This window comes from Mizuhopecten yessoensis, unplaced genomic scaffold (assembly GCF_002113885.1).
Source record: "Mizuhopecten yessoensis strain PY_sf001 unplaced genomic scaffold, ASM211388v2 scaffold3281, whole genome shotgun sequence".
NCBI lineage: Eukaryota > Metazoa > Mollusca > Bivalvia > Pectinida > Pectinidae > Mizuhopecten > Mizuhopecten yessoensis.
In genome coordinates this window covers 84,407-228,585 of record NW_018404966.1, presented here as the reverse complement: position 1 = coordinate 228,585, position 144,179 = coordinate 84,407, and the positions used below count along the sequence as shown (strand labels likewise).

Below are 144,179 nucleotides of genomic sequence, written 5' to 3'. Positions count from 1 at the left end.
CTCTTAGACCAGGGACTTTCATGTGTTTTTATCATTTAAAGTTAAATCGCGTGGGCGATAGAACATGTACGTTGTTTGGAATTAGTTTAACACCCTTAAACAATAATTAGATAGACGTTTTTGCTATATGATTTCTCCCGAAAAGGTGAATAAAGCAAGTCTTATATAGGTATCTCCTGTGAAATCAATTAGAGCAGACACAGTGGCTATCGTTTCATAGAATTCTATACCGATCAAATATTCTACACGAAGTATACTCTGACATTTGCCGACACATTTACGATAATTTCAATACACAATGTCAGGAAATTGACATTAAATGCGTAAATGTAATTGAATTAGGATTATATAGATGACGATGAGATATTGCATTTTGACACCAATATGGAAACGAACATTGACATGTCATGTCAGTTTTGGCATTAAAGCCACCACGACTATTTGATATGTATTTAAGGTTTTACACCCTCCTTCTAAACTTAAAGCCAGTAAAAGACTGGTGCTTAATGCGGTATAGCAGCAGCACATACCACACGAGCGAATACTGCTATCCTGTTATTGCGAAAAAATCCCCATCCTTTGGAACATGACATCGTCTAGACTGGATTACCTACATTGAGATTCTTTTATCCTTCCATTTTCTCTCAGAATTCTTCCCTACGCTCCGATTTCATTCTCTAGACTGCCCGCGGACAATATGATACAAGTGATATCTTTCACAGCGTGAAAACAATATTAATACCATATTGACCAATTAATTAGAAGAGAGGTTTCTTTAGCTTCATTCAAATAGAAGTTCTTGTTTTGGCATACATGTGGTGCATACACTGTAGTTTTGACATAGGTAAGCAATTGAAACACTTTCTGTATGCAATTGTTTTATGACAAAATAGCAGAAAACTTGAGAAATAAGTCGAATAGCCCTTCCAAATGGTGTCCAGCCTCGTTCTCGAGCGAAGGTCCTCAGACAAATCGAAATTCTCTTTTTCTTTGCTATAAAAAAAATGCTCGGAGAGAAATGTTACAACGTAAAACAGTTAATCCTGTCAACTTTTTATCATCAGCAAGTCACATGGTAAGGTTTGAAATAAGTCGACATCTGCGATTATACGACTTTTTTTTGTCAGGTCAAAATGCATATTAAATGTCCAAGTACAATATTGCCACGGCGTCATTAATGCATAATTCGTTTACCTCTCGGGCATCCAGTTACCATTCACATCGACACGTGGGTTCCACTTAGTATATTGCCAAAAATGAATATACAACAACAGACAATAGAGAATTCCCCGTGCGGCGTTATCTGACATCGTGATAACATTATTGGATTCAATTTATAAAAAGGGACGGACTACAAAGCAAATAGTTACCAATTCTTGCAGATGTAATTTGAGAGTCAAGGTATCTGCTGCATTTTGTGTAACACCAAAGACGTTCATTCATCAGACATGGCGATATGGAAAAAAATTGTTGTACCAAACATTAAACAGACCGTCCATCATCAGTGCTTATTATTGTCTCAACAGTCACATTGTATGTAGTCACCGTTTGATGTTCTATTGAACACTGAACATCAGAACAGGTTTTCTGTTAGTGTTCAACCTAAACATACCATTGCTTTTACTGAACAGTCAGAACGCACGACTTCCGGTGTAACAGAACATATTATGACATTGCTTCCTACCCACGATTTTATAGACAGGCTTATTCTACAAGTTGTTTGTGACGATTTTCTTGTACCGAGGTATGAAACCTTGTGCCACTATGACACTTTTAATAAATCATAAATGTTCTATGGGGTGAACCATTACCTAGTTAAATGGTTCCATTATATACTACTGTATACCTGTCTGTATTTTGCAAGGATCACCATTCTTTCTTTGATAAAGCTTTGTTAATTATGTACTTTTTCTAATATCAATTTGTAACCTAATATGTATCAGAATATTTATTTGCAAATTTTCATATATCTGCATCTCTAAAAATCGAACAGCATTCTCATTTGCAGCTGAGTAGACTGGAACTGGCGAAGTAAAAGTATCATGCTCAAAGATATAACACAGTGCCGTGCCGTGACTCGAACCCGCAACCCTTCGGTCACGAGCCCGGCATTACCGTGCCCGACTGTATCGGGTTTTAATAAATACGGTCTGTTTTTACTAATTGTTCAAAACAATTCTTTTTGCGAAAGTGGACTTCTATTATGAAATCTTATCAGCTCATTTTAACATTATTCAGTTTGATCTCTTTATACACGTGTCCGGTAAACAACTATATCTTAATTTCGGGAGGATTTAATACAAACACGAATAGCTTATTAATTCATCAATTGCATGTTCGACACGGTTTTATAATCTCTCTTCACTTTAAAAAGTCATAGCCTGTAATTAAAAAAATATCATCTGTGTTTAAATAAATGCTTAGTCAACATTGCACGCGATATCTTTGACAGAAAATCATTATTATGTCGTTAAGATATAGCTAACTGGCTTTGTTAAAAGATGTATACATCATTTTTACGATTACATAAGTTAAATGTGCTGAATATTTACAATTATTTTTATTAATCAATGGTTTTATTTTTATGTATATTTTTTATAAATGAAACCGTGGGGTTGTCAATTGCAGGTGATTCATTTTTAAGTCAATTAAACGCGCGAGAAACACCAATGTGACCTTGAACGATTGGGTATAGAAAAAGACACAGCAGCGTGATCGATTATATTATTTGTTATTTTGCTGATTCAGCATGCCGTGTAGATTAGACTTCTAACAGAGTTACACCTTGTAACTCACAACGTTGCATGTTTAATTATTCCGCTTTCTCAGATCTTCGATCTGGCCCGTGCACACGTAGAGCTTCTCTTTGAGAAAGGAAACAGACGAAGAATAGGATTATTTTTAAAATATAATTTGGGTACAAAAACTGTAAAGTATTAAGATGAGATAACGTTTAGATGAACTCGTGTTTATGATAAACACAACATGGGTGTCCTATCAAGTATGGGGTATGAGTACGTCTTAAGTCAGGTAACCACCGCCAGCAGTGGACATCGTCGTCCTATAAACATTAACCGTTATGTGTCATGACAGTAAAACAAAAACACAAGCAAATGTCACTTTAAGTCTATTGATTGCATACACACAGGGAATGAAGAAATATTAACAAACGGTAAGTAAATTGTTCTTACAACTAATGTAATACATAAATTAAACAATTTTCCAAAATAAACATAATAATTCTTTGCTGAAGGCACACCACTACATGTACATGAGAGATTGCCCTGTGCCTCTCGTTATGTTACCATCCGTACGCAATATGAATGCAAACTGGTGCACTGCAGACAAGTCTATAGGAGCGAGCATATATTGAACAATGTGGTTGTAAAAAAGATGTGAGAGTTTGCATTAGTTACGAAACGTATTTTGAAGACATTTGTACGCGATTATTTTGGGCGATGTCGTTTGGAAACATAACTGCACACATCTGCAATACATTTGTATTTTCAATAAGATTAATCGATTTCGAAATATGTAATATCAAAGACTTAATTCATACAAGATATACGTAGTAAACGTGTCGCAACGTGTCAAGACCAATCAAAGAGGACGCGGTTAAAACAAGGAAAACTCAAAATAGGAACAGGAACGAGGGGGACACCAGCTGAGTGATCTGTATGGCCCACAACTGACCTAACGGGAGAAGGGGCTAGGGATACACGCTACCAGTAACCTATTCGACACAGCGTACATAAACACTCCTTATCCATTGGCGAAACATCCCGGAGTCAAATGACATATGAATTATATACAATTTCGTCATATCGTTGTAGAGGTCGCGTATTCAGTCATAGCTTGACAAAGCGTGAGTCGGTCTTGAAACGTTGCGACACGTTTAATATGTACGCTGTTTGTTTCTCAAGTAAAACTTTGAAAGTGTCTAGCTTTAACTTATTCATTCTTAGGTTTTAATGGGAAATTTGAAAGATTGCTGTAGGTCAATTCTTTTCGAAGCAGGTAATGCTGCCACCACTTAAGAGATGCCACAATGGCGATACAGATAGACGTCGAAACCCTGAAGAACTCAGTCGGTCGTGGAAGTACTAGTATACCTAATTAAGTTGTAAAGATATCTGTTGTAGTACAAAATCCACATGATCAGTTTGTTCCTCAAACAGGCATTCATGACACTGAAATCGTACATTTATAAAACAAAAACAAAAATTAAAGCACTTTGACTACATAACTACCACAAGCCAATTGATTACACGTGTAAAACACTAGCGTTAAGAGTCTGACGCTGACCCGGTTCCATGACTGATATTTCAGAAGGTTCCTCACACAAATCTCAGTGAACGGGACCTGCGTGGCCCCTATTTCATAAGTTCAAACCAAGATGAAATATTCCATCGGGTATCGTTAAAGCAATTATTTCAATTTATGGCCGTTGAATGAGAGTATCGAGATCTGCCTTGTCTTAACGAGCATAATGGCAGTGATTATATATTACAGTCTGATTTGTTAGCTCAATAAACGCCATTCATGCATGTATAATGCTCGGCCAATCAGGTCATTCTAACATAATTCCCACTACATAAATATTTCTAAACGAGAGTTGGTTGGTTATCGATGTCTTTAAAAATTCCCCAATGTAATTTATATAAAATCCATAACAATCACCCCGACTCAAGAGATGTTGTCACCCATAATGTTCCTAATGTTACGTCGGAGCAGCCTATTTACAGACGATTCAAGTATCAAACACGACCACTTTCCAGGAATAATTACACAGCAACATTACAAGCTATATATCGTATGACGTCGTAGAGAATGTTACGTTGTACTTTAAGCGTTAAAAGTCATAGAACTAATGTAACCTATGTAATTCACATCCGTCGGTAACGATTATGTATATCCACTTTCTTGTTTATTTGTCAGGTGCCTCTGGTACCTATTGGATACACTTATCATTGTCTTAATGTTCCAAAGTTTTCAGCTACAAGTAAACACCACAGCAGCTGCTTGATTTAGATGACCTTAGCGTGTTCTTGCTCCACGTCCCCATACTGCTATGGTCCGGCTGGACATGTAGTCAATGGCTACCTTAATATTATCCATATCACAAAGCTTCGAGAGCTCACCTAGAAGGTTTCTAAGTATCAATACTCGTACTATCAATTGGAATGTTAATTTCAAGATACTTGTTGGTTCTTTGGCAGACTACGCGAGACAATGGGGAAAAAGAGAGCATGTTGAACGGAATTCACTTTTAGTGCGGATCAAGTCCATCATTCAAAAAATTGAATTATAATGTTTAAAATCTAAAATAAAAACAAAACACAAGTCTACATTTCTTGACTCCGATGCCCAAACTACACTCAACGATCGACACGATAGGTGTGTAGTTGTGCTTGCAGACAAAGCAACCGCTATCTTAATCATTGTCAGCAAACACTATTACATTATCTGCTGAAAGAAAGAACAAGGTTTGCTAGCACGCTTCTGTATTCCAATCTTTCCGAATACCCTCTAAGGATAAGGATACGGACCTGCCTCCTTTGTATTGGATCCCAAAACTTCAGAAATATCTTTATAAGCAACATTTTATCGCTGGATCTTCTTGTTGCATAGTCAAATTATTATCCAACCACCCACTACACTTCTCAGTACCATTAAATCGATGTTGCAGTCATATCGTGATACACTTTTAACTCAAGAAGTGGAATAAACGGTTTGTGAATTTTGAAAAAATCAAAAGATCTTTTGATCGAAATTGAAAATCATCTTCTCAAAAATGTTTGACTTTTTCAACCTTTACAGCACTATCCCTCATACCAAACAGAAAAAAATGTCGACGTTCTCTTGTTATGCTAACCTTTTTTTTACAAATAAAGGCGTACGGCGATATAAATGAATTATTGTAAATTCTTTTGGAGCATATTTTAAAAAGCAGACTAAGCATTCCCATGGTTACAAGCCGTGCCCCTCTCCTGGCGGTTTTGTTTCTGTTTTCATACGAAGCTGGAGTTATTGATGAGCTGTCTTTCTGTTACTTTGTCAAGGGTCCCCATGTTAATCTTTCCAGGGTTCATTTTTACCCTAGTTTTATCGATTAGGAGTTCGAATTGTGGTTTTGTTGACACTTCGGTATTCTCTTTTTCTGCTAAATGATGATTACACTATTTTGCTGCATTGTTTAATTTCGTTTTGTAAACAATGAACGCTTATTCTACGAGTTAGGATAATGCGTGGTATTTGTATACCGAGGGTATTGTAAAAACAGCATAGAAAACAACCGCGTCATAGAGTCATATCACAAGGAAAAGATAAGAACTCAGTCAAGATGATATGACAGCAACCTAACCCACAACCCCATCCCCACCCCCACCCAACAACAAGGGGAAGACAGCTATGGTGTCTCCTCATAAATGGGATGTCGTTTATTGAGACCACTTTAATCATGGAAGACAGAGAAATGTCATAGTTTGAAGATCAGTAAATAACCAATTACTCCTTTAACAAGTCGGAGTAGGAACCAGGGAGATTTTAAAACAAGCCTACGTGTAATGTATTACCTATTGATGGTCGATACTTCAAGTGTTACGTTTTCCCTATAACTAAAGACACACACATTGACGTGATGGCACGACATCATGTGACGCCGTCCACTTGTCCCGGACAAACTAAACGAGACAGAAAAAAAATAAACGCTTGATTTTTAGTGAAATGTCGGAGGTACAAAAAAATCAATGGAAGTTTGTGCCTTAGAAAGCTAAGCGTTCCCTTCATTAGTTGAACCATAGATGATACATATTGTCAAATTCGGGTATCTAACACTGATGTGAGACACAGTCAATAGGTAAGTAATAATAATAGACTATAAATAATAATAAATAATGATAATATACAGCATTTGATATAGCGCCCTATCTAGCAAACATAAGCCACTCTGAAGCGTTTTACAGTATATATATATACGACTTATACAATTAGCATATACACTAATCAATACAATTTGGAGGAATGCACAGGGGCTGCCTTATCAGGCGCTAACTACTAGTCCTATGCAACCTGGCTAATATCTCCCTATATGTGTATGCCTGTGTGGGGGCTGGAGATGTAATGTGTTCTGTTTGTAGTGGGACCGTGCTTCCAACGGCATCATTTATGGTGCCACCCACTTGATTGCTACAGCACAGATACCGCAACATCCACCCCAGACCAATTAATACTCCACCTGGGTTGTTGTAGTTGTGTGGGCAGGAGAAAAACACTTTCTCTAAATATCCATGCGTACGACGACTTCGGGAATCGAACACCGGCCGCCTGTGTGGAAGGCCAGAGTATTAACCACTTCACTAATCAGGAGGCCATGTCGACAACGCGATATTTTCTTCAAAATAGACATGAAGCCTTCTTACATGTATAAAATACTGTATACGTCAAATATTGGTTAACACGACAAGTCCATCTGTCACCTGTGTGTGTGTTACGTTAATTTTTGATGCATGCTTAGCAGGATTGTATTTCTGACAAAGTAAGTATTATTACTACCCTAAGTACATACATACTGTACCATTTCTGAAACCTTTCTTTGTTACATGTACCATGGTGTATTTTTTGGTAAACAATTTAGAGGTAACAAGAGTCTATTTAAACATTTCCTTGCAATAACATGAAGACTGTCTAACCAGACATACAATTTATCTGTAGCTCTTAACACACCCGATCCACTAAAACTATTGTCTATTTATTAGTGTTATTTTTAAAGAAAATATAAAGAAATTTAAGCAAAGCGTATTTATGTGCAATCGTTAAGTTGCCTCTGAACAGTCATCCAGTCAATGTTCGCCTCCCGGAAGCAAAACCGACGAGCAAATAAGAAGAACACGTTATCATGACAATGGGGAAATCACCTGATACAGGCTGACACCCGACCAGAAGAAAACTACATACTACAACTACACTTCTCTGTCAATATGTTCTCAAGAGTTTCATAGAAAATACATCCTTTGCGAGTTTGGCATTTGGTAAACACAGTTTTCGTTACGTGTCGGAAACACTGTATTTGATGTACGATAGTGGACGTTGACATTCCTAACGTAACATGCAAGTATGGTAGGCACTACAGCTGCTCTACAGAAAACGTTATAAATCTCTTGCCGCTGACCAAAAATCTCGTAAATAGCTGAGATGTATGAGTTCGAGAACTTAAAGCCAGTTTATGGGTGAGATGCATCCTTGTTAGGTTGTTTAAATGACTAGTAATTCAAGACAAGATTTTTAAATGTGTACCAGCGACATTCTTTTAAACAAACTCAGTTGGAATATAAAGAAAAACAGTTCCTATTGAAAAGGTATCATTATTTCATGAAAGGCCTTTTTGTCTTCACCTTTTACAGGTTATTATTGTTTTGTAACAAAGACTGTTAATCATGATAGAAGGATGGTTGCCGTTTGTTTCACGAACAAACCTAGAATGATGGAGTGGGCTTAAGGGGATGAGCACCACTCCAATATAAGGTATGTTCTCCAGTGCTGAATAGTCATGATCAAAAGCCCGTGAGGAAGAAACTGAATAATGTCTACACTTACATACACGCTATGGCAAGTTAACGTGCACTAACAACAAGGAGAGACCTCAGTTACGTCTATGTAATAGTAGTGTATTGGGTTTTTAATGCAGAAATACCGCAAACTAAAGGTATGACTAATACGGTAATAAATAGATACATACCACGACCAATACGGGTTCAACACGAAATGTGTGAAATTTGCCAATAATGATACAACCTCTTATTCATTATTTATAATTTACATAAAAAGAAAGCCGCCGGTCATTCTTGTTTGGCGTGATTCAGAAATGTCAGCAACCGTATTGGTTGTAGCCATGCCTTTCGGTAACCGTAACTAGTATCACTTTGGATAAGTAATAGGTTAACGAACGACTGTTTGTTAATGCACGCCTTCATGCACAGCAACTAATTATAATCTTAAGCGTCCTAGTAAACAACAGCAGTTGACCACAATGGACAGGGATGTCAATATCTTATTGGTCAAGAACCTCTAAACCATAGTTCTCAACCACGTAAATGATACTCACCAAAATCAGCTTTGATTGATTATTTCTAATAACTTGCTGGATTCTTTATTTGTGAATGTTATTCGTCTACTGAATTTCATTTTCAATAAGTTCCTTAAATATAACTCACCAGATCCCGTGGGTTTTATAACCACACAAAATGCCTTAGAACTAATTTATATGGTGAAAAATAACTAAAAGGGATGGTCAATTGTTAGGAGAATCATAGCAAAAATTAATATAAAACTACACCATATGTTTTTTTGTTGTTTTCTTTTTTTTGCACTATTTTACTTGTGATTATATTATATTATGGCATTTGAAATTGATAAACATATTTACATTATTAATTTATTCAGGGGCGATCACTCTTCATATCACATGTGTTGTTAAAGATACGCTAGGTAGGTTACTTAAAATGCCTGCTGTTTCCTTGTTCTGGATGTGACCATTCAGCTCCAGGAAATTCCTTACATATATTTTTGTTATTAAAAAAAGGTTTATATATATAACGGTCGGAGATCCCTGCATGGCCTACGGTCTTGACACCTGTCTCACCTCTTTGTTATAACAATACGTACAAAAATCTACTTAAGTACATAGTTGTATACATTATATCATTTTAGCTACCAAAATTGTCTCTAAGACAATACGTCCCTCAATCATGGAATTATGACAATTTTCTGTTATTTGAGAACTTTTCTACACGCACGCCTTACCGTGATCCTGGTGACGGAAACATATGTCAATTTCAATGACAGCTGGAGGTTTCCTGTTTGAATAAACCAAAAAACGAAACAGGCAATTTAACGGTTAGCACGCAATATCCTGTCTGATGATTCAACCACGTGAAAAAGTAACTAGCAAACGGTCTGCCGTCTATAGGTCATAATTGCAAAGCATGTGTCCGAACAGTCTGGCCGAGTAATGGAAGGGGAAATACATAAGTGAACGTGGTTTCCAACGCCCCTCCCTCCAAGTTTCACCTGACAATTGTGATTAAGATGAATGTCTCCCACTTACAATCTGAAAGAACTGCTCAATATCTGTAATAATCGACACGAAATGCAATGGTCAGCAGAAACATGTTAGCAGTACTTTTTTTTAATATTTGAGTAGTAAGTAATAGAAGATTACAAAAAAAAAAAAAAAAAAAAAANACTGTTAACTTTTATTTAGTTGTTAAATCACAACGTAAATAGAATGCTATTTTTCTTTTGAAGGATTCTTGTCATGAAGGTTTTCCTTGAGCCTGGAGTTTAACATCGCATTCGGAGTTCATGAGGTAACGGTACATCAAAGGAAATTAAATTTCTTTTAAAAGTTTGTTATCGTTCAGTAAAATGCAAAAATAACCTCGCTCGTAATCGAGGCTATATCCATATAATTTCCTACATTGCACAGCCCCATAATATCCATTCTTCCTGATCTACACCCCCCGGAATTTCCACACCTTTTTTGCAATGCTCTGATGTTCACCCCGGTGTATACTCCTGCTTGTATAGGGCACGTTTAGTCAATATCAAATTGGTCCGATGAAATCATTAGATGCCAAAAATAATATAAAAAGTCCAAATTCAAAACTTTCTAAAACGATCAAAGCTGTCTGGAACTGATATCATAACTATTTGAATTAACAAATATGTCTTTTCGTTATTTGTGTATTTTGTTTAATTAACGGACGTGTATCACGCGACAACGTCACCTTCACGTTTTCTGGACCGGAAGTCAGGGCTGGCAACAACAAACAATTTCCGTTGTATTTGGAATTAAGCTAAAATGCAGGAAGTCAGCACATTTTTTACCAGCGCAAAATGGGAAATGGGAAACCGGAATATTTTCTGAAACCGTAATATGTTCATCGGAATTGTATTCAAATTAAGATTTATCGGAAAAAAACTGAAACATTAAATGTATTACGAAAAATACGGTTTTTAATCATTTGTGCTAGTGAAGTTCTTTCTGTGGTTCAGATGAATCACAAAAGTACCCTTTTGATGCTAGGGTTCTCACTGACTTGTGAGCTCCGCATATGTTCATTTCGTTAATTGTTTCGTGATGTTGTGTTGCAGGTTAATACAAAGTACAGGCTGATTTGTATCGGAAGCGTGCACCAAACATGTCGTTTTATCTGCTAAGGTAGAACCTAGACATCCGCTGTCAAAATGTTGTATTATCGTATATTTAAAATTCAGTTATGAGATCCAGACCTCAAAAACGTGACGGGTTCTGTCCACCTCGTAGACAAAATATGCGTATCAAAGAGCTGGCATCCTGACGCAACCCGCCAGTAGCTGCGGCATTAGGCGTACGATAAAACCACAGCACTCCGACAGTCGCAAGACAAATTTTGGAAATCAAAACATCAACTTTTTTCCCGGATAAGTGCTTCCCGATGTAGTCGGATTCATAGGGATGAACAAAACAGAATTTCAAATCATCAGTTGTTATATATCTTTCTAGAAGATTCCATATTTTAACCGCACCAACTCTTTTATGTAAACATATATATATAATATGTATATGATTGATAGACTAGCCCCCAATACGTTAACAGGCATATGCACTGTATACTTTATCTTGGGAACGTAGTTTGCGAAATCATAATAAACGGGTCAATTCAAATCGAATATATTGCTTTATCATCGCTAACAATATCAATATCCAAGTTATTTACGATATATGATAGTTTGTAAATGACTAGAAAAGTATTTCATTTTACATATGTGAAGCCACAATCGTGTGATATCTAACTTGAAATGGAAAATATAGGAAACATGCAACATTGTCAACCGATAAGATACACATGGAAGGCGACGTATGTTGGGCCTCTGAAGTAATGGGGACTTAGTTTTAATCATCTGTTAGGGGCCTGCGAGTGAACCAGAATTGTTTGCCTGCCCTCATGACGATAATTGGGATGTCGGGCGTTTCTTTTTTATAAACCTACTCTTTCCTTTCGGCGTTGTCTGCGTCGGCTACAGTAATAAAGACATAACAACACATAACACACATAACAACACAAAAAACCCGAGGAATTCAACCCAAATATGGAAATAATCGATGAGACAACACCACAAACGTAAGAAAATACATCATGATAAACGTATTAGACACAAAAACGAAAGGATATGTCTTGATTGACCGATGAGACACAAATACAAAAGAGAAGATTTCATCATAAACCGATGAGACACCAAACCAAAAGAAACGATTTCATGATGAACAGAGCAGATAAGATATAATGAGGAAACGATGTTTCACCGACCCAAAAGGGAAGACTTCATCATAAACCGATGAGACACCAAAGCAAAAAGAAATTGTTGAAAGGATGAGATGCCAAATAAATAGAAAGACATTGCCCCAATTACACGCCCAAAATACGGAAGCGATATCTGCACTACAATGTACGGTAGCATGCGAATGTAGGTGGTGCTCGTTATGTGTTATCCAGTTTAGTTGAAATAAATGTGTAACGTCATTTCCTGTAACGTCAGCCAGAGGATCGTTATGTCGAACTGTTAAAGCGACACAGCCGCCAAGTGTTTAAGAAGACACAGGGAAACAAAACGAAGTAAAGCGAGCAGGGTTTCATGATAACTAGATTATATCTAATAGATTTAACAGTGAAACAATTTTACGCATTAATATTAAAATGTGATCAATACAATAGAATCGAAATCTCAGAATTCAGGATTACATATACTCACACAAACTTGATATATTGACTCGAAAATCGAAAAGGAAAGTTTTCCGAAAGAATTCTAAATACATTATTCAGAAGCTGGCAAAAGCATCGTGTGCATGATTTCCCCGTAGTGTGATATCCCAAGATGTAAATGATTAAACCGGCTTTTTTCATTTACGGTTTTAACGTAACTTGGTCGATATGGATGTAAACTATTGGAGAGACCGACCCTGGAACTCCGCCGTATATGATGTCCTTTGGGAACAGAACGGTTCAATGTGCTTGACCTCTTTCTGTATCGTATCGGCTATTTTATTCATTCACCGTTAATTATGGCTTAAACTATTAACAATATTACTTTACCTATTTCACCATATATTACATATGTAGTTGAGATAACCGCCCGAGCATCATTTTTACAACTTTCATAATATTTCACCACCAGTCAGAGTGAAAGAATTAATCGTGATAGGTACTTACTGAATTAACGACTAACCATATTGATCAGTATCCTCTGCCATTGCTTGTCATTACAGGTTTAAAGTTAAATCGGCTTTGTTTGCTTCTAACGACTGTATATATCTTTATTTATGATACTCTGATATGAACTCTTTATTTACAAACTTCGTTTTGTTTGACCACATTTAATTCCCCTCATTGAAGAATGAACTAATTTCCCAAACAGTCAACGACCTGTCACCTGATATGCTGTGTACATTATTTTAAACAATATATGAAAAGCAGAATACTACACCAGTCTTGTATAATGGTGACACATTATTACAGACATATGTGTAGTAAGGATTACAGTGCTCCTGTGTGACCTCACACTTGTGTAACCCCTATTTATATCAATAAATAATCCGTACACTATTTATGTTATTTCCTAAATACTTTATAACAAATATACATGTTATCTACACTCATAACATTTTTAGTCAATGAAGCAAAGATCTCAACTTCCTTACATTTTTTCATAACGATAGTAATACTACAACGCAACACTGTACACATATGTGACACATACCAGGTAGTATGTACAATATACCGGAAATAACTCCATTGATAAAAAGAGTTTTTGCATGACGGCGCGATTTAATAACGCTTAATTCTTTGTCATTTACGAATTCCTCATGAATTATGAAAGATGTATACACAATAAGATATTTATAAGTTGTGTACCGCACTTGAACACCCCAAAACACTTCGTAGTATAAACAGTCTTCCCTATCATGAAAGTACAAACATTGGCCAATGAGACATTATATTTTAGTTTTACCTCTCTCTGTTTTGAAAACCCATAAATATATTTAAAATCAATAACTAATTAATAAGTAAAGAATGTTTCATTATGGTTGTAAGGTTCCGAAAATTCTTATTATTCAATTTTACTTTTAGACATATCAACGATGAACTCTCTGTACATCACAATAATTTATTGTACAACTTTCATACACTTGAGCGAAATGACACCACACATTCATCTACATCAACCTCTTTCCTCGATCTCCACTTACAACATGACCAACTTGGACGACCATTTGGTATTATCTTACCCTGGACAGGTGTATCCAAACTTTAACCGGTATGAACTATCCTTCTCATTTCCGTGTGTGTAAGCGAGAGCTGTAAAGGGTAAAAAAGGGATGGAGGAAATTTCTTACAACCCATTGTGACGTGACAATAGCCCAACATTGATGTGACGTCACGAATTTAGAAAAAAAATCCGATGCCGCAATACAGAAAGAGGCGACGTGATGAAATTAAAACCTTTTACGAAATATTTACCTTACACGTTAGAAAGATGAAATATTTTTTTTCTGCGCAAACTCTGTTGTCGTCTTAAAAGCTAACGGGAAAAGTTTTTTTTTTCAAAATGTAGCCAGTCCAATAGCACTTTACGGTTTATGAGCTTATTCTGGTAGTAGGAATGAGAGAAAAAATACTCCCTCATGTCCAAAGGTGTAGGATTCTGACCAGCCAAACTCTTACACTCGGGTTAAGATATACCTGTCCACGGAACAGACCCATGTAAGATTCTATTATTATAAAGCTTGTCCGAATAACAAGCTTTCCATGATAAATTGTGACTACTGACGGACAGACTTTCAACTCAGGGTTTCTAGAGAAGCTATATCTAGAGAAGTTGGTCAAGAATTTTGGCAAATCGACATCATGGTCTCATAGGGGAAATATGCTATTTCGTTTTGTGTAATGTGAAGGTCATTGATTTTCATTTTGTTCGTTAATGTTCGTTGTTGTTTTGTTGACCCTTCCCATGTTCTATTTTTAATGACATGACATTGCATAGATTTGGCCTAGAGTACCGTGCCAGGTGTCGTCGGTAACGCAGCAAAAGGTTATCCTTTCGGCACACATAGTCGTTTTTTCTTGTACTGTTTCAATGGTATTAACTGTCATCTCTCCCGTGGTTATATTTTGCTCTCGATTTATCAATTCTGAGTTCGGATAAAAGTTCGGTATTCACTTGTTTGTTTTTGTTTTGCTTAGTTTTGTTTCTGTTTTCACGTAGCGTACCGTATAACACAACATGACACAGAACAACACAACAGGGTCATAACACACATAACAACACAACAGGGTCATAACACACATAACAGCACAACAGGGTCATAACACACATAACAACACAACAGGGTAATTACACACATAACAACACAACAGGGTCATTACACACATAACAACACAACAAGGTCATAACACACATAACAACACAACAGGGTCATAACACACATAACAACACAACAGGGTCATTACACACATAACAACACAACAGGGTCATAACACACATAACAACACATAACACATAACAACACAACAACACATAACACACATAACAACACAACAGGGTCATAACACACGTAACAACACAACAGGGCCATAACACACATAACAACACAACAGGGTCATTACACACATAACAACACAANATAACAACACATAACAACACATAACAACACATAACAACACATAACACACATAACAACACAACAGAGTCATAATACACATAACAAAACAACAGGGTCATAACACAAATAACAACACATAACAACACATAACAACACATAACAACACATAACAACACATAACACACATAACAACACAACAGAGTCATAATACACATAACAAAACAACAGGGTCATAACACACATAACAACACATAACAACACATAACAAGACATAACAACACATAACACACATAACAACACAACAGGGTCATAACACACATAACAACATATAACAACACATAACAACACATAACAACACATAACAACACAACAGGGTCATTACACACATAACAACACAGCAGGGTCATTACACACATAACAACATAACAGGGTCATAACACACATAACAACACAATAGGGTCACTTCACACATAACAACACATAACAACACATAACAACACAACAGGGTCATAACACACATAAAAACACATAACAACACATAACAACACAACAGGGTCATTACACACATAACAACACATAACAACACAAAAGGGTCATTACACACATAACAACACAACAGGGTCATTACACACATAACAACACAACAGGGTCATAACACACATAACAACACAACAGGGTCATAACACACATAACAACAAAACAGGGTCATAACACACATAACAACACAACAGGGTCATAACACACATAACAACACAACAGGGTCATGACACACATAACAACACATAACAACACATAACAACACAACAGGGTCACAACATACATAACAACACAACAGGGTCATTACACACATAACAACACAACAGGGTCATTACACACATAACAACACATAACAACACAACAGGGTCATAACACACATAACAACACATAACAACACATAACAACACATAACACACATAACAACACAACAGGGTTATAACACACATAACAACACAACATGGTCATTTCACACATAACAACCCATAACAACACATAACAACACAACATGGTCATAACACACATAACAACACAACAGGGTCATAACACACATAACAACACATAACAACACAACAGGGTCATTACACACATAACAAAACATAACAACACATAACAACACAACAGGGTCATTACACACATAACAACACATCAGAACACAACAGGGTCATTACACACATAACACATAACAACACATAACACACATAGCAACACAACTGGGTCATAACACACATAACAACACAACAGGGTCATAACACACATAACAACACAACAGGGTCATAACACACAGAACAACACAACAGGGTCATTACACACATAACAACACATAACAACAAACTATTCATGGAACATGACACGATTTTATTATACAGTATTTACATTTACTCGTTACTGTGTAACAGGACACGTTCAGTATATTACATAACGTGCAGCACGCCTGATAAATAGTCCTGCAAAAAGATGTATATTTACATTTGTCCTGCAGCTTCTCATTGCAATGCATTGGGAATGTAATGTTTGTTTAAAGTACGATACACCAATCGGTCAGGTGATCATTTTAGTGACGTCACCAAGCTATTTGTGACAACACTGACTTCACTGTTCCATGAAATCAACCACGGCAACAAATCAGGAGCGTGAAATAACTTCAGAAAGTATAACTGTCTATTAAAATCTAAATTTACCAAAGAAAATGGACACTCTGTAGGATAATGTTAGCTTGTCAGCAACAGCAATACGTGTTATGACACAACAGCAATACGTGTTATGACACAACAGCAATAGTGTTATGACACAACAGCAATACGTGTTATGACACAACAGCAATACGTGTTATGACACAACAGCAATACGTGTTATGCGATGCGACCACCATTTGTTTAGACATTGACTGTCCAAATAGCTTCATTTACTATGTACTAGTGCGAAAGTTGTAATCAGCAGTAAACAACAATAAAATGACAAAAACGAGGAAGTTTTGTACTATACTAAATTACAGTAACTAGTTTTATGTTCTTTTTACAATGATTCTGCGTTTAAATCCACAAACATGTTATGCACACTAACGGATCACACACGAGCAAGAAACCACTTGAAAATTGACGTGTGTTAAAACTAAATTATTTATTTATTCAATTGCGGACGCAGGCATTTAAATGCTCGTTCAATCATTAACAGATTATTGATGAGAATCACAAACATTTTAATAAAAACCGTGGCTTTACCTCGAACGACATGTCGCTGTCTAGACAAAGACTTGGTTTTGATATAAAAAAGTATTTCGTTCAATATTTGCAAAGTATTAAGCAGTCTGACCTGGACATTTAATGTTATCTCGCCAGGTGAAAAACTGTGACATAATTTCAATGTTTTATTAGAATTTATTGCATCATGCAGACTGTTGCTATGTCATGATGGCTGGTTTCAGCTTTTTTTTTGCTTTGAAATATGTCTAATTTGATTTATAGTGTCTTGTGATGTTTTTTAACAAGTCCTTTTTGTATTTGTAAAACGCAGTTAGAAGCCACCTCTCATATATAACACACACAAAAACATCAACATTAATGGATGTCTGAAAATATCACCAGGTCGTCTTCATTACCTGATTCCAAAGAAAGAAATATCTGTGTCTACAAATAATTGAAGGTGCATTTAATAGGTGCTTTATTATGTTGTATAGACATGCTAACCTTTCGGCATTCATTGTGTTCGGGTGAATACATGTCTTTTTGGGACACATTTTTCTCTTTAGATGTATGATATCTTTCGTTTTATTTTTGTGTCAATTTTTGATTGCTGGTTTCGACCTTACCAAATATATTACGGAAATGTCTCAAAGTAGCTGTCATGTCATCAAATTGCATGCTTGTTCATTATAATGAACTGTATGGCAGGTAACACAACCAGTCATCTTGATAAAAAAAAAAAAAACATCATACATATATGAACCTCTTTTATCAAGTTTCATCAACAATATTTACCATTTAGTTACCCTTCCTATTGATCAAATATATTTTGTCACAAAAATAGAGGAATAGTTTTAAAAGTTAAACAATTTATGAATGACACAATGGAGATATAGAGAACAAAGGAAATAGAATTCTTTTACCTATTTCATAACACGTCAATCTGAACCAGGAATGGTATTCAGACGAAAGCGACATAGCATGAATTCATGACGTGCTAAGTGCATTATCACCTATAAAGTTCAAAGCAAGTGATTTCAGCACTGTGTATCCATTACTCTAATGGTAATATGAAAATGAAAGTTAATTACAAAAAAATCAAAAGAGGAATACTTATTCAATACTACAAAAAATAATTTCCTCGTTAAAAAAATGTGTGACGACTTTTGAATGAGATGCACCTTAAAACCCTTCAAAGATGTGCAGCGTAAGTCTAGAGGTTGTAACTATTGCTGTAAGTATGATTAATCCTGAGTGATGGAGGTCTGCGAATATCAAAACGACACACTACCAGGCCAGTGCCGGCAGATATTGATCAATTTGACGGGTCTGAAGTGTGTTACGACAGGATTGACATTTTCTCTGTCTCAACAAAGTAGCCACAGGAAATAGGTTGCACTGAGATGACCACTCTGTATCAAACTCTAAAGCCAATGTATTCATGTGCCATCACAAAATGACCGGTCCTCTGGAACCCTTTACAGGGAATGTTCTTAGACGTTAACACATGTTTTGACTACATTTATTGCAATAACATGTTTGTAGTTTTGTCATACGCGGATATCTATTAGTGTTTGCTACATTGATAGTAGTTTTCACCTATTGTTTAGTTAGTACTTAGGTCATTGTAGTAAGTTGTTTATCAGATATAGTTCAGACTTGTATATCATATTGTTTTTTGTTTTTGTTTTTTATTGACTGCTTATAAAACCCATATATTAGCGATGATGTACCAGGATGCTATTTGACAAAATAACAGCTGCATTATTTCTATAATAATTAAAATAAATACTATATTTTGTCCTGTTTTTACTACACCTGTTCATTTTTCTTTTCAGTGACTGATTGATCCCACAAGAAACACTTTTTTACAAATGACCTAACCCAAGACTATCCGTTATTGCCCACTGAAACATCAATGTGGGCATCCATTGTTTGAATATTCAGCAAATTGTTAACAGTCCTAAGTATTAGTTGCATTATACTACATATTACTGCCGACCCTATTCAGTTCTTCAGTACTTTGATTGCTTTGTAGCTGCTCCGAAGTACAAGGGAGATAGCAATCTGAAGGTATTGTTATAAAAATCAAACCAACTGTGATTTTACATAAGGTTAACTTTAATGACGTAACCAAATCATGTCTCGCAAAGTGTCCATGCGTTTTTGTATTCACTTTATCCTTTAAGTGCCAAATTAATTTTCTATAAAACTGTTTTGTATATTTTCATTGTTTCACAATATCATGGTCCTCATTCCTTGCTATGTTTTCCGTTTGTCATTGCTTTGTTTGATTTTATTAGCTTTTCTTTATCATGGTTTTATACGTTTCATATCATTATTTTTCACTTGATCAGTGCTTTGATTCATCACTCTTGATGTCATTGTTGAACAAGGCAATGTGACGAAAAATTTCGACTTTGTGATGTTAGTTACCTAATTTGGTATACATCTTAACTCTAAAAGAATAACAACAGGCAAAAACACACCACACGCTACCGCGCCGTACCAGTAACGCCTCTTTTCTCTCTATAAGACCACTATCAAAGGTGTAGAATGTAAACCTAAGTTGTAAGAGATTTTCGAACGTAACAGCAGGATCAGTTCAGTTTCCAGTATTGCGAAAAACATTTCATTGTTGTGGATCTAAAATTCTCTCTTCTGATATAGCTTTATCGATTTCAGTTGGTCGATGTTTTGCATTGTTTTGTGATTCCATAATGATAATGTTCAATCTGATAATATAAATCTATACTAAGTGATTCAAAGTTGTACCTAGCGTAATCATCATTGTCGGTGTAAGTAGTAAATGGGTTATGTAGTATGATTTAGAAAGTAATGTAGTCGATTCTGTTGTAATATATTACACTTTATAATACAGCGTTTCTGGTGCAAGGGCGGACAACAAGGGGTCGACGTGAAATCAAGTAATGTGAAAATGGTGGCTATATATGTCCCCTTGTCCTTCACTTCCTGACGCCGGAAACATTCTTTTAATAAAACTCCACACCTCATACATTATTTCATGGCAACGCACTCAGAAAGTTTTGGCGTTGTATCATCTTGGGAATGTTCCCGGAATTATCTGTAAAACCGAATGACAGCCACAGAAGTCTGATACACTCATCCATTGATTTTATGTTCCCCTGCTAACAACTCTTGTCTGGTTATAAAACTATTCTCTCCACTGCGCTGAATATATTGTTCGTAATAGCAATATCATAGAAAGTAATATCACACAACTGCTGCACACAATGATAAAAAAACTTTATAAAATAGAAGAGGTAGTAATGCATATATTATTCTTCCTTTCGTGGAGGCGTGCGTTCGTCTTTGTGGAATTCAATACTTCTGGAATTCAAGCCTGGACCACTACCGTTTATAGTCTTTAACCGATTGGTCAACCTTGTTTTCGATTGTATTATCGTATTATATACCATTTTGTGTTTGAATATGGATGTGATTAACATTTTCATTTCTATTTCTGAAATTTTACACTGATATGTATCAAAATGCTCTAAAGCGGAAAAAAAATCTAGGAAATTTCTGAATAGTTATAGAATGAAAATCAAAGAAAATAAAGATAGATAGGGGCTACAATTTACAGATTGATTTTGTGACGAATCACTAAAAATATCAATAATGGCCACATATATATAATCTTTAAGAACTTTGTCCAGTATTCAGCACTTATCGCTCATCCCCGTTATTGCACCGAAATAAAATGAGGGCGCTATGATGTTGATTAAACAAAGGCAATCGGTCCATTAAGGAAATATGTAAATGTGATTTTATTCAATGTTTCGATTTTTTATTATTTTTTTTTATTTCTAAACATCACAGTTATAATATATCGCCTTCTCTACTTTTGGAATTCACATGACGCCACTGATTCGCTAATCGAGAGACTGTTCTGAGCGTCAGGATCGTTTCATGGGTCATGCCTTCGAGACCAATACAGAATGAATCCAGGTTTCACTATTTCACAATACGTTACCGATGTGTTACGGCCATCATTATTTTATTTCTACCAGTGAAATGTCAGTTTCTACCTTGTTATAGGTTTTTAAACATTATTAATAGTAAGAAATGTCAATTGATTTTTGAAATGTGGACACACTTGGATAGTATAGATACGTATTGCTCTGTTATTTGAACATTTATACGCGTTCTTTTGATGTTTGATAGTGAATTGTTCTAAGAATAGTAGAACCATGAAGCAAAAATGGTTCCAAACCATATATATCACAGCGTCAACACATATGTACAAAATCGGATCTTGGGTCTGTTACAAATAAACTGAAAGCTAGCATGACCGTTCCAAAATACCTGATGCGAAACCAAGCAGATGCTTTGGAATGAAAAGCGTTTTATGCGACAACATGATGTCGAGTGTATAATGATTTCAATTATTGTTTCTGATATTCCAATCATCTAACCGATCCCGGGTAAATTTTAATTAAATCAAATTAAGCATTAAAACATCATTTTTCTTTTTTTTTAGAAATAAGTAGTAACACGCTTTGATGTGACAAATAACCTGTCGTCTTATGTCAAGGTCGTGACATTAGAACAGACCAGATAGATATCCCAAGTGTAACAATATGGTCAGCAAATCAATTTTGGTTCCGCCAACGTTCCTTAAGCAGAGGCAAAGAACCACCCTTGATTCTACAGAGGGAACCATGTCGGTCCTAAACGATCAAAGGCACTTCAAAAATGTGTCCATCGCGACGCATTTAATAACAATTTTTAAAAGGGGTGTTATAGTTGTGAACAATTAAGGTATTTTGTTTTAATTCCAACATGATTTATGGTTCAGTAAAGAGTTGTATATTGTTAGTTAATGCTGTGCATTATATCGTTTTGTTGTGTTCGTCAGCGTGTTTAATGACAATACTTTCTGCTGTAATATATATTTATTGATAGGAAAGCAGTGAGGAATTGATTTAATGTTGGCAATTATAGCGAGATACTTTATTAAGTTAATTTACTAGCTCGAGACATGTCTTGTCATTCAACAACGGTTGCACAGCATTATTGATATCTGACTACAAACTTATAGTCTATTGCTCCACAGTCGGAATATAAGAGGCAACGTCGTATCTGTAGAATTAATGGTCTGAGTAATCTGCAAACACTGTCGGCGAATTCCCGGTTTTTGGTATGGCAGTTATATAATCCTTGATCATATCTGCAATACAACGTGCACTTCAGAGCACATTACAAATGGAATTCCTCTTATTCATTGCGATCTCTGTAAACATCAATATACGCTTAAATGGAAGAGTGTAACTTGAAATGTATTAATCATCAACTGGATGATGGTGAAGAGTTCGTGGTATGCATTTTCTTCTTGTTAAGCGATACTTTTAACACTGATACTGCCATTTAGTGTTCAGTCATTATGTGAAAGAATAGCGTATTTAGTATAAGAATTATTCCATGGAAGTGCAATGTATTGTTTGTGTGTGATGTCAAAAGCAGACTTTCTGTTATGTGCAGCAAGTATTAGAAACGTTTCAATGAGCAAATATGAAGATATAAAACCGGATGCAAATATTTATAAAAAATATTCAAAAGAACAAAAACTCTTTTGCTATTTTACATCTCTCCTTTTTTCACATTTTTAGCATTAGTGTTCGCTAGCGAAGATAACCTCATGCAGAAATCAATTGCATCTTTAATAGAGTACAAATAAATCAGTATATCAAAGTTGGAGTCATTGACTCTTCTAATACGGTTTTAATATGAACTAATCCCGTTTTTAACAATAGCTTGTAAATTGTAAACGTTTTGCCCAAACAAATGGTTTAATGAAAACCCTTATGCACGTATTTTGTACTGTAATCGATTATAGGCAATCCAACTTTGAGTACATCAAACACTTGACCGGTTACACCGAACAGAAGACAACTAAAATATGTATCACCTATCAACATAAACATGTGACGAAGAACTTTAACGCGTGAGAACCAAGTACGTCCAAACACGTAAACACAGATATTTGCATTTGTGAAATCTCCATATTTCAAATAGTGCACATAGAAAGTCTAGCACTCCAAATAAGGTCATGGCTGACTCACACAAACTGTTTACAACAGGTTAAACACTTAAGTGTGAATATGCGATTATTGTCGACAGAAATGACCAACACAAAAGTAACTAGAATATACACCGTTTGTCCCTCCCATTGAGTCCGCGGGCCAGGGAGTTGGTCACTACGGTGAAAGTATGTGTATGATTAAACCCTCTGATCAATGGCATGAATGGTCGCTTGTGACATTCCAAATGCAGACAACCGCAACATAAGCGACAGTGTAGTAATGTTGTTGTGTGCATACTACCGTGTCGTCTGCTCACAAGTGGTGAGTAGTACACCTTACTGACAGACAGACGACAGTGAGTGTATATCTACGAGGGTGGGAGTTTGCCAGGGATTCAGGAGGCCCCGGAGAGTTATGTGCTGACCTGTTCGGTAATTAATTACAGTACTATAATCCTACAGCTGAATAAGCTCTGGCTTCACCGTTTGATGTGATGTTTTGCGGGTTTGGAGTGTGAATCACGTGATATTTACAACCAATCCTGATACATTTGATAAATTACTCTCTGTATCCAGCATAATATATATTGGGGAGGATTCAGGTGGTACGGTCATTCTATTTCGATCCTCGAACTGAAAGCTTGGCAGCGTAAGTTCATATTTGGCGTCTTGCTAAATTTGGGAATGAGGAGCTTCTGAATATATATATATACAGGCAGTGTTTGTGTGCTAGGACGCCGTGGACTATCACAGCTGGTTTTGTCGGTGTATAGTAGCGTGCAGTGCTAAACTTACGCTGCCGATTTCCATCGTCTGCAAATACTAGTGTTGTAGTACCTGTGATAAAATTGTCACGTTTCATATTTCCTTTGGAAAATATATTTACAGGTGATTTAAGATCTACATTAGAAGCTGTTCGCTGTGTGATTGGTGATCTTTTACTTAATTGTGTACTTATCTGCTCTGACATAATAGTAATTGTTGCTTGTTTAATCATCTGACAAGTATTTTGTATTTAAATGTAAATCATGTACGGTTCACTTTCATTCATAAACAGAAATACTGGTGTAAATGGTCTTTTGATTTAAAACATTATAGATGTAGGTTTGACGGTTTATTATGCGCTATAACTTTGCAGAGTCAGTACTCATTCATATTATTGAATAGGATTGACAGCACGCCTCTACACTTTTCCTTTAGTTTAAAACGTTTACACATCTTAGTGTATATTTTATCGCCCACGCCTGGTGCATTCCATGGTTTATTGCTTTATGAAAGGACATGATGAATTCAAATTGTTTAGTGAAATGTATGTTAGACAACAGTTGTCTCTTTTACAGGTGTGACATTATTTGTACTTCGTTTGATAAGAGATGAATATCTGTTCTGTTTCTTTCAAATAACTTTTATGTTCATACATGCAATGTTTTGTTAATTTACATTGCTCTAAAATATTATGAGCAGTTATATTTTAATAGTTTTTTTGGTAAAATATATAATTATATAAATTTTCTCTGCAGGCTTTCTGACAAGGCAAGATGTCAAAGTCACGCGAAACTGTTACCGAGAAGAGGACGGTGATAACGTCTTCCTCCTCCGCCAACTATGATGATGCTGCGGACAAAAATATCAGCACTTTCAAGTCCACCATCTCCCCACGGAACACAGTTTTGGGTCGAACCCCTGGGCTCCCCGGACTGAGGACGTCGGGTATGGGCGGGGATTCCGGCACCGTCATCACCCGTACGGTGGAATACGGGTACGGCAACAAACACATGGGTGGATTGCCGTCCGGTGGATATGAACAACGCACAAACACAGGTGTCACCGAAATGAAGGTTAATCGTGAGAGGGAGAAGAAAGACATGCAAGATTTGAACGAAAGGTTCGCTAGCTATATAGAAAAAGTGAGGTTCCTTGAAGCCCAAAACCGTAAACTAGGATCAGAATTAGAACATTTAAAATCGAAATGGGGAAAGGAAACGAGTCAGGTGAAACAAATGTACGAGACCGAGTTAGCTGAAGCAAGGAAGTTAATAGATGACCTAACACGAGAAAAAGCCAATCTAGAAATCAAGAACAGCAGTCTACAGGAGCAGATGTCTGATATGCAGAGACAGTAAGTAGTGCATGTCATTATTTTAAGCATTTGATATTCACAAATATTCCAGTGCATCCTATAACGATATGTGTGAAGTCGGTGTATCAGTTCAGCCTATCTACTTTCGCTTTGATTTCTGATTTTGATTACAAAATATAGTTGTCGGTAGTAAAGAACTAATGTAAAGATGAAGGATCTATGACGTTACGATTATATGATATTATTTAAGAAAAACTAAACAGGAGACTGATTTTTTTTTTAAATTCACTTTACATTCATTTATGTATATGCACAACGATATTATAATTTGATTACGACTGCGGAAATGTATCCATACACTTGATTCTGAAAACGATTACAATTCAATAGTCAGAACAAATCAGTATTCAATCAGACATGTTTTTTAACAGTAAATAGACCTACCTGTCATCTAATGACCCCATTAACTGTGATTAATTCAATATAGGGCTGATTATATGCTGTGACATACACGGACCACTGGTAACGGTTAACCTTTGGTGTCAACTCAGTAATCAATAACGGCGCGTCGAAACACATGTTAAACGTTGATTTCTTTGAATATATCTAGCACGATTAGAGATTTGACGATAGAATGCATTTAAGTAACTTTGAAACAAATGCTTTATATTTTGTGTACTATTGTTCATATTTGAGCGGGAAGAAATTTTACTTTCAATTAAACATGTATTCTATGTATAGCCACATTCAGTTATACCGTAGCCAGTATATACACACGAGGGAATAGACTCCTGGCCGTTCTATTGTTTGACTAGTAAAATAATTTAATGATATAATTGGCACAGAGCTATCGAAAGAGTAGGTTTTTGAATAAGATTTTAACATTGATCAGTCTTTAACTTTACGTGATATATATAAGTGTGTCGGCTTGTGTAACGTAATGGCTTAATATATTGATACCTTAGTTTAGCGCTGTGGGAGCTGCTAATCGCCTGGGATTGATTTAACATTGCACTCTCAGTTAAACACCCATGACCTGTGCCTTAATAAAGGATAACGGCCCTGACTCTGACTAAATACACGGTGAATAGTTTAGGAATCTAAATACAGTGTTACATCAGTTTAGTTAAAATATTAATCATATACTCATGGTTTATAAAGGAATTGATACATAAAACCCTTATAAGACTTTACTTTTTTTTTTACTTTTTAGTCCATCTTTCAAAAGTCACAGTCGAATATGTCAATAGCTACATAATTCATACTTGTATTTCTGTGTATTAGGAAGATCAATATGTGTTCTTAATATACATCATGTATCATTTAACACCTGAAATTCAATACAACGATTGGGCAAATTATTTATTGTCAATTATTATTATATAATAAATGACAAAATCACATGTTGGCACACATATATTAAGTATATGTTTTATAAATTAAAAAATGTCTATACATATATAATATAACGTATTGCACTTACTGTAATGTCAATGTTTACCATGTATGTCAACCTAATGATAGCGTAGTGGTAATAATTTAATGGCGGGCGCTCACGCATACCAAAAGGTACTGGAACATCTTAATATATGAAAGCTTGGGATACCCTGGCGAAATCAATGTTGCACTAGAAAGTATAAACACCGTACAAATTGTACTAAACTAGACTTCAATTCAATGATAATTAATAACAAATTAACACAATCTTTTCTTTCGAAAGTCTTATCTAAATGTGGGCGATGTTTCATCCTTTCTCAGTGTGATTGGGTTTAAAAGTGTAGGAGTCCCTTTGTCGATACAGTTCTTATGAGCTATTACTCTAATCTTCTCAGTCATCACACCTGTAATTCTTTGACATACACACAACTTGTGGGTTGTATTGGGGTGGGCTTAGTAAAGCAATACCTGTGTCGCCGAGTACAGTGTTTACCTACCGTGCACAAAGATCCGGTGTGAGTTGTGTAACTATTTCTAGCATATGTGTTTCACCTCTCCCTACACGTGTAATAAACAATATTGGGGGAACTAGATATATTGATAGCGTAAGGTATTCAGGCTAGCCACGTTTGTCTTTGGTCAGAAAATGTCATAATGCTTTGAAACGTCATGCATCGATAGAAGTTGTGCTGTGACGTCATGATTACACATTTCTTCCCAGTCGGAATCATAAGTTTCGTCTATACATTCTGGAAGAAATATATCGCCTTATTCGTGATGGGAGCTTATCATTGTAATAGCATGCGATGTGGTATATATACAATTCGGTAAACCTCGTGTGTTTTTATACAATTTGAAAATTAACGAGTTAGATCAAGGTGATAACAAGCCATACCCGTTTGGAGCCTCTATATCAGGTTGAGAAATAATGAATTGTTCGTTCATTTCGTTTTAAAAAGTCATACGTTATCCTTTGCATACAACCTAACTATTCATACAGTTCACTTCACTAGCACAAAAAGACAGAGACGTCTAAAGTACAAAGTATTATTTGAAGATGTCGAGAATTTCTAGAAAACAATGAGTTACTTGTCCCTTCTGAACATTACAATGGCACTGTCACACGTTTTAAATAATCGTTAAAGACTTATTTTATAACTGGTGGTGTGTCTGTCTTCCATCAGTAACGGGAATATAATTGCGTTCCTGCTGTTAAGGTTTATATAGGATGTGTTGTAATATGGGATTCGGTACAAACACTTCTGTTTCATCACCACTGGTGTTCGAGGTGCCAATACCTTACTTCAGTCTCGCAAATTATTGTCTGCGAAGCTAGTTCTGCACTCGTTAACTTGAGAAAATAAAATGTCTGCGCCATATTGTTTCTCTTTTCGGAAGATGATAGCAGATTGAGATGTCATCCGTTCTGTTTATGTATCTGCATTAGGTATCGTTTCCCGGAACCTACTTGTTTCATATGTGAAAGCAACTGTGTACAATTATGATATCAATCTAATATGATGTAACAACCAAAAGGCTTCCGAAATGAAAGCTCACACGACCTGAAGCTTTCAAGGTTTAGTAGTCCGGCACAGGAATCTGCATTGCAGCATTATATGTATCCCGATACGACCCAGACATCAGCGCTTTTTATCGCCTGTAATTGCAGCAGCCGGATCGATACACGATCTGTCCTGTTAGGTGTAACGGCCGTGGTAGCTTCACAATTAAACTATCACATAAATGTCATGATTTGTTAATAATCGTTTTTCGTGAATCATTAAAACAACTACAGGATGCCATTGATAAGTATAACATTTCAAAACCAAGAATTATTCTTATATAAATGTACATAAAAGGAAACAGTTGCGAAACGAGATGACCAGCATACCTATACCATTGAGTTTACGGGGGCAATATCATGCTATCTGTCTGGCCAATAAACCGCAGTGTATCGATAAAACAACACGATTCGTGGTCTTAAGGCCAGTCTAACGTTTAATTTCTGTTCATGTTTACCATCTCGTTATTTATTGATTATACATATAAGTCTTAGGCGGACGTAACGAGGCTCCTCTGGGGAAATACAACTTCATCGCTTAACAAGGGGATACTTTCAGAGATAACGGAGTGGCAGATATAAATACAAAGCAGATATAGCATGTTAACAGTATGTGCAATATTATTTTTAGAAAAAATGCTAGCTTATTTCAACCAATCAGATATATTTTTTCAGACAGAAGTTGACTATGTATTATAAAATGCTGTTTTATGTTGATATAGCAAAACCGGAGTGTGACCGTAGATTAACAGTGTGTGTTACGTTTATTGTGCTAGTCCACCCATATTTGTTACATTTTTTAATTATTTTGGTTCAATTCATATTCATATGATTACTTGTAAGCATGCACCGCTCACTCCTATGAACACATTACAGTATTAATGGGTTATTGATTATGAAATGAAACCAGTAAGCGTAAATTAACCCACCAACATTGTATGTTTTTATGAACCAGGATATATCTTATTCATTTCTATACACACTAGCTGTAAGAAATATAGCAGGATTATATTATCAAACTTTAATTCAATCGAATGTCATACAAATACCTAATTGTGGTAAATACAAACTGACACGAACACACGTTCACGTCAAATCATACAAATACCTAGTTGTGGTAAATATAAACTGACACGAAAACACGTTCACGTCAAATCTTCCCAGAGGAGGCATTCGTCTCATTGTGTTAAATGTTAAAATTAAACCATCTGATGTTATTTAATATTAATACTAGTAGAAGTTTCTATAAAAATAATAATGTGTATGTATAAAGTTTGGCGCGTTCGCGTAGATATATCAGTATCGTACAGGTAAATGGAACACCTTGTTAAACAGGTTTGACTAGGTATGTAACCAGGTATATGTTGAGGTCACTGTCATCACATGTGACACATGTTAGTGGTATATCCACATACTACAGCTGAGACAAACTTTAACACACCACTTTTGATATAAACGATAGTTTTAAAACAATAGCTATCGTGTATTGTACACTTTATTACGTCATCATGTCAAGTTCACTTTAAATTGATCAAAAATTTCAAAGCTTCAACGAATATCAAAGCATCAATGAAATGCATGCCTCAGCGAACATGCTATATTAATGTTGTAGGGACATTATGTATCGCTCGCAAGCATTTGAAAGTGTTACTCTACAATTTACATACGGCTACGATATCATGTAAATTTATGGATGTATGTTCAAATTATATAGATAAGCAGTGGATAGGACATTTAACTCCGAGTAGCTTATCACCTGTAAACATATTAGTAGCCGTCCACTCTCACTTCTTCATACATAAAGGTTTCGTCCTTTTGTCAAGTTTTAGTGATGTGCTGATGTTTTCATTTTTTAGTTACATAGCAGACTGATATGACCCGTTAAAGAGGCATTGGTATAAGCTTGTCTCGGGAGTTTCTCTCCCGCTTCATAACCTCACAGTAACAATAACATGATAAAATGGAGCATGACAGGTCTCGGGGGCTTTAGTTGTTTGCGGGACGTAACAATTCTTACGATAATCTTACTACATCTTTGTTCATTCTTAAATGTTTGTTATTCGATATAAATTAGGCTGTGATTTTTTATCTCCTTTTAAATCTGATGTTCAACATGTTATCGTATGCAGCCCATATTTTCTCTCCATATAATGCCTGTATTATTTAGTCAGTCATTAAGGTAGTTAAAGGACCTGGGATCTCTGTTCATGTTTAAAGATAAGTGGAGATGCCAAAATTCCTTCATACAGGGTCCTGACCTCAGCATAGTATTTTTATGGGGTGTCTCCCTGAAAACAGCCATTCAATATGTATATTTTCCTGCGCATTAAACGCATCGTCGGACGCTTCTTTTGAATAGCAGTATCGGTTGTTATCTGATAGAGCTGAAAAATAACTTGTATGTTGACAAAACAGACTGTAGGTGTGGAATTTCACAGAGGCGTTCGAGTCGTCTTACTTTTCGTGTAAACAAAACGTTAGGATAAAATATGCCTACTAACGGCAGAGAGCATATCATTACTATATTGAGTGATTTTAACGCTATCGATACTCACAAGCCTCCTACACAGTGTAACACGAAAAAATCAATAGGATACAAGCAGCGTCGGCTAAAGTGCTATAGATCGGGAATAGTGTAAAAACCGCACAGTCAGCAATTTCATTGAGACTAGCATAATTATGCATGTAGTCTAACTTATGTAATCTTTTTTATGTAATTTGCTGGCAATATTGACTTAAATGAAATTTGACAGAGTGAAACATGTTTTATATGTCAAATTCCCGTATAAGGGACAACAGCTTTAAAGCAAATATGGAATAACAAGTAGGTTTAGGGTTAATACTGGATCCTTTCACATACAATCTTATTCTATACAGTCGTTGTTCCTATTGTGATTACTAGATTCGCCAGGTGGGAGACTTTGATTAATGATAGTAAATTGGTCAACAGGGATGAGCAAGGACATAAGCGATAAAAAGGAATGAATAATGATATCAGAGTTTCGGGTCTGCACCTTGTCACGTGCTGATGAAGCTATCCTTGAGCCGGTCAGGTCAAAGTTCAGAAGTGTTGTGCGCACCTTCTAGAGGTGTCTGTTTCTGTCTTACGTTGACATCAAAGAGGAGCTTCCGGCAATACGAGTCGAATTATAAATGGCTATATGATTTGGTGGTCATCATTTATACTGAACAAGTACGTACGCCCAACTGTAGGACTGTCCAATGCTTTGAGTTAATTAATGGGTCAATTTGTCCAACCGTTTAGAAAGTATGGTCAAGGCATGTGTGCCGAAAACCACTTCTGGGAGAAAACCTGTGATGCAAAGTAACATTTTAATAGTACTAATATTAGGTAAATAAAAGTTCCCCACATATGCAATGAAACGAAATTTTTCATAGGTCCTAGGTCATTGGCCATTTGTCATGTTTTCATAGGTTTCGCCGCCGGATATTTGTACATTATCTTAGAAAATACAAACAAGCTTCGAATATGTTTCATACCCATTGGCCTAACACATCCTTTTCAAACATGTTCTCTCCCTCGTTACAATTTGCACCATAATAAAAACGTATATCTTTATTATTTTAAACGCTAAATATAGAGATACTAATTAATGAAACATGGAATAACATAGGCATAACGCACTGAAAGCGCACAGTGCTGTGTATTGTAGAGCCGGGAATAGAATTACAGCTCAGAAAATAGATATTGTGCCAATAGCAAATTAGAACGTCAAGCTGGCGAAACTTTAAGCTATAAAATCCTATAACGAAATATTTGTTTAATTCAGATTTCATTGGCAAGCTGTTTAGACATAAACCACTTTTACTTTAGTATGCTAACTTAGTTAAGTGGCTCGTATAAACAGTTAAAGTAATTGAAATATTTGTACCGTGATCTTCAAATATTGATATGGAACAGTCATGATATTTGTACATTAAACGTACCATCTACCATCTGGTATAACTTTCGAGCGTTCAATTAATCTTAGTATTATTTGAATGCATAAAATAATTTGCATTACAATCAAAAATCATACTTTTTTTTTCTTTCAATTATCGTATATAGGTCATTTCTGGCCTTCGCTGCTAGTGTGTATATACAGTAGTACACTATAACATAATTATAACATACTTTACTGCAGGCTTTGGCCTTGAGGTTATAGTTTTTATTTCTTCCTGGTTTCGGCATGAAGTTATAATGTTCTACCTGATTTAGCCCTGTGGTCATGAAACATTGGAGCAAAATCTCAAAACAATGGAACACATCTACGATTTGCTTCCGCTGCTTTCTTTTGAAAACCAAACATTATTGAAAACGCATTGAATGATTCATATTTAATAATATAGGTTACTAAATCCACGTGCTGTCAATGTCACAATTCACTGATTAGATCTTCATTACGTTGAACGATACGGTTTCCAGTTTCATATCAAAATATCATAAAGAAATACACAGGGGGGTGTTTATAGTGAGATGGGGGTAAAAATCAATTAAGACGCCGACACTATTAATCACCTAGCAGATAAATTCGAATGAACTTACGAATGAATTAAATTGTACAACCAAATATGAACAATGGGAACAGAAACCTCTGATAACTGTTAGATATAGGGCGTTGTAATCCTTTCCAGAGAGAACGCCGTCGGGACTTGATCTGTGTGCCCCTTACATCGTCTATGAATGTGAACCTTGCTCCTGTTGTATGTCCCTTACGTACTGTATGTCTAACTTTGGCTACGAGCGAGAACCGTACCGTATGCCTCCTTCTTTGTTGTATTCTATCTACGTCGTTTACTAAGGGAGAAACTTAATATGACAATGTTAGATGATCGATATACATTTTGCATTTCAGTCGTTTATTTAAAATTAAAATAATAATAACTTCATTTTAATAATATGGATATGGTAACATCCATATTGATTCAACATTTTAACATTTAACTAGTGGAGCGGCAAAGATCTTATATGGTTTTACTTTATGATAACAATATATATTTTAGGTTTATGGAGTTAAATAGATCATTAGGAGTCCGGACGCTAGTTGAGAGCAGTGGAAGACGGTTCTGTTATGGTATCTGTACATGTTTAAAATGTTAATTTACATAATGGGAGGTAGTATTTTCAGCACACCAAACAAAGCGTGTATAGCATCAATAACGCAAACTAAGAGATATTTTAGTATATATACTGTGTTTTCTGTATTACGGTATGTTAGCTGTTTATCAACTAGGTTATCGGGTAACCCGGGGCAAGTACGTTTGACATCCTGGCAAGTCAAGTGTAAAATCTCATATGTTTTCCAACAGTTTGAGGTACACTGTATTGGTCGCTTATGAATGTTACAAGGTATAACCCCTTACGGTCAATTCCCATCTGTTAAATTGTCATTCATGTTTTGCAATATCTGATTATATGTTAATGTTCGGTTACACAATCATAGTTCACATTGTAAAGGTTTACAATCAAAGTTTTACATTTGGAAGTAAAAGACGTTGGACAGTACTGTATAAGAAGTGTGCACTTAGGAGTCCCAGGAAAATAGTATAAATCTATGTATGGTATTTAATCCAACAAAATTGTTGGTGGTTCCAATAGAATACTTCCTTTGTAATATCTGTACGTAAAATGTCTCGTCATGGATTGTTTTCCTCAGATGTCAAGGTTCAGAAGTAATAAACCTCCCGAATCGAGAGCTTTTATATTATACTACTTGATGGGAATTATGTAATATTCTATCCACAGTATCTGGTACCTGGTGATAATAGCATTACTCCTCATTCTGTACGAGACTAAATTGTCTGGTTCAAGTGCGATTAAGTCCAGCGTTAGGAAATGTCCCACACACAGGTTAATATTTACATATCAGGTTCACTGGGGCGTGTCTCATACAGCCCTGGGGTCACAACGCAGCGGGCAGAGCATCTTAAATACCTACTACGGTTAAGTACTTTATACTAGATGCTATTTGAGATTTCGGCAATAAAGGGAAATATTTCTGTCCAGATTGTCTCTCTGAAAAAAATAACAGGTATGGCAGGGTGCAAGTGATAATAAATAGGTTGACATGTGCTTACCAAAGTAAACTAGGTAAAACAAAAGGCAGGTATTACAGGTAACACGTACAAAACACATGTAACACCTGGAATATATAGCACATTCATGTTATTAATGTTTCAACATATATATTTATATCTTTGAAAAGGTTTTGTTTCCCTCAATATGTGTTTTGGTATGAAAAAGACATTCTCCATACTAGAACCTATTCTCATCAGATAATATGAACAGGTGTTATAGAATGTAAATGAATGTTCGGTACACTACATTACAGTATACAATAACAGGTGGGTAGGAAGATGTAAACTGTGTGTATTCTGTAGTACAGTATACAATAACAGGTGGGTCGGAAGGTGTAAACTGTGTGTATTCTGTAGTACAGTATACAATAACGGGTGGGTAGGAAGGTGCAAACTGTGTGTATTCTGTAGAACAGTATACAATAACGGGTGGGTAGGAAGGTGTAAACTGTGTGTATTCTGTAGTACAGTATACGATACATTGATAGGTTAATAGGGATGTGTAGAAGTACTTGGTAACCTGATCGCCTTGTACAATTTAAAAATAAACAAAAACATAGCATTGTAGTAGCAGGAGCTCTAAAAGAAAATACATCTATGACCTTTAAAAAACCTCAATGAATTGGTTGTACGCGTCCGGAAGTCATTATATCGACATTTTAAGTCTATGAAGCATTGCTATTGTAAACACTGTTGACAAACAAGAAATAGACAATGGTTAGGTGTAACACAATACTTATCTATGACAGGAATATTAGGACAGAGAAAATAAAACAAAGATACGGTGCATGAATCAGATGCTACTTTGTGTTAGCCTTGTGTGTATGTCCTGGTGGGATGGTATCTGGTATCAGGACATACACACAAGATATATGCTAAATATTAACCTTAAATTTACGTTGTTTTCAAAAAGGGTGTCTTCCTTTTTAGTGCGTCCCTTTCGTCAGAATGAATAAATGACCTATATTGTACACACATATACATGGCTATTATTGGGAGTGCTTCGAATGCATAATTAACAGGGAATGCTAGTCTAGACGACACATCAATGTCCCATGAATTAAATATGTCAACACACGTGTTGTTTGTGCGTTTAAGTAGACAGCTACCAAAGACTTAACTAATCAGTTGTTACAATCAGGTCTACGTGTTTATTAGTGATACAGTTTGAAGGTCGATATCATATACACACACGTCCCATGTTAGATGAGTTCACATTACATAAGTGTCAAATACAAAAGCACTGGAGCGATAGAGCGTGAAGCATGTTCACTTATAGTAACAAGGCTTTAACATCTGGCTATACCAGTAAGCGATCAACACTAGCGTTTACGCATTAATATCTTTAATTGACAAGGCTTCAGCAGTCGCTAATAGTGCCGAAAATAAGATTGAATAGAATACTGCAATTTAAGAAAATAAATTCGAAGACAATTACCATTATGAGAGACACAAATTACCTACCACTATTATAGTCATGGTCAAGTACACATTATTATAGTAAGTTTAGTATAGGGACAACACCATGACCGAGGCCACCTGGCCAGTGACCGCCCCATTGTATAGAGTAGACAATACACTTAGGTCGGAAAGAACTGGTTTTATAAACGTTTAGCCATAAAGAATGGCGTACATCAGGGAGCTTTTCTGACCTACCTGTCAACAAACTATTTACGTTTCATTGCTCTCACTTAGTATATAACAGGTCATGCTATTCTACTTGTCAATCAAACGTGGATGTTTGCGCATGATGTAATATAGACTCTGTATTACTCCTCAGACAGGAATACTCTACAGGTTTAAAGTACGATAAATATATATTCACATTTTATAATTTATATTAGAATAAAACAACAACGAAAATCCCCACCCGAACCCCTAAATGGGCGTTGTGACTTGTTTCTGTTTAAATACAGTTGTTTACTATCGATAAATCACTCGCCCCAGGCTCTGTGATTTAACTACTAGTCGGTCATCTCGACTGGAACTTTAATGTCAGATAAAGATACCTTTCTTTAATCCTTTATTACACTTACAGAACCTTCAGTACAAACATAATTATAAACGGTTTGTATGTGGCTGATCCATTCACCGTTTACATTTGTATACGTCAATGGCAGTGTACACCAACCATCACGGTCGGAAACATTAAACAACCGGTCAGTGTGACTGGTCACTATAACTATTATTTCATTTAAGACAAAGACTAAAAGGGTTAATGGCGACAATTTGCGATACACAGAACTGTATTAATAATGAGCTTTAGTCCTCCTTTAAAGAAAAGGTAGCTAACAATAGCTAAATATGAAAACAACAAATAAGTTATATGTCATTACTTGTTTGATTAATGTAATTTCTGGCATGTACTTCTATAAATAATAGAATTGACTTTAGATGGAACAATAATCGTCAACTTATCATTGGCTTATTATGTTGGTCCTATTATCATTTCGACCAATCAGAAAATATCAAAACGGTACGCTATGTTGATGGGTGGGTGTGTTCTGTGATGACATGATGTTCACGAAACGTAATTTTCTTAATCTATTGACTTCAGTGAACGATGAAAGCTAACGAAATAACAGAAGCAAGTAGGCAGACTTGAAACAATAAAAATGAGAGTTTGAAGAAAACAACTTTCAACTAGTGTCTTAAAGAGGCAACAATTAAATTGTGTTTCGTAAAAGGATTTATTTTCGTAATTTCTATTAAAAGGCTTCTGTATAATGTGAGGATGTTTAAGATATTCCAATAAAACACATTACACTGAAGACTTTCAGGATCCAGGAGTTCTTACGAAATGCAATCGTAATAAAACAAAGTATTTTATAAAGCAACTAAAAACTAAATTTGGTTAGTTTCTAAAATCGATTGCTATCATTTTCATTCTTATTGAGGCAAATAGAGGCAAAATAATTATTCCTGCAACAATATATTGAATTTGAATCAACCCAGCAATGGATTTAAATCTTTACAGTTTAAAGTTTAAAATTAAATGGCGATAGTCTCAGTTTTCTGGCGTTTGTGTCATTTATTTCATGTACATGTATAAACAGTGAAAAAGGGTATTTGATTTTAAAAGAAATTTCCAATAACTAAGTGATTTATTTTTTATACGCCCGTCAAAAGCATCAGTGCAAGCATTTTTATCCCATAGACATGACACTGGCTACCAGGTGCTTTAAATATCAAACAAACAGAAAGTGGATAGGGTCAGATGGGCGTATTATGAATTCGTTTGCGGTGCCCTTGTCCTTGATTGTTTTGAAATGGTTGTCTTTATGTTATCAAAGTGCTGGACGATAAATCCCGAAAACCATTATCCCGAAATGAGTTATGCCGTAAGACATATGAAAAACTACATTGTATAAGTTTAATTTAAAAATATATTAAAGTAACTATTTCTTAAATACAGTAGAAGTAAACACACATTCTCATTTCATCTCATTTGATAGAATCGTTAATTTTGTTATTTTCTAGACTTGACGAGGCTAGGAAATACCGTAGTATTGACCGTGAACAGATACAGAAACTCAACCAACAGTTATCGGACTACGAGGGCGAGATCAACATGCTAAGACGTACCATAGAATCTCTGGAGACAGACAGGCAGAGAGACAGGGACCGTTTCAGCAAGATACAGACAGATATGGACAGAATGAGGATGGTAAGTACCTATTTAATGAATTCTACGTCAATGCCAAATTATGACAATATACTGATGACACGAAAAACTTTGTTACATAATCTGAGGTTTAATGCGTTGCTCTTAAAATATCGGTATCACAATGGCTTCAATTTAGAAATGCGTAAATTCTCATTCTCACACATTTCATTGTTATGCATGGATTATATTAGCAATAAACCTTTTGTGTGAAGTTGATTAAATGTTGAGAAATACTTAAACAATATTGACAATCGAATTTTTAGAGACAGTTTCTTTTAATGCGATACCTATCCTAAAAAACTGCTTAATGTTTTGTAAAAGTAGAAACACCTCAGATTTAATAGCATCGCTAAACGTTTGAATAAAACATTTTTGAAGTTTTGAATTCTTAAAACGTACTAGGATCACGCCAATATTTTCAAAACCTTTGCACTTTAAATATTGTATGCGTAATTTTTATGAACGAGCTAGTTTATTCTAAATATAACGGATTATTTGAAATAAAAATGAAAAAGATACAAACGTATTCGGAAAAACGCTCCGTTCTAATTACGATGCAATATTCGTGTCGCATTATGAAGAGTGACCTTCTGTTTAGTGCGCGAAGACGCATAACAATCCGCAGCGCAGTACATCTCAAATTTGGGGTTGCATTGACAGGCATGAAAATTACATGCTCTTCACCAACGTAAAGGTTTAATGAATGTTTGTACCTGTACACATCTGAAGCGCTTCCTTTCGGAAAATTAATTGCAACAAGGTTACTGCGCGCTTGTTTATGTTAAACGAAATTTAATCGTTCAACCCATACACACTTTATGCAAGTATTGTGATATGCAAAAACTGCAAACCAAACTGTACCATCCCTTGCCAGACATCTCATTTGTGGTAAATAAAACAAAATAAAATCATCCCATAAACAGCAAGTTCTTCTCTGATAGCTGTATATGCTAGTTGTTTTAAACAATATACATTTTGTTCTAGTATTCTACTTTGTTTGCGTATGCAGATCGTGAGCCTAATACACACCACGATCAAAAACACGTATGCCCCTTTAAAGTACACGGATGTTGATAAAATGTTGCTAGTCATGCAATCCGTAGCATTTCAATGTAGTCGTGCATGCTCGGCGTAGGTTGCTATGCAGTCGAGCTTGTTAGTTGTGCGTTCTGTCCTGTCGTTGTACTTCGTGTTGTTGCGTTCGATTACATACACCAACCACACGGTATTGTACTAGGAAAGTTGCCAGAACGCACCCAACAATTGATGCATTGCGACAAAGGCCCAAAACCTGCTTTACCAATTTCAATACATGTGAAGTCTGCAGTCTACTTTCACTTTTTAGGTATGATAATTGGATCTGGCGGTTTTCGTGATGCGCGAATTATATTGTGATAGGAATCGTGTGATAAATGTGAACATCGACCCGTTCTTACATCATGATTTTTTGAAAGAACAATATCAACATATGTTATCGCCGAAGGTTAGAACATCCACTTGTGTTTGTATGTCTTACTGGCTGCCAAAATGTACCAGTCTTGAGCATTTTAAATTGGCTCTGACTTTTATATGCCTGTCTACACCAAAAATTGATCTTAGATTTTAGGAACTTTTTCTATTGTCTGCAATCCATCAGTTAGCATAAGACTGCTATGGGGGTCTACATGATTCCATCTGAAAACCAAAAAGAATCAACTTTCCTCGTCGTCCAGAAAAGAGATCATTTCGTTTTACGTGACTGTTTAATGTTCTCTGAATTACCGTATCTTCAATGTTCATGTATATGTTAACACCAGCAATCGTCTAACATTCCAATAGATAGAAGTAAACAAGACGCCGTGACAATGTGCAGTCTATGTACCATTGATGAGTATTGCATTCATGAAATTTCGACCCTTAACATTATATGGTTTTATTGCATCAGAGTTCACGCCTACCTGTCACATATATTTTATCGATCGTTGATTAATTTGATTTTTCCAATCAAACAACTCTCTTTTAAACCCCATCTTGACCCTTTAAACTTGGATCCCATTCAAAAACATCCTCGTAGATAGCATTGAGATTGATGTCTCTCTGTTGCAACTTCACCACACTGCGTTTTCTGTAGCAGTCATTGATTTTCCGTACACCTGTACAACCCTTTACTTTATATCGTTGCTAAATAATTTAACGCAATGGTATAACGAATAGCTTCAGAAGCTACATAAGTAGCAATGCAATAATCAGAAACAGACAAAATGGTTTTTATTGCCAGCTATTCATTAAAATGATTAGATTGGTGTCTATGATATTAACATGTTCACCGTAACAGTATGTACTGGTAGTGGTTCTATTCCTGTAGAACTTGGTCAGTCATTACGATAATGTTAGTACTAATTTTCGTCCTCCGTGACCAAAGTCAAAAGGGCTTTAAACACTACAATACCAAGAAACCCCACATTAACAATAGCAATACGCAAGTGAACTGGTAACAAGCACCTTTTCATTCAATACAGACAGGTACTAGTAATTAGAACAGTTCTCATTAAATCAAATCATGTCATCACTTCACTAAATGTGGATTCTAAGAAGACGTTTACCATAGAATTTTACAAACCAAACGCATTTCGATTAATGGTAAGTCGGTTTGATATCAATCATAAATCTAGTAAACTGTAAGTAAGACTTTAACGCTAACTTCGTTGCATTCCAGTCGTTATTGCACAGTCGGCATCAAACTAAATACATATATCAACATTTGCTGTGGCTTTGTCGATCGATTAAGCATTTTTGGGGTTAATGATGTTAGCTGGAAATCCTTAGTCCTAGCAGTGGGTGTCGATACAAGTTTATTATCAGTCGCCGAAAGGAAAGCTGAAACGTCCCCTGGCCATGTTTTATACACACTCGGTTCTCGCCTTTGTGGCATGTCCGTCCGCACGTAACGTACTACTCTATCACTCGTCGTTATCACCTCAGATCAACGAAGAGTAATGTGTTCATATATCACTCGGTCCCTTCTAGTCGATCACAACAACCGGCAAAACACAAGCCGAACCTATTATCTGCGGAAATCCTTCATGATTTATTATTGGGTTACGTCTGCAGTTCTCGATTACTTGTTGTCAGAGTCACGTTAGCTTGTTGACATCGCCCGAAACTGTTCTTTTCCTTATATATATATTTCATGTTACTCCGTCAGATATTGACGATATATTTATTTAAATATTTTGAAAATGTAAATAATAAAAAGTTTGCATTACTAGGATCCTCAATAAAAGACATGTAATGAAATGCCATATTTCCTCAAAATACTCTTATTATTAAACGTTTATAAGATACTTTTCAATTCTTTTATGTAATTGGGAGAAACAATCTAATCTTGTCGTGTTAATTTCCCTGGCTTCTGTGCTCGGTACTAATCGCAAGTTAACAATACCAAAACAAGTCCGACAGAACTGATAAACTGCTGGCAGGTCCGGGTAACGTTCCTGATTAACGGAAGTATTCAGACTAACAAATGATCTAGAAGGAAAGCCATGCGTTGAGCTGTTATAGCAATAGGATTTGGTTTCGTAATATACTACAATGCTAATGTTTTGCACAACTCATTTATTATTACGGTAATTGGTTTCTATTTTTCATTATGTAGTCAACTCATTGCGATTAGGTTTCTGGTAGATTTATTGACAATGCTGCCAACAAGGAAAAGTAGTATAAATCAAACATAACAAAGAAATACACTGTGTTCACGTAGTCACCACTTCAAAGAATGATAATGATATTGTAAACTTCTGTAATCAATCAAAACTTCAAGCCATGCATTACTGGTGAAAATATTGCTGTGAAAGTTCCCTATTCCGTTTCTACGATAACCTACATTCTGTTACTACAACATCACCCTCTACGGTTGATCCGAGAAATATGCCTAAGGTTTCTGTAGGATTTCTTGCAAAGTCCTCTATACAAGCATTCTGCATTTTGTCGTTTAACCGTATTGCGATCTCTCTCACACATTTAGTTTCAACATGTCCGGATAATTGTGTATTTTCACGTGTTCTTCTTAAATGAAATAGTATTCGTTAATTGCTGCTGAAATTCCGATTTTCAGAGTTGTATTTTTTATTCTTAAATCCTTAAAACGTACAACCATATACCTTTACTGTCTATTTTCTGCACGTCATAAGATCGTTTCGATAACTTTCACACAAGCACACAGGAAGTGAGTTTGAAAATAATTCTGTATAGGATGTGCCGTTTTCTGGCAAATCGTCTCCACATATTGGCTCTTTCGTTATTATCATTATTATTATTATTCTCTTTATTTCCTCCTTTAAGAAGATTTTACAAACAGAATAATGTAGTTACAATAATAAATTAGATGATAAATGCAAAATCAAATAGATGTTAAGGTAAAATTAGTGCACAACATAATAAGTTAACACAATAGGAATAGGTCAATTTGAGTACAGTTTTCAAAAGAATACATAATTAATAATGTTAAGAATGATATAAACTAAGGTATTGAATATTCATTCGAAGTATGCATTAAGCATTTTTGAAATATGATTATGATTCAACGCTAAAGCAAATGTGTAATGTTTTCTAGAATACGTGTCCCTTGCCATCTTAGGAAAGCTCAGTTACATCGCTTAATATACAATGATACATACCTTACTTCGTATGAAATATCGCTTGCGAAAGCATCGACAAGTCATTTAAAGAACATTAAGAAAAAATAATTTCTGATTAGTTAACATTAATACGATTAAAATATACCTCATATGTGTATCATGCAATCTTTCTGTCAAACGGAAAAACCGCATTTATGAAACAGGAATAAAATATTTTTAAATATGTGTTTCACCTTTAACTACTAAATGAGCCTATAGTTGCCGAAATATATTTTTCTCTCCAAACTACAACTACGACGCTATATCGACTTTGTGGTCAATAATGCTTGGACGCATTTGGTTCGCTGCTCAGACAATTTCTTCACATCACGTCTGTTAGTCAGAAGCAGTTGATCGATACTCGTGCCGGCACAAATTGTGCTGACGCAGCTGGTTTTTTCCCTGCAGCTTCCGTAGCCAAGCCGTATATATCCTAAAGTCACCTTCACTTACTAAACTATACACGTGCAATAGATACCTATTATGTTAATAACATTTTTGTAAAAAAAACATTCCAAACATGCTTTTCGATACAGACCTCTTCATACGGTTAAACGAGAGTATTTCTTTCTCGTCCCATGCGTTTCAAGCGTAATCGACAAGATTGAATTAAATTTCCTGCCGAGTTTAAATTATAAACATGTTTTACTTTGCCAGCTGACACAGTTCAGTTCCATTGTTATATTCTATGATAATTGTATCATGCTTAATAGTTTTACCTTAAATCGGTTTCATTTTATATAGATACTAGTCCAGGCTGTTTTCATTATTTTAAAATGTTAGAGATAAAGGAGAGTAAAAAAAGCGGTATTCGTGTATCTACACTGTATCTTATATTTATTTACCAATGTATTGTTGCCCCCCGCCACAGACAACACAAGCAAATACTTTTGCAAGACAAAAAAACAAAAATAAAATAAGACAGGTTATCAACTGTACGAAGATATAGCAAATATGATAATGTTTTCCCACTTAATAAATTATGCATGCTAGGAATAACAAGTATGTGCTTTGACAACATATTTAACTCGTATATCTGTTGGTGTTTTTCAACAGTAGCCGCAGGTTAAGGAATACTTCATCTTTACATCTATCTATAAACGTTAGTTCCTATAAAAGAGATGCCATAAAATTGGGAAAATAGCCGTGATGATACACGTGTCTACTATAAGTTACCTGATTACAATATTATTTATATTATGTATCATAAAGGTATATTGCATGAATAGGGTGTCATAATTACGCTGTAAACGCAATGGTGCATACACATTATTTATTCATCAGAATATATTTAAAGTGTATCGCAAAAGTCTTGTGAAATTTAAACGTCCTATTGCTTTAACATTTTAGTGTCTCCTTCCATAGTGTATTTCATACTGTTCGCCAGAAAACAAAACAACTCATAGAAACTGTATTCTAGGCTTAAAAATTACACTGAGTTGTTCATACAGTTTCTGCATCAGACCTTCACCTAAATGTACATCTTATGTATCCTTCATTACATATATGTATATTAATTTTTAAGCATAACATAATCTTTATATATCTAAAGAGTGACACAAAATTTAAGCAATACATATATTTCTTTCTAACAGGATTTGAACAATGAAACGCTGAATCATCTAGATGCCGAGAACCGTCGCCAGACCCTGGAAGAAGAAATGGTATTCCTTAAGAACCTCCACGAACAGGTACGTAATTTTGATCACTATTGAGTAATTACTACATATAATGATGTGTTGATGTTACACATACATATTATGTATTCTGAATGTTGTTATTGATGCTAACATAATATGTATAAATTATATTGAAGAGTCCTGAATACCTTCTTGGAATATATATTAGAATACTCTGCTATAACTTCCAAGGAGGGTAGTTGAATAGTTTGATTTGAATGTTCAAACTTTATAACAGTTATAGTTGTTTTCTAAATCAACGTTTTGCTGGACTTAAACACTAACATAAAAACGTTCAACAAGATGAGTTGCAGTCCAAGTGAAAATCGAGTTTTTTGTCTAGGCTAAATAGGTCATTGATCATCCATATATAGGTGTCAATAAACTTGGCATTTACATAGCTAAAATGGTTATATTCCCAAGACAGCACACCACACTGTCGCCATCATTCCTTTGTTTAAAATTGCAATTTTACTTAAGCACGTACTCTTTGAATTGTCAAGTATGTGCCCTCAGAATAAATGATACAGCATGCAGAATTCTCATCAATACTAGACCAAATGCGAAGCGAGTCATTAGTGATGTTTTTAAGAATAGGAGTTGTTCCACTCACTTCCGCAAATATTGTCCATTTATAAATGCCCTTTCCTTTGTATGATCGCCCCTACGCAAAGAAAACCGTGATGGTTTCGTGTGACATTGAAAGAATAAAAACACAACTACGAATTAAAGCCAACACGTAATATAAAACGTATCTAACCGTATTTAGGTTATTATGATACAAACGTGGTTGGACAAATATTTCTAAGCATTGCAAATGGAATGGATAATACTATTCAATTAGTAACATTGCCCGTCCATTAACGTTGATCAGTAAGGTAATACAATGATAGAAGGATAAATACCCAACATAATTGATTTGTTGTGACATATATCTCACTTGATCAATTCTGCTTATAAAACAACTTGTCTATCAAAGACATTGTTTTAGAGCAAAGGTGGAGAACAATTCAATAGAGAATATGGAAATGTGTACTTGTCGCATCTTAAAAACCAAATCAAAATTGTTAAATGAAACTATTTCGATAATACAAAAGTTCTTAAAATGTTTTAGCAAATATAAACTGAAGGGAAATAACGAGTTTCTTTCAGTTCCCTTAAAAGACTTATTAATAAGATATTGATACTTTCAACTTTCCAAATATCGTTTACAAAGTATTTTGATCAGGTATGATCTTGAATAAATCTGTTCATATTGCCCATCCGCGTTCGATTTAAACATTTTCATTGACTGTAAAATAACAAATGTAATAGATAAACGAGTGCAATTTGTTCGATAGTTCTACTGGTGAAGCAATAAAAAATTGCAAATATCTAGCGGGGCTTGTAGTAGTAATCGGATTATCTATTGATGGCGTTGTCCTGACGACCAGACCATGCCTCTTAAGATCTGGTTGTAACTAGACTGGGGCCAAGTTCGCGCGGATGGGTCATGATTAGGGTATCCCTTGGGGACATATGCACGTAACACCAGTTCTATGACGACCCTACATTGTATCTTTTTATGGTGGAAATAAAATAGTTTACGTGAACCAATGAGATACGGTGCCAACAAAGGAGAGTTGCAGCAACCCATTTTATTATTCGGAGTCACAATTGTTGTATCCACTAATGTGTTTTTCTGGTTGTTGCAAGCATAATATTTAACTTGTAGATAGCCGGAACACATGATACGGCAGGAATGTATCAATAATAAAACGTAGGTGTGTGATCATTAGCAACGCACTTTGTAGTGGAATAATTTGACTTCTTATAAATATGCAATGAATAGTGCCAGTTAAGCTACTGTGTCTAATGCACGTTGTTCAGCCGCTGTTTATCACGAACATACATGAAAAGTTTTCAGGCCGCATCCTCTACCTACGCTTTATAAGAGATGTTTCAATAAAACATCAAAAGTATATATGAAACTTCAGCATATATGTATATATATATATAAGGCTATAATACGTATTAATTCATTTTAATTCATGGTAAATGTCCTTACCTTGCGCTTTCAATGAAAAGTAACCTGGGTCCATGAAATTATCTGACATTTTTTATTGCGTTCGCGATCAATCCTATCCTTATAAAATGTATGTAAATATCGCGAATAGGCGGGAAATAAACATATAGCTCATTGAGTCATCAAAACAGTAACGCTCACACTCATGTTTCTTAATACAGATATTATATTCATTAACTCTAACTTTAATCTTTTATCCTATTACACTTGCAAATTCAAACCTTTTTTAAAATCATTCCCTGCCAACCTTTTCAGCATCGCCATATAGTGTACTCCGCGCAATGATACTTTAGCTTGTCAGTGTACCATTTAATTTTTCTTAGAGATAAGTATCCGTAGTGTAGACATGAAATTCGTAATTCAACATTTGAAGAAAAAAAACCTAAAGAAGTCATATGAACTTGTTTATAAAATTGTTGGAAGTCTCATCTACTATAGTGTGCAGCACGTCTCTGCCTCATTTGGTTCATATGACCGTTTAAACAATATGACGTTTAGCAGTGTATTGGAGTTTTCAATTCAAGTATAGAAATTAGAAAAGTGGGTACTACCGTATTATGAGCGACTTGTGTACCACCTAGAATCAATAAGAACAAGTGTTTCTGCTTCCATTTCACAGGAACTTAAGGAACTTACCGCTCTTGCCTACCGTGACACAACCGAAGAGAACCGCGAGTTCTGGAAGAACGAGTTGTCCTCGGCCATCCGGGATATCCAGAGAGAATATGACTCGAAATCGGACCAGATCCGTGGTGACATGGAAGCCTACTACAACCTTAAGGTAAACATGCACGTTACAGCTGAAGAGGTCCCATTTATGTACATGTATATTTGTTATAAAGCATGGACTCATGTTTGAGCAAAGTAAAACCACTTATTGTTGATTTTCTGATTCATTAGCTATCAACCAACACAGTTCCCTGCTGAAGAAGTTATCACATCTTTTACATCTTGTCAGAGTACAGGTTGACATCATAATAATTAACTAATAAAATAACGAAAATTTGTGTATTGTATATCATCGGTGCATAGCAATCCATAACATTTATTTTGTGGAGAACAGAACATATAATTTGTTTTTCTATGAGTTACGACATCTGTTCCTTTCAGGTCCAGGAATTCCGTACAGGGGCCACCAAACAGAATATGGAAGTCACACATGTTCGCGAAGAAAACAAGAAGCTTACGAAACAAATGACAGATCTTAGAGGAAGACTCGCTGATCTTGAGGCCAGGGTATGTATACATATTTGTTATCCTGTTCCTGAAAATTTAGTCCAAACAAACGTTTCGTAATGTTCAAAAGAAGACTGTCGTTTCATCTTTTTAATAATATAACTTTCATACATTAATTAAGTTAATTGAGTCGTTGATATTCAACTTATAAGAATTTTGGTTTCTTTCCATCTGCTTGGCGAACAAATAATGTATATATTTTCCATTTCAATCCCAAAGAACGCACAACTTGAGAAACAATACCAAGAAATGCTCCGAGAGTACGAGCAGATGGAGACTGATCACACCCTAGAGACCGCCACTCTGAGGGAGGAGATTACCAAGATGAGGTCCGAAATGGAAAGCATTCTCCAGGAGCTCCAGACCCTCATGGACGCTAAACTATCTCTTGAACTTGAGATCCTTGCCTACAGGAAACTTTTGGAAGGAGAAGAAACAAGGTAATTCATTTGAAGCACTGCACTTATAATAACAAGTTCACATTTTCTCTATCGTAAAAAATATTAATGAACACATAATCGTAACGAAAATGGCTTTGATTAGATCACCATGTAATAAATTGCACATGTAATAGTATTGATCGAGAAAATGTGAACAAGGACATAAAATATTCACCATTTTTGCAATTATATGAGCAAATTGAATGAATTTTCAAATTCTCTCTCTAGTGGCAACCGGAATAAAAAAAAACACAAATATCTGTTTTTAATCAAAGCATTATGGAACTGTTCAAAATTAAAGAAACAGTTGTGCAAAAATTAAAGTTCAATGAAACGTTTTAAATTTTGGTGGATTTTGATTGCCAAAAAGACCAAACAACTAAAATCGAGCAGACGATGCCGAATACTTAACTGATTTCACATGTGAAAAGTTCATCGTGTGTTCTTTCGGAAAAGAAAGTCTATACAATGTAATAAGATTTAGATACATTTTTTAACTGATGATCCTAAAACATTATAACATTTCATTTAAGTATAATAACTGTGTATTATCCTTGTCACGTATTGGAAAAAATCAATACGATTGCTATTTACCAAAACATTAAATCTTATGGTTTTCCTTTAAGAAATTACCTATAAAGATGGTAATGACCCTTGTGGGCGACAAAATAAATCAAAATGACCTTGGTCTTCGTTACTTTCGTCTTTTCCATGAGATTCTTATATGTATATATGAATAGACATATTATATCCATATACTGATGTGATACTTACTATAAATGAAAATTGCATTACCCTATTTGTAATGACTAACAAGTAAATGCATTAATATTCTCAATTACATTGAACTGTATGATCCATAACTCAGATATGTACTCTTTATTTTCTTCTTTCGCAATCTAAACGCTGGAAATAATTCCGTTCAATGATGTTGCTTCCTCAACTTTGTAAATTACACAACACAGGGCGGACAGATTTCGTAACCTTGTAGGGATGACTCAGTCTCGAGTTTCAAGTCCATGGAGAAGATGTGACACAACCAGCAGTTATAGCAAATCTGATGTAGATGCTGAAGACAGAACATCTATTGACGATGAAAAGACAGAAAGGGACATAACCCCGGAAGATGAATTAAAATCTATTATAGACGTTAAAGGAGGCACAATGCCAACAGTGGATTCGGCCAGTGACAAAGAAGATGGTGATGATGATATCATTGATGATGACAAAGCTGATTCAGCGGTTAAGGATGAAATAGTTGAAGAAGTTGTAGTTGAAGAAAAGCAAACCGTAGAAGAGGTCATCTCAACCGAAACAGCGGCTGCTCCGGTGAGTGAACCAACAGAAGACAACATCAATGATGATGATGATGATGGAAAAAACGAAGGAATTGGATCAGATGCAAAAGAAGATGATGCTGCAAAAGACGTTTATAAGATCGAGAATGAAGAAAAGCTAGGGGATAATGACGAAGATGGGACTGTTGAAGACGTAGATGATGACAAAAGGGATAATGATGATGATAGAGCCACGAAAGACGAAGCGGGTACCGACGACGTAGATGCGACTGATGATACACAAGAGGTGGCATATGATGGTAAGACAGAGGAAAAAGAAGAAAAAACACATCCAATGGAAACAAAAACAACAGAAGTAGGGGAAACTACAGCTGCAACAATTGACGAAAAGGATGCTGAGGAGACAGCAGAGGATTCAGAAATAAAAACTGAATCTAAAGACGACGACACAAAAATAACAAGTAAAGCTGCTAAAGATGTGATCGACGACAAGGATAATGAAAAATCAACAGCAATGGAAACAAATGATGACACAGAAAAAGCCGACGCTGAGGACGACGTGGACGACTCGTTGCATGAAGTAGATGAGCAGTCTGCAGAAGTGAAGGAAGATATAAAGGATACAGAAAAATCAAGCGAGAAGACCGCTGATACAAATGATGATACTGAAGAAGGGGCAGAAGATGACACGAAGACGGAGGGAACAGATAATACAACCGAAGACGAAAAAGACATCACTAAAGAAAACGAAACAACCGATGCCCAAGAAGAGGAAACATGTGATGTTCCGGAGGAAAGTAAAAGTGCCCAAACAGAGGAAACGGATGATACCACGATAGAAGACAAAACAGAACATTCCAAGGTAGACGAAAAGACAGATGACCAAGCTGATGATGGTGATGACAAATCAACAGACGGAAAATCAATTAAAGAAGCGGAGGATACAGAGAAAGCCAAAGAAGCGACAGCAGAAACAGATGATACGGTCGAATCAGTGAAAGCTGATATAATAGATGAGACGAAATCCGCGAAAACACCAGAGGATAAGGATAAAGAGGAAAGCGTAACAGAAGAACATGTAATCTCGAAAACAGAGGAGACAACAGTAACAGAAGCAGCTGTTTCAAAACAAGATGGGACTAAAGACGAAGGATCCGCTGATGCTACCAAAGACACGCCAGAGGAAAGCGAAACAGCTAAGACACCAGAAGAACCAGATACAAAAGAGGAAACGAAAGATGACTCAGTACAAGATCATGACACAAAGGATGAAGGCAAAAAAGACGACGAAGCCAAAACGTCCGTTGCTTCCACGGAAAATGAAACAGATGCAGGAGAATCAAAGACAGAAGACTACAAGGTTGATGAAAAAGCGAACGAAATTGATACTAAATCTGACGAAGATAGCGCGGAAAAAACTGAAGTTGCCGAAACAGTTACAGCAGAGAAGGAGGATAAATTAGATAAACAAGAAGATTCTGAGGAAGCTGTGGCTGACGTCAAACAAAAACGTGATGAAAGTGATGAGTTACCGAAAGTAAACGGCGTGCCTGATGCAACTCAACCAAAGATAATTGCCGATTCTAAAACTGGTGATGATGACACTACTGATAAGGTAGAAACGATTGAAGAAGAGGCAAAATCTGAATCTGAGGAAAAATCAAAAGATGATCCGTCCAAGACAACAAATGATGCAGTAAAGACACACGGTGTAAATGGTGATGTGGCTGCTGATACCGACGACAAGGAGACGACAAATGACGACGATGCAGGTGATTTGTCTTGTCTGATCATCGTTACCGTTTGAGCAGCACCCCTAATATGATTTTCCTTTATCTTTTACTCCGCATGTAGTTGCATTGGCATCTGTTTGTGGTCTTGCTAGTTCACCGTTTTATTCATTCAGAGAGGCATCATGCTAACGTTGCTTTTCTTTTTATATGTTGTTTTTGGCCGACAGATCAGCCATCGCGTTAAGGTATCGCCACATCCCGGATCCGCATTTGGATCCCTGGGTTCATTTAAGGGCGGAACCAGACTACCCTCCCGCGGAGGCAGGTACGTCATCCAGACTATCGCATGCCACGTGACAGCGAAGACATGCTATGATTGGTTCTTAATTTCCCCTTCCATGTTTGTTTTAATTTCAGTTTGTTTTCTTTTTATTTTTAACCCAACAGAGTAGGACTGCGAAATGTTGTAGAAGAGGCAGTAAGCTCCCAAAGCCGAGGGGCATCCCAAATATCGGAAATGGTATCAGGCTACGAGTCGAAGGGTGGTGCGTAGAATAACACTACTGTATATATGCAGGACTAACTTGTTATAGTATAGATTTCTAACACTTATGTATGTATACAAGACGAATTGGGCATCACATAACTATAAAACACACTAACCGGATATTCTAAACTAACAAATGACAAATATATTTACTTGTAGATACTTTCTAACCAACTTACATCACTAAACTTACTATTTACATAATTATATTATTCATGTATACAACAATGCACGAAGGGTTCAGTATATTGTACTGCTATTGCTCTTTTCAGGTCATTTTTAACACAAACAAATGTGTCAGAGCATATCGAGGAATTATGCAAAATATCAATGAAAAAGTCAGCTTTATTTCAATATCTCTTAAAATCCTAAAGCGTTATTAAACTAGATGCTTTGCTTCGTTAAATCAGAAAATATCGCATGGCAGAGCTGAATTAAAAACCTTGAAATGACCTTAATGCTGGACCAAAGCTTACTTAATAACCGTGACCAAGATACTACTGTATAATGATCGAGTCAGGCTAGGCTGCAACGGTTCGCGACCGGATCTCACTGATTCATCTCGCGAACATGTAATGAAGATTCAGTGTGCATTAATTTCTGCTTTTGAAAAAGTATTTTTTCTTACTTTCTGACTACAGCACATGCGGCTTCAGGTACCATGTTTGTTACGTTCTGTATGCATGCCACATCACTTGTAATGCACGTGTATAATTTCTCATCAACATCAACTATCATTTTCATCCTTTAGCTGCCATATGTTATTCTTGTTCTTATTCTTCAAGATTCGAGGCTAATATCAGGTCTTTAAGATACATTTATGACTATCAAAAATGTATAATTCGTGTGGCTTACATAAGCAACTTTGTTTCTTCTTTATGTCCTTTTCATTTGTTTACGTCTCATGTGTATGTACTTACAACTTGAAATGTAAATAATTCTACATAAGTTTCTAACCATTGCGTAAATATCAGATGTGAACATTTATCAGCTTGACTTCATTTTCCATTATATGTGTTTACAAATCATTTCATCATGTCACGCTGATCTTAATTGATTTGTTCTGAAAACAAATACATAAAAGTAAATCGTTTAATACAGTTACAATAACAAAACCATATATAGCATTATTGTGTAACGTTTGTAATGTTAAATGTTTAAAGTAGTATTAAGAGAGTATTAGCAGAAGCAATATTTGCTGTTGAAATTGACAGTTTACAGTACATTAACGTTTTATTGATCTGTTATGGTTGGAATTGTGTTACAGACTCCTCCGTAAGTATGAGGATGATGCGCGGAGAGGTGTCTGCTAAGACAACCTACCAGAAAACATCTACTGGCCCTGTCTCCGTGTCAGAGGTCAGCCCTGAAGGCAAGTTCATAGTCTTGGAGAACACATCTTCCGGCAGTAACAAGAGGGTGAGTATACCAGTTTAGGACATATCTTGTATTGAGGTTTTATCAAATAAGAAAACAACCAAGCAATATTTTGTTTCTATTTGAATAGAACTATCAGGCATGGAAAGAGCTATTAAGGAGTTATTTACCAAGGTTTCCAAGAGGACGTATATGTTAACAAACCTGATTGTTTCTAGAAATGTTTGAAAAACTTAATTCGAGTTATTGTTTATCGAATTTCAATAACAAGAAAGAACGGTGCGTAAATTGCACTAATGGAAATAAATCTAAATATCCGAAAGTATAAACACAGCCTTTGTTTTGTTTTAGGAGGTTGACATGAACAAATGGAGACTGAAGAGGACCGTTGACGGTCAGCGTGACTATATTTACGAATTTAGAAACTTCAACCTCAAGCCAGGAAAGAGCGTGAAGGTAAGCTGATTTCAAATAATTCTATTAAACACTTTCGTACAAAATTGGATATTAATAAACCAAATATTGTATTACATTCAAGTGTATTTCGTTTTCTTAATTTGTTTTCTGGCGTATGTTCCACACATGTGTAAAGATAAAAGAATGTTCTCGTACTGAATAATACGGATGTATGCTTATACGCTCTTCATGTGTTGCGCATGTTTCCACAGATCTTTGCTCGAGGGTCTGCCGGAGATGCTGGTCTAAATGATCTTGTGTTCCGTGACGAAGACACCTGGGGCTATGGAGCCCAAGTGACAACCTGTCTTTTGAACGAGAAGAATGAGGTAAGCGTCAAACAAATATTATATTGCATAATTTAGTTATCCTTTTTGTCTAATTAAGTTGTTTACCATAATATTCTATTGTAACGGATACATTGTTTACACACTACTGTATCATTTTATCGACTTTCGTATGAGTGTGCAAACAGATCTAGGTTTTCAACATACGGAGATATAATTTCTTTTCGCTTTATTGAATATTTGTCATTAACAAAGTTCAGATACCAAAATATTTTAAAAATGCAATCAATCAAGTAGGAATGTGGGGAAGTTTATCCAGGTGTATGGTTGGTGCTCTGAAGAATGTTACATGGAAATACCATGGAGGTAGTACTTTTATATACACCACACTAACAAAATAATGTTTCCTTATCCTTTTAGGAAAAGGCTGCCCACACTCAGAAGACCAAGTACCAGTAAAATGTCATCTTGCCATGCCATGACGCCAACAACTACTGCAAATTATGTAACTACTGTAGTGTGCTTCCCATGATAGACTGCTGACTTCTGTTCAAACGTTCTGTTGCGCTGATGGATTGACTAACCAATCGATGTTCGGAGTTCCGGCTTTCTTTTAATGATTGACTACCCACTCGTTCGATGTTTCGAAATTCCTCAAACCGTGCGACGCCATAATGATAGAAACAAACATTTATGAACAGTTTAATTAAACGATTGTCTTTCTAATTGTAGCAAAACACATAAACGATAACTCTAGATCCTAGAGTGTGACAGCTTGTAATTTCCTGATACTAATCATTTAAAGAGGAATGCCTTATTGTGGCAACAGGTAAAACGTTTACACGACACAAAGGCTTGAATAACACATGCGTCAATTAAAATCAAAACTACAGCGATTATGTTCATTTTTACTAACCTAATATAATGGATATTTGCTAATTGAAATCTTGAGTGATTTGAAACAAATCTTCGTTGTTTAAGAAGTAGGTCGTTGACACATACCTTTGCTTAGCTGTATATCTTCTTAAGGTAAAATTGAACGAACGCTGATCTTGCACGAGAGATACGAAAATATGGCTGTAAACTGTGATGCAAATTTGCTGCTTTTTGAGCATGCCATTCACTAACATTAGATGTGAAGTAATATATGTGATTTTGGATAACATTATTATTAATGTACATGATGTCAGTGGTGTACCAATCGAGTATTTATTACAAATTTTATCATTAATGAATATCTGTAATTTTCAATTATGTTTTAAGAATTACTTTTAAGTAATAATTTTATAATGTATTCCTCCTCCCCTCCCTGTACTCGTCTTCCCGATTAAATTAATTGAATACCTTTTTTTTTTTTTTTTTTTAACTTTTTCACATTTTTAAAAAATCATTATCATTATTCATTTTTCCAAAATTATTTCTTGTACCTTTTTATTCAGTGATGTAGCGGAAGTTAACCTAGCATTCTGTTAGTTCGGGCGTGAAAGTTCAACGTGAAGATGAGTATTATAAGGGAGATTATCAACAAAAGCATTCGAATGGTTCCACTACCAAGCTAATTTAAATATGCTCGACTTTATTATTTATGCAATTTTCTTTCAATAAATGCTGTATTTTGTATTATTTTGGTTTGTTCTTTTGTTTGCATTATTTATGTTTGGATTTCGTCAGATTTCTTGCTCGATTATTTTCCGTTCTTGAAATGGACTTTCGCCTACGTCACCAATCAAATTTAGATACAGTGAACTAGTAAAGAAGAATAAGATCTTATTTAGAAATGTACGGCTTGCAATGCCAAATATTAAGATTTTATACGAATCATATATTCAATAGAAACATAGTGGTGAGGGTGTAAGTGTAGCAATGACATTGACTCATTTAAGCCAGTTGCATCATCTACTGATAAAATGGCACCGTGTTCCAACACTGAAATGGACGTAAATCAATACCAACCTAGGTCAATGATGGCAGCTGCTTGGGAAACTAGACCAACCCCTGTCACGCATTGACTTTTCCTGTTGTTTTAATCACTGAAACGGGAATTAAAACGTTACATCCGTCCATCTAATGCTTCTACATGTTATTGTAGCGACTAAAATCAGCATTGCTAAATCTTGGAATAACCCGGGCAAACATGCTGTAAGTTTAGGATTGCGGAAAACTGGAATGTGTTATTATAATAACTCTGATAAGTTCTAGAAAATTGGGCTGAAACGACTTCGACTGATTTAGGGACTTAATGATTTTGAACGATGGAAATATGCTTTTCAAAATAATGAAATGCAAGGTATACTAACGATATGGTATGAGTGGTAATGGACACTGACATCAGTCTAACATACATATCGATAAATTACTACGTGTTCGATTAAGTGCGGCAATACAAATTGCGAAGCCGGTCGTTTACCGAAAGTAGCATTTCTACTGCGAGAAAATATTCTCCAAAGCAATATGACAATTCCTTGCGTTTTGAGTGGATGATCACGAAAGTTTGGTACAGTTGACACAGACGAGGTATTCGCAATAGATTATACACAGACATTTAAAGACTATATGAAATAAAAATAGACAGCAATCTGTCTCTGCGGTAAAGGGTGACGATATGTTTGATTGACGATTATGCTTTATTCTACTTCTGTGTATTTGTTTCCGTTTTTTCCTGTTTGTCATTTTCGACTTTATAAATCCCCCTTCTTTACCTTTATCCGCCATACCTCTATTGTCTGTAGACCAAACTGGTATTATATTCTGCGAGACCTTACTAGTGTACATCGATACATCCACATCAACAACATCATGTAATTAAACGACGTCCTCCTCATGTTTAACTTGGAGCAAGTGTTTTATATATGTTAGCATGGCAAATCAGTTCGTTCATAGTTCTATGAATGATATATATGTGGTAGGGTGCTAAGATCAACAGATCAGTGCTAGCTGGGAATATTAATATCAGTATATCTAGTAGTAGTATGTATGTACAGCAATAGCAAATACTTATAAACAATGTTATTAATACTTTTGATACGTTAACATTTACTTACGTGATTGTAATGAAATGGCGCGGCATATAGAATATATCGTTATAACACCCCTTATAGGGCATTTTTATTGATTTTTACATTATCGTTATAAAATGTTGATAATTCTGTATATACATTATAATATAGTGCATAGAACTTATACATATGTATGGAACACCGGTGACCTCCATTTTATTGCCCGATCACCTGCCATCTCTAATAAGCGTATTATCTTTAAAAAGAAATCCTGGCAATAATAGCATTATATCAGATGACATGGCTTTGTCACGAAATAATTGTAACAATGATATTGAAAACAGGACATTAGCAACATGTAATTCTGTTTAACAAATGTCTATCTTTGTTTTCGCAATTATATAATAACTTATTGATGACGCTTGCAAAGCATATTAAAAGAACTACATATTCTAACATGATAAGGTATGCAAATGAGCCTGAATCGTAGATATATGTATTACACTACACATATCCTTTGTTACCATGACCCCCAATGTCATAACATAATATCGTATGATGCTATCAAGCTTGGGAGTGTGATATTGATCGACATTTGTTTAAGCTTAATTCGTCATTTTCCTATTTTTATTCTAATGGCAAACAGTTCAGAGAAAAACAAGGACAAGTCATGAGTTTCCATAAAACTTTCGTAAATCAGGTTTAATTGGAGTTATCGAAGTATGTTATGGGTGTAGATACAGTCTGTGTGTGTATATAAAAGGCATTCCGTCCGGGACTAAGACCAGTATTAACCCTGACAAGTTGTACCTAAAGTACGTCAGAGTATTCGTCAGCGGGAAAGGCAAAACAAACCATGGAGAGGTTCACATTGAGATGAAAATGAAACGTGTTTCTGAGTTTAGAACAGGTTAATACCTGCCATTCCCTGCAATGTGAAACCACCAATTCATCAACAGAATCTCCGACTATTGGTGAGTGTGGGATTGGTTTGTTGTGATGCAGAGATCATTGGTAGTTTATAGATCTGATATAGGAATGAGGCACCAAAATGATGTAAATGTGTGCGTGTAAATGTGAAAGAATACTTGAAATGTCTGGTTGTGTTACACTATTTATACACATAATATATGTATACAATTGTTTTCTTTGTATCAAGACCAACGAATATCATCTCCATATGCCTTAGTTATGCCTGCCTTTGGTCAGAGCTATGTCCCCTCATAGATAGAAATTTGATGTTTAAAACACTTATATATAAAGCAGTTAATACATCCCCCGTACACACTTGAAAAGCGTGAATATTCTATTACAATATTTTATTCATAGTACAAATACTTAAAAGAACGAGGATATCGTCAAAATATATCTGCATTTTCCAAAGATATAACGTTTTACCTGTGCATATAAAATGAAGTTCAAGATATAATGTCATAATAATGCGTATGACGTCAAATAGTATTAACTGTGTTTAGAGGTGGTCGGTATCGCCAGGTAGATATGGTGGTCACTGTTTTTTTTGTTTTTTTCACTGTTTGAAAACGAAGGGATCACTGGCTATGCATTACACGAGTTTAGCTCTACAGGCGTGATGTCCAGTCTTTGCACCGGGCAATGGTTTATGTCCAGTCTCTGTACCGGGCAATGGTTGATGTCCAGTCGCTGTACCGGGCAATGGTTTATGTCCAGTCGCTGTACCGGGCAATGGTTGATGTCCAGTCGCTGTACCGGGCAATGGTTTATGTCCAGTCTCTGTACCGGACAATGGTTTATGTCCAGTCTCTGTACCGGACAATGGTTGATGTCCAGTCTCTGTACCGGACAATGGTTGATGTCCAGTCTCTGTACTTGGCAATAATTCTTTACTCTTTTATCTTAATATCTTACGCTCGTCCAATTAATGTCTTACATTCTACTATATGTTTTTCTGTGATATCTTATTAAAACCTACCACTTAAGCTTTCAAACCCGTGTCGTTTTCTTTGTACGTTTTGTGTGTTGTCTCTTTATATATCTAACCAAAGAAACAAGTCGTTGTAAATCCTCGCTAAACCAACAATCACTTAGCCGTTGTTTCCACTATTCAGTCAGTATAACCAGCAACATGCTTCCTCTTCTTTTATATCGTAGAGTACCAGCAATCCAACTTTCCTCATAATCAAACTATTTCCCAATCAAGTAGTTGAAACAACTCAAATCTGGATTAAAGATATCTAGAGAAAGGACAATACTCTCAGTTTTATGCAAGATGCTCAATAGACTATTACGATCCCCTTCCATATCAGTGATAGATAATTTTGTTTTCTATTTATGTACTTGAAACAAATAAAACCCCGCAATAGCACAACAACAAATATGAGTATGAAATCTCATTTGGAAAAATCGACATTTTTTGATTTTAAGGTATATAAACCAACGCTTAATGTTAAAACAGAATCTTGTACATGATTTAGGTAATAGTACAGACGTTTTTACATCTGATAGCGATTTAAAACTATCCGCTTGTCCAAAAATAGCTTGATTGTAAAAAGACGGATTTCATGGTTTCTTTATATTTGTCCTGCAAGGTAAACCATCCCATGGCTTATCTATTGCTGATGGTGAATTCCCACACATTCCACATAATCCTAATGTCAGACATCGTCTTGTAAACGCCAATAATCAGAACACAAGTAGCCTTATGAAGTCAACAGCAGACATAACACACCCGAAACAATTGCAAAAATAGAAACCGAGAAGATGTCAAACATCACACAAGGGTTTCTTGTATCTGAAAGGTTTCCATGTACGACGGGGAAATGTTACGGTTAACATCATGACTTGATTTCCGTCTATGATATCTCATGATCAGTGTCAGCATTGTTTGAGGACTTGTTCACTATTATATCGTTATCGACAAATGCATTTGTTTGAAGTCAACAGGAGACATTATGATGGTAGAAAAGAAACTGTTTACTCTTCTGGAGTGGCTGGATTATTTTCATATTTCTTTCCTAATTTGCCTGAATTGATATTCAGATAATATAGATGCAGACAAATACTCAGCTCGTTAAACTAAATCGACCTATGAGACTGCCTATTCCATGTATTTTAATCAAGAAGACAGAAATGAGGTACCTCGAATTCAACAACACATCAATCAACATTTAGTCCAATATAAAAGAATTTCATTCAGTAAAGTTTACCTGTCCGTCAGTTAAAATTGCGAAGAGGAGTTTAAAGTGTACGACTTGGATTATTCTACCTTTTATTTAGAAAATGAAACAACGTTATATAAGGGTAATTTTCTCATAGACTTTGCGGCTGATACATTTGAACGGTCATTTTGAGTATGTGCTTCTGGCAACGTTGGACAAATATGTGTTCTGCAATGTAAAGGTCCCGAGTTCAGCCTCTACTGTTTATCCATTCAGTTTATAACATTGATATCCAGATACTGATTGTCCCTGTAGCATTAATTCCAGCAGACATGATTTCATCCTAACTATAGCATGATGGTTGCGTTAAAGGTACTTCCATCCGCTGTGATTTAATACATGCTATGTTTTCATTCTTTAAATCATGTTTTAGAAGCATGAAAATTCAATACAACACATTGGTATCAGCATTACTTTTCAATGAACTTGAGCTTATATTCCTATTATTATTTCCTGAAATTTGTGTTGATAAATTGAATCATATTTTTTTAATGACTGATAAAATATGCACTTGTTTGGGTATTTGCACATAATACTTGTAAATCCATGAACACGGGACAAAAATGATCCCTCTCTATAAATAAGTATATAATACATAAATACACTTTATTTATTTTACAACAATTATGAAACAAGATATTTCAATCTTGTTGGCCCGGATGTTAGCGCGCGGAGGGTCTAAAATGAGGGAGGAAACCGGAGTACCCGGAGAAAACCCAACGTGGTTGGGCAGGTGACCCCATACCTGTTCACGTTCGATCGGAAATCGAACCCCGGTCGCCTTGGTGAAAGGCAAGTGCGCTATCCATTACACCACCCGACCATCCTATAAATAAGTAAGCATGTCATCAGGGTGTGAGGTCGCTAATTCAATAAATAGACTAAAATTAACCTGGTAAAGCTGAAGTGGGTATAGGTCTATTGTACTATTGCATCTTGGTTTACATGACAAGTTGAGTCAGATTTATAGAGATTGATTCTTGGCTAACATTTTCACAAACGATATTTTCTCTGTCCAATACTTTATTCGTTTCATGATCAAGTCAAAAGTTGTGAAGATACGATTGTTTAGCCAACAAACAAGTACGGCACGCTTCATCAAAGCATAGTCCGAGCTTCCTCTGGCTCCAACACCAGACTTACGGTTTGACATAGACATCTATCTGTCTTAAGTCTGGTGTTAGGGCCAGAGGAAACTCGGGCTACTCAAAGCAGTGCTTATCGGTGTGTGCAGGAAACTAAAATCATACATAATTGTACAAGCATAACCGCGACACCATTGACTTAAGAATCACCATTCAACTGCAACCTGTTTGTGTAATGCAAGTATTAGTTTAGTTTACTCATTGATGGACACGGTATCCCCTTTACATATAACTCCCGACTCTTCACAGAAAAAGGATATTTAGTTGCCCCGTCTTAATATTGCCAACTTTGCGTAAGAGACCACCTGTTTATGACTAGTCAAACCTGCCTTAAAAACCTGTGAATTACGACCGGTGCCCTCTCATGTATATCGCCTATATAACTAGTCAAACCAATGCATCAGAGACAACTTGTATGTAATTAGCTAACCTTTCTTTGAGACTATCTGTCCACAGTGGCTATCTCACTATAACAACTTAAACCTGTCTTTCACGGGTCCGTCGATTTACCCAATACAACCGTCGATTTACCCAATACAAACGTCAATTTACCCAATACAACATAATACTACCCAATACAAGCGCCGATTTACCCAATAGTATTAGGTAGTATATATTGGGTTGTATTGGGTAAATCGACGCGCCGTCTTTCACTACTTAACCTGTCTCAGAGACCACCTGCCCACAGTTGCTATTTCACTAAATAATAACGTAAACTTGCTTTAGAGACCATTTGTCTATAATTTGTCAAACCTGCGACAGAGACAACCTGTATATAATATCAACTGCATCTATAGTTACCACCTCGCTGTATCTTATCAAACCTCCCTAAAAAACTAGAACTGTCATCCGGAGGATAACTAATACCCCCGCGGATGCTGGTAGTTTATACATCATTTAGTTACCTTGACCTGGGGTTTCCGGACAAGCTATTTTGCATAATGGCCCGAAACTTCCTTAAAAAGTATTTAAATCTAAAATTAAAACGCCGGTGCACAACTACATAATAAACCAATCATTCAAATTAAGTTTCATCAAGTATTTCGCACAAAGGGGCATAACTCCACCAAAAAGTGTCGAAATCCCAAATTGAACTGCTGGTACACAACTACATAAGATACCGATCATTCATGCAAAGTTTCAATGAAATCCACTTGTTTGTTAAGGAGGAGTTGCATGGACAAGTATTTCGCACAAAGGGGCATAACCACATCAAAAAGGGTTAAAATCCCAAATTAAACCACCGGTGCACAACTAAATGAGATACTGATCATTCATGCAAAGTTACAATGAAATCCACTTGTTAGTTAAGGAGGAGTTTTCCGGACAAGTTACTGCGGAGGACATCCAGACAGTGTGATTCCAGTATACCCCGCTAACTTCGTTGCGGGGGTATAACAACACATGTTTTTTCTCTCCAATTTGAATATAATTATCAGCACATGTTTTTCGTACCAGTTTAACCTGTTAACTTGGGTTTTCTCTCCTAGTTGAGCAACCTTTGTAGACGTATTTGACTGTATATATAAAATAAAACAACAAAACAGGGTGGTCAGTCTGTTTTATTTCACAAGTTTATTTACATTCATCACATACACACTCACTTTCAACAAATCAACAAGTATACTCACATTAAACATTGAAACATTTCAGAATTTCCTCATTTTATTTCTGAATATTTAGATTTTACAGTGACTGAATCATTTTCTAAGTTCACAATTTTTTATACAATGTAACTGTGAATTTTTTTTACTTCAATTGTTGTTTTTATTTATCAACATTAATGTATATTTATTCATCCCAAAAATTATACTTTGCTGTATAATTGTCTCCTATGGCTTTTAATAAATTTTGTACATGAAATCCCCTATGTTACCATCAACTCATTAGACATTTGTTATAATTTCAATTATAACCACACATTAACTTATTTCAAACATATTTGACTATTTCAATACAGAAAATTGACTTGGTCAATTTGTTAATAGGGCTAGATAATTAGGGTAGCTCGCCAGTCTAACTAACGAAATTTAAAGCTGGACTAGTGGTTCCAAAAAACAGCTAGCCAGATTATGTAGTCAAAGTTTGATATTGCTTATCTTGTTAAATAATTTTGGATGAGTATAACACATGGACTAGTAAAATTGGAAACTACAACCTGGCTGACAAGTGTTTTTCAAAATTAGTTTCTAGACCTGGTTGTAGGCAATCTAGGTGTGAGATTCACTCAGTCCAAAGGAAACACCAAACTTAAATACTTCAGAATTGCATATATATATGCATGTACTTTGATTCTAGTGTCAGTAACCATTTTTCATTTGAGCCATTCATACTTCATCCTCATTCAGTAACATGTTTGGTATTCCAGAACTGATGGGGAACTGTCGGCCAGTTTCGGGACATACTAGGTTTCCTTCTAACACCTCAACCTGAAACAGAAATAATACAAAGATGGAATAGTAACAATGACTGAGAGTAGAAAAATAATAAAACTAAATGTAGGAATATGTTACCATGACTGATCAATCACGATGGGATGTTCATCATTATAGACAATGCTTCAAAGATTGACCTGCATGATATCAAATCCCTTGATCAGTAAAAATGCATATTTCTCCCACAACCACTTTGGGGTTTCTTCAGTCAATCTTCAAGTTATGACGACATCATCTCCCATTGTGAAGATACAAGTGATCATGGCAGCTGTTTCCCTGGTCAGAAACAGGAATGTATTCCCAAGAGACACAGGTTTTCTGGATATAATATTTGAACGCTGTGGGAGAAAAGGTCCCCAAAACTCATAATGACTGTTTATAATGTTTTATCCAACTCTCGCTAGTTAATTTTGCAAAATACACTTTTTAAATCCTGTGTTTTTATATAGTTTGATAATAATATTAATTAATTTGCAACTCCACAAGAAAAAAATAAGTAGAAAGGCCTAATAAGGCCAGTAAATCAGTGTCTGTTTCCCCTACCTACATGTACCCTAGGTGTTTTTTGTCTCCGTTACACTTTCTTTCACATATATATTTTTTTATCTTAATTAAGCAAAAAAATCTGAAACACCATCTCTTTATAACCTAAATGTGAAAAGATTTTGAAAAATCAAAAGTGATGACTACCGACATATTTTTTGAGAACTATAAATGGAAACACAGAACTGATGATGTTTGGCCTTGCTAAGATGGAGAATTGGTTTCGTACACAATCAGATATATTTTACTAATGATGTGTTAATGAGGTGGTGATGGAGTTTTAATGGGCTACATTTCAAGCAGTCTCTATAACCTTATTTCAAAGCGAAGGCATTGTCATGAGTTTTTACCTGCATCAAGACATGGTGTACTTTCTTAAGTAACATCTCATCTTCTTCGTATTTCTCTGTAAGTGCCTCTGGTAATCCTTCCCCATGGCCAACCTGCAAATTTTAAAAATTTCAATGTAACAGCTGGACAAATTAAAACAGTCAGTGACATAATTAAGCTATGTCTACTTAATTATGTACGAGAAACTATTACATAAATATGTGTTTATCAACAATGTAATCGGCTTCATTTTAGTTTTCCTTATAATATTCAATAGCTATACATATATGCATGATGTATTAGCACATCATTATAAATAAAACTCAAATGAAGTAAAATATTTCATTTTCATTTCATACACTAACCATGCTGTTATAAAACATGTATTTTAGAAGAATGTGCTGTTGACACCAGAATGAAGGCTAAATACATGTATATGAAACCTGGCATTAGTATTAAAGATGAGGCATAGATTTCAAAAGATTCCCAGATGACAATGCAATTATGATCATGACAATCTTGTACTGATATGAAATTTAATGATTTATTGCAACTGAAAAACTTTGGCAAATAAAAGCACAGAAAAAAACATCCCTTCAGGATATAAGAAATTTGAATTGTTCATATTACTAAATTGTACTCTGAACTTGACTAAACAAATTTTCAACCTCATTCCTTATTCAATAATAAAAGAAACTTTCTTGCTTGCATTGTTTTTGAGATTGATGCTTTCAAAATGATTCTCTCATATGATTAAGGTCCTGTTGTTAAACAAAATATCTATAAGATAACTTAGGTTTGTCTTATGTTGCAGTTTATAAGTCTACAGTACAGACAACTGTACTAACATGTACTTACTGATTGTGCTGCCTGGCATAGTGCTGGCCAATCAATTTTAGGCAGCATTCGTGAAATAAATTCTGGGTTGAAGTCAACTGTTTTCACCTCAACTTGTGTGGGCTGTTTAAAAGAATATCATAATAATTAACCTTTTTCTTTAATCGTGTAGTCATGCTAAGATCTTCTCAGCTGAATGTTTGAATAATACATGCAAGTAACATCACACAGTCTTATTTATTTCTGGCTACTGGTCTAGAAAATGATTTTAAAAAACACTATAGACAGTCAGGCTAGAAGTTTCTTATTTTAATAGTTCATGTGCAAATTCCACGTGCACTAACCCAAATTTTGACTAATCAATCGAGCTAGCAGTTTTCAGTATAACTATTCTAGTTGGAGATTTCATAAGCATCAGACTAGCAGGCTTCCCTTATTGTCTAGACTTGGGGTAACTTATAAATAAGCTATTTTCTTATCCAAATAATTGACTCCATGATCTGTACAGAAGGTAAAAATGTACTGATTGTTTTTCTGCATTACTTTCTGAAATATCTATGCAATATCCCATCCAAATCCCCTCTTTTCTGTAATATCTCATTTCTTTGCATTCTGATCCATATATATTTCCATAATCTTGTTTTACAGAAAAAATATTGAAATGTGAGTTATGAAATGTGATAACATTGCTTGGTATTTCTGTTGGGCTTCTGTGGATGTTGATGGGCTTATTAACTAGTATCGGGCATCACTTGAGACAAATCATTGCCATACAATTATATGGTAACCCCTTTCATCTTCACATGCTACTCTGTACAACCTACATTTACCATAATTTCACATGTCATAAATTAAAGTAATTTATATTATTAAACACGAAGATTTAATACAAGTATATATCATCTACCTAGGCTCATGTTGATCGATGGGGCTCATCATTTTTTTTCTCAAAATAAAGAATGGTGGAAACAGTTTAGTATTAAATCATAAATAAGATTAATTCAAAGTATGACGGCCATGCTCTGCTGAAATTATTGTTGTTTTTGTGTAAATGGTAGTTCAATGTACGTTACAAAATAAGTACAAAATAATTTCACATGTGCTCAGGTTCTGGAATATATGTGATATACTATCGCACCACACTAAATATCGCACCCCATAATAATGATTTATTAGTATAACGAGGTCCGTCGATTTACCCAATACTACCCAATACAAACGTTGATTTACCCAATACAACAATTTTATTATTTATGAAGTAAATAATCGTGGGAATGATTTACTATAATTCTAAAATAAGTGTATTTATCTTTGTTTGTATTAACAATGAAATATTTTGAAATGAAATAGATTAAATCAAGGATTTCCAAATAAGGACGATCAATCTTGCCAAAAAATACTGGGGTCCGCACAACATCGGTACTGGTATAGGGTCACTAACATTTAACTTTATATTGGATAGTATTGGGTAAATCGATACTTGCATTGGGTTGTATTGGGTAAATCGACGTGCCAGTATAATTTAAAAGGTTGTGATATCTAGTGGGTGCAATAATATATCACATATATTCCAGAACCTGAGCACCTGTGAATATTTTCACGACGATTTTATAGCAATGTCCATTGCATAAGGAATTTTTTTAACATATTTGGTATATATATATATGTTAATTTTTACTGTTTTTACTACCCGTTGACAGTAATTTTATATATACAGATATACCTGTAGAACTAATAACTGACTGTTTACCTTACACGTCTCTCACAGAACTGAGAGGTTCTGTTTTTGAGCAAGTTTCACACGAAAATGAGTCACTAATTAGCAATACTAATCGCTGTTTGGAGGGGTGTGCGCTGGAGATCTTATCATATTTCCAAAACTGTGTTTGGGCACTATTGAATTGATCGTTCTTTTCACAGAACTTTTTAGCCACGAGTCTGGATATGGATTTTCCGATTACTGATAACTGTGTACTGTACAGTGTACACAAAGTCCAAACACATACGAATCAATACTTACTACAATTTTCAATGGATATCCATTCGTCACAGTTTTGATTATGTTGGAAGTCAGCATATTATGAGTTAAAAGCTTCATTTTGTCCTGCTTTCCCCCCTTACCATGTGGTGATGTAAACATGAAACAAGGTAGAACAAAAAATACACCACACAAACAAGCGGGTAAAATTAAAAGCCGCAATATGGTTTATTTATTGTTAAATTATATATCAATAAACAAAGTACACAAAAAAACAATATTCAAGAATTAAAGACAAAAGAATACAATATTGTAAATTAATATTGCACAATATGCAATTACATTTCGTTTTATTTGTGGTCTATACGTTATGATATTGTATAAACCAAGATGTCTGCGCCCTTTGAATGAAAAACATGCCACTTGTCCGCTACTGTGAACACGGTTAAAACACATATTGTTCCAAATAGGAAGACGTTCACGTTTGTCATGGAAAGTAATTAGATAGACAATTATTTCAGTATTTGCAGCATTATTTCACATGACTATTTGAGTGAAAAATGTCTAGGAATAAAAAGTGTGTGTTCACAACAGCCCTGGATTTCTGTCCCGACTGTGGATCTGTGTTACCCTTACCGACGTATGAACAGTTCCTCGCCTGTAAATCCTGTTCGTTCAAAATTGATGTAAATGGCAAGTATTTATGGTTTACCGGGATAAAACATGTACATAATGTTCCATGTCTGGTCAGATGATGGGAAGGAAATATCAAATGTAAATGCCAATTCTGTCAATGCTATAACAAATATTCCAAACATCACTCAATACAAGAACATTACCCAGTGACTGGAAACACGCCAACGTAAACCCCATATACAAAAAAGGAGACAAATACAACCCAACAAACTACAGACCAATATCACTCGCATGCATACTCTTAGAACACATCATCACAAGAGCATCCATGAAACACTTGGAAGACAGTAAAATATAGCTGCGATAACGTAGCTTTCTGACGACAAGACATTTGCAGGAGCGGAGAGTAGGCAGGGTATGGATATTCGTTCTAAACAAAATACTGCACGACCTACAACATGGCTTCCGCACATCAAGATCATACAAGACCTCGCACAGAACCGCAACAACAACAAACAAACAGCCATTACCATAATGGACTTTAAAGTCCCAAACAAACTTTAAAGTCCCAAACAAACACCTACAGTACAAACTAAATTATTACGGCATCACTGGAACCATGTACTAACATGAATAACAGACTTCCTGTCAAAATGCACCCAAACAGTAGTACTTGAGGGCAAACACTCCGACAAAATACCTTTAACATCTGAAGTGCCTCAAGGAACCTGATTGGGACCAGTCCTCTTCCTCATATACATCAATGACTTCCCCAAATACATATCACACAGTACACTAAGACTTTTTGCAGACGACAGCATACTATACGAAACAATCAACAACAAAGTCAAAACGACAAAAACTACAAGCAGATTTAGATGCAGCTAGTAAATGGAGGACTGTCTCATGAAATTCCACCGAGACAAATGCACCATACTCACTATATCACCAAAGTGCACACAAATTAAACACCAATACACACACCATACTCACTATATCACCAAAACGCACACAAATTAAACACCAGTACACACACCATGCATACTCACTATATCACCAAAATGCACACAAATTAAACACCATACACACTTCATGACCACACACTAGAATATGTAACTTCAAACAAATATCTAGGCATTACACTTCAAAACAACTGAAAATGGGACAAACATATTTAAACAACATCACATCAAATGCAAATAAATCACTAGGATTTCTGAAACGCAACCTAAAAATAAATTCACCACACATAAAAAAACATGCATACAAGGCTATTGTAAGACCAAAACTTGAACACTGCTCTTCAGTTTGGGACCCACATTATACAAATATCATATATATATATCAATTAGAAAAGTACAACTAAGAGCAGCACAATATGTCCTAAACAAATACCATAACACAAGCTCAGTCACAGATATGATACACAACTTGCAATGGCCAACACTACACACACGCAGAACAAGAACATGCATTATTCTTCTCTACAAAATAATACACCAACAAGTAGCAATACACACTAACAATGTCATCGCGGCAGACACCAGAACACGTCAAGGACACGACCTTAGTTACAGACATATCTACATATCCAAAGACACATACAGACACTCGTTCTTTCCATACACCATAATACAGTTGAACCTCCTACCCAAAACAATAATCCAATCAGAAACACGAGCAGAATTCAGGACATCCACCACATATGACATAATCGAACATATACAAAACCTACAACATAACTAACACTCACATGCTGCTTTTAACCTGGTTTTATCCTATAGCAAATAACAAAAATATTAAAAAAAATCACTGTACATAATAATTAACGCACTACAGCACAAGACCGACTTATGTAATCGTAGGTTTTGATGGAGGAAAGAAAAATTATAAAGATGAAGAATAATGATAGTAATATATATATAGGATCTTACATGAGTTTCCATTTCCTATGAGATTGATGAAACGAGTCTTAGAATTTTTTCAATTTAGCGAGGCTCTTGCAAGAAAATGAAAAATTTGTTGCGAGTTTCATGTATCTCATATGAAATGAAAACGAAATTTTCTTTTTACCACATAATCAAGACTTGTGGCTTTATCAGCAAGGATGACTGAAAACAGTTTTCAATGACTGTCCGAGTAATTATTATTTGGGGGAATATCACGTAAAATTTTCCCATTAAGACAGATCGAAAAACAAAATATTTGAATTGAATTTTGACAGTTCAATTTTGATATCACTATTTTATATATATGTTCCCCTTGGTCCCCTTGTTAGAAAGCTTCATTGGAAGGAGCAAGACAAAGTTTGAGAATGAAAATGACCTTAACTTGCTTTCAAGGTCACAGCGGTCAAATATGTCAAACTTTTCAAATGACTTCTTCTGAAGAACTAAAAGGTATAGAATCTTCATATTTAGTTGGTGCCTTAATGGGATAGAGCCTGACAAAGTTTTAGAATGAAAATTACCTTGACCAACTTTCAAGGTCACAGGGGTCAAATGTGTCAAACACTTCAAACAAATTCTTCTGAAGAACTGAAAGGTATAGAATCTTCATATTTGGCTGGTTGCTTCCTCGGAGAGAGCCAGCTGACAAAGTTTGAGAATGAAAATGACCTTGACTTTCTTTCAAGGTCAAAGCCTTCAAATGCTTTAAAAGACTTCTTCTGAAGAATTAAAAGGTATAGAATCTTCATATTTGGCTGGTGATTTCATGGGACAGAGCCCGACAAACTTTGAGAATGAAAATGACCTTGACCTACTTTAATGGTCACAGGGGTCAAATGTGTCAAACTCTTCAAACGACTTCTCCTAAATAATTAAAAGGTATAACATCTTCATATTTGGCTGGTAGCTTCCTCAGTAGGATCCTGACAAAGTTTGAGAGTGAAAATTACCTTGACCTTTTTCAAGGTTACAGGGGTCAAACACTTCAAGCGACTTCTTCGGAGGTACTGAAAGGTATAGATAATGTTTGGCTAATAACTTTTTAAGACTGTGCATGTCAAAGTTCGGAATTAAGATGTCTACTTTCAGGGTCACAGCGGTCAAATATGTCAAAAACATAACAAACAACTTCTTCTGAATAATCGAAAGGCATAGAATTATAATATTTGGCTGGTGGCTTAATTCTCAGCAAAGTTTGCAAATGAAAAGAACCTTAACCTACTTTAATTAAGTCACCCCTGCAATTTCAAAATGAACTATTCCATCCTTTGATCTGGAAGAGTTCAAATGTGTCTTCAGGGGTGAATGAGTTAAAGGTCACAGAGGTCAACAACATTTTAAACAATTTGTTCTGAAGAACCAAAAGCATTGGATTCATCAGATTTGGCGGGTAGCTTCTTGGGATAGAGCCAACAAAGTTGGAGATGGAAAATGACCTTGAATTACTTACAAGGTCACAGGGAAAAATATGTCAAACACTTCAAACAACTTCTGAAGAAGAAACAAAAAGCGTAGAATCATATAATTATATTTGACTGGTATAGTTTCAACTGATGGAGTCAACAATGTTTGCAAGTAAAATATTTGTTGTACAGTATGATATTTAATGAGAATATTTTGCTATGACTGCTTAAATATTCAGGTGAGCGATACAGGCCCTCTTGTTTTTCATTTGTATAACCAGTTAGTTAAATAAACATGCACATAATGAATTAAATTTTGCTAAATGCTATACAGTACATATGTTCCAGTGTTCTCCCCAGAATATTTTGAAAAAAGCATGGTATTTCAATATTTCTGTAAAAGCAGCACTCTATGTGAAATCAAAGCAGCATGGTTACTTTAGATTTACTATGAATATATAGCAGAGAAGATCTAGGATAGCAGCATGGCAAGAAATTATAGGAGCATGGTGCCATGCTGCACAAACAGCCTGGGGAGAACACTGTGTTCTTAGTATGTATAATGTATCATATACTTATATAATATAATTAATAAGGCCACATTCAGTCATCTCTCTACCCCCTCATGGGACCCTGTCTTGATATCTGGTATTATGGATAGAATTTGTATTGTGGCGGAAAATTTCTTATATATATATCGTCTATAATATTTCAGAATTCGATGCTGTGAAAACCTATTCACGGATTGTGTTCAACACACCAGACAAAGCAGCTTTAAAGGCTCAGGAGGAGACTGGAGAACTTACAGGACCCACAGTAAGTGTAGCTATTGTACAGCAAAACCTATCCCATCTGTTAACAAATTAAGTATAAATAACAGTGAATTAAGATTGACCCTGGAAACATTTATTAGTAAGTTATTTTTCAAAACAAGTGTGTTCCTATATTATCTCCTCGAGTAGCTTCTGAAAGCTAATGTTAATAGTGCTTCTATTAAAAAGTTAATAGAGATTCTGAAAGTGTCTAAGATATTTCAATATCTGTCTAATCAATAAGCTACATTATGATTCACAGCAGTTGGTCATCAGTTCAAAATCTTTTAGTTTTAATGTTTTTTTTCAATTACCATACAGGTTGACAGAAAATGTCCAAAATGTGAGCATGAAGGAATGGTGTATACTACCAGACAAACACGGTCAGCTGATGAAGGGCAGACCGTCTTCTTCTCTTGTCCAAACTGTAGGTATGTATTACTGTATCACTGGTAATCGACAGATATTCTTCTCCTGTACTTCCTTTATGTATAATATTTAATGGACAAATAATCCTTTCCCATCTGAACTACATGTAGGTATCTTTCAATAGAAGCAATCTGCTACTGATGAGAGACAGTGTGGTCCTGTGATAACTGTAGCCATAGCTTTATACCATTCAGACATTTTGTATTTACCCTTCAGATTCCAGGAGATTGAATATTCCTGACATCATTGGATTGCAGTGTTCCTATTACTGGTGGCAGTATCTACTACTGATGACCAGGAACTTATACCCAGAATTGTCCGACTGAAGTTCACACAAGGAACTGTATAAAGAAATAGTTCTATGGGACCTAGCTCCAAGTGACTGGAACAGATTACAGTAAAAGATGTTTCCAGCTCTGCCTTTGCAACAATACAGAAGGTGTGAGACCTACCTTGCATCAAAGGGCCATACAGAAATAAATGACAATGAAAACATTTTAAATACACATGGCATAGCAGTTTGCAATTATTCTTTGATAGATACAAAATTGTACAATTTATTTTTCAACATCTCCAATAACAAAACTTCTCCTTTGTACATTTTTTGGGTACCAGTATTAAATTAAAAATGTATTAATTCATATGTTTTCTTCTTTCATCATAAATAATGCATAATCAAAGCATTTCCACTAGTACTAACAGAACTGTTTGAACAAATAAACATTGAAATCTGTGCCATGGCAATATATTTTGTGGACGTTGTTGGTGAATGAATCACAAAAGAGTTGCGTTTGAAAAAAAATAAACATATGACCTGTATTCAAGTTTTTGAAATTTTATTTTCTGTTAGTTTGTAAATCAACATAACAATACAGTTTTACACACATTGTGTAGTTCTTTACTTGTCAGTACATTTTCTGTACTTTGTTAAAACAAATTATCTTCACACCTGCTGATGAGCAGTAAACATACTCTTATATTCACAATCTAAAACAGACAGGTACTTGTACAAAAAGTTTTGTGATTATTAGAATGCACAAAAGGTTTATTCATGTTTACTCGATGAAATGAAACTGACAACAAATAAACAACCAAGAGACAATGTACCAGATATAAAATAATGCTGAAGTCTGTGTTACTTCTCCTGTCAAACTAAATGTAGGTTTTATATGTAACTAGACAAGTCTACTTTTGAAAGAAGAAAATATGTTCAGTAATCTAATATAATCAAAATCATGTGAAATATTAATATTCACACTGTAAAATATAACTACCAATTTTGAAATCATAAGTCTCCCTTGTCAGTAATAAAAGTATTGAATGTTACAAAATAAAGTCTGGGCTATTAAACGTCAAAACTAAGTTTAAAATTTTCAATACTAGTAAATGTACTGAACCAGAACAAAAATGGAAAATCATGTGTTCAAACATACACTTTGATATTCATTATTTCACTATTTTAAAACTTTTGAGGATATAAAATTGGAGCGAATGCTCTATTATAACAAACATTGGCAAGAAGTTTATATAGTTTATACAACACTATTACAACTGTAACAGGGGAGAGAAATGAATGCCAAGACTGAGATTCAAACCCAGGACCCTCTGAACTCTAGATGGACGCTCTACTAATTGAGCTACATTGTACCTGGTCGCCGGCAATAGACCAAGATCAGTTCTACTACACTATTAAGAAGTTATTTTATATGATTTCATCCTGAGTTCAAAATAAAAATTGTTTATTTATCTTAAATATAACCAAATGTCAACGACTTTGTCCACCAACTTAAAATTATTTAAGGGATTTTTCTTTGACAAAGCATCTGCTACTTTACATATAAGTGTAGACAGATAAAAAAAATATGAGTACATCTCTTCAATTTTTCTGTTGGGAGTATTTTTTGATAGCCACACATACAGTATCAACTGATCTTGTGTTCAAATGCATACATATTACATTTATTGTATTACATTGATTTGAGATTCAGTTCATTTTTAACTTGAAATCATGCTTCATAAAAGCAACAGAAGGTTACTTGTTTTCTTTTTTCTACAAAACTGAGAAAAATAAAAAATAAAGAATGGAACAGATCAATTGAGACAAAAAAGAACCTGTTAAAATTAGCAGATCTTGCTGGTACTTAGAAAGAATATTTTGTTAACAGAATTATTTTGACTATCAAAGATATAGGAGCAACACAACACTTTTTATCATTGTATTTGACTAGAAAATAGAGAGCCAAAATTAAATTGGTTTAATGAATTAAGAAAATATATGGTATATGCTTTCCATAGTCAGTGACACTTAAAACTGTGTAAAGATTAAATACCTCCTTTCCATAGCAATCTGTGAGAGGAATAAGCAATATCAAACATTAATTGTTTAATAATTGATAATAAATTAAAATTAAAAAATAAATATAAGTTGCTTTAGCATGCATGTGGTTCTGTTTTACTCACTTTGAATTTTTGCCTTATGTAGATGGCTTCCTAACTAATATTATTTTATATTGTACTTTATTTCAGATACAGGAAAAAAAATGGGAAAAAGAATGATACGTGATGAAAATATTCTTAAAGAAAGCAAGATTAAAAGACGAAAAATACAACATGAACTATTGCATATATTTATGTTCAAGTAATGTAAAGTAGAAAAATTAAACAACCTATCCCAGGTTTAAATCTTCAAAAAATTCATATACACAGAATTATCACATTAAAAAGAATAATACAGAATACAAACATTTCACACCACATATACAGGTTCATGCAAAAATTACATGGCATTTTGATTCCTAATGCTAGGTTCCCTATAATGTGCGTTCTGTTACGAACACCACGACTGGTCATTCGTAGCTGATCAAGGAATTTCTCTGACATTTCAGGTTTGGAAACGAGGTGATGCGATACATTATGATACAATTTGTTGCGCTCCGATGCAATCTGGTCACGATTTGTCAATTTCAGGTGTCACGATCTGTCACGTTCTGATCTCCCGTTCAGATACAATCACATTCGATAGGATTGTTTCGATTGAGTCCATGATTGGGTCTCGATCTGATGACAAGATCATCATGATCAGGTTCTCCGAATACAAACGATCTGGTATGTGCAGATACGTTCATCACGAACCGATGTGCTCCCTTACGATATTGATGTGTTGAAATGAGTATCTATGGAGCAAAGGGTTATATATATAGGTGACACGTCAAATATCAAATTCCACACACCATTCAGTGTAACATCAAATACATATTCATGCAAACAGGTAAATAATAATATTTTATTTTTTATTTATTTTTTATTTTACTTTTTGTTGTCATAACATATTATTTTATTGAGAAGAAGTGAACAAAGGCTCTAAACATTACCAGTAAAGGCAGGTTACTAAGATGTGCTCCCTTTAAGAGTAGATCGCTGAATGAGACAAATTTAATTTTGTCCGGTATATACATGGGCACGAGAAATCGTAACAGAACGTGAGCGTTCGTGTAAAAACTTGTATCTACTCGCATTTACTCACACCTTCTTGTATCAACTCCTATCTGCTCGTGAGTCATTTGTGTCAGGTCTTGAGCAATGGGACTGGACAGAGCTTAACAGATCGTGGGAGATAGCAACACATCTCAACAGAGCGTGGTGTTTGTTGATCCCGATCACCACAATTTGGAAACATGATAAGATGCGATCTGTCACAATTTGTTACGATGCAATCGATCCGATATGATGATCCCAATTGACAAATAATCGTGTTGAGTGTAGAAAAATTTTGAACCGTTCAAAACGTTTCTATGATTAACACGACTGACCTCAAGATCTGATAGGATCACCACGATTAGTCCACAATTAAGACCAGGATTTCAATCATGCTGTGAATTGTGATAGTGGGAACCTAGCAACAGCTCATATAATTTTTGATGCTGAAATTTCAGTCTTATTGACAAAGCAAACTAAATGTACCAAGATTTACCTATGTGAAGTTTTTAGCAAAGACTGACACAAAATATTTCAATTAAAACTATAAATTATAAAAAAAAATTATAAAGATGTTTTTTCAAACTTTACTGTAAAAATCGTAAATAATTTACATTAAATGCCATTTTGTAAAAAATAATTAAAAAACAACCAGAAATACATATTATTCCATTAATTAAAACAACCTAATTAAACAATAAGCACTAAATCTCACAACACATAACTGGTTCTCACAACACTTAACAGGTTCTCACAACACTAAACTGGTATGGTATACCACTTATATAGTAAAAAATAGCTGATATCAAGTAATCTACATATCAAACTTCATATTAAAAAAGGTAATTCTTGACTCAGCAAACTTACATCAATGGCAATTATTTTACCCAGAATGCTAAAATGAACATATCTTATGGCCAATTTTTCTTAAGGAACTCAGCAACATGACATCAAATTTAAACACTGTTTCTAAGGATGCAAATCTAAATTTATCTTTCATTTCATTTAATGGTTGGCATTACGGTGGAATGGAACAAATTTCCTCATGATAAATGATTTGATTTAAAGGACAATAGTCAATGATTTTATGTTATACAATAACATGTTCAAATTTGATATGTAGTCCTAAACCTAATTGATAAACAAACTTGTTAACTTAATCATGAACAAACTTTTCAAGGGAATCAGAATGCTAAAAAAAACACCAAAAATCAAAACCAGTAATCTACCACAGACTATTATTTATATCATACTGCTTCTTCCTTCAGATCAAAGGTGTTGAAGATTTGCAGATGAAAAATCAGATTTCATGATTATTTAGGCATTTTCTGATTTTTTTTACAAAACATTACAACAAAAATAAAGTTTAAGAACCATTATGCCATATTTCTGTTAGAAAATAAATATTGCTATTAATGTCTAATCAAATAAAAGATATATGGGTCTAAAATTAAGATGATACTGGAAAAAAAATAGCACCATTTACACACCATATATAAACAGTAATCCATGTTTTTCATTTGATATCCACACAGACAAGTATGCTACATGTATTACATAACAATATACAGACTTCAATATTCTAAAGCTCTGCAGCTAATGAAGCTTATCAATGCCAGTGAAGACTAGAAATGATGGTGGCTGGATTAATAAGGATGAAGCAACATAACAATTTCTTTTATATGAGTTTTTTCACTTTCAGAGGCAACTGAAAGGAGTCTTTCTGGCTTAGAGTAACTTCCCCTGTAAAGGTTTTAGTATGTTGTGTGGCCCATAAATTGGACACTCGTTTTAATTCTGTGCCTGTGTAATCCTATATGGAAATATTGGTAAAGTGTAGACTTTGTAATGCAAAGGTCCTATAAGTTCATCAACCTTAGCTTATCTTTTTTTTTGTAATTGTATTTTCAATTATTTAAATTTCAAACAACTATCTTTCTGTAAAATGATTGGTAACATATGTGATATTTTGGAATATTCTTTTTGAAAAGACAAACAGATATCTCACAGAAGAGACAATGTCATAATATAGTTTAAGTTGTTGGTACCTTTACCTTAAAACAGAATTGCTTATTGTGGATTACTAAATTGTATTCACTTCTATGTGATCATCAATACAAAAATTCAAATTCAAAGATAGATATGCCATTAAGATTCAACATTCAAGTTTATTCACTTGAATATTTAAACAAATTGTCCATTCATTTTATATAAATAAAATAAAAGTACATAAGATGTTGAAACTTAACAAGTGATAAAGTATCCACATTGAGGAGTCTAAACCATTCCAGATACCACTTGACACTCTAAATTTATATATTGCAGTATAAATTCATGCAAAGGTAAGCTACACTATTTTTACATGTAATGTATCCATACAGTTCTGTCTTCATGAATTCTACATAAAGTGATACAAGCTTTACCCCACCTGATCGACAATACACTCTGATATCATAGTCTCTTTCACAGTAGACATTAGATATAGCCCCCCCCCCCCCCCCCCCCCAGTTATGGTGTGTGAAGCTTAAATTGCTGAATGGAGAGGTTTGTAATAGAATAACCCCTAAATGTATTTACTTAAAATTCAGCATATGTGATTACATATAATAAACAGTGTATACTATCACATTGTCTTTTCAAGCCAAATAACTCCTTCTATATCAAATCCAAATCAAATTTCACCATCACTTCCAATACGATACACTTTAATCTTTAAAGTGTTTAAGTGACAGAGAAGAATGCATTTACAAATAATGTACAGTCTTATTGATACATGTATTTATTAAGGTATATGATATTCATGCATCAGTATAATACTAAAAGTACTCGCCTATACTACTTGAGGTAGTCTAGAGTACTTTACAGTTATGCCAATAAGTCTGCTGAACTCAAATGTATCTATCCCTTAGTTTCATTCCGCAAAACATCCATCAAGATATTAAAAATGACTTTTAGGACCATCAGGTTGGACCTATTCGTCATGAAGGAAGAGAGAATTATACTTGATACATTAGGTCAATAGCACAAGAATCTGAGCTGTTTTTTCTAACAATACGTTTCACTATCTGCTGCCTGCTGAAGCAAAATCTAAAATTTGCTTCTAAGCTAGAAATTGTATTAAAATCTGAAATGCCGGTGTTGGATGTTTAGGTTGAGTACTACCCCAGTACATCCAGTCAAATGCACTCGCATATATTCCACATTTTTTCTATCAGTTCATCACTGTATTGAGCACACTCCACTAGACTTCTGGGATGGTTGAGATGCAGGAGATGGCGTGATGAAGGCCCGTCGTCTTTGGGCTGAAATTTTGGTAAGAAAATCAGAAATAAAGTAAACGTGTTTATAAGAAGACCCCAGGAAATAAGAGGTCTCTTTTGTAATCCTGCCCAGATGTGCTTATGTTTAGCTCTAACATAAATGTTATATATTGGTATACTAGTTTTAACTGGTTGAATCGAACACTTATTTAAATCAAATATTTTTCAAAACGTGAATCTGGCTTTACTGAATTCTTCATTCACCAGTTGAGTTGTTTTTTTCCCTTATTTTAATTTGAAAATAAATTTAACTGATAAGTGTCTGTTACATGATCAGTTTATTATAATCTTGAGTATACTTTATTCATTCTGCCTACCTGCCACAAAAACGTCTCTGTCAAATTTCCCTGAAGCAGGCTGCAAACTGTAATACAAATTGTGATTACAATGTCAGAAATGAAATTGCCTCATAAGGTTTTCTTTAATAATGTGTTAAAATTCCATCAAATATATTCTTATTTCTATTTACAATTAACAAATCATCTTTTTTCTTTCGGTTAAAATGTTCCATCAGATCACTAAATATATTCTTATTTCTATTTACAATTAACAAATCATCTTTTTTCTTTCAGTTAAAATGTTCCATCAGATATATTCTTATTTCTATCTATTGCTATTATTATTCGACTCATCATTAGGCCGATAGATATGCTATCTACAATACATTGTTGATAGAACATGTTCCTCATTTCACTTAATCAACATGGACTATTGTGTTTTAACCACAGTCTGATGGAAAAACTTAAGTCATCGAGGCAACCAATGGGAAACTAATTTCTATCCATTATCCATAGGCTTTATCTAAGTTATGCAAAATAGATACAAATTTCCCAAGAATCTTTTTCAAATGCTTTCTAAATGAATCTAAGACATTTCATGATAACTATTATATTCAAAAGTCACAAGCTTAAGCCTCAAGTGATCCATTCACAGCAAGAGTGTTTTCTTACAAAATATCATGTAACAATTTTCACTGAGGACAATGTAAATTTCTCCAGGTATTCCACTGGTAATGGTGTAACAGTCACTAACCTGTCCTTCCCAGGCTTGATTGCAGCTTCATAAACACCGTACACAGGCCGATGGTCGGACGCTCGGATGTTCATCACCGCGTCGTAGTGAACACAGTTAACTGTATTTTTTTTCTTGGAATGGTAGAGTATTCGATCCTGAAACCACCACCAACGAGACATGTTAAATTCTTGTTTTTATGATTAAAGTGTACATGTACATTTTTTCAACATACATACATGTATTTGAGAATTTTTTCTTCATTTTTTTTCTTCAAATCAATTCCATTTAATTCCCTAAAATAATTCTTGTAAATCTTTGGAACATCAAACTAGCGTGTAAGAACTTACCTGAGGCCACTTCAGCAGCGTGTAAGTTGCTACAAGTCAGACTAGGACACTAACCATCATGCCTTCACTGCTACATTTACTTACTGTATAGGAAGGTATCCGGAACTTCGGTGATGTATCATAAACATCAGAGTTCAAATCAAATTTGTATGTTGGTTTGAAGTTAATTCTTCCTTCTGTAAATCCCTGAAAGGCTTTGTCTAAAATCAAAATTCATAAAATATTTAGATAACATCACAGGAACACTTTAATGCTCTTTAACAAGCATGGACATTTGTATGTGTCTATAGTGACATTTTCACTTGAAAAACACTGAATGATTTAATCAATTAGATTGATATAACTTAGTACAACTGACTATAATTTTATCAAATAAGATCAATCTCAGAAGCGATATCACACCTTGGTATATACACTGTGCTAACTCATCCCCCTGTAGGAGGTCTTCAAAATTTGGGTGTTCTTGTTCTACAATAGCATGTACGAGATCTTCAACGGTGTGTCGTCCTTTCTCCAGACGGAAATTTAAATCTCCAAACCAGAAAACAGCATCAAACTTCGAACTGGCAGGTCCTATAAACAGATAGGAAAATGTTACATGACTTGAGTACAGGGATTAATCTTAAACATGTCAATGACCTAGGCATATTTCTTAAAATACTGCATAAAAAACATAAAAAGTTAATGAAACCCATATAAATATGGCATTTGATTTGAATGAGTATTGTTTTGATTTTCAGAAAAACATCTATACTTACTTTTTGAATATTAATTAAATTGGCTTGGTATGACTACTCAAGAATATCAGTTTTCTTTAATACATACAGATGCTTATATGCATAATTTAAATGTGACATATCCTACCTCGTTCAAAATATCTCATACCTTGTAAATTAGATTGGGATCCAGTTGCATTTCTCGGCAATTTCAATGTTGTGTTGATTTTTTGGTAATCATTTATTCTTTCTTTTAATTTTCCTGAATCAGCTGAAAAATATGAAGGAAAAATCAAAACCAAGAAAAAATCTTACCAGGTATAATCTACAATTTCCTGGAAACAAACAATGTCAGGAGAAATTTGGCAGTTTTAATTGTGAAATCAAAAATGCTATTTATATAAATGAATACAAAACACTATATAGCATAAACCTTGAAATAATAAAGTTTGATTATGTATTACTGCATTAAAATGATTTCATTTGAAACATAAAAAAAAAATCAAATTAATGTTACAGTAGTAATAAAGAATATACATTGTATGGCTTACATAAGACATTTATATGTAAGTAAAAATAGTTCAGCGCTAACTTGGTTACTCTAGGCTTATTACAGTGTACTTTGTTGTTGTTGTGAAGTATAATAACTACCTCAGATTCCATAATTTTGTTAAAAAAAATCTTTCACCCTATGACAAACATGAAAAGTGATATATATATATTCCATCACTTACTGTGAAGATATCACATTTTGTATGGACTGGCCAGAACTTTTTATTCAATGCGCTCATAGCTGCATATTCACTAGTTAGAAACAGATTAAGTGACATTTTGTTTTACCTTTTTTCCTACACACACCAAGATATTAAACTTTGTATCAAATGATAAGATTTTGTGATCAAATCTATAATCAAATAATATTATTAGGGAACAGTAGAATTGGACAGAGTGGCCTATTCAAAATGGTGCACATTCAGCCCTTTTGTCAAGCATAACATCATTAGAATATACAGGTAGCGCCAAATATATGTGATTAATCCCCCCCCCCCCCCCCCCCCCCCCCNACACAGACACACACACATTTTTGATGGAGTATCATTTGCATCCTAATAAATGTCGTTCTTTGAAAATGCAATTAAGAAAAAAATAGTTTCCCATTCAATACCACAATATATGTACATACTGGATACACTGTAGCAAAATGAATACTGACATTTTCACTTGTGCTTGCACTTAGGAAATATATCGATATTCTGCCATACACAAGATATATTATACCCAACAAGATACCATAAAATACCCTCTACTTAACAACTTAAACTAAACAATTAGTTTGACTAATAGTTTCCTAGTTCAAATGTATTCATGACAAATGAATAATTAACACACATTTAATTGACATATTGTCAGTTTAAGTGACAGCGTATTATACCAGACAAGCTTCAATGTAATATGTAAAGCATGTGGCTGTTTAATGTTTCTTGTTTAACTTGATGTGCACACTACAAAGCAAAGTGTGCTCCAGGTAAACCACTCCAGTACCTTCCTCGATATCCAGGGGTTATACTCACTTTCATTTTTTGCACCCCTGGAATATGTCAAACAGTCATGATAAAATATAGGCTAGCTAATTGATTGATTTCAGGTAATAAAATATGATCAATTACTAGGCTGGTATATACTTGTCCTTAGAAGATTACAGAGCAGCAACACCTGATTTCAAAGCCCAATGATTTTATTGTTATGTTACCATGCAATTCTTTTGATTAATATCAAAGGATAAAGTAGTCTACTTGTATCATCTACAAGGATGCAGCTACGTATACACAGACTTCATTTTTTTCACAACATATTCCAGGGGTGCAGAAACCAAAGTAAACGTAACCCCTGGACTCTCAAGGATGCTCTAGTGCAGGGCAACAATAAATTTAGGAGGAAGTATCAGATCAAGGTATCCAAAGTATTAATGAGCAAGCACTGTATATAGACAACAAGTAAACACCTACAAATACAGGGTCAACACACAACTAACAAGGAGTTGTAACAGGATTAAATGTCGGGGATTGATTCAGTTATAAGGAGTCAGAGGTTAGTCTTAGGAGGATAACAATAATGTAAAAAAAATACTGACTAGATGTCTGATTTGACCGGTTAGCTATACAAATAATGAAAAGACAAGTGTCACTATACCTGGTAGATCAAAGTATCACAAGTCCACATATACAGTACTAGTACTGGTATAGCAAAGGTATAGATCAAAGTATCACCAGTACACATACAGTACTTGTACTGTTATATATACCAAAGGTATAGATCAAAGCACCACCAATCCACATACAGTACTAGTACTAGTATATAAACCAAAGGTATAGATCAATTTAGCATCACCAGAACACATACAGTACTAGTACTAGTATATAAACCAAAGGTATAGATCAATTTAGCATCACCAGTACACATACAGTATTAGTACTGGTATACCAAAGATATAGATCAAAGTATCACCAATACACATACAGTACTAGGACTGGTATACCAAAGGTATATATCAAAGCATCACCAATACACGGAGAGTACTAGTACTGGTATACCAAGGGTATAGATCAAAGCATCACCAATACACGGAGAGTACTAGTACTGGTATACGAAAGGTATAGATCAAAGTATCACAAGTGTCACTATACCTGGTAGATCAAAGTATCACAAGTCCACATATACAGTACTAGTACTGGTGTATATACCAAAGGTATAGATAAAACCATCATCAATACACATACAGTACTAGGACTGGTATACCAAAGGTATCTATCAAAGCATCACCAGTACACTTACAGTACTAGTACTGGTAGACCAAAGGTATAGATCAAAACCACACCAATACACATACAGTACTTGTACTGTTATATATACCAAAGGTATAAATCAAAGCATCACCAATACACATACAGTACTAGGACTGGTATACCAAAGGTATAGATCGAAGTATCACCAGTACACATACAGTATTAGTACTGGTATACCAAAGATATAGATCAAAGCATCACCAGTACACTTACAGTACTAGTACTGGTAGACCAAAGGTATAGATCAAAACAACACCAGTACACATACAGTATTAGTACTGGTATACCAAAGATATAGATCAAAGTATCACCAATACACATACAGTACTTGTACTGTTATATATACCAAAGGAATAGATCAAACAAACACCCGTACACATACAGTACTAGTTCTGGTATACCAAAGGTATAAATCAAAGCATCACCAATACACGGAGAGTACTAGTACTGGTATACTAAAGGTTATTAATAGATCAAAACATCACCAGTACACATACAGTATTAGTACTGGTATACCAAAGGGACAGAGCAAAACATCACCAATACACATACAGTACTTGTACTGTTATATATACCAAAGGAATAGATCAAAGTATCACCAATACACATACAGTACTTGTACTGGTATATATACCAAAGGAATAGATCAAAGTATCACCAATACACATACAGTACTTGTACTGTTATATATACCAAAGGTATAGATAAAACCATCATCAATACACATACAGTACTAGTACTAGTATATAAACCAAAGGTATAGATCAATTTAGCATCACCAGAACACATACAGTACTAGTACTGGCATACCAAAGGTATAGATCAAAGTCTCCCCAGTATACATACAGTACTAGTTCTGGTATACCAAAGGTATATATCAAAGCATCACCAGTACACATACAGTACGAGTACTGGTATACCAAAGGAATAGATCAAACAAACACCCGTACACATACAGTACTAGTACTGGTATAGCATAGGTATAGATCAACGCATCACCAATACACATATAGTACTAGTACTGGTATACTAAAGGTTATTAATAGATCAAAACATCACCAATACACATACAATACTAGTACTGGTATATATACCAAAGGTATCTATCAAAGCAACACCAGTACCCATACAGTACTAGTACTGGTGTATATACCAAAGGTATAGATCGAAGTATCACCAGTACACATACCGTACTAGTACTGGTATACCACAGGTATAGATCAAAACAACACCAATACACATAAAGTACTAGTACTGGTATACTAAAGGTTATTAATAGATCAAAACATCACCAGTACACATACAGTACTAGAACTGGTATACCAAAGGTAAAAACCTGGATTCCGTAAAATTACATAAGTGATATATATATATATATATATATAGTACCAACTTTAAAAAAAATATCTGACTATCAAAACCAAGATTAAATAAAATATTAAACATCGCTCTATGGTTTAATATTGTGCATTGTCAGTAAGTATAAGTACATATATGTACTAGCAAAATATATGTGTACAGTCGGCACTGTATTGTTGAAAATGTTTTAATCATAAGCCAGCTTAGAAGACATACATATTAAATAACTATTTAATATCGCATTAAGATATAATCATTAACCAGCCTTTTTGTAAACAACAATATTTTACTGTATTGTGATAACTCTCTCTAGCTTGACTCAAAGAAATCAGAAAAGTGCAGTACCACAGATATCAAAAAAGAAAGTGTTGCTAAGTATACTCTAAGATAAGGCTATTTTAGTAATACATCTCTTCCACCCTTAGGCACTCCAGGTTTTATTTAAAGTTATCATCTAATGGCATTCATAGAATTTCATTATCAATTTGCATAGAAGACAATTGCAGCAGACTTAACCATGTACAAAATTGATATGCATGTATTTTGGAATCCTGTGGTTGGGTAGAGTTTTTACTGAAATAGCCCAACATGTGTTCCTGAGATATCAACCCATTCTACATAGAAGTAATAGTTGTAAGAAAAACAATCAGGTTTAAAATTATGGTGCAGAGAAATAGTTGAAAGATTTGTAAGTCAACTAATTATTAATGATCACAAAATTTGACTAATAGCACAAAAAGTCAACAACAGACATGTTTAATTAAGTTTGACTGTGGATAACTTTGAAGTCACTTTTAAATACATTAATTATATTTGTGTAAGATTTAAAAGAAAAGAAAAAACAAAACGGTCGAATTACTTATTTTAGCAGACCCAAAATTTAGCGCATTCTCGAATTTTAACGAATTGATAAGGGCCTTGATAACAAAGGTGCACTTAGTTAGGGCTATTCCAGTTAAAAATGTCACCCACTAGCAGACATATCCTTTTTTCAAAGGGGTACCACCAACAGAAGCACTTTCTTTCAGATTGCCAGATGGAACAGAAGTGTTTTCTTCCTTTAGAACACCACTCATGGAAGCAATTTTTTTAAGTCAATGAGACAACCACCCACAGAAGTGATTTTTTAATCGATAAAGCAACCACCCACAGTACTCCTATAACATAAGAGGCCGCTGGTCGGCCTATTTTCTATCGGATATGATTTGGCCGACTTAGACCTTTTATTTCGGAAGCACTTATTCTTTGATGCAGATTCTGCCCGAAATCCGTGCAGAACAAAATTGGCTTAAAAAACTTACTTAAGTGGTTCACAGTTCATGACAACGATGTCTACTCATGGTTCATATAATATTTATCCCATATGTATGCCACAGATACAAATGTATAGTATATTACGGAATAGAACACTCAAAATGCATGTCCATGTCGTTGTATCACTTCTCTGACCTACTTTTACAACATGGTTTCTTGGGTTGATACAAAATAGCAGAGGGGGTTTCAAACGTGTTTTTTTTGTTTGTATTCCGTTTGTAGAACATTGCATGTAATCCATTACATCCGTTATATTAACTGGGAAATCACGACCAATGCTGTCTGCTTCACTTCGAGCTCACTTCAACTTTGACACGAAATTCCTCATTTAATCATGAATTTATGGAAAGGAATATTTATTGGACCCTGTTCCCATTTTGGCTCTGCTCGAACTCTCGTATTTCAGGATTTAGAGTTGCCTCCCCTATACAGCACGGAACGGCAAAAAAGAACACGGACAATATTGTACATTAAGCCTACCTGATTACTTTGAAAGAAAAACATGAACGCATAATATGTTCTGGCATCATAGCACAGAAGCGATCTATTTCACAAAACATGACACAGAATATTTTTTTTATATTTTCAGTAATTGCTACCAGGAACAGAAGTGATTTTTTTCATTTTATGACATATGATTTTCTGTCAACTCCCACCTGGAATAGAAGTTTTTTTCATGAATGTCCGCTAGTGGGTGACATTTTTAACTGGAATAGCCTGTAGTATATATATATACAATTGAACTATATACAGAAACTTCAATTAGCACAATCATAATCATAAACTAGGGCCATTTTTAAAATGCGAAAAGTGCTAAAATAAGAATACTACTAAAATATGTATGTTCACAGTATTACAGCTCATAGAAAAATTAACAGATTCCAGACATCAATGAATGAGTCTTAAAATGGTTTTTAAAAAGTCAAAATATGTATTTGATAATAGGAAAAGTATAGATACTTGTGTTGAGTGGAATGTTACTACAGATCTAGAGACCAGATACGTTAGAATCAACTAAATATTTAAATAAGATTCTTACAGTGAGTACTTCTGTTTGCTAGAAAACAATTGATTACACTCAATTTATTGATATGAAATATCAACTATATCAGTATTTCAAATTCTAACAAATAGTTATAAAGTTTTGCTTCACAAGAAACAAGAAAGTACTACAGGGCTGAACATCATTTTTTTAGTTGATTGGTAACTGCATGAAGGACCATTAATCATAAAAATCTGATACTGTAGTGTGTCCCCCAATACTTGTTGCAAATTGATAAAAAAAAATATGTAGAATCACATCAATATTTTTACTAAAAGCCAGGTAGGTTTGCAAGTAAACATGGTTGAATTTGTCCAGCCCTACACATTAACCCTTTCACCACTGTAGACCATAATGGACTCATCAAGATCAATGCATGGTAGATTCTACTAAAGTTACATTGGGGTGAAAGGGTCATGCAATTCATATACATGTATATCATCATTTATTACAGATCCTGAATATCCCTTACATTGTTTGATATAATTTCAGAATTTCGGTACGTAAATATGACCAAGATTGAAGCTACATGATAAGATAAAAACAACTGACATTTTGGTCTTTGTATGATTTAGCTTCATGTACTGTCATATACATGACAGGTTTTTTTGTATGTCTTAATCATTCAGTTTTCATGTTGAGTGACAATTTATGAGGTTGAAACAAGTCATACATGTGTTAAAACAGGAAGTGACCTTGAACTTTGGACCTTGAAACATTAATCTCATTCTTGACCACTGTAAAAAGTTTGATCAAAATCCATTGAAAATAGAAACATGTGTGTATATACCGCAGTTATGAACTATACACATCACAATACATCCCTTCAATGACCTTGTAGCATGGGGAAACTAACAAGGATTGACTGTTTCCATACTTAAAGGAATTTAGATTTTGAAGATAAATGCTAAAATTGAAAAAAAAAGGTGAATAGATTGAATATTGTTCAGAACATGCATACTGATATAATATAACTAAAATAAATACTTACATGCAAAATGTGAATTGATAAAGAGAAATGAAGATCCGAAGAATGAAAATGATACAGCAACAGCACCCTTGGTCTTTACCATGGTGACAGCCCTTGTCGTTACCTGGTCTTCATCTGCATCTGTTAACATCAACAAATGACCGTAACTATTTGTATGAACTCTGCTTTAAAAAATACTCATCACCATGTTATTATATCAAATATGAAACATTTCGTTACATTTAATATTGCAGATCATGTTTCTTTATAACAGTGATAATACCATATAATAATATAACGGTTAAACACGTTCCTAAAATGTAGGAGTATTTCAATAAAAGGATAATAAACCTTTGGAACTCTATGCCACATACAATTGTTAAACCTTATCAAGAATCAAAACAGTTGAATGGTGATTGAATATACACACTGGGGCCAACCTAAATACTTATAATAACCACAAGATTGGGAATAAACTTATTTATAGTCAGGCTGTCAGCATATATAGGGACTGATGATAACATTTGTCTGGATATATATACAAGCATACTGCCTGCATCCAGTATTATCATTCCTATACCATATAATATACACGTAGTAGTAGTTTAAACTTCTCTAAAACGTTAAAGCATTAACATATGTATTGTGTAATATAACATAACATTTCATACTTCATACATTCATTTGTGTGAATAAAAGATAGAAAGCAAAATGCACCACTTGAGAGAATCAATTGTTTTGTATAGATGATGAAATTTATGAAAATAGACATTAAAATTTTCATTTGAGGAAACTACCTGAACAGAACCAGATGAGATCCCTGCGTATGAAGATGGCAAGATGGAGTGACCCATGTGTGGCAGAGTAGAAGAGTACATGGGAGGTACCTAGTGTGGTCTGTATAATCACCTCCCATTCCTTCCTGTATACACAAATTAAACATTTTCTCATTACTTCGCGAACACACAAATTAAACATTTTCTCATTATATTTCTACAAAAAAAAAAAAAAAAATCTCATTACATTTGTACAAACAATTTGAACATTGTCTCTCATTCTCTACACACAATTTAAACAATGTCTCATTCTCTACACACAAATTAAACATTTTCTCATTACATTTGTACAAACAAATTAAACAGTGTTTCATTCTCTACACAGAAATTAAACAGTGTTTCATTCTCTAAACACAAATAAAACATTGTCTCATTCTCTATACACAAATTTAACATTTTCTCATTTAATAGTGCCATGCTCATAATGCCCTGACATTCCGATACTCGTTGTTCAGTACTATACTGTTTACAGTAGGAGGATTTTGCTGGAGTATTTCGCAAATTGCCATGGCCATCTTCTTTAAGCTTAGAAAATCAACAACATATCAAAATATCTACATAAACTATTCTCTCTAACCCATTCCCAAGGGGGAATTGGTGACAATAGGATAATGAAAGTTACACTTTTGATCAATCATTTTTGGATCCTCCTCCATAAAGAGCATTTAATTTTAGCATATCAGGGTCTGAACAATATTGTTTACTGATTTTCAAAAGAAGATTTTTGAATGGTGTATTGCAACCTAATTACCAATTGAGAGACCACCTCCTGCTTCTATATATCATTATTATTAGTGCCCAAAACATATCTGACACCTTTTCCTTAGTGACCTATTTATCATTTATTATCTCAACTCACCATAAAATATGGTATTTGTGTTCTATGTCAGTATCAAATTGGAGGAAAAGAATAGACACCATTTAACAGATGCAAAATCAGTCTGTGTCCTGATTGTTTGATTGTGGGGTATTGCACTGACATCTTTGCTATATATGCTATAAGCTGTGAAGGAGATGTATCCACAAGGTCCAAACATTGCAAGGGACACCAAATATATGAAATATGAGACTTATAAATAGGATATCAACATTATTGCATGCTAGCCTGAGGACATGAATTTTAAAATAGCAAACACAGAGAGATGATATTTACTTGTTCATGTTGTTTTCCTGTGTTCCAATTGCATAGAGGTCCTGTACAAAGTCACTGGCTTCTGGCAGTAGGAAGTCCTGCAAACTGGCTTTGAATTCCTATACAGATACATCAAAAACTATAAATTATGGAATTATTCAAGAAAATCATTTGAACAAAATTGTTTGTTAATTACAGCTGTAACAAGTTTCCCAAAATCCATATATATCATAGAGTCATAGAGTTGAATTGTTAAAATGGGTTTTCCATTTACATCAAACAGTAAAATAAAATTATAACAAAGCCCAGCAGCTCCAAATAATACGTTCATTACAAGGAATATTAAATACTGTCTGCTGGGAAATTTTAGCTGCAATCTCATTTTTGTCTTTTGTCTTCTGGAATGAGAGAAAACTTATGACAGCAAAAATGATATGTGAAGAGCGAAAAATGAAAATTGTCGAAAAGACAAATACAGTTTCTACTAATATTTGACAGGGCTACAAAATGTAAATGTTCCCAGTTAACAGTTTTATTATACCGAAAAATGACCATACTGTGCTAGCTACCAGGTAAAGGGAGTTCACTATAAGCACTGGATAGGGGTTTACTATGAATATTTGGGAATCACTATTCATGTACTAAGAAGGAGGTTCACTTTTCTATAAGATGGAGTTAGACTGTACGTAGGGCAAATGGGTTCAGCAATGACTTTACCTTGATATCACCCATGTTCCAGCTTCCTATCCACACCTTGATCCGTCGCTCTGGTAAGTATCGGTCAAGTTCAGCAGCACCCATCAAACTGGATGTGACACTAGCATTGCCACTCCCGGTTCTTAAGGAAATATGTTATATAGAATATAGATGTTCGGTAGGTGCATAGAATTTCTCAAGAAGTAATATTTGTTATAAGCTATATGATAATTGCATATTGCAATTTAAATGTGAGATTTTACAGCTACAATGTTCATCAATGGAGAAAACATATTACATCATTTCATATAGATACTTCTGAGAAAATAATTGTCTTTACTGGATATACACGTACATGTGTATGCTATCAAAATGCTTTTATATGTCAAACCCATGTTCAAATAAATATAGATTAAGTACCAGCTAAATTATATATATATGTATACATAATATGAAAAGAAAATTTCCTAATCACCAGTACTGTCTATTACCTTGCTCGAGCCTCTGTGATAGGGATTTGGTAGAGAATCCCTGATGACGACATAGATCGTTGAGACATTGTGTCAAATGGTGGATGTACTGGAGGTTTGTGAAAGGGGCTGCCTGAGGCTCCTGGAGAGCTAGGCACACTCTCAAGGTACTTATTGAGTGTATAGGATGAATCAGTTTTGTAGGCAGTTTTCAGTGTGTGTGATGAAATATCTCCAGATATTGGCGGCGGGTGATTCTTTGATACAATCGGCGCTAATCTCCCAGTACGTGGAAGGGAATCACTGCTTAAAATATCATGGTACCTGTTGTTGATGTCTTTTAAATCTGCTTCTGAATCTATTGTTAAATTGGGATCACCTCTTGGTGAAGGCACTTTTTTATCGTTTTTCTTTTTATCTGGCACAAAAACTTCGTCCGTCGTGCTTTTTAAATCTGTTTGTGAACACGATTGCTTTTTAGATTTCACTCCTACCTCCGGTTCCTCACCTGAAGAGTTTGGATCACGAAATCTTTTCTCACCTTTTTGTTTGACACCTTTTAAGCTTACATTTTTATCACTTTCAGGTGTAGATGTCGGTGTTTTGCTAGAGCTACTTTTCTGCTCTGAGCGTGGTGTAGATGGAGGTTTTGGTGCAAATGGACTATTTCTTAATGACTCAACTGAATTGGTTCTCTCATTAGTTGCCATTTTCAAGGCCCTAAACCGATGTATTGTGGCATCAGAAGGTGCCTTTTTGCTAATTCCATCTTGTTTATCATCATCACTTTCAGAATCAATGTCCATAGGAGGAGGAGGAGATAACTCCTCTGGTTTAACCACACTCTCACTTTTTTTATCCCTTGGTTTTGGAGTAGATTTAGTATTGTCCTTATTGACAGAACTATCAGGATATTTTTCAATCACAGTTCCTTTATCAGATGTTGCATTGGCATTTTGGCTTTTAGCGACATCGTTATTGCTGTTGGAGTTAGATTCTTTTTTACTGAGTTCGGATTCTGTCCCTTTGGTTTCAGTTAATCGACTTGCATTGGACTGAAGTGAGTATGTAGAACCAAATTCACTTCCACTCTCATTGTTGCGTCTTTTTTCTGTAAGTTTTGAAATTGCACTACGTTTTTTTCTCCCTTTTTGAGGGACAGCTGCAGATGTACTTGTTTCTATTGGAGGTTTCTTACTGTTTTGGTCTAGTGTAGTAATTTCCACTTCCATCTTGTTTCCATGATAAATCAACAGAATTAAAAAACACACACACACATTTTCCTGGCAAAGTTTCCATGGAACCTGGACGTACGAGAAAAAGATAAAAGAATCAGTAGTAAGTAATTAATCCAAATTCTTATTCAATAAAATTTAACTCTTATTTCATTTTCAGATTAGTATATGAGAGATGCTTATGAGAACAAATTAAAGCTAACTATTATTTTGTCAAACTATTCATCCTATGTCCCTGCATGAAAGTCAAATAGGGCTGTCACGAGTTCACAACATGAGAAAACAATATTTTGCATAATATAAAGGTAATTATATATATCTTATTGCAAGGCAAAAACTAAATACTGTTGTATCGCAATATTTTTCAAAAGCTCATTTTTTATGTCTCTGATTTAACTTTGCAAACAACTACACATTCCAACAGAAATGCTATTAACCATAAGTAGGCTATATATATCACTTGTGGTGTGAATCACCTAAAATTTCCTAATTGATGGTTGGTATTTAATCTGTCTGATCCATATGATATATATGATCTAGTTTGATAAACTGACAATACTTTTTTCTAAATAAGGCATCTTATTGCTATTTGGATATGCTAAGCGTATTGTGACACCCCTAGTGTCAATGTAACACAGGTCTTTTTTTTCTCAGGGGAGCAAACCGCGAATTCAGTTCGTTTCGGTACTTCTGAGAGTCGTTTCGGTACCTCTGAAAATCGTTTAAGTACTTATGGAAAACACATTTTGGTACCAAGTTATAGTCAACATCACCATTATTTCAATAATTTCTAAGTATAGCGGGACATATATATAACATGTATATATAATGTATTGATAATAATCAATTAAGAATAATAATAAGAAAACACATGACAATAACGATAGGTATTTCCATCCAAAATAGAACGCCATCACACTGAATACACGTATCAGCCGAAGACATGATGAGTTTTTTGATAAATTTGATAGTGGAACCCTCATTTTTATGACAAGTTGGTGAATTCCCTCAACGTTGAGTTTCTCCTAAAGAGCTTCTCCAAGCTACTCAGCTGCTCAGTTAAAAAAGCAAATGTTAAATAAACAACCATCGCGTATGTTGTGGGATCACGTTTGAAGTACGAAAACAATGATTGACCGATCTGCGTGATTGTTTAAGCAACTACGAAAGCAAACGTTAAATAAACAACCAACAATAAATAACAAATGAGAAATATTTATTAACTAATAAAGGAAGTACCGAAACAATAGTCAAAATTGTTGAAGTACCGAAACAACTTAAATACAAGTACCGAAACGACTTACAAAAAGTACCGAAACATCTTCTTTTTGAAGTACCGAAACGACTGTACCCCCAAACCGCAGCTAAAGAGAAATTCTACCTAGCAGTGTGGATTGGCAAAGCATGCAGCTAGTTATTTACTATAAGGTGACATTCTGTCAGTATCTAGCATGCTCATTGCTGTCTGTACAGTGCGCAAAGATTCAAAGTTTGAATCCCAAACTGACACTGGCATTTTCTCCATCACAATTTTGTGTCCCTAATCTTTTTATGCAAGTATACAGTGCGAGTTCACACTGTAAGGTGAGCTTTGCAATTACACTGTGTATATCGGAACCTGGTGAAACAGCTTCAAAGTCTTCAGAAAAAGAGAGAATATAATCTAGCTTCATCTGGCACAGTGTTATATGCCTAGTGTAATGCATCTTAACCATGTCCATCACCAGTGCCACCAGATGTTATAGTATTAGATTATTATTGTAAAAGAGTATTATTTTAAGCAAAAATACTGTACCTTTCACTATGAAATAATGAACACATAGTGATCTTTCACAACTTCTACGATAGTACTGTACTTCTCTGCGTAAACCACTTGAACATTTACTTTTAATATTCAGAACTGATTGCCTGTTTCCATGTGTATGAACTGCCAAAGACTGACAACAATCGATGTAAACAACTGAACAAAACAAACTTTCTAGAAAAAAGCCCCGTAATGATTAACATTAATGAGTAATGAAATCTCTCCGCCTAGCCACTGTCAAAACAAAAATAATCGCAAAACAGATACGAATATTGTTATGCTTAGCAACTCATTGCAAATGTATTTTCTGCTCAAATGGGGACTTTAGTCTTTAGCATATTTGTTTGCTTTTTCACAACTCCAACAGCCATCCAAATGCAATGAAACTTACCTGGTCGATTTAGTATATAACTTGAAATTTCCGAAACTTTTCAGTCAGAATGCGATGGTTGGTGTTTTGTTCGTCCATGTTGGAATTTTATGAAGCCACGCATGCGCAGTAGTAAACAATAAATCGGCGTCTCTCTAGAACTTATTTAGGCGTACGTTGAGTTTGATTCAAGCGTTTCCCAGTTGTAGCTAATGCTTCAATGTCGCAAATATAAATGCACAGACACATATATTTTTAATCTAAAATTTTTGAAACATATGGCTTATTTAAAATGATTGATATGAAAATTTGAACGTGAATATTTTTAGCTGTCTTTAACTGTGTGTTATTTGTGTAATTGGAAGTCGCAAACAAGAGGCACCCAGAGCAGGTGCTTTTGATTTTGTCGTCACCTTGTGCTTAATTAAATAATGTAATGCTTTTGTTTCATTGTTTGGAAATAACTCTAATACAAAGATGTTTTATATGTTAATTGGTGACATTTTAGTTTGCTTCCATAATTTTACTTTCTTTTGATTGCATTATTTGTATTTGGCTGTTAACATTTCCCCTACGCTGGGCCTCAGGTGGAGTGTGACAGGTAATGCTTGATTAAGCTGACTGCTTACCAACACGAATTGTTTGACAATGGAGGACGGGCTGAGCTATAACAGGGCGAAACGTGAATGTTCGAAGAGTTTTGTAGAGACATCGTAAGCAAGCACATGCAAGTTGTCAATAATTCTAAATGACCATTTCTTTGCACGCTGATGTCATGACAGCAGATGAAAAGCCAGAATCCAGCCATGAATATAATTTTTTTCTCGATAGACAACTTCAGAACAAACTTTTGGATTTCGACGAACAGGATATAGACTCTAGATATTTTCAAAATGTCAAACTTGACGGGAAGTCTTATAAAGCTCAGGTTCGAAACGAGGAGGTTACGGGATGGATTTATGATCCAAAAAATAATTTCAGAAAACCTGAAAAAGAAAATAGTAAACAACAAAAAGAATTTATTCAACCCTGGAAAGACTACAAGGCAAGACAACAAAAAGATGATTCGTTCATGTTTAGACATTATGGGGATCTGAAGAAATATATTCAACAATATCGGCAAGAGCATTCATATGCAAATGGATTTCGCCCTCCCGGGATGACAAAGTCGGATGTTCCCATTGGGGAGCTCCGGAAATATCTTCATCACCATTCTGCTCCAACCCCAAGTGCTGGTGCTATACAAAATCAAATCTCAACACAAAGTCAGTCTTCAACACAGACTCAGGTTTCAACGGTTTGTACGCAATGTACAAATACTAATGGCAGTAATCAACAGTTAATAACTGCCTCCATGTACTATACAAATCGGAAGGATAGTTTAGTTTCTCTACCTAACGGTGCTTCTGTCAGTAACCCTCGTACATCTAGCAATCACAGTCACGGACATCAGTGTAGCAAACACAATCATGTTCATATTAATCCGGATCATGCTTACAAGTATAAACTAGCCCCTGATGCTGCATGGCGTTCAGATTCTGTTCAATCTTCATGTGTAGAATCAGATCGTAATGAGGGTGTGAGAACTCCAAGAATAAACTCAGCAAAAGGGGATAGAGGGAAATCTCCTACAAAAGTCATGGTTCCTGCTGGTGCTTCAAATGGACCCCAAAAAGGCCATCCTTTACAAACTGTCACAGTGTAAGTATCATATTCAATAAAGGCATTTATTAATTGAGGTGTACATGAAATCTAAAAATTACTGAAAGGGAAAATAGTCTAGATTTGCAGGAAATTATAAACATATCTGAATGTCGCTGATTTAATATGAAAACTTACACATAAAATATGCATATCTTAATACATCATTTGTTCCCACATTTTTGATTCACCTATAAAATCCATCTTAAATATAAATTCTTTAGTATAATGTTGACCAGCATCATCATTACGGTAGGTACCAGTATTTTAATTGAGCTCTCTCTATTTTACACTCTTTACATGTACATGTTTTGACAAAACATTCAAGAAATATAATCTAATCTAATTAATTAAGAGTGTGTTGGTCTGAGTATACAATATATATATATGAAACCTCTAAGATTTGTAACTGAATACATTGTACAGCCAATCAACTTTCTACTATAATTATATGTCTCCTTCCTTATCTTGGTAGAACTGAAGCCTAAATCCCCGTTAGAGCAGCCAATGACATTACCAGAAGGTTGTTGTAGCATTTAATGTGACATCTTGTCTGGGCTAAAGCTTTAAACCATCAAAGAAATCTTGATGAAATTTGAAGTATACATGCAATGCCTGCAGATGGTATGCAGTGCACTAAACTAAGGTTATGGTGGCCTTGACCTCAAGGTCAAAGGTCAAATAAATGCTTAATTTCTTGTGAAATCTTGCCTGGGTTGTATAAAGTATCTTTAGGAAACTTGAAAGGGAAGGTGTGATTCTTGCTGATGGTGTGTGCTGTATTTAAGTCACCATAACCTTCACCTCAAGGTCAATGGTAAAATATAAGAAAACATGCATGTGACTATATCATAGGGGAGTCCATGTTTTTCATCTAGTTTAGAAGATGGTAGGGTATCACCAAGTTCAGTAGGAACTTGTTAGAAGTCAGTTCAGAGATCAAATATGGCCATGTAGTCTTTGAGAATCTGAAAAGTACATGTGTATCGAGATCTCTGTCTCAATTGATAACAGTACAGTGAATTGATCTTGATACTCTGTCTCATTTGGTTACAGTGTATTACATTGCTTATACCGATAGTACAATATGTAAATGACAAGTCCATGCAAACTCCAACGTTTTGGCAAATCATTTTCCCAAAAATTTATAATATTGATGATTATGAAAACTTGCGTCCTGTTTCTAATTGTAAAATGATCCATGCAGTATTTATCATTTAATTCTATAATGGCCCTATTAGGAATGAATTATTTGTTCACTTTAAATAAAAAGGGAAAACTCTCAAAGATCACATTCAAATTGTAAACCTATTGAATTATTTTTATCAATGCATTTCTTTTTAGTTGTGAATGTTTGATTAACAACACGTTTCTCAGCATGGGATATTTACTCTAGACTGTGTACAATGGTCTGTATATTGATCTAGAACTTATGTCCTTAATTTACACGTCACTGATAGTAACCCTATTATTTTTATATTGATTAAGCATCTCATCTCAATAAATTGTTGTATATCCAGCCTCTTTTTTTCAATACAGGGTTTATATACAATATAGTTATCAAATATTACATCAAAGAATTCATATACACTTTGACATTTTCGCCAGTATTTGTCAATATGAAGATATATGACTTTTGTTATTAACCATTAGAACAGTTCTTTCAAAACCTCCAGAAATTCTGTTCAGACGCATGACTAAGAAACAGCAGATTTGAACATTTTTATTTAACTGAATCATTCAAAATGGCACAATTGTACACAACCTTGTACATAGTAGTCAAATGTGACATTGGGATTATCCTCAGCACCAAAGATAATGATATAAAGCTTTGTGTAATATTCACGGGCCTTTTTTTATGTATGCATGCGTTAACATTTTACTTCTTTGAAAAACTATATATTGCAAAATTAATGAATTGCACTTTTTCACTTGAATTGCAGAGTTCATATAGATATATAGATTTGTATTCCTGCTTTGAACTCATGAGACATATATGATATTCAACATGAACCCCTACCTGTAAATATTCTCTTATATATACATTGCATTAAGGATTCGTATGTATTTCATTAGAGGATTTGTTTCCTGGTACCCAAGTCGGCTGTGATAAAGTGTGAACATTTTCTATACACAACACTATGGGTTGCCATTCATGGATTAATTGTTAAACTTTTCAATTATGTATGACTTCAAATTCTTGATAAAAAATTTCAGGAAGGTATTGTAAATGAGAATAAATTCCATACCACTTTGGAAACTTCACAGTTTTGGAATCCGAAGGATTTCTTTTTTCAAGATAGCATTTATGTGATTTAAATGTAAGTGAATCAGAGTGTAATTTGTCTAGATTAGCTGTGAAATAATGAGAAGGTTACAGATTTATTACTTCACCGGCATTACCAAACCTAGGAGACGTGTCAGAGGAGCAGTGTCAAAGCGGAAAACATTACATTGTTAACTTACCCTATATTTACCGGACTGTAAGCCCATCTGTGGTACCTAGCCCACCCATGCTTCATAGCTAGAAACCTCATGTTCTGGTCCTTACATTAACCTTAAACCTTACAATACACCCATCCCAAACCCTCTATCCCACATGTTATTGAGTGCCCAAACCATGACCCCAATCTGGGCTTAAAATTAATAAATTGCAGATTATTATGAAGTCCCACCTGGGTACCTTGTCTTAACTTAATACTTACATCGGTGTGCCTCATCTAGGTCTGAACATATAGTTCAAAGAAAACAGAGAGAAAAAACTGAGTAAATAAAACTGAAAAGCTACAGGACTACGTAGTCTCAATAGCATTGGTGTACTCATTTAGTTGCTTGACCTTACCAATGCATGATTATCTATTTATAAATGTAGAATGCCCAAATTGTGAGAAAATATTCAAATGTATGTAATTATTGCGATAAAATCAATCACATTTAATTTAAATCTTCAGCTCTCAATAGGTGTTCAATATCTACAGGATTAAAATCACTTATCTAATTCAAAATGCTCTGTGCTAATCTAGGGCAATATATGTAGATCTGTGGAACGTGTTGTATTGGGTTACGGTGTGGTATTCTTAGTATACCCTGTAATAATTTAAGATATTCATTCATGCAACCTTCAGATAAGGATGTGAAATCTATATTTTTCTTCTGAAACACGTACTTGCTGAAGAAATAAGTAATACTAATTCTTCAAAAGATATACAAGATAGTAAATCCCACAAGCTAATACCCCAAGAAATGGAGGTAGTTAATCAATTAGAGACTTGCAAAGTGGTTGCATTTTTATCAGTGCATATATATTTTTTATTAACATTAGATTTGCAAATTATAGGTTATGTATATTATATGTAGCGTCAATGTAACAAATTATAGGTTATGTATATATACATATGTAACGTCAATGTAACAATTTACATTGAGTATGTCCAAGTATTCACACCACTTAATGAAATAACACAAACAATAAAGGAACACAATCCTGACATATCCTGTTTGTGATTTTCAAGTACAAGGCTTTAATGGTTCATTAGATTACTAGTGCAGAGAGTGTCCGGGATAAATCCAGTGAAAAGGACCTTTTCTAATGTCAATTCAAAAGTATTCTGTGCTGACTGAACTGGAAGTTCTAAAATATATGTAATCTCTTTATGATACACTGGAAAAGTATAAAGACTCCTTATCTGAATAGACAGCTAGATAAACCTTGGGACACTTGTTGTTGACATTCATGTAAGGGTAAAATCCTCGGGCGATCATATTGACATTAGATGTGTACAGCATCAAAGGGATCATGTCCCCTATACAGCTTGTGAACCGTTCCTTGGTGGAAGGAATTACAATGCTGTACTTTTAATACACAGGTTGTGTATTGACTGGTTCGTTGAATTGTGTATTCTGCGTTTTCATTCATGAGGTTTTAGTTTGATATCTACAGCTAATATACACAAAAACCATATAATATCAAGTGGAATGGCAATTCTTTATTTGTTTAATCTGCCTTAAGAAAAACCACTTTAGCTCCTCATAACCCCACCACATAAATAAAGAGGCCAGTAAGGTCTTTTAGAAAAGAAAAGTGTGTATAATTATATTGCGGTAAATGCCATTGAATTTTGATGGAAATATAAGGAATGAAGCACTGTAGATAATGGCAGTATATAAAATGTATTATCTAACAGGTCAAAAGGAATATATCTTTTATTTTTTTGTTGCCATAATTTTCGAAAATTCAATCATAAAGAGATAGGAAATCAATAGATCATAGATTGAAAATACTACTTATGAAGCTTTAATATTTTAAGCCATACACATTTACATTAGTGTGTAAAGGTCTGCAATATGAAACTTCCAAATAAGATTTATGTATATGACTTAAATTGGTGATCAGATGGGGCGTAAAACAATACAGAAATATAATTAAAGTACCATGAATACAGATAATTAACATGTTTTGGTGATGTCATTTTATATAGGACCATGTACTTGTTAGTGTTTTAATTGCAATCTAGATCTGTTCACTGGAGAAAATTTGAACAACTTTATGATGGTAATGATTAATTCTGTAAAATTTAGTTTGATTCTAAATATTCATTTCATGAGACAATTTTTTTTTTCTTCCCATTTTTTAAAAATTGAAATGTCATAGTTTTTTTTATCAAAATACATCTTTACATAACTTACATTACTAGCTATCAAACAGTCAGTATATTTACCGTACCTCATAAAAAACGTTGGCACTGTGTGACTTTCCTATAGGAGGAATTACAATACCGTTCTTAAGACATGGACATATTCCCTTTGTAGGGTCTGTGTGGATATAGATTTCAAATGAGAGCTTTGTTTGTACAAGTTTGATCTTATCACATACATCATTAAGGCAGTTCAATGTTGGTCAGTGAAATAAAAGTTTCTCAGTTTGAAATTTGAGTTTCACCAATTAAGATCGGATATCCTAATGTCTATAGACTATACAAATTCTTCTTTTGAGATAATCTGACCAGCATGACACAAGTTCAATTTAACTACTATGTGTGCGTTAATCTGAACTAATCCAGAAAGTGAGTTTTTTGGGATGGTTTGTACAGGTACAGGTTTCTGTGTGAACCTGTTGTGGTTACACTGGTGTGTATGTTACCTTGTCAGTAAATGTAGTGATACATTGCACCTAGACATGCTAGTAATACACAGCCATGCTCACGTTTAATGCAATGTTAAACATGTAAATTAAAACCTAGAGTTGCTCCTAACATGTGTACAGTATACCCGGTATGTATTGATTGTGTTGGATTATTAATGACACCCCATGTGTCTTGTTTTAGTAAACATGAGCCAGGAGTCTATAAATATTGTAGTCATGTACGCATGTAACTTACATTATTTGTCTGGACAGATTAATATTATTTTTCTTGTGCACTAGATCTAACGTTTTTTGTGACACAATTTATTTTCTTAATTTGATTCTTACATTTTTAGCTCACCTGCCCGAAGGGCAAGTGAGCTTATGCCATGGTGCGGCGTCCGTCGTCCGTCCGGCGTCCGGCGTCAACTTTTTACTTTAAACAACTTCTTCTCAATAACAAAAAGGCCCAGGGTACTGATATTAGGCCTGTAGCATGCTGGGATGAAGGGCTACAAAGTTTGTTCAAATAAATGACCTTGACCCACTTTCAAGGTCACAGGGGTCAAATATGTTAAAATCTTCAAACAACTTCTTCTCAATAACCGAAAGGCCCAGGGTACTGATATTAGGCCTGTAGCATGCTGGGATAAAGGGCTACCAAATTTGTTCAAAGGAATTACCTTGACCAACTTTCAAGGTCACTGGGGTCCGATGTCTTAAAATCTTCATACGACTTCTTCTCAATAACTAAAAGGCCCAGGGTACTCATATTAGCCCTGTAGCATCCTGGGATAAATGGCTACCAAATTTGTTCAAAGGAATTACCTTGACCAACTTTCAAGGTCAAAGGGGGCAAATGTCTTAAAATCTTCAAACGACTTCTTCTCAATAACCAAAAGGCCCAGGGTACTGATATTGGGCTTGTTACATGCTGGGATGAACGGCTACAAAGTTTGTAAAAATGAATGATTTTGACCAATTTTCAAGGTCAAAGGGGTCAAATGTCTTAAAATCTTCATACGACTTCTTCTCAATAACTAAAAGGCCCAGGGTACTGATATTGGGCTTGTTACATGCTGGGATGAACGGCCACAAAGTTTGTAAAAATTAATGATCTTGACCAATTTTCAAGGTCAAAGGGGTCAAATGTCGTAAAATCTTCAAACGACTTCTTCCCAATAACTAAAAGGCCAAGGGTACTGATATTGGACCTGTAGCATGCTGGGATGAAGGACTACCAAGTTTGTTCAAATGAATGACCTTGATCCACTTTCAACCTGTTGTCCTTGTTTTCGACATTCAAGGTCACAGGCATCATATGTTTAAATCTTTTAATAGGTTCTTATGAATCAAATATTGATATTCTGCCTGTATTTTAGTCCACTTTTAAGATTACAAGTGTGAGATTAATACCAGGTGAGCGATGCAGGCCCATTGGGCCTCTTGTTTTAATACATCTTGACCGCCGCTGTGGCCAAGTGGTTGAGGCGTCTGACATTCTGCTACCACTAGCCCTCTACCACTGGGTCGGTTTGAGACCTACATGGGGCAGTTGCCAGACCTGTACTGGCCGTACGTAGGTGGGTGGTTTTTTCTCTGGGAACTCTGGCTTTCCTCCACCACCAAAACCTGGGACGTCCTTTATTAAATGCCCATAGCTGTTAATAGGACGTAAAACACAAACAAACAAAAAACAAAAAAATGAATAAATGTTAACTGTTACAACAGTAATTAAGAATAAGTAGTTATTTTAAATTGTAGGAGATGTTTTACTTTCTTCAGGGATCTACTGATGATGCCTTTCAAAAAACCTTCATATTTCTTCAATGCTAGAATTGATTCAAAATGATTCCTATCAGTATTATAATGATCATAAGTGTTCTTGGAAAAATATTTCATATTATAGTTTGTCTAAATTAATTTTGAAGTTTTGTTATAATTTCAATCTTTTTGGTACATTGAACTATTTTGGTACCTGGTACATTCACTTTGGTATTTCAGAAAAAGATTCACTTTGTTTTCTGCATGTACAAATGTTATCTAAGCCTTAAGCTTGTAAGACTGACTTAGAAGCCATGAAAAATAACTAAAATTCTACTATGTATTGTAAAACATATAACAGATCAGTAAGTTTCTTTGTAAACTTTAGCACTGTAATGAGACATGGCCAAGGGTGGACCTGAATGGATAATTTTGTGTGTAAATGGACCAATTATGTATACCTGTACCAGTACATGGTAATTACATATAATGGAATGATAAAGGTTTTTTTTGTTCACTTCAGAGGGAATATTGTAATTTTGTTATCTTGAATGTACTTGTATATTTAAATTGACAAAATTTCAATAAGTTGATTGACAAATATTTTAAAAGGTAATCTAACAAGGTTAAGGGTATACTTATGGAGGCATTCTCAAATATTTAGATTTAAAAACCTGGATAGATTAAATATTTAAAACCTTCTGGTGATCAAATCTTTTTTATAGACAGAATATAACACACACATTTCTGAAGCCATGATAAACTAAACATAGCTTTAAATTTTCAGCAACAAATAATAATTAAAGCACACCTGATTAAATATACATAGAAATGAGTGTCTGAAAAAACATATAGAGACCACATGTACAATTTCTAACATTAAACTGACAACACACTGTTAGGACAAAATATGTTATGCAGAAGAACATCCCCCATGATAACAAAATGACATTAGTTACTTCAGTGCTATGTCACGTATCTCTGACATACACACAGACACCTGTTCTCATGGGGGTATTATAACATTCAGACACTATTTGTATGTATTTTTTTAATCGTTGTTCAATTGATATAACTGGAGTTGCACTCATGTTTATAGGTGTGGCTATCGTATCATCAGAGACTGGTTACCTTTGTGAAAACAAATCTCAGTTTATGTTTTGTTTAATCGGACTATTTTTCGAATGCACTAAAACATTGCTGATCAATTACTGTATGCTATATATTAGTACATGCATGCTGGAGGTGATTGCTACTCTGTATTTGATTTAATTGATGATCGTACAATAACTGTTTTATTATCAATAGACTCTCTCAGGTTGACAATTCATAAATATATCATGGAGTCTTGCGCTAGTAACTTGAATTTGATAACTGATTTTGTGTCTAAAGCCTGTTTAGATACCAGAGATTTACATTGTCAGCAGGATATACATTCAATTATACACATGTCAATTGCTAATACCAGTTGATTACAATCTCTTGACATTTTGTATCCACCCCTGGTATTTTTATTTAGTCTATATCTATATCAAGAGAAGGAGTAGTATAAGAAATAAAGACCAATCCATGACAGTTTGGTGGGGATATAAGGTAGCAAAATAATTGTAGATTAAAGATATGTTGAATCATGGCCCGGCTGGGTTTTGTGGACATGGAAGCAAAGTGTATTATTTCAAGATAGACTTGTATATGAAAGAATGCCAGCTTGTATAGTTCTGTGTAACATTACATGTGATTGGCAGTAGTGTGTAGGCTGTCTGGGTATACCTTATCCTACTGAAACACTTCTAATACATACAAACTTAAATACTGTATTACAATGTTAGATATTCAAGATTATTATATGACTGCTAATTCCCAGCCCTGATTGGAGGAGCGACGTCATGTGACGAGTCTGTAAATATGTTACAAACCTCGTTCTATGAATAGAAAAGTGTTACAGACCTCGACCTATAAATACAAAAGTGTTACAGACCACTACTAAAAATAGGCCTAGGTAATTTCCCAGCCAGTCTGTAATTCTGTTACCAATCACACTACTGAATTCAGCTAAAAATGAATTATCTCATCAAATTCTGAACTATGTGAATATCAATGATGTCGATTGTGCAAATAATGTTTACTGAAAATTAAATATCACATGAATTGAAACTAAATTTGTGTGTATGCTATTTTGTATTTGAAGTCCTTCAATCTGTGATTCCAAAATGGTCCATGACATCCATCTGTTTATGACATGAAAAAAAATTGATTTCATTGAAAAATGTCATATAATAAAACAATTGCGGACTTCAGTCTATCAATGATTTACGGTCCTGGGCTGAAAAATATTCACGTCGGCCTTTGGCCTCTGTGAATATTGTTCAGACCAGGGTCGTGAATCAGGGATAGACCTCACCTGAAGTCCATCATTGTATAATATTAAATAGTCGCACACTTAAATAATCCTAAAGGGATAAAGTGTATTTAGTGAAGCTCAATCTTTTGGTTCATAAAAGTTGATACAAAAATAATCTATATGTATATATACACAGGTGTCAGATTGATCCTCTCTATGGAGGTATCCACCATATTGGATGGCACTGTAAGTTTTAGACCAAATCAAATTGTGTATGGCTGGTGTCTGCTGAAACAAAATCACTTGACTGGCTCAGTACTAGTGGTTTTGTATACATATGTTTTCATTAATACTTTATGCTGACCATATATATATATTTGATGTGAAAACAACAGTATATTATGCTACGTGTGTTTTTCCCTCATAATAAAATCAACAGCTGCTGCAAATTATTATACAATAAAAAACTGTTTAAGAAAGTATGAAGTTATTTTACAGACTTTTGTTTCATCATTATAATTTGATTGCATGGACATCATTGGATGGGGCTGCCTTCCTACTGTATATCAATACAAACATTGGACACTTCGGGCCAGACAGAACGTTTTGTTACACTGTTTGGTTTGTACAATTACATCTTAATTTTATAAATTTAGTGTAGGAGTAACCTGTAGTACATACAATACATAAATGTCTGAAGAGATTAAACAAATTTAAGTAAAGGATTTCGAGACTTAAGGTAATTTCAAAATATCTACAACATCCGTGTGTTATGGCAGTCTTTTGGTCTGCTCCAATAATACATGAATGCATGTGGATGTGTGCTTTTCTCTAGCTGTGTCATACTGTCAGTATTTGCCATAAGATTACCATGCTCATGGACTTAGAGATATATCACATTTACTGAATTGAAATATGCCCAATAAGTCCAAATATTTTCCTCTAGATACATTTTATGTATTTTAGGAAAACATGATCATGTGCTATATTTGTCACAAGACATACCAGAAATGTAACAACGAGCTCTTCACACTTGAGGAGTTTAAAGTGCAAATATGAGTGCAATTGTTTACTTTTTAAGCTGTGTTTTTAGACTTATTGAACATGTTATATGTTACTTCATCACACAGGGCATGGAGACTGCCAAGGTAAGTGCACAAAGTTGGGAGTATATGGACTATTTTCCTGATTATTACACTCTATGTAGTATTCTGAGAGAGACAATTGCATTTTTTTTTCAACCTTGTGTCAAAAACGTCATCCTAGGAAATCGCAAAGGAAATAGGATCGTTCAAGAATTGGTATTTTGGATGGAGTATATTTTTTTTTATCCAATAAGTAGAATAGCCAAACCAATCACTAATGGGTCATAAAATCCTTTTAATTTATGTACACTTACCTAACTTACTAAGCGAAATTGCCCAAACAATTAAGGCTGTATATGGTGACCTACTTTCTAGTTCATTTCGAAAAACATATTATTTAAAATGTAAATTCCTTTCGATATAAAAAAGAAGTACCGAAAGGACGTTTTGTGCTTTAGGACTTTATTTATTGGTCCTTTTGTTGGAATGAACATTTTCAAATTTATCACGTATCGCGTAATCAGTACAAACGGACGGGTGATAGGACCTACTTACTTTAAACAGTAAATACATTATGGAAACAAATTATTCATGAAATTTCTGCATTCAATACTAGTGCATACAATATACGTATATATAGGTTCAAAAGTATAAGACATTTGCAGGTTTTATACTAGTTTAAGGAAAATCTTTTTCGATTCATCATAATCTACGATAAGAACCTTTTTTATCATACATTTTTAGCGCACCTTACCTGGAATTGGCAGCCCAAATGAATGCACTTGTTAGACTACATTTTACTTTACTATCTGTCCTTGATCTATTACTGATTGTGTTTTTGACAAAGGTTGCAATATGCATGTTCTTTCAATATTGGCAGTTATTATTTGAATATTTACGGGGATAATATGCACGATTGGATCTATATAGGTATGCTTCAGTTCAACCTCAACTCGTACAGTATTTGAATAACTGTCATAATAAGCCTTTCTGTATTCCTTTTTAGTTACATTTTATAACACACCTCTGTAGATTGGATATTTCTTGTGATTCCTTAGATAGACGAAACCCCTCTCTTCATTGTGTAGTTTCCTTGTATTTTATAAAGACAGAATGTATACAGTAGATTTTATATATAACGATTAGCTTTTTAAAACTATATCATGGTGTATTGTAAATCATCAGCTTGTTTATACTGACTGTTTTCAAGAATTTCCTGCAGTCAGTAAATTCCAATATTTATGTTTGCACATTTGTTAATGAATGAAAACAGCATCAAGTAAAATTTTCTACAAATAGCGAAAAGTAACAGGGTTAAAATCTAGTTTACTAAATGCTTCGATGATAATTTGCAGAAATTTACACAATTGTATTCGATTTTTATCTCCATTTGAAAGAGCTTTACCTTGCTGTACAATGAGATCTAAATTACTTCAATTATTTGAGAGAAGACGATGAATTTTCAAAATCACAGGATTTATTTTTAACATATGTTGAAAATTTATGCAACTCTGTTTGCCAGAGGGAGGGTACGACGTTGTGGTTGTAAGGTAGAGATCTTTTGCTTTTTATCACAAACATATATCATGCTTCAGATTTTTGCTATAGTCTAGACTTCCTAGAAAGTGTCATAAACTAATTAGATGTAAATACTACTAGCAATGGAAGACGCCCAATAAAGAAGAATATCTGTCTTTGGCAGGATCTGACGTATGTTTATGTTTTTAAGAGAATGCATGATCTCCCTTGATTTTCGATGATAACTGTTTTTCAACATTGTTTGTGTGATGTTGTTAAATGTCATCAAATCAAAATATGCATTAAATTTTGTAACTACTGATATCATCATCATTGTATCATTTTTTTTTTTTTCAAAAGCAATACAGCTTTTACGTTTCAAAAAGAGTTATAAGGTAAAGAAATGATTAACAAGTCAGATGTTTCGTTATTGTTGAATTTCTTATAGAATATGAATATAAAAATATTTATGATATTTTGAAAAATTATGTAAGAAACTCATTCGAAATTTTGCTACATATACACTTTCAGTTACGAAAAGAGGTAACCAATTATTAGAACATATGTTATTTTCCTGCTGGCACTGGGCTTGTCATAGGTATTAGAGGGTTCGGACCAGTTGAAGTTTGAAGATTTTTATTGGTTTAAAAATCAATGAATGTTGGTGTTTATTAAATGAATTATGTGAAGTGCTTTTTCTTGCTCCATTGTTTGGTATGTGGTACTTACTAAACAATAAGCTCATTTGATTTTGGGTTATTTTGTGGTACTTATCTTTATAAATCTTCCTTTTTCAATGAAGTGCAATGTATTTTCATAAAATGCTACTAACAACGTGTTATTTTAATTTGTGTGATTTTTTTTCAAAAACAAATTGGTTTAAAAGTATTTCAAATTTATTCACTTTTTGGATCACAATATTTGTGAGTAAAACTTTATGCGTTTAATATTTTAAAATCCTATAAATATGTAACAAATATGTGTTATGATACAAAGTCAGTGTTCAATACAGGTACATTGTATGTGTGTTTTATCGGAATCATGTGTTTATTACCGTATCTAGGGATTATGATAATATATAAGGAATGGCTTTTGTTACTTTATATACATATGTATTTTTTGGCAGGGAACCCTGTATAGTATTTTTCTGAATTATTTGTGTAGATATCTTTTTGTCCTATTTTGAATTTATAGAAGTTATAAATACGTTCTATGTATTCTGTTTATCTTTCGTAGATGCACCGTCTTTTGTAGCATGCACCATCTACCTGTACCATTCCAAAAAGAAAACAATACCACTATGACATAAGCCACACTAATGCATTGCAAACGTTTTTATCTATATCTCTTTCAAAGATATATAGTTGTATCCATGTAATTGTGTCATGAACCTTTGATGAACACGTTCAAACCCGTTAATCGTCCCAACATTGAACATCCCTAAACGTCACCATTCTTCTAAATTACGTATATTTTATGTTTTCTTTTTATTCAAATATTGTTACTTCTTTCGATGTTTCAAATATAGCGGTACTGTTTTGAATGGATAAAGATGTTTTTTTATTTGATGATATAAGGCCTAAATTCAATCTGATTTTGCAATTGAGAACGTGCTCAAAAGTTACACTGTAGAACGTTCGGAACGTTTGCGACGTTTGCGATATTGGGGCAAATTCTAACGAACCACACCTCCTTTTATGCAATTGTTCTGTTATAAAAAAGGACAATAACTGATAGATACAGAGGGTAGTTGAAGAGATGGACGGCATATATGAACGTATGTTATTTGTTCTACTGTGCTAGATATAGTAACATACGCTGTACGTGCCGATCAAAACAGCATTTGTAACGATTAATTAAATGAATATTTTGTCAGTCTGTAGTCTCCTTGCTTCAGTGGAATCTCGTTACAGTTACCGATTACATTATACGTAGTGACCTGTAGATTATGATCACATACATATAACACATGTATTGATTACAAGGAATGATTTGAAATAAAATTGCGTAATGAACACCATGGAAGAACATGCCTATACACCCGGTAATTATGATCTAATAACTTTGACATGTGATTGTTTTTGTTGTTGTCCAGAATAATGTTTCCCCTTGCACTTTTTTTGAGTGACAACTCCTTGTCTTTGAGCATATTGCTACATGTAGCATGCAATAATGGCCGACAGATACGAATGTATTGCTATCAACCTTAAACAAAATATGTTTCTTCAGTGTTTCATTGCGTTGCCAGACGACAGTTTGAGCATATTTGCACATCAAACGGGATCTATTTTACAAAGATACTCAGATGTTGTTCTGATTGTGGGAATTTCTATATTTTCCATGCTGTTACATCTATTAAAAATATTAGATATTTGTTATATTTACGAAACACTGTTGTTTTAATTCATACTATGATTTCCAAATGTATGTGTGTTTCATAGTCAAGCAAGACAATCGGGAGCGGACAACCATGTACAGACTAACAGCACCTCCAGAACACTAGATACACTTGCCTGTGTAGCGGCTGAAAAACAAGTGAGTATCCTTAGAAATGAAAAGCACGTCTTTGTGGATTTATAAAGCGATATCGTACAAAAATTATTGGTATGATGCTGACTGCTTTGGACATAATATGTGATAACATAAACGATTTCATTTTATTTGAAAAGGATCAGTTTGCTAAATGTGATATAACCTAGCATTTCTTCACTGTATTGTTTATACTATTTTCCGAAATTCCTCGTCCATATGATGATCAGTGTTAAAGGAGGACACATCTCATTTTTTTTGTATTTCGCCACATTGAGAAATCTATTCATCTCTTGGGTATACATATTTGGTGATGTAGTATGAACTATTTTTATAACAGTTTCATGAATGCAGACTTGATGTGAAGAGAATGGCTTTATAAATTAAAAGAGAAGGTGAAGAAAATATGTAAATCTGTGTCGTTGCATGGGGTGAATTATTGATGTGCGTTATACCACACTCTAGATAAGGTTTATGTTAAAATATCACTTAGGATAATTATTTACCAAATCTTCTTTACACATTCTGTTATCTTTTCACCTCGTTTACTGATCCTTTGTAACGACATGTTACAAACAATATCATTATCACAGAAATAAATGCATATTGTGGACAGGTTATATAGTTACTCTTTTTCGAACCATTTAACTTCCCAGCATAGATGTGAAAAGGTAAAATTTACATCTTTCGGAGCACAGAACAACCATATTTCTTAATTCATACAATTTTGAATCACTCATGATGCTTAGTGTACAGTTCTTTTGTATTGTCAACAGCTTTTAGAATCCGAATGATTATTCTACCGACATGTTAACAGTGTTAATATTATTTGGTTAATTGTCAGTTATGCTATCTCACTATATTTGTTTCCCTTTTTAACCCCCTAAATTGCTCATCAAATATCAAGACACTGACATCACACAACTCAAACTCGTTTGGTGTCCTCACAAAATCTTGTATACTTTGAGTGTGAATTGTCAAAGGTCAGGTCAATCTTACTATAAAATTGTCTAAAACCACTGCTGTTGTTTACGTTCCATCTATAAATGCAATAGCATTGATATACATCAACCTAAATTGCTCCTGTTTTGCTTTTCTGAAGAATTTGCTGCCCCCTGCGGTCCCTTGTTATGTCATATTTCATATAGCCATCGGACTTTGTGTATAGCATCTGAAATACTATTTAGCTTTGTCAGCGTAAAAGTATTGTTCTAGCTTGTCAGGATGGATAAATGAAGACAATATTCTTCATTTAAATCGACAGTTAACCGAAAAATATTATCGAGATCTGTTATAGTAAATTGATCAACGAGATATAAAATCAGCTTTCGTTTTTTACACGTTTCAAGTGGTCTTAGCATGACGATCACAGTACATGTATCACTTGCGCTATGTCATGTTCACGACCACGGAATGCATTCGATGCATGTTTTATTTGTATCATATATGCAAAATTTGAAGAATAAATTAGGAATATGATTTCTATGTCCAGGATACGATTAACTTTAATGCAGAAAAAAGGAGAAAAAAAGAACAGGTTTTAATTGAATAATGTATTTATGTCTATTTTAGTTGGATAGAAATCAACCAGAATAAAATCAATATGACTAAATATTTTCATTGATTTAATTGAAATAAAGCAATAACGTTTTTATAGGATCTCATATACGCAATGCATTGTGCAACATGTACACCATGTAGAAATACAAACGGGGATATTCATTTCATCACAAACTCTTGTAATTTCCTTAGCGACGCCCCTTCAGCACATTTACCAATATTAGAACTCTTGGACACGTTATACTGGATGTCAGACCGTCCACAGTGAAAGGTCGAACTATAATACGCCCTTCAACAAGTTTCTCTGTAAATGGTCGAAGTTTTGCCAGGTCTAAGAGTGAAGTATGATTCCTTACCAACTTTATACATTAGATATGAGTATATCCACCCTAGATTAGATGTGGTACGGGCAGACCAGCAGTATAAATATAAATCGAAATTCGTACATTTATTAACTGCAAGACAAGATCATATGTCGCAATTCACTTGGGTCATGATTATACTGACAGAAGAAGCTATTTGGATGTCTTACGTTTACTTTAATATACATTAAAAAAATGTTATCGTACTTTCAAACTAAATATATAACTTTTAGCAGGCAATAACCACGGTGTAATGCAATGTTTCAGAGTGAATATCATATATATTTCAAAATTATTATACGAACTGGTTTAACAAATGTTACAAATTAGTAGAAAAATAAAGAAAAGTTTAAATATATGTGTATCTGTATTTTACTAATACTCACATTGTTTTTCTAAAACGACATGAAATGCTGATAATCTTTAAAAGATAGATGGAGTTAAACGTATAGGATATCTTAATTAATCTTAATCAACATTCGTTAAATTCAAGTGTTTGACATCGATGATCATGTCTTGTAGGGCCTTTATTATTTATTATGTTTTTATTTTAATGATTCCATCAAAACTTAACGAGATGATCCGCACATCAGATGCACATGCACTTTATTCGTGCTACGGAAAGATGGTATGAATTATTGTATCAATTAAATTTTGCATGTGTAGTAATATTAATTATGATACAAAGAGCAATCAATCATTAAACAATGTTCATGTTTGTATGTTATAATTAACTGATGTGACAACATGACATCAACAATAATAAACACTTCGGCATGTGGTATATGTCGGGAAGTGTATGTGTCAGTAACGACTTGGTCAGCCTGTGTGTAACTGCACCCTGAGACTTACATATTCTTTCTTTTATGCAAGGCCTTGATACTTCAGTCATGGCCGTATACACTCTTTCTGTCTACATCTTAGCATCTTTCATTTCTATAGCGATGACGCTTACATCTATTACATAGATGTGATTTGTTTGGCTTCTGAGCTGTCTACATCTGTAGTTATTCTTTGATTATATTTGTAAATAATGGAAATGCATGGCTTCATATGTTAACGTTTCATTGTAATATAACATAGGTGATTACATGAAATGATGCATGTATAGTGCGATGATGTATTATTCGGTTTATGATCAAAGTGATAAAAATATTCCTTTTTTGGAATAGTTTTATAACGTTTTGCCAAATAGCCTATCTGCTGTATTTCCTGCATGTTTTAGTAGTGTTATGTAGAATGCTATGTTGGTCATTGATTACAGGATATTTTTGAATTTTTTATATTTGAAGTGAAACGCTGCCATTTATTTTTTCATGTAAAATGTTCAATAGTTTAACTGTAAGATTTCCTTATTGTGAATTTTCAGAAACCGATCGTCACTGCTCGTCTGAAACGTCAAGTTCTAGTTAGAAATTAATTTTATATTTCGATTTACGTTTTTCGCACTGGTGATGGGTTATTTGCAGCAAGTTAAAAGTGTTTTCCTCCCTATGGAAGTATTGGCCTTCTGTTTGCTTTGGTATAAAAGGAAATGGTTATTGGGTCCTTACAATATAATCATTGTGATACAGCATAGTGTGAATTGTGTGTTCTGAGAGTCGTCCATTATTCCATTGCTGCACAGTAGATATCACATAATATTTTAATTGTGGAATTGAGAATAATCGCATTTATTTAGAAGGCATAAAAAAGGCCTTCTTTTTCATTTTGTTTAGATTTTCTGGTTAAGCTTACCAAAATCAATTTATTAACATATTTTTTAATAAGTTCTGGAGTGAGTTGTAGCTTTACTTCAAATGATAGGCAAAAGGGGAGATAACAGGTGTAACAGGTAATTGCATTAACATAATACTAATGTATAATTTAATATTGATTGCCCAGTTTTATGTGAAATTGATCATATTTGTAAGTATTCAAAGTAGTAATTTCTTTCTAATAGGTGTTATAAACGTTAGTGTTATTTTCACAATTGCCAGGGTTATATCTGCGAATATCCCATGACACCTGATGTGTCCTTCTCCCCAGACAATATGGACAACAAAAGTGATATAAGCTTAAGCAGACTATCAACAACCTGCCTTGGAGCAGAAATGAAAGTTCGGTTGAACGAAACATTAGAACCGTCCTGCACATTTCATCTGTTCCCGTCGGAATCTGTTTTGGAAGGACCGCCTATTATACTGAAAACTGCCAAACCTATTCTTTGGAACCCTTCGACTTCCTCGCCTGTGCATCGAAAGGACAGTCGGCGAGAAACAATGGTTTCGTCTCCGTTCAGAGGTTATGTCAAAGTGATAAATCCAAACGTCGACTACAAGCCAAAGATGAAACTGATTTTAAATAAAGAAGACGCGGGCAAGGTAGATTTTCCCGTTATCAAATCGAAGAACGGTATGCTTGTCGCTGCAGATATAAATCTTAGTGATCAAGCAAAATTTAAGGAAGAGGCAATGCAACAAAAGAGTCACGAAGGTACAGTTCTTCCGGAAAAAAAATCATCAAGCGCCTCTTACGAGAAGACAAGTAAATTGTTCTGTACAAAAAATTTAAGAAGTAGATTTGCTGGATACATCAAAGGAAAGAAAACACGTGCAAGTGCCTTGCGCAAATCTGAAAACGCGGCCAATAACAGAAATGCCTATTCTGCTAGAGTGGTACGGTCAGATCGGAGCGATCTGCCTAATAGCCTTCGTGGGGAATCTGTTAGTCCTGGATTGAATTACTGGACAGAGGAACCGGAAGAATATACAAACGAGACAAAGCCTGGAAATGCTGTAAGCATTTCCACAATCGAGAGCTCTGAAAGTATGAAGCGGGTTGCTGAGTATATTCTGAGGGAAAACAGCAGCGTGGGAATCAACGCAACATCTCAAGAGGTCAACTCCGATTCCCTTACACCTAGAGATGGGGTACACAGTTTGTTCCCAATCCGCAAAATGCCATAATCCATTAAGAAATGCACAGAAATAAATGTATACCTTATTTTTTAACCTCACAGCCTCACAATACATTGGGTGATTTTCTCTCATTTCTATATGCGTAATATTCCGATTGTTTACTATGGGCACTCTTACTGTACAGCATTTATGATAAAATGTATAATTTACTGTTTTTGTTTATTTTAGGCCACGTCTTGTCTCATAATAAAAAAAACACATAACATATTTACAGTTAGTATATTTTACCAATCAGCTGGTCTTTGTAAAGCAAGAAATGAGAGAAATTGCATTACACTTTTATCATGAGAACATCGAAGTTACGGACTGCAACGAAATCATCAGTAAGCTCCTGGCTGAGAGTTTCCTTTCTTCAATATTCTCAGTAGTGAAAGGGTATAATTGGCACATAGATATAGACATAGTCCTATCTGCACGAGATTGGTTGACAAGCACGAGTGACTTCGTGAATATCACACAATGGAATGTAATATTGATATGCACAGACAAGGAGTGCGATTTTCCACCTCTTTAGTCATATGGTCACATGTACTTGTCGTATTTTAAAACAAATGTTGCATACCTGCTCTACACTGTAGCGATTGTTACGATTAACGGATCTCCATGTGCACATACTGTTTACTCCATCACGAGTGTTTGCCTATGCATGTTTTAATATGGTTCTATGATAATACAATTAGTTGGAAGATTAAATATTTCATTTAATTTATTTTGCCCTCAGACAAACGTAACATAACGCTCTTTGCAAATTAATTTCTCTCAATTGTTTATTACTTCAAATTAAACCTCTCATAAAAAAAATTGTTTGTTTATAATTTCCATTTTTATCGCAGCTTTGTGGAAAAGTAATATACTAAACATACTGGGTTTTTGTCTACGTTGTAAGCCTAACTGCATGCGAGAATATTTAGCAAACTTTCAGGAACAATTTGAAAGTATTGTGTATGTAAACAGAACTATACATTTTAGTACAACTTCAAAGTAGATCAGTTTTTGTATTTTAATGAGTCGGTAGTTGCTTTTAATTTGATCCCAATACACTTTATTCTGACATGATATCTAGCTGCTCAACTTTATGAAGATAGTGAGATATATCATCGAATTTATACTTGTATACTTTATGAATGCATTTGAAGCATATGTGGATAAAATTCAACTTAGGAGTAATATATAATTGTCTTCTGACTTATATTAGAACTTTTGAATTGTTTCCAATAAGAGATAAGAGTCAACATCCACATACAAATCTTAAATTTCACATATTTTCATTCTCATGTTTGCTGTGTTTAGATGATTTGATTTGTTTTCTTAATATGTTTGTGTGTTTTATTGACAATCATGATGCCTGCTTTTCAGATGTGGTTTGATTCTGCAGGACGAGCTTATGTGAGCCTTGCCGCTCGCTACGATCCTCTCAAGAAATGATCATTTATTGTATTGAATCATCAAGGTATTTTTGCACCCGATCCCACTCTCTGTGTTTCCCGTCGAAGCTTTCTCTAAAGTACCATGTTGTATGATAACACATTCTTCAGTACCATTCCTTTCCAAAAGTGCAACCTGAAACTTATATATCGTTCATTTTTTTCATGACCTAATCGATTCAAATTATCTCTTGGGGAATTTTTGTAATTTGCTATTTCTTGAATTATAATCCTGTAAAATGTTTCAAATTAATGGCTCATGTGGAAAAGTTCATATCATGGGAATCCCAGATCATGTATTTTTATTTTCTTTAAATTTTCTTGAACATGAATGAGGTACAAGAATATTTTTCTGTTTATTAATTGTTCATGTTAACACTTACTCATATCTTATGTCTTACTGATTTTATCAAATGTCACCTGTGTTCATCTGTCAACTACAACCTTTTTCACTTTGTTTTATATATTGTTCGTTGTATACACAATATTGTTTGTCATATTTTGTTCTCGAATAACTCTGCTTTCTCTTATGTTCCTGTTGTCATTATATGGCAACACCTGTACAACCCTATTGTAGATCAATGCTGATGTCCCCCTCCCCCTTGCACATCATACTGTTACATGATACATGTACTATTCTATCATCTGCGCAGCGTACAATCACTTGATATACTTATATTCATGCATTACTCTATCTTCTTTCTATTGCGTATTGTCAGGTTATACATGCATTTCTCTCAAATATGCCCCATTCAAACCAGGCTTTTGCTAGTATTTATGAATTGATGTAATACAAAACCAGCATACGTTTGATCAGTAGACACAATGATTTTTCAACCGTAATCAAGATTGATTTGGAATGCGATGTTCTCAAATCTACTATTATTGTTATTTGATTGCCACCTTGATATTGTTTTAGTAAACGCAGTTATATGTATGTGCTAGTTACATCGTTAGCGTTTGTAATACCAATGTAGTTCTCTTAATCATTAGTTAATTATTATCAAAATAGATATATACAACTATTTTAAGGTTGGATTTTCTTTAATCTAGATGTCCTTTTTTCAAATTTATAATAATATGTTTGTGATTGTTTTGATGTGTGCGTTTTGACATGTAGCTGCAATAAATATTAAAATACACAGATTTTCTATATACAATATAAAATTGTATGATATAACGATGTTCTGTTTTTCTATGTTTCTTATGGATTTCAACTTTTCACTAGAAATTTACTTAGGCTTTTGCATTCGTTTCTGCTTTTGTGTGTGTTTAAAATGCCTATTTAATATAATTAGAGTGGATATAGATTAATATGTTTCATATATAAATTGTTCTAGTTTTCATATTATATTTCATTTCATCTTCACCAGGTCGAGCCTGATTTTCCTCCTGATGCCGCGGGTCTCACCTGGTGTGAGAGACTAGAACTACTACGAGCAGTCAACAAAAAACCAGAAAAAGTAAAACCGAAACCTCCCAGAATACGATTCTTCAAGGATCCTCCCAAAGAAGACCAAGAATGTTCTGCTCCTCTCATCGCCCAATCTACTCGCGCTCATCTTTACGAACAACGGCGAATGAAACATCTACTGGAACAGGCTAAAGTCAAAGGCACAGATCAGTTCGTATGGTTGACAGACAGCGTCAGGTTTCGTGGAGTATCCTCAGACAATTCTAATTCTTCTGACGACGACTCGGACGAAATATGTAGTGGGTCTTCAGGGTCGCGATGCACGTCCACAAAGCCATACGGTCCTGGTATGGACGTGCATAATGCCGAGAATGCTTTGCTGCAGCGGTACAATATGCCGTCAGTGAAGGGAGGCGGATGGAAAATGACCCCATACCCTATTACCATACGTTCTCGAACTACCTTGTTTCAGAACTGAACATGCGTATGTGATATTTGTACAAAATTGTGATTTGCATGTACTAATGTTTATTCGTCTTTACAACACTTTCCAATTGTTACTCGTCTATTAATCCATATTTATAGCATGAATACAAATTTTAATGATTAAAAACAAGGACGTTCAATTCGGTCGTTTTTTATACACGTTTGTTGAATGTTTTAATGGGCTATTGCTCTATCTTATTTGCCAAATATACTTTTCAATTATCTTTACCAAATTAGCTGTTTGTTGTTTGCGCGAAAGTGTCAAAACAGTCCAAATAGCGGTTTCTAAGTTTAGTCTGGGTGTAGTAAGAAATTATTTACAATCATGAGTAAGAATACTTTAATGGTATTTTGTTTTAATTTGTATAAAGCTCATGAAATTCTTGATATTATGAATACTCACAACAAACTAGGTGCTATTGATTTTCTACTTCACCTGTTGTCAAAAGATTAAGCGTCTGGAATGCATTGACTTGCTACTGTAGACAGTTTTGTTGTGATCTATTCATATTTAATCAATTGCATATTGTCTGCTTCAGTAATAATAATTTTTGTGTATTGATAAAAGGTATCACACACCATTGAAAAATCAAGACCTGATATCAATATTTGTTTTAAAAATGTAATCTCATTTGACATCCGTGCCAAAATTCCATGCTGTCCTTATGATGTCAAGTATAATTTTTGTTGCATAACAAAAACAAAACATAAGTAAATGTCTATAAGACTTCACAATGTTTATGTTAAAATAACCTTTTGTTAATATTTGTATTTTCGTATTATCATAGAGGACAGCGAATATGTTTAAAAACAACTCTGTGCTCCTTGAAGCAATTAATCATTAGTACAATAAATGCAGAAAAAAATAACTAAACAAAACAATAGATAGATAATCCACAAATACAACTACATGAAACACATTTATCTATTTACTCAAACCCAACGCGTGTATGATGCTACGGAAATTACAGAAAGATTGGAGAAGGTCCATGTCCTTAATTGTCCGTGTCTCGTTACATCTGGTCGACCTCTAGGTTGAGTTATATAATTTCGTCATATAACAGTTAATCAATGCAAGTTTTTTACAGTGTCTACCATGCTATAATTGTAAACTTTTCATGCGTCAAATGCGCAGTATGAGTAGTGTGTCCTATGCCTAATACACAATATAAGTTGCCACTGTGTGCATATCCAGTGATCTCCTGTTTTAAGTTTTGGTGATACAAACTGTTGAACAAAATGTTTGGCGAATGAGCATTTGAACAAAGCTTGAGATTGAAATGAGGTCGAAAAGAGTTAACTGTTTGTAAGAAAACTTACTGGAAACGATGTTATTGAATGTCGTTTTTGTATCATTAACTCAATGGCATTAAACGAAAGTGGTGAATGATTGTTACATATAACATTCCAAGAGTTCTCTAACCATGTATTATGATATAAAATAAAAGCATGATATCAAAAATATTCTTTGTGGATTTGTATCAGCCAACATGTCTGACATGGCAATGGATGGAGTAAACACGGATGATGTCAATGAAAACCATAGCAATACTGTAAAGCAAAACAGTAGCGTGTTAGTTCCATCTACTCCTATTAACGAAGAGAGGAGACGGTTTATTTAAAACTCTTAGCAAACAGGCAGCTAGTTGTGGTGGTTATGTAATGTGAAAGAACAGTAACTGCAGAAAAGGCCGTTATAAGTGCACGCATTTTGACAAACTTTATCGCAAGAGATGAAACGTGGTAGAATATACATGGCTGTGCTGCCAAGGAATTATAACGTCGTTGGAACATACGATGTTTAGAAAGGCATGTTAATTAATATTTAACGCAATACACGTGAAAAGAATTCTGACTGAAATTAATTTGTAATTCCATTAATTGAGAGTTGCATTGCTCAGGAATGCAAGGAAATAACAAAATATCAATATAATTAAATATCATGAAAATAAGAGTTCGGATTCGTGTTCAGGTATTCCCTGTACGGTGCAGCAAACAATCATTAAATCAAACTTTCTTTGAATAATTTGTTACTGTTTTTCGACAAAATTATAGCTGCTAGCTGTAAGCGCTTCATTTTGAATTTGTAGTTATCATCGTACCGTTGCAATTATTTTGAAAATAATTACCTTTTGGAATATTTTGAGAGAGTTTCTCATTCTAAAGTTTCAATGAACTTATTTGCTCCAGATGTTGAACAATACTTGTTTTATCCATGCGTGGGCCGTAAGGTGCAATGTTTCTCATACGATGCTGTCATCGTATTAAAAGAGCACGTGCGTTCGGAGACATGTAAATAAAGATAGATCAATGTTTTCGTGAGATAAATGTGTAATATATTACCATCTTGCTGATGTTTGTTACTCGCCACTGGAAAGACAAAAAAGACAAAGATACCTGTTTCATTTAACAGCATCATATATATACATTGTGTATCATCCACATTCAATTAATTAACTACTTAACCAGAATTATCTACCAGAAAGGGTTTAATCTAAAATATTATGTTTACTGTCGTCTAATTACATGAATTCCAGTGTTTACCATAATAAAAGATCGTTAAGCACATTTATTTCGAGGTTTTAACTGGAGTATCATGACGTGCGCCACTTCAATCAGTTGCAAGTTTTATTTACCCTGGGTTCACGTGTACCTAAATGTAGAATGATCACTTACCGCATACACGTTTTACACCTTTCATAAAAAAAAAAAGGCAATGATAGACAAATCCTAAGTAACACGAAGGTATGATGTCAGTAAGATGAAAAATCTTTATCACCGAAAAAGTACGTATGTAATTAATCTTTTAAAAATGTAAGACATAAAAACTTCTATAGGTGTTGGTTTTTGGTAAATACGGTACATAGATTGACAACGTAACCTGGGTTTTACAATATATTTCCTTTAAACTAAACATTATGGGGCAATATCCCTATGAGTGCTATACAACTATAAATATTTATCTGGGGGAGAGAGGGGGAGCAGAAGAGCGTCAGGTCACCTAAACGTACCTGGATACTTATACAATACACACTGAAGTCGACTTGAACACATTTAATGAACACAACACAAACAGAAGATCATATTCAATTCCTTAAAGTATCTAACCAAACGACCCCCGAATGCCTTTACAGTCATTGACTGAGAACGACAGCGAACGATAGTAAAACACTAACTGCAATTGCATGTTAAACGAAGTTTGTGTCTCCGTCTATATCTGCCAGCAGTTATATACTTTTGTAGCAAACCCCAGTAAAATAAAGCAACAAACTAGTCTAGCAATCGCAATAACAAGCAAAGAAAAGAAACCAATGAATTGCTTAGTTCAAGAATTCATCATTACAAGTAGCAGCAAACGTTGTAATTTTGAAGCGTTATAAAGGGTTGTATGCGCATCATTCCCTTTTGCTATATCTTTTCATATGTTTTAGAACACTTTAGATATAAAATATTATTCTTATTTACTTAAGTATCACCAATACGTCCTAAATGGAGGTACCGTAGTCTAGTGGTAGGAAGCCGGGCTCGTGACCGAAGGGTTGCGCGTTCAGGTCACGGCACGGCACTGTGTTGTATCTTTGGGCAAGATACTTTACTTCGCTTGTACCAGTCTACTCAGCTGTAAATTAGTATGCGGTTGGGCAGTACTAGAATTGTAGGATGCTAGCCATGAGCGCCGAAATGGCAGCACCGGCTTTATGCACCCCAGGGAGTTGAGAAAGATAATGGCTGGTTGCAAACGCCCTATAACCACGGATAATAATTTGTGAACCGCTTTGAGACGACCTACTAACTAGGTTTTGATAAAGCTGTATATAAGAACTTCGAATTATCATTATTATTATTAAATGGACTAAATGACCATATGTTGCTCTAAAAGGGTAAAACTAATGTTTGGCGTTCTGCATGAACTTTAAACCTTATAAATAGGTACTTCATTTGTCTTGTATTTCTAGTGATTGTTAAACCCTAAAATAGCTTCAGTTGTGGCCATTTATTTACTTCTAAAGGTAACCGGAGCATCTTTTTTATTGGTATCAATAAATATTTATATAACCACACATATTATTTATAAAAATCAAAACAACCACGAACCACGCCATTGCAAGCACATCAAACCATCACAGCTTACCATTGCACATGTAACCACCAATCACTATTTCAAATTGCTACATTTAATAACCGCTCATTATTGATTGTAAATACCAAGCACTTTTAACGCATCTACCACACGGAATTGTGTATACCGTTTGCTTTTTAAATCGTTCACGATCTACACACTGTAGTACAGGATATAGCTAAATCCTGTACCGTACACGATACATTTACACCCCGGATCGAACAGGATATTTATCCTCCATATTCTACCAAATACGATATCGTTTCATCCTATGCCGGAAATGAAACCTAATACACATTGTTACGGTGTTGTTTCCTGTCACAGGAGGTGATTATAAACGTTGGTTATTACAATGTCATTTAGATGGGATCAATATTTGTATGTATGTATACCGAAGAAACATGCCTGAACAACATAAATACAGCAAATTCAAAGTGTGAAAACAGCTTTACAAAAGGACCCAAAACTTCCCCAGCAGTAGTTATGAGGGTAAATGATGTCACCTTTTGTAACGGCAATATACACTTACATATCAAACGTAATTAAGATTGGCCAATATCTTAATCTAAGGAAGAAATAGCAAAAAGGGGTAAAAGCAACGAGTTGTTTCCGACAGCATTAATTAACACTTGGTTACTTGTGACTTATATGTTTACACCCTGATCTTTCTCCTGTTACTATTTATTCATTAACGATTCCCTTATCATTACATGTCTATTGTATTTGTTAAACATGTATAGGTGGTAGATTCACAAAAGTGTGTAACACTTAACTATTTATATCATCTATGTTATATTGCTTGTTTGTAGAATAATTAAAAAATATGCTTTGAATTAACAGGTGATTCTATATTGGCTTCATAAGGAGTTAAAATTCCCCTAACATGATTTTAACCGTTTAACCTTTCACTGTCGGTAATTAACAGGTAGGTTTCAGATATTTTCTTAATAGTTTCTCTATCTACATTGATAAATATATATCAAAAGTTGAAAGTTTCATGTATTGATAAATTAAGAGAATCTAACAATCATTACCTAATGTCTGGCAAAGTTATGTTGCAAAAGCAAATCTGATTTTTTAACGTTTAATCCTGAGAAATTCAAACTATTATAAAATGAACAAATGTGAAGTACTCAATTAAATAACAATAAATTCAAGCATTTCATTGGAAAAATTCTCGGTCACAATGTTAACTGATATTATCGCTTTAAATACGAGTTTATCCCATTCGCCAAAAGTGATCGAGTCTTTTTAAAATGTACGTTTATGGGAAAGGTAAGTTGTTTATCAATCAGATATATCATAGAGTAAAAATGTTCTTCATTTAAAACTTTAGTGTTAATATCAAAATTCAATGTTTCGTTTTATTGGAAACCTCCTTATAAAGGATTTGATAAACATAACGCAGATACTTCGGTAAACATACTGGAGAATATACAAGGCTTAAACATACGTCACTGATTTACCAGTAAAACAAACAGTCTCATTATCTACGCTCGCCCTCAGCTAACATTATATCTATTTATAACCAATACAACCACCGCCTCTTTTTTACTTTTCCGTACAAACTTAATGTTAAGATATTTCTTTGATAGTTTGTGCGTTTTTGGAATGCAATATGTAACTGTGTTCTGTCTAATCGAGTTATACATATGTAAGTTCTTGTAGATCCCAACAAAACACTAAGACTTGTGTAAGCGAGACTCCCCCTCTTTTGCACACGGCACTTTACAGTATCAAACTTCCGAGTCGTGTGAAAAGTTCACTCTCGCAACAGCTATCGTTCAAATTACAGTCTCATTTCTACAAGCAGCAGCAAATATGCCTCCTAAATTTGTGAGTATATGATTTTATTGCATACGAAATAACGCAAGAAAAATGATATGTTATAATGTGTTTGTTTGTATATCCTATGCTGTTGTTATCATCAGTCAATAATGATGGATTTAGAAAAAAAGGATGCTCATGATGTGCCTAAGCTAAAGTACATTAAAACTATATGGTATTGTATTGTATACATTGCATTCATTGGTATCATTTCGATTACTTATTTTTATCAATATGGTATGAGAGTATTGATACAGTTGATATATGTTAGTGTTGACATGTTGACATGTTTTTAAAGGTGACCTTGATGAACTTTGTATGACATTGTTTTTCTGACTCGTCCATCATTTCTGTTGACGTTTTCTCCATTCGATTTGAATAATTTACATAAGTAATACTATTGGCGCCTTCTTTTTGTACCTGACATGATGGATGCATTAATTAATAGGCAGCACTTCCTTTTGAAGGTACATTTGAATAAAAAGAAAACTAACCAGGTGTGGAATACTAAATACATTGTATGATATAATGTTAATTCGTGCTATCCATGAATCACCTTTCATGTGTTACATCATCTAATCCAATACAACGATAATACATTTAAGTATCACATTTGTATGATAAATAATCATAAAATGTCTAATTGTATATATGTGTGTGCGTGTCATAAAAAAGTTTTTTTGTAAAATGTTATATAAAAAAGCCCGATATTAGGTATATTTATTAAGATTTTTATAAAAGTTTACATTAATAAAAACTACTTGTTATTGTTTACGTACTGTATTTTTTTTTTAATTGCAATGTTGATATGTTGTTTTATATGTTTAATAGTGAAAATTCTCTAGCGTATAAAGATATGATTTTATATATAATTTATTATTTATCAACACACAAGCATTCGCGTTGTAACATATAAAACGTCACCTTATACACATAGTTACTATACCAATCGACGTTTATATATATACAAAGGAATGTGTTTCATATCATCTCAATGCTGTGTGTGTAGTCTCATTAAAGTAAGTGCTTCCCTACAAACAATTACACTGGGTGATAAGAGAGAATCCCTGTATTATTGTGGGGAACATGTGTTACACGGCCAGGGAGGCTCTTGACCCAGTTTACATGCTTGGTGAAAATTCTTGGCAGTTCAGTCCAAGCGCTACTCTCGTGTATACTTGTCAAACGTATCAATCAAAACAATTAATTTCCCCGAACGTTTAATTTCCTGACATAGATTCATCACCGAGCGGTAATTTAAAATTATATCAGTAGATGCCTTATTTCTATAAGCTGAAGTAATTTTGCAGCACAAATACTACACAGAACTTTGAACAATCTATTTCACATGTGAAGCTGTATTAGACTACTATCTGTCATTCAGTCAGGCTATGTAACATTACTTACCTAAAAAAATGTAAATGCATGTACACTGTACACGTGAAACATATGCTAATTTTAGACTAGACGTGCAGTATCTCAGTTTATTGCCAAAGAAATACGTTCAGAATTGTGTTCTTTCGTGCATCATGCGTACCGCACGTGTAAATTGTTATTTTCCTCTTCACTGAAATTATTCAATAACCCGGTTAGTTCATTGATCGTTATTTACGAACACATACTTAAAGGCTTCTTGTGGAGACAATAAGCATTAAAAACAACGTTGTTTTAGTATAATCAATGGACAAAACACTATTATAACCAGACTTATTGCTTGCGTGTGGCGGTCACTAGACTGGATTTCAGTCCATATGTTTATTTGCTGTCTTGCCTATGGAGTTCTGATAATCACAACAAGTGGACTAGGCTTGATCGGGGTTGAATCATTACTGGGCGGCCATACAGAGATACACAGTTGGTCTTTGCTTTGAAGATAAGAGGCTGAAAGGTGGAGGGGGAAGAAGTTCATAGAACTAGAGTTGTGACGTTGGGCACAGCAATGTCTTTATGTACGCAGGTCAAAGGTAACGATAGCCACTATCGCATTATTGCAAGCTTCCAATGTGGCTATGCATTGCATACTATAGGCAGGGTTGGATGGGAGCAATTATTGGCTTGTTTACGTTTCTGTAATGTTGTTTCTTACGTAATATATGTTTTTTCGTCCTAACAAAACACGGAACAGAGATATCTAGGTAACATATTAAACAAAACAAAGGCGAGGGTGTGGGGGTGGAGGTGAAAGGAAGTAAAATGGTACGGGATACTAAAGAACCTAAATACACATTCCCCTACTATCTTCAATAAAAAATTCTGATACAGCACAGTTTTTCTCTTTTTAATGTATCAAAGTCAGCGTCATCGGAACAGCAGGATATGAAAATAGGTAGATACGTGTGTTGTTATAATATTGCTAAGTAAATGGCACCAAAATGCCACTAGTAAACGATTATGAACGTTTTTCATATTGGCAAGAATTATCTGAGTCAGGATTTGGGGGATGGTACTGTTTTTCTGGTGTACATATATGTACGGTTTGCGGTATTAAACTTCATCCTAATATTCTAATAACAACCACATGAATGTTTCCCTCGTGAAGATACCAGTAAGATAACTGTAGGAGCTGTAACAGCTAGAAAACTCCTTACCGCACAGACAGCTAGCTGTGCACCGCACCCAGGATTAGTATCTTGTTAGATGGGGNCAGAATACAGTCTACTTTTACAACTGTTTTTGTGTTTTCCTGTCTGTTTACTGCGATACTGTCTGCCACTGTTACTACTGTTACCAGCATGGTTATCATTGAGATGTAATGCCCTGTCTCTACACACACTGAAAACGCGTACAGACACACTAGGTTTTCCTCCAGACAGAATCATTGCTATGTATTGAGTGCCAGAACTGCTGGCATGATGGAAATTAAGAACTGTTCACATAGATTTACACCTTCATGATACCCCTGTTATCAATGGTTGTGTAGTGGGACTTTTGTTTCAAGTCACGGAGAGGTGATACAAGAGAAATACAATAGTCACAAGTTAAATGTTAAGTAAACTTTCTTAAATGCATGGCATATGACCCTTTACAATATGCCTGTCTACTTAACGATATGTATATATATATATATAGAATAAAAATACATAAATATTAAAATTTATATTTTATAAAATAATGAACTTTTGAAAACCCTTAGAATCCGCGGTTGGAAAAATCAAACAGCAATGTTTCTGTCTATTGAGCATTATGTCTAAGTTAAGTTCACAAACAAAAGATACATTTTCCTTCTTAAAACTAAAACATCATCTTTGTGATAAAAATGGTAATGATCGCGTAAGCTTTAAGAATGAATACAATCATACTCATATATTGGGATATGCTGAACAACCGCTTTTTTATAATAAAACCTCATTTGATTGTTAATCTTTATTCATACATAAATACTAAATACTAAAAAAATACTAAAATAGGAATCATCAAAATAGAGAGAATATATATATAATATGAAGCCCGCAAAATGTAATTGATTCACAGTACTTTGACTGTCACCACTATTTTACCAATCTTCAATAGTTAAGTTCCCAACCATTTAGTTTAATGATAAGTCGGATTTTCCTCTATGCTTGCTTGTCCGTCGGACAGCCGTGGCTTCCACATGGCAAACTCATTACGCAAAGTTGCTATGGTGTTACCACAAATACACAGTGAGCCGAAGGCTGCCAAAATGTTATCATCGGAGTGAAAACTGCGAACTCAGTTCCAACTCTGACGGTTACATATATAGATATAGTTGAACATTTCCGGGGGCTTTTTCTACAAAGAATTGCCAAACTGTAACAAAGCGTATTTCATGTGAATGTTATAATGGTTATATGATTTGTGTTCTGAAACATATATAGTGTTCTGTCGTAGTACACCGCTGATGTCGACAGCCATCCTTCCGTAGCCACCGGTAGATCAGAAAGAATATAGTAATGACGTAGAAATGTGAACATAGACAACGCCCAGTGACGTTTTTACATTTGGTATCCATGTTCAATCGTTGCATTTTTCGAAAGCATACATTAATTAATGAAAACATTTGTGAATATTGTCACTGATTAATGAGTATTTACACAAAATATAAGACAGGTGCTTATCAATCTATCGACTTGCGGTTATGTACCGTATTTTTTATATATGTTGTCGAGGGCTTATATCTCTCCTGCTTAGTAAGAATATAGACGAGGAATTCTTGGCAATGTTTTCGTGTGCGGTATGCGTGGTGTCAGAACATCAATGGTAGACTAGAGCGCTGGGTCATGCACGTGTACATGTTTTGTGTTAACACAGTGCAAAGATGCATCGACTAAGTATTCGGATATGCACGTTTAGATAGCAACGGTGCATGTAATGCCCTTGTAGTGATCGCAGATAACGTAGTGATATTAAAGTGAGGCTCCAGAGCAAGGATCTACTTCGTCAACTGATCATCTCAACATTGGTATGGATTGTTTCACCCAACATTTTCGTTATAACTATTTCTCGGAAAACACTGTCAAGATATTTATCATTTTTTTTCACAGGATAGTCATGGGTCACAAAACACTTAATTTGCTCCTTGGTGTAAGGTCAAGGTCAAACGAAGAAATTATATGTTGTTTTTTTTATTTATGTAAAACATTGTGTCATAAAATTTTGAAGTAATATTGTTGGAATTTATACTAGACGTCGCTTGATTAAATCTCAAGGTCAACAGTGAAGGTCATTCCAGCCAAATATTATGTATTTTTTCTTAATAGTAAACGGTGTATAATATCAGGAAGACAAATTGTTGAGATTGATGCCAAGTGACACGTTCGTGCAAACGCATACATGTCAAATTTTATATCGTCGTAGCTAACGTTACATTATAACTTAATGAAGTGTAATATTGTAGGTAATGACCCTGAGTGTCCATTGATGAAGGTTAAAGATAAAAGAAATAGCTGTCAAATTCTACATTGCTTTCATATACAAATATTTGATTATAGCAGAATTGGCATCATCAGTCTGAAAAACATAGGCAAGTGATCCTTTTTCTGTTGTTTACACGCGCTCCTTTGAGTGGACTACGACCCCTTCCCTGGTATATGTTGCTTATTCCGTTAAATGCATAAGTAAAACTGTTTGAAGACGGATGAAAGGGATATTAAACATGAAGTTCTAAATATTTCATGAAACACTGTTCCTTTTATTGAAACGCTGATTATATGACCACTGTTTCCATTTAACTCGACGTGGAAGCGAAGTTGCCAGCCATTGTTGTAAGATAAACGATTTGTGTTGTTTTTGCTATAGAGTTTCAAAGTAGAAGTTATGAAGATGCTGAATGAGAGTTCAATAGCATTGGCTGTATAACACTCTCTGTTCATTTTGAGTAGTGTGTTACTATTGTGCACTGAGTTCTCTTCTGTGGGGTTCTCACCGTGTGTTTTGTGTTGTCGTCCGTATTATATTGTCTTCCTATTCACTGTGTCCTCTGTTTTATAGTGCTGTCGTCATTTTCATAGAGTTATTAGCCTACAAGATTTGATTTGTTTGTGATACATGTAACCAGTTATACCAATAAGTTTGCCTCAACAAGGCACCAACGTACTGATCTTTTCGCCATGTGCCTTATTATTGGGGGATTTTTCTTTCTTTAATTCATACTGCCAGCCATATTGTTACTGTCTCGTATGCAGAGCAGCGGACATCGCGCTTAGTCGACTACAAGTACTTAAAAACAGTGATGAGCGTTATCAAATTGATTCAGTTGTTTGTTTAAACATGCACAATTTATGATTAGTAACAATTAAATTGTCACGGAAGTTCTTTAGAGACTTTTGTACTGCGTCTGACACAAAAAGCGTACATAGCTGGTTTATGGCCTGTAAGACATTTATATTCATAAAACCAGCAAAGGATAACTTTAGTAGCATATTTACGATGCTGTTGTTCTTTGAAGAACAGTAATAAACCAAATATAGATCCGTTATAGTTAATTGTTGCCATTTGTTGTTACAGGGTGGTGGTGGCGAGAAGTGTGTTATCTGCGAGAAGTCGGTGTACGCTAACGAGAGGATTGAAGCCGGCGGCGTCGCATTCCACAAGTTCTGCTTTAAATGCAGTGAATGCAAAATGCAGTTGAAGTAAGTAAATGAAACAATGTAAGCTTTGCATTAGATTCATCTTTTGGATTTTACTCCAAACTGTTTTCAACGATATTGGTCCATTAATAATTTGGCCAAATTATGTCATTTATAAAAACGCTCTTTTATTTCGTTTATATACAGGTTATTAAAAAGAACAATTCCCTTTCGCATCACAATAAAATCTATTTCTTTTCAGTTTGAACAACTATGCACAGGACGCTAAGACGTTGTACTGTAAGAACCACTTCGCCTCCTGTGTGACGGCAAAGAACACGCAGGCGCCGGTGTTTTAGTGGTCCAACAGGCGAACACAAGAAGCAGGAAGAAATCACTTTCAACTATACATACCGTCCATATTTTCTTTCCTGTCAACCTTTGCTAGAGACGCTTTACATACTTTTTCTCTGATTAATGTGTGAGGTATTTAGTTAGTAATTTCGGGAAACAGTTTTGAATGTATATGACAGTGCAGTGAATGTATTAGGAAGATGGAGACGTAGTTTTGTAGCCGTTTATTTTGCTTTGTAAATATCATTGTTCCTTTCCAAATGTATTATTTCACTTGTTATTTCTACCAGCCCATGCAAGATTTAAAGAGTTAATGCAATGTTCATTTGAATTGTCATCGTAAGCTAACTTTTATTACGATGTCAAGTGATTACAAATCTTCTGATGTCCTGATTGAAGTTTTTCGATACTTAAATTGTCTAACTTCAGTATCGTTGTTATGAACAAACCTACCACCAATGTACATGAAAATCTGTCTAACATTCAAACCCCCGCTGAGGTTATATGAGACACTGATCAAAGTGTTGAATAATCTACCCGTTCTCACCGAAAATATATTCAAACCTTTACCTTTGACATTTCGCGACTTGTATTAATCTGAAATAATCCAAATGTGTTCATCACGAGATATCGTGATCCAGTGGTATATCGAGGGAGATGACTCTAATAATAACGACTGGAAAGATAATTATGTAGTGAACTGTATTTTATTTTGTTTAAAGTGTATCAATTCTTATTTATATCAAGTTATGTTTAAATAAACAGTTTCATAAATATTTTGTTGTTGTTTAATTTCCTTTTGCATTTTATATAAACGTCATTTGACAGCGTTATGGGAAGGCCAAACTAAACTTTTCTTTATTCCTTCTTTGATTCTTCGAGTTTTTACTCGAGAGGTTATCTTTGTCTGTAAAATTGATATATCAATTAGCATAGGTGCAATTGAACGCTAGCAAAATGCTTTCATATAACGACTGATGAACAAGTGACCTATAGCTGATGCTCCTTAGTAGGAAATATGTTTGTGTTGGGTAATCGAAAATTAAAGGATATTTTTAATTTAATGATGAATCAGTGCTAAATAAACTAAACCTCGTGCGTAATATGTATTACATAGTGCTACCTTAATAACACAATTTTCAATGCGAAACACATAATTTAAACTGTTTAGTTTTTGTGTGTTAAAAGGGGTCGACGAAATAATATATTTAAAAGTTATCAAATAAAACAACAACCATATCTCAAACTCTATACGAACAAAACATAAATAGAGAAAAAAACAGAAATGAAGAAGGATCGTGAAAAGTCACCTAAACAAAAAGCAGAACCAGTATGAAATTATACAAGAAGCTAGCAAGAGCTACAACGCAGATCAAGCAATGACTGGTTAAAACAAGCTATCCGAGCAACAAAAGATAAAATTATGGTCAGTAAGTACAGGTTATGATAGCAACTATACAGATAAAACCCTGATAATCTAAATCAAGGTTGATATCAGCAACTCTGCTATTTATTTAATACAAAGAACGAGAGCGACATGCCAGTTTGAGAGAGAACCTACAAGTATGACACAGAACACGATCCCCTACTGGACGTGAACAGGCATGGAGTAACCTACTCGACCCCGTTTTCTTCGGGTACTCCAGTTTCCCCCCTCACCGGGACAACGAGAGTGATTAAAATAAGCTGATAAACCTTGTTTCACTTTTGTTGTGAACTAAAATAATTCAACAAAACACTTTTCAGAACATATTCTCTGCTCTCAACCTAGAGAACATTTTCTTGTAACAACAAAGATCAGCTGTAGACAGTTCCGATAATTTCCTTTACCTATGTTAAACTTAACACAAATTGTATATTGTCATTCGAAACCTTATATATAGCTTTCCTTTTCCATAACAAGGTCAAAAGCAATTATTGCTACATGTTTTACTTTTAACTTAATGACACACAGTCAGTGTCAAACAAAGGGAACACTACAGGGGTATCATAGCAATAACTATTCACTACATTGTCTTTAATAATCGAGTAATGGAATAAAATATTTGAGTATGTATGCATATAAATGGATTGCAATGTTCACAATTTCCATTTGTGGGACCCAATTTCTTCAAATCACTGACGGCGGTTCCCTCTTTCTCCACTCTCCACTTTTAAATACTTGTTTTGAGAACTACGCACTGTCACCAACCTCAACCCATTTATAACCAGGATAGGATCCCAAATATTGCCCGACTCCCGTTAAGCGATAAACTATCAAAAAGCTCCAGACCTCAGTCATTAAAACTGCAATGTAAGCACCAAAATCTCAGTTCTACCGATCATAACCGACTTTTTAAAACTTTTGTTAGATCGTATACGTATTGGTAGGTGGTCATTATGCTAGATTTAAATCAGTGACTTTACTGCCTTATATAGTTAACTCATTCACCCCTGAATTTTCATAATAAATATTCCAATTTTTAAAATGGAAGAGTTCAAATGTGTCTTCAGGGTGAATAAGGTAACCGCATTAGAAATTAAAGCATTTTCTTTCCAGCTAAATGAAAACTAAAGACAGCTGCAGCCTTATCTACAATTCATTTTATATACGAGTTTTATTTTGATATCACAGAGAGATAATGGTGCTCTTAATGAAAATGATAGCTACCTACATCGAGTATATAATATAGCTTATGTTTTGCCCCGGATCAGACAAGTTTCCTCCGTCAAAGGGTTCTTTAGTTAACGAGATACGGTTTTACTGTAAATGGCCAAGTCAGCACATACAATTAACATTTTCAACGTTCCGAGACGTACATTATATGTTTAATACTAGAGCCCTACACATCACCCTTGCATTGTGTCTGCCATTCAGACAACAGGCACAGCGATAAATCACCAAAGGGTCACAGACGACAACTGATCGCGGCACACATAACATATGGCTACCAACACCTGGAATGATCCATTGGCTCTTTATTACATTAAAGCTTTTCATATGAATTTCGTCAATTTTTAGTTTTTCGACAATAATTATTCTCGATAATACTGTCCCTGTAGAATGATTCTGTCGGTAAATTCAATGCTTGTATGATATTCTCCTTTTCAGAATGCGAGTATCATCCATGATTTCACGACTCCAGTTTTGATGTTTCTTGGCCAATCCTAGAATCCTAGGTGTCATGTAACTAGGCATTTGGCGTACAAAGCATGTTTTTAACGGGAACAATATGAGTGAATTATTATCACCTATCTGAAGTAATCTTACAATGTTGGAACAGTCCATACAACAATGATAATCTTATGATGTCAGACCGATTACGGTTTTTGTGTAGTGTGACGATAAATCCTGTGGTACGGAATGATCTCGATGATTGAAAAACACGTTTCTAGATTTACTTCTGTCTTTAATGTGAAGCAATAATTAATTGATGCTTATTGTTTTAGTTTTATATATACTTCTGCTGCGTCATACAACCACCGTACATAAGGTACTTATGATGTGTTCCTGCTATTGTCTAGTGACACCAAACACACCCATGGAGCTTAACGTAAGGAAATATGTATTTGCGAGTCGTGTTCAAAAATATATTTGATATATTTCAAAAATGTTTCTTCAAAACTATGATATGTTCAAATTTTCAAAATTGGGAAGTCAAACATTTAAGCAACTATAAAAATGTCATTGATTGAATGCGCCTTTCAAGTATGTATGTGTCTCGAATTGTTCAGCTGTGAATTCCCCAAATTAGTCCATAACCGATTACAGCAGAATTATCGTTACATTTGTTAATATTTCAGTGCTTTGTTTGTTCATCTTTATTATTCTTTTTATCAAAATCACGCAAGATATGGTGTTGTTCTCTTCAAAAACGATGTAGCAAAAGATATAATCCTGCTGGAAAAAAACTGTTTCCAATGCGAAGTTACAATTTTTGGCCAGTGGTAAATACCTATGTCAAGAAAAAGTAAGAAAATAAAGGTTACATTAATATGGGATCCCAAAGCGTGAATAGAATAATGTGACTTTATCACATCATATTTAAAAAAACAGAGTGCATGCGAAACATTTCCGCGACTTTTATATATCAATCGGCTGTAGGTTCTCACACATGACACCGTCTGAACCACTCGACGACCTTTGCCTCGGGGATTTTGTGGTTGTACGTGACATGAAACAGAAGATGTCCAACGGACTAATTAAAGGTGAGCGACAGGTAAAGCATCTTGTAATTACCAATAATCACATTTGTGTGAGCCCGTTAGGACTGTCGACAGCGGTGTCTCGGAGAGATTACCAGTATGTGCAAACTTTCGCTGTCTTTACTGGTAAGTATATCAGTTTGTTAATTATATATCGACATTTTTCGTAATATTAATATAACGTGTATTATTGATTAGTTTAAATTAAATCATCAGTGTTTCAATTGGAAAATGTGTATCAGGATTACAACCGTCGACGGTGGTTCAAAAGTATTTAGGATCTATTAAGCCTGCAAAATATTGATTTCCAAATTGAAAAAAAAGGCTATCGGCGTTTTTTCGCTTAACTATATCTTCGTAAATATAAATATGTGACAAATAACATTAATTTCATTAAAAATGGAGCTTGTCAACAATGTACGGACATTGCACTAATCAAGTCACTTTAAATAAAAACAAAGATGAATTAAAATATTGTAATTATCTAGAATACATACATTTTAGAAATAATATTATACAACTGACATTTATCCATTTGTAAACATGCAAATTACAAAAAAACATTCTATTTCGTGGTATTTGTTTCGTCTGTTTTTATATAAATTGTGTACCCATTAGATTAAGTACAAGGGACAATACTCGCCGTATTTCAGTTTTCGTCGTTTTCAAATACATGATCGTATTGAGGGGAGATGCATCATGCAGGCAAACACTTAGTACAAGGTTATTGTGATATTCTTGTGATGAAGGGCAACATTACCGCCAGACTAATATGGACTTTTCAAGTTCAGGGTGAACACATCAAAGGACGAACATTTTTCAATATACATTTCATGTGTACTATTGAGTGTATATTATTGTTTTGTGTAGGTGCTTTCCCTCGTCGGATACGCCCATATGTTCCATACCCAGAACGACCCGTCCAGTATTGCCCGCGCGTGTACGGTAAGCTCAAAATAAAATTCAATACTTTGACAAGGCATTAAAATGATTTATGGGATTTCAGGACTGATTGTTAAAAATCTGACTAACAAATCGTTAATGCAAACTTTTATAATAATTTTTCAATTTTAATAGTTTTCTTTTTTTCAATGGTCTCTTTAAATCCTTGTGCATGCAACTATTGTATTGAATTTCACTCTGAACACATACTAGTTTTGATTTTGCTCTTAGCTGTTTTTAAGCTTATCAGACAGCCAATACCACACACATCCTAGTCAGACGTAACAGCTAAACACGTGTTTATTACGCAGGTGTACACACCACATTGTTCGCTATACACATTCGTACATGTATTCATGCGTGCAAATGTGAATGCTATCTGCAATATCACGTTAATAATATTTGTTTGACCATAACTGCGTATTGTGTAATGTAAACGGCATACGCCCATCCCTTCCTTGTTGGCTTTGTCAAATGTTGGAAAATACACTAATTACACTCCATAAGTTCTAACTCCTTTGCATGAGAACTGTCACCTTGAGTATTGTAGGTTTCCCAGTGTACATGTATACCCGGGTAATTAAAGTCGTCTATAACTCAAACGTGACCGTATCCTTATGCTTCTTCAACGAAATACTATAAGTTGTAAATTTTTTAAAGGATTTATATATGCGCCGTTCGGAACCCTTTCGACACAAAGTAGGATCTTCATAGACATGTTATCATTGAAAAAGGCGCTCCGAGATTATTTAACACCAGTACATTTAGTTAAACGATACAATGTTTATCTTTTACAAGATCTGACCCATTGTTTCTTGTTGGATACCAGCTATATTTCATAGATTGAATTCCTTGATATTTTTTCACGAAGATGGATCACGAGTGACATGTTAACAGATTTGTTATTTAACAAAGAATATAAAGTTATCTACGCTATTTTCATCATAAGGGCTCAATGCACTATGCTTTAGAAAATAGCATAAATGTTATGTACACATTAGAAAATGTGGTAAATGCAGTATCTATATATGACACGTTTGACCCTCATTGCAGCCTTGGGTACAGCGAGTGTGTAGTGATCACAGGCCACCATTGATCTGCCGGGGACACCAGTATGAAGACGCCTCTCCTGTTACACCCATGTGTGATTACCAGGGGCAACGCACGTGTGGAATACCTCGTAAGTGTGACAAAAGTGTCAGTAGGTTATATACTTGATTTTTATGAGGGGTTATTACTAGAGTTGGTTAATGTGCTGTGATACTAAATACCGTGTTTTGAATGGTTTTCCTGCGCTATATAGCGGACGACATTTCGTGTAGTAAGGGAGGTAATTCCTGTATACAAACCTTTACCTTAGTTATCTGTACAGTTCTGTAGTAGGCGACAAACTAATAACACCTAATACCTACAACTGGCCTAGGCTTGGGATAATTTACAGAGTCTTAGCCTGAGACTAAGATAACCCGATCACGTTCAGTTGCAGGTCATTTAGTTTTTTCGCACTTTTTAGTTCGAAAAACTATTCAATTTCTCTAAAGTCTACAAGAATCCCATCCGGGACCTCAAATGAATATAGCCTCTTCAGTACTAAAGCTATGTTTGAATGCTTCCGCCTATAAAATGTATTTCGTCCTTGCAAAGACGAAAACGTAATTCATAGTGTAGCTTATGTTTTATCTACAACATCAGGAATCTACACCAAAACTATTCTTATAATGACAGAAACGAGTGAATATCTTGCATTAGTGCGCAGATGAATAAATTACTGAGTGCAAATTCCGTGAAATGTTCCCGAAAGATGCCAGACACATCAGACCAGATAGATAAATCTAGCACTAGGTTTCACGTGGGAAAATCCCTTGCTGATGTACCAGAATAAGAATATCCGAAAAGATTCCTGTGAATTAATAAACGATCTAATACTGATTTTTATGAAATGACTTTTTAATTCAATTGTACACATGAATCTTAAGCTTAAATCTAACAAGTTCTGTATTTGCAAACGTGTAAAACTATAAAACCAATAAGTTTACGTCTGTCATGAGAAATATTGGGATGAGTACATGTATCATTATGTCATACACAATATTTAGTGCAAGGGGGCTTTACGGTAATATTAATTTGTTACAAAGGTTTATGTCAAGGTGAATAGGATACTGGCAGAGAACATAACACTGCGTTTCCTGTCGGACCTGTATATCTTTCTTATTGTTTTCTCTAGATTCTTTCAAGAACCTCTTAATTCTGTTGAAAATCTTACATTCAACGAAAGCTTTTATTAGTATTCCATACGTTACTGTTAGTAACCTTGGCGATATATAACGATGTCATTGAGTGCTTTTTCTTTATTTCTCTCCACAGCATTTGCCGTTTCTTCTGGATATCGTCTACAGAATCCATACTACTGCTACCAACAGTGATAACACTGTATAACGGCAGCCAACACACTTATACCAACGTGTTAGTACTAGTGATGATGACGCAGGGATGCCGATGCCATCACTATATGTGTAAAATAAATTTGTAGTAGGTGAACAAAGCTTTAAATAAAAAAAAAAACTGTTATCATTTCGTTGTGCAATTTTGTGAATACATTCTTGCTCACTCCACGCCTCATGTAAGCGTGTTCTAAATATCTAGTCTGTTACACTGACCTTTGTAAACTAAATAAGCAAAATGCATATCACAACGTGACAGGAACAAGACAATATTGGTTCTCAAAGACAACAAAATGACGATAGCAGTAACTGGTAAGACACCAAAACAAACAAACACAAATGAGTTAGAGCAATTAAATTTATCAAATTATTTAATTTTTATATTTGCCATCGTCTCATTATCAATTGAAAGAAAGCAGAAATTTGCATGTACCAAGCTACAGATATAGACATTTAACAAAGTTGAATTAATTAAACGATCGATTCTGTTAAACAAAATGTATTGTATATTTGTCTGTAGTGTCATTAAGTTTACATGAGTTTAATGACATTTATCTGTAACTTAACTATTTATATTGCACTGTAAAACACTTAAGGGTTGTTTACAGGGCTCATTCTCCGAACACCAACTCTAAAAAATTTAAAGGAAAGTGTTTATATAGGAAAATTCTTGAAAGTTTAGTTATAGCCTGTTTCAACTAAGATTGTCGACTCATTTTGTAGATATGATACTAAAGTCAATAATAAAATTGATACGATTTTTTTTTTTATTTCCTACATATAACTGTAATACACATTAAACACAGAACTAAGTAATATAAAATAGTCATTAAATATTATTTTTTACATTATCTGAAAAAGAAAAAATAACATTACATTATATGAAAAACAAAATTCCTTAATTTAAGCCACATTGATACTAATGTCAGCAATAAAATACAGTTTCTATTCCTACATATAACAGTAATACACATTTAATACAGCACTAAAAGATAGCCATTATTAAACATAAACGGTAAACCTTTCTGGAGCTAAAGTAGATGAAGAATTTTGCATGATGATTTTAGTTGGAATGGATTTTTAGAATTCAGAAGNGATAAAGCACTAAAAGATAGCCATTATTAAACATAAACGGTAAACCGTTCTGGAGCTAAAGTAGATGAAGAATTTTGCATGATGATTTTAGTTGGAATGGATTTTTGGAATTCAGAAGTTTTGCCAAAAAGTATAATATCTTCCTTTATTTCAAATGTTTGGTCAGTTTTTAAGTATATCCATCTACGTATGACTTGCCAGAAGTTATTTGTTATTTGACACTGTTAAAAAAGATGTTCTATAGTTTGTTTGCTTTCTTGGTATAAATTACATTAATCACATTGTTTGATTCCAATTATTTTCAAATAATGATTAAGTGAAGTATTCTTGAAAGAAGCCTGAAAGTGACCCATTGAATGCTAGTTTTGAGTCCATATATAAAGTTTTCTAAATCGATCATTTTGAGTCCACCCTCACTATAGTCTTGAACAATTGTTGAGCGTTTTATTCTATCAATTGGTGATTGCCAGACAAAATGATATTTATTTTTTTGTTCAATGATTGAATTATGTATTTACTTGGAATAGGGAGAGATATAAACAGGTGATTCATTTTTGCAATGATAAGAGATTTAAGAACAGTTATTCTCCTTAGAGGTGGTAAAATTCTTCTTGACCATTGATGTAACTTGCCATTTATATTACTAATAATTTTCTTGAAATTTACTGTAACCATGTCTTCTAATTTGACAGAGAAATCAATCCCAAGTAAGATACATTTGGTTGTTCCCCATTTTAGTTTTTTCATTATTTACTTTTAACCCTGATATTTTAGCATATTTATATCATATAAAGATTTGTGCCATTTTAAATAACGGATGTGTCATCAGCGAACCGTTAGAGCCCGTGTTCTTTGTTATTTATGTTTATGCCCTAAAGTTTGTATTGTTTTTTTACCATGCTAGCTAATATTTCAGCTACCAAAAGAAATAAGTAAGATGATACCGGACCCCTTGTATACAGACCCTTTTTATGTCCACAAAGTTGGGTTAAAAAACGTTCTGTATGATAGCCGAGGAAGTATTTGTATTAAAACATAACAGTTAATAATATCAAACTGAAGTCACACAAGTTCAACACAATTCATAGAAATCTGAAAATATATGACTGATTCTGAAAGCTAATCTAAATATTAATTATTATTTTGCAATTAATTATTATTTTGCAATTATTAGCATGTATTGATTATCTGATTACTTATCAGAAGTTGATTTACCTGTGCAATTTACCTGTACACCATTTCTGCAATAGACTTTAACTCACTATCATCACAACTGGCCACCTATGTAAACATGTGATTCACTTTATCAAATGATTGTCTGCAGTGTCCTCTTTACAGATATACTTTGGGGGAAAATATGCTAAATAATTACAATTATGACGTATGCTTACTGGAAATGGTATTTTGAGAGGTTTTGTCAAAAGTTAAACTTGCACTTGACTCAAAATGAGGAACAGAAATTAAGCTATTATCATCTGTAGTGCTCAGTTACATTCAATAATTCAAAATAGTCAGAGTTCATATATATCATTTATCCAAACTATAGTAAACATGCAGGTAATCATATAATAATGAGTATGGTAGCATTTAACCGACAGATGGCAGAATGTAAACACTATTGAACTTGGTATGAGTTTTAAAATAGCAAATATAGTATTGGGTGAACAACATTACGCACGGAATGACTTAAACAATAATACTAATAGTTATTATAGACACCATTCATATACCGCCCTAAATAATTTGAAAAAATTGATAAGACGGTTTACAACACATGAATTATAGTATTCCCACAGTTTTTGAATTTAGCAAGAATTTGTGACGTGCTGGTAGGATGTTGTAGCCATTCAACAACGTGGCAGAAACACTTCAAAACCACTGGTTTCCAAAGGTCACAGTACGATATTTTGTGACAAACAGACGTGCTGCAGTGTTCTGGACCATCTGCTGAAGACTAGTAAGTTTGTCAGATATACCGCACAGCAGAGCATAACCATAGTCCAACCGAGAGGTAACAAGTGAATGTACTAAAATCTGCATCAGCATGTTGGCGTTCATCCATGTACTGATGTCTGTCAGGCAAGCTTCTATAATAGCAAGCACAGTAACAGTTTACCAAATCCTAACGAGATATAATGAACTAATGACATACCCTTATAGATGATTATACATATTATCGAAAACGCGCATTCAAATAAGAAATGAAGTTCATCGTATCTATTCCTGCAAAAGTAAGCCTAGTTTCAATCCCTGGCCAACTTTCAAAAGAATAAATATCTTATTGCAGCTTTTGTTACATGGTTTAACATACCAGTAGCTGGGGATCGCCTTTCATATAAACGGTCTGGATTGAAATCACGTCGGCATTTGTTACAGTGCATACAATGTATCCGCTACATATACACATGCATAAGAAAACAAGCTAAATTTTTCAGGACAAAGGATGCTGTTACTGGGTTTTGAAGTACTAAAAGTAACAACCTTGACGAAGGTCATGCGTACGTTTACAATAGGTAGACTGTAATATTTTGCATTTATTATCTAATCTGAATATAACCCCTGATATGTAGCTCTTAAAATATATTTGTGTGAACGTAAAGCAGTTCTATGGAAATACTATTCTGGACTATCACTATCATTTGGAGAGTTATCTATAGGTTTCCTCGGGTATTCAAAAAATAATGATGTCATGTTATAAAAATATGATAAACAACATCTCCTGTCGTCGATATA

At 34.5% G+C, this 144,179-nt stretch overlaps 6 protein-coding genes across 23 annotated transcripts; 4 read left to right on the top strand and 2 right to left on the bottom strand.

The window, feature by feature from the left end:
• The first annotated feature begins 24,222 nt into the window (after positions 1–24,222).
• On the top strand, positions 24,223–56,178 carry LOC110447302 (neurofilament medium polypeptide-like). Of its 3 annotated transcripts, none has more exons than XM_021492907.1 (12): positions 24,223–24,394; positions 25,483–26,081; positions 38,599–38,785; positions 45,036–45,131; positions 47,804–47,965; positions 48,295–48,420; positions 48,640–48,860; positions 49,826–51,930; positions 53,706–53,857; positions 54,167–54,271; positions 54,484–54,600; positions 54,979–56,178. In XM_021492907.1, exons 2-12 carry the CDS (start codon positions 25,501–25,503, stop codon positions 55,015–55,017), a joined length of 3,891 nt encoding a protein of 1,296 aa, XP_021348582.1. In that variant the 5' UTR covers positions 24,223–24,394; positions 25,483–25,500; the 3' UTR covers positions 55,018–56,178. The 3 variants fall into 3 exon arrangements, with proteins under 3 accessions (XP_021348582.1, XP_021348583.1, XP_021348584.1); XM_021492908.1 differs by lacking the exon at positions 24,223–24,394 and adding an exon at positions 24,453–24,611; XM_021492909.1 differs by lacking the exon at positions 24,223–24,394 and adding an exon at positions 25,217–25,302.
• Positions 56,179–63,442: 7,264 nt separating this feature from the next.
• LOC110447294 (multifunctional methyltransferase subunit TRM112-like protein) lies at positions 63,443–68,197 on the bottom strand. The gene is made up of 4 exons (XM_021492884.1): positions 68,062–68,197; positions 66,063–66,164; positions 65,225–65,317; positions 63,443–64,325 (listed from the first exon to the last, which is right to left on the bottom strand). Exons 1-4 carry the CDS (start codon positions 68,179–68,181, stop codon positions 64,224–64,226), a joined length of 417 nt encoding a protein of 138 aa, XP_021348559.1. The 5' UTR covers positions 68,182–68,197; the 3' UTR covers positions 63,443–64,223.
• A 191-nt stretch (positions 68,198–68,388) lies between these two features.
• LOC110447301 (DNA-directed RNA polymerase I subunit RPA12-like) lies at positions 68,389–74,067 on the top strand. The gene is made up of 4 exons (XM_021492906.1): positions 68,389–68,712; positions 72,723–72,823; positions 73,141–73,250; positions 73,465–74,067. Exons 1-4 carry the CDS (start codon positions 68,580–68,582, stop codon positions 73,487–73,489), a joined length of 369 nt encoding a protein of 122 aa, XP_021348581.1. The 5' UTR covers positions 68,389–68,579; the 3' UTR covers positions 73,490–74,067.
• On the bottom strand, positions 74,068–96,295 carry LOC110447300 (72 kDa inositol polyphosphate 5-phosphatase-like). 4 transcript variants are annotated; one of them, XM_021492900.1, is made up of 14 exons: positions 96,212–96,295; positions 92,803–94,085; positions 92,333–92,453; positions 91,637–91,734; positions 90,445–90,569; positions 89,669–89,788; positions 88,675–88,692; positions 84,251–84,274; positions 82,289–82,390; positions 81,806–81,976; positions 81,488–81,603; positions 81,075–81,211; positions 80,360–80,406; positions 74,068–80,024 (listed from the first exon to the last, which is right to left on the bottom strand). In XM_021492900.1, exons 2-14 carry the CDS (start codon positions 94,011–94,013, stop codon positions 79,942–79,944), a joined length of 2,373 nt encoding a protein of 790 aa, XP_021348575.1. In that variant the 5' UTR covers positions 94,014–94,085; positions 96,212–96,295; the 3' UTR covers positions 74,068–79,941. The 4 variants fall into 4 exon arrangements, with proteins under 4 accessions (XP_021348575.1, XP_021348577.1, XP_021348576.1 ...); XM_021492902.1 differs by lacking the exon at positions 84,251–84,274; XM_021492901.1 differs by lacking the exon at positions 88,675–88,692.
• A 401-nt stretch (positions 96,296–96,696) lies between these two features.
• LOC110447298 lies at positions 96,697–121,918 on the top strand. Of its 13 annotated transcripts, none has more exons than XM_021492891.1 (7): positions 96,710–97,891; positions 108,249–108,266; positions 112,163–112,256; positions 114,003–114,152; positions 115,542–115,580; positions 118,489–118,582; positions 119,930–120,016. In XM_021492891.1, the coding sequence occupies exons 1-6, from the start codon at positions 96,939–96,941 to the stop codon at positions 118,555–118,557; spliced, it is 1,323 nt and encodes a 440-aa protein (XP_021348566.1). In that variant the 5' UTR covers positions 96,710–96,938; the 3' UTR covers positions 118,558–118,582; positions 119,930–120,016. The 13 variants fall into 13 exon arrangements, with proteins under 13 accessions (XP_021348561.1, XP_021348564.1, XP_021348562.1 ...); XM_021492895.1 differs by lacking the exons at positions 114,003–114,152; positions 115,542–115,580 and adding exons at positions 109,726–109,753; positions 116,152–117,084 and having other exon boundaries at positions 97,758–97,891; XM_021492894.1 differs by lacking the exons at positions 96,710–97,891; positions 114,003–114,152; positions 115,542–115,580 and adding exons at positions 107,619–107,739; positions 109,726–109,753; positions 116,152–117,084.
• Positions 121,919–126,300: 4,382 nt separating this feature from the next.
• On the top strand, positions 126,301–133,559 carry LOC110447297 (LIM domain-containing protein WLIM2b-like). Its single transcript, XM_021492885.1, has 3 exons — positions 126,301–126,412; positions 132,368–132,492; positions 132,692–133,559. The coding sequence occupies exons 1-3, from the start codon at positions 126,398–126,400 to the stop codon at positions 132,786–132,788; spliced, it is 237 nt and encodes a 78-aa protein (XP_021348560.1). The 5' UTR covers positions 126,301–126,397; the 3' UTR covers positions 132,789–133,559.
• Positions 133,560–144,179: the final 10,620 nt, after the last annotated feature.

What these genes read in the sequence shown, in the direction of transcription:
- LOC110447300 (XM_021492900.1), bottom strand. Translation starts at nt 94,013, where the DNA reads ATGGAAGTGGAAATTACTACACTAGACCAAAACAGTAAGAAACCTCCA. An exon ending in GGAACATGGGTGATATCAAG is followed by an intron (nt 91,735 to 92,332) that starts GTAAAGTCATTG and finishes GTATCTGTATAG; the next exon opens with GAATTCAAAGCCAGTTTGCA. An exon ending in TCTCATCTGGTTCTGTTCAG is followed by an intron (nt 89,789 to 90,444) that starts GTAGTTTCCTCA and finishes TGATGTTAACAG; the next exon opens with ATGCAGATGAAGACCAGGTA.
- LOC110447302 (XM_021492907.1), top strand. Translation starts at nt 25,501, where the DNA reads ATGTCAAAGTCACGCGAAACTGTTACCGAGAAGAGGACGGTGATAACG. An exon ending in GACAAATGACGACGATGCAG is followed by an intron (nt 51,931 to 53,705) that starts GTGATTTGTCTT and finishes ATTGTGTTACAG; the next exon opens with ACTCCTCCGTAAGTATGAGG. An exon ending in TTTTGAACGAGAAGAATGAG is followed by an intron (nt 54,601 to 54,978) that starts GTAAGCGTCAAA and finishes TTATCCTTTTAG; the next exon opens with GAAAAGGCTGCCCACACTCA.
- LOC110447294 (XM_021492884.1), bottom strand. Translation starts at nt 68,181, where the DNA reads ATGTTTACATCACCACATGGTAAGGGGGGAAAGCAGGACAAAATGAAG. An exon ending in GATATCCATTGAAAATTGTA is followed by an intron (nt 66,165 to 68,061) that starts GTAAGTATTGAT and finishes TCTTTTAAACAG; the next exon opens with CCCACACAAGTTGAGGTGAA. An exon ending in TATGCCAGGCAGCACAATCA is followed by an intron (nt 65,318 to 66,062) that starts GTAAGTACATGT and finishes TAAAATTTGCAG; the next exon opens with GTTGGCCATGGGGAAGGATT.
- LOC110447298 (XM_021492886.1), top strand. Translation starts at nt 96,939, where the DNA reads ATGACCATTTCTTTGCACGCTGATGTCATGACAGCAGATGAAAAGCCA. An exon ending in GTGTAGCGGCTGAAAAACAA is followed by an intron (nt 112,257 to 116,151) that starts GTGAGTATCCTT and finishes CACAATTGCCAG; the next exon opens with GGTTATATCTGCGAATATCC. An exon ending in CCCTTACACCTAGAGATGGG is followed by an intron (nt 117,085 to 118,488) that starts GTACACAGTTTG and finishes CCTGCTTTTCAG; the next exon opens with ATGTGGTTTGATTCTGCAGG.
- LOC110447301 (XM_021492906.1), top strand. Translation starts at nt 68,580, where the DNA reads ATGTCTAGGAATAAAAAGTGTGTGTTCACAACAGCCCTGGATTTCTGT. An exon ending in GAGAACTTACAGGACCCACA is followed by an intron (nt 72,824 to 73,140) that starts GTAAGTGTAGCT and finishes ATTACCATACAG; the next exon opens with GTTGACAGAAAATGTCCAAA. An exon ending in TTCTCTTGTCCAAACTGTAG is followed by an intron (nt 73,251 to 73,464) that starts GTATGTATTACT and finishes TTTACCCTTCAG; the next exon opens with ATTCCAGGAGATTGAATATT.
- LOC110447297 (XM_021492885.1), top strand. An exon ending in GAATGCAAAATGCAGTTGAA is followed by an intron (nt 132,493 to 132,691) that starts GTAAGTAAATGA and finishes ATTTCTTTTCAG; the next exon opens with TTTGAACAACTATGCACAGG.